At 42.6% G+C, this 122,649-nt stretch overlaps 3 protein-coding genes across 9 annotated transcripts in view; 2 read left to right on the forward strand and 1 right to left on the reverse strand.

Moving 5' to 3' along the window:
* Positions 1 to 12,530, forward strand: part of LGI2 (leucine rich repeat LGI family member 2) — a 22,249-nt gene extending 9,719 nt beyond the window's left edge. Inside the window, exons 6-8 of the mRNA XM_034772891.1 lie at positions 1 to 83; positions 7,344 to 7,508; positions 11,189 to 12,530. The exon at positions 1 to 83 is cut by the window's left edge and continues 87 nt beyond it. Coding sequence (XP_034628782.1) covers positions 1 to 83; positions 7,344 to 7,508; positions 11,189 to 12,006 — 1,066 coding nt within the window. The 3' untranslated portion in view covers positions 12,007 to 12,530. The remainder of the gene's footprint in view (positions 84 to 7,343; positions 7,509 to 11,188) is intronic.
* A 39,370-nt stretch (positions 12,531 to 51,900) lies between these two features.
* CCDC149 (coiled-coil domain containing 149) lies at positions 51,901 to 113,501 on the forward strand. Of its 6 annotated transcripts, none has more exons than XM_034771207.1 (13): positions 51,901 to 52,089; positions 63,032 to 63,193; positions 64,366 to 64,404; positions 78,824 to 78,931; positions 87,317 to 87,433; positions 89,258 to 89,430; positions 92,907 to 92,979; positions 94,330 to 94,414; positions 96,504 to 96,648; positions 103,274 to 103,350; positions 105,607 to 105,639; positions 109,903 to 110,019; positions 112,120 to 113,501. In XM_034771207.1, exons 1-13 carry the CDS (start codon positions 52,042 to 52,044, stop codon positions 112,785 to 112,787), a joined length of 1,845 nt encoding a protein of 614 aa, XP_034627098.1. In that variant the 5' UTR covers positions 51,901 to 52,041; the 3' UTR covers positions 112,788 to 113,501. The 6 variants fall into 6 exon arrangements, with proteins under 6 accessions (XP_034627098.1, XP_034627097.1, XP_034627095.1 ...); XM_034771204.1 differs by having other exon boundaries at positions 51,903 to 52,089; positions 112,075 to 113,501; XM_034771206.1 differs by lacking the exon at positions 64,366 to 64,404 and having other exon boundaries at positions 51,902 to 52,089; positions 112,075 to 113,501.
* A 3,826-nt stretch (positions 113,502 to 117,327) lies between these two features.
* On the reverse strand, positions 117,328 to 118,907 carry SOD3 (superoxide dismutase 3). 2 transcript variants are annotated; one of them, XM_034771210.1, is made up of 2 exons: positions 118,755 to 118,907; positions 117,328 to 118,273 (listed from the first exon to the last, which is right to left on the reverse strand). In XM_034771210.1, the coding sequence occupies exon 2, from the start codon at positions 118,255 to 118,257 to the stop codon at positions 117,520 to 117,522; it is 738 nt and encodes a 245-aa protein (XP_034627101.1). In that variant the 5' UTR covers positions 118,258 to 118,273; positions 118,755 to 118,907; the 3' UTR covers positions 117,328 to 117,519. The 2 variants fall into 2 exon arrangements, with proteins under 2 accessions (XP_034627101.1, XP_034627102.1); XM_034771211.1 differs by having other exon boundaries at positions 117,328 to 118,290; positions 118,755 to 118,899.
* Between the last annotated feature and the right edge of the window lie 3,742 nt (positions 118,908 to 122,649).

The raw sequence follows: 122,649 nt of genomic DNA on the forward strand, positions 1-122,649 counted from the left end.
TGTCCTGTGTATTGGTCCAGCAGAATACCAGGATAAGAAGTTAAATGATGTCACAAGTTTTGATTATGAATGCACCACTACAGGTATTCAGAATATATATTTCTAAGCACACTACAAATTATTAAAGATTAGAAATGTAGATTAACCCCATATTACTATGTCAGCATGATTTGGGGGAAGGGAGAAGAGGGTTCTATATACAGCACTTCAGAATAACAGAACAAGCCTAACTATTGAGAAGATGACATTTAAAAGTCAAAGGAAGTAGATGAGATTTTATTTGGATTAAGTAATAAAAGGGACAAGAGCTAAGATTTTCAAATTCCATAATGTTTCATCATGACTCTGTGACTCAACTTTCAGGCACAGATCTTTTGCTGTTGTCTGAAATAAGGCCGTATATCTATGTCAGAAGAACTTCCTGAAATCAATCTACATTTCACAGAATGCTAAATGATACCACTGTATCTGTTGTCTTCGTTCACTAGGCCACAACTTAGTAGCACTGTAACAAGTATGTGGCAGCAGTGTTTCCAGCAATTAATTATGCAAACCCATAATAATGGAGAGAAATATTGGATAATATTAGTGCTGCATGGCTTAGGAATCTGGTATTTGTTTTATATTAGATAGTAAAAAGCATTCTCTAGGATGTGGAGACAAACTTGCATGAAGTTCTGATCGTCAGAAGATGATTACAGACCAAACATAACAATCCATTATCTGTGTTTGAATACAATCGTACTATATTAAGAATATTAGCCACTAATGTTCAGTTGTTCTTGTATATGAGGAGAGCAAGTTGTACCTGAAAGAAGTTGGTCCAATAAAAGATATTACCTTACCTGCCTTATATCTCTCACCTGAAGGTATGGCAGTCATATTAATGGTATTTGAGTTCTCATCTCTTCAAAAGCAAGCTGTCAAGAATGAGATAGAGCTCTTAAAATCTTGTGTAAGAGACAACATAAAAGTTGATTGCCAGTATTGTAAAGATAAACTTCCAAGCCCAGGTATGAAATATAACTCAAGCACTATATATAAAAAGTAAAAAGAATAAACTCTAAGTTAAAGCCCCAATGTATGTCAGGAGAAGCAGCAGAGGTGAAAGATGATCATTCTTTGTGTAGACAAATTGATGTCAAAAACAGAAGACAGAAATTGCTGGGAACCGTACCAGAAATCTCCATTACTGTGTCTGCTGATCCACAATGATGCAAAAACATAAAGTTTAATTTACCTCAATCTGCATTCATTAAAAGGTTACTGTTGCACAAGCACTGGCTTAGTGCTGTGTAAACTTTGACAGACAGATTCTCAGAGCTGCCCTGATTTACAGCAGCTAAGGATTTGATTTAGATCTACTCTCTCTGTAAATGTATGATAGTATATGTGTAACTGTGCAGTTGTCATAGGCAAAATTCAATCCTGCGGTTACTTCACTGTCCTGATGTAAATGAAGTTACACTCGGGATAAATCTGACCCCATATACTCTAAAAATTATGTAAGAAACTAGGGTTTTATGTGGTGTAATGACTGACTGCTTGAATACTTGTGCAACTGCAGTCAGAGAAGCGTTGAGGCAGCGTAGTATAGGATATTTTCAAACCCCACAGCCAGTCAGTTGCTAGCTGATCTGAACAAAGAAGAGTGTGTCACCTCACCAACACTGGCGTAGTTAGCAACACGCCTTCCAGTTTTTTTAATAACAGCATGAGAGCAAATTGTAGAAAAGTTGGAACTGTGACTTAGGGCCTTCTTAAAAGATGTTTGGAGGGGAACAGTCTTTATGAGGCCACGGCACACCTGGTGGCTGAGCTTTGTGACTTTGTCCTCACCCACCACCATTTCAGATTTGGGGACAATTTATAGCTTCAAGTCAGCAGCACTGTTATGGGTACCCGCATGGCCCCACAGTATGCCAACATTTTTATGGCTGACTTAGAACAACGCTTCCTCAGCTCAAGGAAGTGCAGCACATCCACCCTGACTGAATTGGCCCTGTCAACACTGGTTCTCCACTTGTAAGGTAACTCCCTTCTCTTCATGTGCCAATATATTTATGTCTGTATCTGTAATTTTTACTCCATGTATTTGAATAAGTGGGTTTTTTTTTACCCACAAAAGCTTATGCCCAAATAAATCTGTTAGTCTTTAAGGTGCCACCGGACTCCTTGTAGTCTTTATGAAAAAACAGTTTCTGGAATAGAGAAAAAATGCTTCAGGGAGTGCACCATCGCTGACGTAGCATAGTGCCCAAGTGTGGAATTAAAAACTACCCACTTCTGAGCTCTAATCCCTACTCTGCCCTTGTCTCTGTCGGTGGCATCAGGCAAATCACAGCCTGTCTGCTCTTACTTTCCCTAGCTGTAAAGTGGGAATTGGGGCTTGTCTAGAGTGGAAACTTATTCCAAAATAAGGCAGAGTGGGAATTTAAAAAGACAGCATCTGTTATGGAATAGCTCCCTGTATGGACACTCTTATTCTCTGGAATAAAGGTGCCTTTTTCTAGTTTCTTAATCCATTTCCAAAGTGTGTTACGCAAAATCAGGAAAAGGCATTTGTCTGCCCGAATAAGAGTGTCCACACAGGGAGCTGTTGCAGAATAGCTTGTTCAATCTTAGCTCTTCTGTTCAATTTCCCCTTATTTGGTCTGTGAAGATTAACATTAACTCGCAAATTAATTAGTTCAGTGATTTGAAGCTGTAAAGTGCTAAATGTATTCTTCTCCTACTCACTGAAGGACAGATGGTTATTCTGCTTTTTGTTCCTATCCCTCAGTATAAGTCACTTTCACATAGTTGTTCACATTAATCTTCAATATCATCTTTCCCTCCCTTGTCATGCATGGTTTACCAGACCTTGCAATGGGTTATATTCTTCAGTGTTCCACATCAAGTATTACATGGATAATACGGGTAATTTTCAAAATACCTTTGATTTCAATAGGAATTTGTTTAGTAAGATTTACATCTCAGTGGCTCCATTGACATACCAGACCTGGTGAACTGAAGAACAGTAACTAATCAAAAGGATGCTATAAAATTGAAAAACACTTTTTAACACACTCGATTATTAAAACTGAAAGAATTTTAACAATCTCATGTTACTTTTAACCATTTTATCACTGTTTAGTTTTTGCATGTCTCACAGTTTGGACAATGAACATAGATTAATCTATTTCACTTTTGTTTCTAGTCCATTATACTTTCACGTTCTCCTACAATGGCACAGGGCTAAAGGGGCTTGGTTGCAAACACGGCAAAGCAATGTTTGTTTATTTTTAAAAACTCTTTCTGGGTTTTGTTAAACCTTATTTTTATAAGGCCTCTTTGACTCTAAGGCCCTTTTACATTGCTCTGGCAGCACAGTAGGGCCTTAAAGTGGGTGCACATCTGGCAACGTAAAGAGACCTTAAAGTGGGCCTGTTTACATGGGGATAATCTGGAAAACTAATCCAAATTTACTAAAGGTGCTAAATTAAAGTGGATTAATTAAACTATATTAAACTCCCATGTGGACATTTTCATTCAGAATTAAACTTTATTCAGTTTAGCATAATGTAATTAATTTAAAAGAAGCCAAATTATTCTGAATGAGGTTGTCCACACAGAGGTTTAAGTCGTTTTAACTAATCCACTTTAAATTCACATCTTTAGTTCATTTGGATTAATTTTCCTGAGGGGCGAGATCTATAAAGCAGTCTACTGTATTGCACTCTAACTCCCCCATGTAGACTCTGCTGGCACCCTTTAAAATGTACCTGGTTCTCGTTAATGTATATATCTTTCTTGAGCAGGTCAGCAGCGTCTTTACGTACCTTTTAGAGAGCAAGGTTAGAGCGCTTTACAAATCACACCCTTCAAATGCACTTTGCCCTAGATGAGCTCTGAGTATCCCCATTTAGATAAGCCCTTATGTCCACTTATGGCCTCTCTACTGCTAGAGTGGTGTAAAGGGGCCTTAGTGAAAATGCAAATCAGGCCCATAAAGTCTAAGTCTGAGAACAGATGACAGCATCTATTTACTGCATAACTCCTTACCAATATATTTTTTAAATATGTAGTAAAAATATTGTACACATTTTTAGTTGCTTTCACCAGTTACTGTGAACTATTTATCAGTTGATTCAGTGTGAGTTTGATCAGTAATATTTCCATTGTTACTGATCCAGTAATATAATAAACCCAGTGTCAGGTGGGAGTCAAAATAGCTTTGTTGATATAGTATCACTTCGAACAAGCTGTGGACCATATGATGCCAATGGGCAGGTTTGTTTTAATTCACAAACTTCATACACTTGCCCTAAGACTGTTTCAAAACTGTTGTGATGTCCTGACAGATTTATTTAGTTTTTAATACCCCCCTCTTTTTGTATCACATTGTGATAAAGCGGCCTCACTTGGAGCTCCCTCCAGCCTCATGCCACAGCATGACCAATGTGCCTGCAAGGCTAATTTACTACAGATAATGTCCCATTCTTATAAAACATAATAAATCAAGTCCCCAGCAGTCCACCAAAATGCAGCCCCGGCGCCTATCGCCACACTCAGGCTCTTTGCAGCTTCAGCATCTCTCACTGGGCTCACCTCCTGAGTGTTTCGCCTGCATCTCTCACTATGCCTCATTGCAGCCTTCAGCCCTGCCTGGCCCTCCAACTGCAGCTCTCCAGCTCAGAGAGCCAGGCATCTCCCTGCCTGAGTTGAATAAATAACAGGTTGCAGACTGCGGGCTCAATTCCAACTTCAGATTCAACCTTCAGTGGCCATGGCTCTTTGGCCCCTGCACTGGCTTCCTGGCAATTCCTCCCTCTTTCCAGGGAGGCCCTATGTAGTTTTCTGCTTTCTCAGAGACCTCCTCCAGTCTCCAGATCTTTGGCAACTTTCACCTGCCAGTCTCTCCCCATATACATGGCCCAGGTGCCTTCTCTTAACCCCAGTTGAGAAGCAGCTGATGAGATACAGGTACACTGGCCTCTTCCTTCTTAAAGGGCCAGCGCCATGCTGTGACACACCCACTTTTAATATACACCGCTACCTCGATATAACGCGACCCGATATAACACGAATTCGGATATAACGTGGTAAAGCAGTGCTCCGGGGGGGCGGGGCTGCGCACTCTGGTGGATCAAAGCAAGTTCAATATAACACAATATAATACAACCTATAACGCAGTAAGATTTTTTGGCTCCCAAGGACAGCGTTACATTGAGGTAGAGGTGTATGTTTATCAGTAACAGCTAGAGTCACTGTTCCATCCTTAACTACATCTTTATATTTTCATTTATTTTTACTCTCCATATATTTTACCTACCAATTTTCTCCAGTCCTTTAATTTTTCCAAAGGAATTGACGATAACAACACTCTTGCTTTCTAAATGTAATTGCTTTCACACCAGCATCATTGATATTATCAGCACAAATACACCCGGTTTTGGATACAGGATCTTCTATTTCAGTGAAGCAGGAGAACTTGCCACAAAAACTTTTCTGTTTGTTTAATTGTAGTTATCTAGTCCTACCTCCTGCAGCATGATTCCACAAAGTATGCCTTTCAAGTATGCATAGATGTAAAATCCAACTTTTGGAAGCAATTAATAATTACTTTGGAGGGGAAATAAGGACATGCCTTTAACCACCACTGAAGTGCACAGAACTGGGCAAGAGTTTTTAAAGGATCAGAGTGAGGACATGACTAAAATGTGGCTAACATTCATGGGCCATCAGGCCCTTCCTGAATATGAAAAGTTAGCATGCACAGCATGGCCCAGGGAGCCTATTCTGCAAGGGTGTCTGTGGGTCTGAGATGAATTTTCATCTTAATGAAAGACTCAGCTTCTCCCACAAATATATTTTCCCCTCCTTGTAGACAGGGTTTGTTTCACCCAAACTAGACCTGAACTCTGTTCATGCTGCTCTTTATTGACCAACCGGTGTTACCCTAAGTCTCTTTCTCTCATAATAGTCCCCTGCTCTGACCTGCCAAGCTACTGTTGCAACAGAACAAGTGTGAGATTCAGACCTGAGTCTGCTGCTGGGCAACATATAAAATGAGCTCTAGGCTCAAGTGAATTTTACAATAAAATTGACACACAGGCTGGGATTTTCAACAGAGACTTAGGCCTGGTCCACACTAACCCCCCACTTCGAACTAAGATACGCAACTTCAGCTACGTGAATAACGTAGCTGAAGTCGAAGTACCTTAGTTCGAACATACCGCGGGTCCAGACGCGGCAGGCAGGCTCCCCCGTCGATGCTGCGTACTCCTCTCGCGGAGCAGGAGTACCGGCGTCGACGGCGAGCACTTCCGGGATCGATTTATCGCATCTAGACAAGACGTGATAAATCGAACCCAGAAGATCGATTGCTTACCGCCGGACCCGGAGGTAAGTATAGACGTACCCTTAGGGAAGCATGTGGAAGTTGGATTCTCCACTCTCTTAGGAAGCCTCAGCCTCGGCTGCACCCTAGGTTTTCCACTAGATTATAACATTAAAGTAGATCAAATTTTAAACCTAAAATGCTTGACAGTGTCCCTTTAAATGATACTTTTATTCAGTTTTTTTTAATTAAAAGTTCCCCTAGGTATACTTGGTCCTGCCTCGGCACAAGGGGCTGGACTAGATGACCTTTCGAGACCCCTTCCTGCCATACATTTCTGTCATTGCAGGTGTGGGGTAGCTGGGATGGGGTTATCCCAAGGAATTCACTTTGCTTTAATTGGAAATGTGCAGAAATGTCTATGTTGAATAAATAACAGGTTGCAAATGGAGACTATGGGCTCAATTCCAACTTCAGATACAAATGTGCAATAACGAGATTTTTTTAAGATGCGGTGCATAGCAATAAGTGACCAAAAGTTACTGTTGAACTTGGAGTCTTGTTTTTGAAATCCTGACTCTGTTGAAATAAATGGCAAAATTCCTGTGACTTCAGTGGTGCCGGGATTTCACACTTTACCTTCTACTCATAGACATATAGTACAATTTCTAGCTTTCTTTCTAGGCAAGTCAGTGGTCTGATTTCACAGATATCACGCAAGATCGAATGCAGATTTGGCAGCTAACACCAATGACAGGTCTTGATCTTCTTGTGAATTGAATTTTGGAAGGGAAATTTAAACTGCACAGAGCAGCAAACTATTCTCCCTATTGTTGCATGCCTAATTGTCACTCAGTGACACTCCCAGTGTTAGGGTTGTTACAAGCTTAATCCTAAATTCAGAGTTCTTGTTCCTAAAATAGTTTCCAATAGTACTGATTAGAAAACAGGAACCATGTGTCAACTATTTTGTGTTTAAAACATGGGATTTATTGTAATTTTTTTAAATGTCTCTTTCTAGATTTTGTTGTTCATCAGATTTTGCCATACCACTCAGTTTCAGTGGACACATTCAACTCTAAGAACGATGTGTATGTAGCCATTGCCCAGCCTAGCATGGAGAACTGCATGGTACTGGAATGGGATCACATTGAAATGAATTTCAGAAGTTATGACAACATCACAGGTACACATATGAATATATCGGATTTAGACATGAAGTGGTGGTATCATCAGTGTGTAATGGGAGAAGGGAAGAGTTGGAATATGGAATTCACTGATACATCATAGAGTGGCCACTTGATGCTATATCCTCTTATCATTCCACCATTGTTGAACCCCCACATTGAAGTCAATAGACCAAGGCCATAATGTGGACTAGATTGCTTAGAGAGCCATATCGTTCTAGTAGGATACAGCTTTGGCATTTGTCTCTGTGATATTTACCCTTCAGCAAAGCGCAGGATAGACATGGGTGGGTTCTGCTCCTGTAAATTGTTCTTCATGAGTGGGCCCTTCTATCCCCGCAAGCCCCTCTAAAGCTAGCTGGGCCTCCACACAGGGGTTGCCCTTGTGGAACAGCTTGCAAGCTTGTGTACAGGAACATTGGAACTGCCATGTTCAATAAGACCTGAGGTCTATCTAGTCTAGTATCCTGTCTCGGACAGTGGCCAGCACTAAATGCTTCAGATGATGGTATAAGGGCCCTGCAGTAAGCACAATATTAATATAACTTTTGAAGTACCTATCCAGTCTAATAGAATTAATTTTATCCAAAAAGTGTGAAATCCCAAACTGATCTCTTGATGCACTATCTGGCTTTTCCGAGTACAGTTCATCTAGAAGATTAACATTAGGGTTCAGTTGGCATCATGTGCTCAAGAAAGTTCATCTTGCCTTCATGCTGACCTTCAAATGTACAAACTACTACATGGCAAAATAAATGCAGTGCAACACCACTGAAATCAATGGGAGTGCACAGGTGTAAGGAAGAGCAGTATTTTGACAAATTTGAATTAGTTGTCTTTATGTTTACTCCTGGGGGAATTTTGTGGCACTGTGTGCGTGCATAATTCAGGGCTGTGCATATTAAATTTTTTTTTGCAGAAAATAGCTTCTGCCAGAAAGTTGCTGCAGAGGGCGCTGTGGCGCTAGAACTGAGCAGCCACTCCTGACCAGCTAGGGAAGAGAGAGAGCCTATAGTGCAGGGGTGGGCAAACTTTTTTGGCCTGAGGGCCACATCTGGCTATGGAAATTGTATGGTGGACCATGAATGCTCACGAAATTGGGGGTGGGGGTGAGGGCTCCAGCTGGGGGTGCGGGCTCTGGGGTGGGGCCAGAAACGAGGAGTTCGGGGTGCGGGTGGGGGGAGCTCCGGGCTGGGGCTGGGGGTTGGGATTCGGGAGGGGGTGTGGACGCCGGCTGGAGGTGCAAGCTCTGGGGTGGGGCCAGGGATGAAGGGTTTGGGGTGCAGGAGGGGGCTGTGGGCTGGAGTGTGTGTGGTGGAGTTAGGGCTCCGGCTGGGGGTGCAGGCTCTGGGGTGGGGTTGGGAATGAGGGGTTTGGGTTTCAGGCAGGTGCTCTGGGCTGGGACCGAGGGGTTCGGATGGGGGGAGGGGGATCAGGGCTGGGGCAGGGGGTTGAGGTGCGGGAGGAGGTCGGGGTGCAGGCTCCAGGCAGCACTTAACCTCAAGCAGCTCCTAGAAGCAGTGGTATGTCCCCCCTCTGGCTCCTACGCGGAGGCGTGGCACTGACCAGGTGGCTCTGCGCGCTGCCCCGTCCACAGGTGCTGCACCTGCAACTCCCATTGGCTGCAGTTCCTGGCCAATGGGAACTGCAGAGCCGGAGCTTGGGGCAGGGGCAGCATGCGGAACCTCCTGGCTGCCCCTATGTGTAGGACCTGGAGTGGGGACATGCCGCTGCTTCTGGGAGCCAGCTGGAGTGCTGGAGCAGGGCAAGCCCTCGACCCTACTCCCTGACAGGAGCTCGAGGGCTAGATTAAAAGGTCTGATGGGCTGGACACGGCCCATGGGCCGTAGTTTGCTCACCCCTGCTGTAGTGCCGCCTTCACAGGACCTGTTGTGCCAAGTCAGGAGATAGGGGATGTGGGGAGACAGACAGCATGGGGCTGCTGGGGGGTCAGACAGGGGCTCATTAGAGCTAGTGGGGGAGGACAGATTGGGGCAGGGGCTGAATGGGAGTGGAGGCGCAGGGGCAGGGGAAGGGAGTGCAGGGCCACATAGGGACAGCAAGGTGCCTGAGTGGGGGCACAGAGACACATGAGGATGGGGCAGATGTGCCTGACTGAGCGGGAGAGACTAGGGGTCAGCCAGGGTCTGCATGCTGGAAGCTCACTAAGAATCCCTCCCAACCCACCCCCCAACCTCCCAAAATCTGTTCCATATTTTTCCCACCCAAACCCAACAACCCTCCAAGTTCACACCCAGGCTCCTTCCAGCAATTACTTCCCTCTCCCTCAGCTCCTCTGTTACCCCTGAGTCCCCCTGCACTGCTTCTGAGGGGTGCGGGAAATATGGTTCTGTATTGTAGTTTAAATGAATTATTACTCAGATTTCTATATTAATATGCCCAGTAAGGAATCTATTTGTCAAAAAACATTTCCTGAATCTTTTTTGTTTTCTGTATTGCTACAAACATACTTGCTGACAGGTATTTGAAATAAATTACTAAAATAATTGAAATTGGTATGATTCTATTGTGTTATTTTGACAAATAAAATATGCAGAATTTTGCAGAATATTAAAATATTATGCACAGAATTTTTAATTTTTTGGCACAGAATTTTTTCAAATTTTTGGTGCAGAATTCCCCCCGGAGTATATGTTGCTGTTGCAGAAGTAAAATATTTCCTTTTAGAGAGGATGTGGGGGAATTCTCTTCAAAGTTATCTTATAGCTTTATACAATATGTACAGAAATATATTGAGGTCGAATATAAGTGATTATGTTTTGCTGACTTTACAGTTTTGGGGGAATAAGGGATTTCACAAGAAAAAAATGGATTAGGAGTAGCAGCATAAGAAGATAAGGTACAAAGGCCATGTGTTAACCTATCACAAAGCAGTGTTCCTACCTACCTACCTCAATTTCTCCAAATGTGCACATTTCAAAGACTTCATGTCATTGGACCAACTGGCTTCATTGTGCTGAACTGATAGGCCTTGAAACAACAGCGCTGTTTCAGGAATGCAGATTTGGCGCATTACAGGTGAATAGTAACCCAAGAAGAATGGAAAGCTGATTTAAGAATTTAGGGTTGCCCCAGTTGGCCTGAACAGCTAGTCAGAATTCAGGGCCTTGCGCCAGGGTGATTCCATTTGGATGAGAAATCAGCGATATGTTTCAGGTGTGTTCTTGGTGTACTTTTGTTTATTCACAAAAAATGTACACAGAGGAGACAGAGGAAACAAACAACAGCAGGCAGTTTTCTTGCTCCGAAATCCCCAAGTCTGCCACTTCAGCGAATTCTGTGCCCAAGAAACTATCTTTATGCTTCCTCTCAGGGTCACTGTCACAATTCCTTCTACTAGCTTTCCCCCTCCAATATACATAGCCAGCAACCAATATCTTAGCTCCTGAAGCCAAGGGTTTCACTACTTGAAAACCCTGCTGTTCCTTAACATCTGAAGTGGTCTTTCCTCACTTGTTGGATCAAAAAATGTGATATGCCTCATGCAGTATGAATGAAAGCACTGTGTCATGCTGCCATGTAGAATATGAAAAGAAACTGGCAGCAGTGAAGACAACAAAATGAGGGATAAAGAAAGAGGGAACTTAGTAAATCTTTTTTTGTTTGAGTGGTTGAATTGTACTGTACTAGTATTTTTTGCTTTTTGTTTGAGCAACAGGTCAGTCCATTGTGGGATGCAAAGCAATCCTGATCGATGACCAGGTCTTTGTGGTGGTGGCACAGCTCTTCGGTGGCTCACACATCTACAAGTATGATGAAAGCTGGACAAAGTTTGTCAAATTCCAGGACATAGAAGTGTCTCGCATTTCCAAGCCAAATGATATAGAGCTGTTTCAGATAGACAGCGAAAAGTTTTTTGTCATAGCAGATAGCTCTAAAGCTGGTCTGTCAACCGTTTATAAATGGAATAACAAAGGATTCTACTCTTACCAGTCCCTGCATGAGTGGTTCAGGGACACAGATGCTGAGTTTGTTGATATAGATGGAAAATCTCATTTAATCCTGTCAAGCCGCTCACAAGTTCCCATTATACTTCAGTGGAACAAAAATTCAAAAAAGTTTGTCCCACACAGTGAAATCCCCAACATGGAGGATGTCTTGGCTGTGAAGAGCTTCAGGATGCAAAACAGCCTCTACATTACGCTCACAAGGTTTATTGGTGACTCCAGAGTCATGAAGTGGAATAGCAAGCAGTTTGTGGAGATACAGGCTCTCCCGTCTCGAGGGGCAATGACACTGCAGCCTTTCTCCTTTAAGAATAATCACTACCTAGCTCTAGGAAGTGACTACACCTTCTCCCAGATATACCAGTGGGATAATGAGAAGAACCTCTTTAGAATATTTAAAGAAATCTATGTGCAGGCACCTCGCTCTTTCACAGCTGTGTCAACGGATCGAAGAGATTTTTTCTTTGCTTCCAGTTTTAAAGGAAACACACAGATATTTGAACATATAATTGTTGACTTGAGTTTATGAAGGCTGTTGGAGTGAATCTCATGTACAATGAGACATTTTCACTTATCATAAACAACAACAAAAAGACAGATTATTCATCTCCAAAAATAGGGCGCACTTGTGGAACTAGTAAGAAGTTTTCTGAACTTTTAGAATTTGCATATTAACCAGGGATTGCAATGACTTGGTTAACTGCATGACATGTCCATTTTACCATTTTTAAAGACATTTTAAACCTTTAATTATTCAGAGGAGTGTGCAATGGATTAGGATTAATTCTGATATCTAAAACAGCTATGTGAATTTTACCTAAGAAATTGAATTAGATTGGACACCTCATAGAAACAAGAGAGGAGAAAAAACAATGTCAAACATGGAAACTATTCTTTCCTCTAAACCTAACATTTCAGTAATGATACTTAAGAGTAAAGTCAACTGCACATATTTGTTGATGAATTGTATAAATTGACATCAACCTTCAAAAACATTTTTTGGTCATCTTGGTTCCTTGTGATTGATGGGCAGCATCTCTTTGTTCTTTATAATAAAACAAAGGTAATTGTTTTAATTCATATTGATACTAGATGAGAGGGGAAGTTAAAAATTCTTTGACATCTTCCTGTTGATTTCAGAGAGAAAGCATGGATTTAAAAAAAAAAAAAATCACTGTGGGTGACTGGATGGCAATGAAATAAAGGGCCTTTCGCTTCTAGATAATGGGTTCCCAACAGCTTCAGGTCAATAGTGACTGAAAGTGGCTGATAGTTGTTTCCTGGCATATCTGAACTCAGCTGGTCTTAGTTCAATTTGTAGCTCGTAAGTATCTGTTTCACAAATACAAACGCTCTAACTGGCACTAACTCACACCTCTACTGGCAGTCTCAGTAGTGTGCCAAGGATTTTAATGAGTATGGAAACTGAACTACTCTCTCACCCTTAGGCCTGGTTTACACTACAAGGTTAAGTTGGCCTAAATTATACAACTCCAGCAACGTGAATAATGTAGCTGGAGTCAACATAGCTTAGGTCAACTTATTGCTGTGTCTACACCACGCTGGGTCGACGGGAGAAACTCTCACATCGACTTATTGTATACTTCTTGTTCCGGTGGAGTACTGGAGTCGACGGGAGAGTGATCTGCAGTTGATTTAGCGGGTCTTCACTAGACCCATTAAATCAACCCCTGGTGGATCGATTGCCGCAGCATCGACCCCGGTAAGTGCAGACATACCATTAGAGGAGGTCCTGCTTAACCTAGATTGAACATACTTATGGATCAGTGCAGGGAAGCCTGTATTGGTGTTGCCTGTGCTGGAGCTGTTCCATACATAAAGAGAGCATTTCATTCCATAAAGTTCTTCATCTCCTAAATTAGATTTCTGAAAACTGCAAGCTGTATTTTGGGTGATTCTCCCACCATGTGAAAGCCATAGACCATGTCCACTGAAGTCAACGGAGTTGTAGCTGCCTCAGATTAGTGCTAATGTTAGCAATAAAAGTACAGTGCTAGCTAAGAATTTTAACTTAGATCACCCCACGCTATCCAACTGACAAAAGGCTCTGGGAGCTCTATTGGATACAGAACCAAACCATATTTAGCAGTCTTTTAAATTCATTTTTGGGTGAATGCAGGCGATAATGCTTATTCATCATCACAAATAGGTCAGTCGTTCCATGCATAGTTACTCTTCCAAGATGACAGAGAGGGACTGTGCGTTCAGTCACATGAACAGAGCCTTATGATGGAGGTCTGTCTCTCTACATGCTTTTGAGACAGTTATATTATAGCAGAGTCCTTCTCTGACTCACCACTACATATGTCACTTTACATTTTCATCTTGGATTCACATATTAAATTTTCTACTTTATCATGAGACTTTTTGTTGCACGCTATGCAATTTATAAGGCTTTGTAAAGTAAGCTGAACAAATGAAACAGGTCAATATCCTTCCCCAGGCAAGGTTATCACAGCCTCACTGCTCTGACTGAGCCTAACATTTCTCATCCTGGATAAGTAGCAACATGCCCAGTTATTACAAATGTAAATGTCTCTTGCTGACTCCTGGTTTAAAGATGCCCAGCATGTAAGCAATACCGCATGAGCGGATTAGGATGTGACAACTCCTCTCCTTGAAATAATAATCCATCCATGACTTGAAGTGCCATTGCTTTCATTGAAAATGTTCTAGATCATATGAAATCAAAACATTACTGGCCTGCCAAAAAAATAGTTCATATTATTGACATTTGTAAATTTCATTTAAGAATATTTTCCACTTAGCTGATAATCCCAGGTTTTATTTTATCTAAATATAAAAGATGTGGAGAGGCTTTAAGTGATCCTGTCTTCTGAGGTACTGCGCTCCGACTGCACGGTGCTAATAGTCCTCAATTCCCATTGATTTCAGTCAGAGCTGAGGGTATGATTGGGCCCTTTGTTGCTAAAGGCAGATCTTTTGTAGTTGTATTAATAGCTCTTCTAGGACTAAACTAATGGGTCCTATGTGACTAAGATATGATAACCACACGGCTGACAGCCAACCACATTTCTTCCATTATTCCAGCTTGCTTTATGAAGCCTTATCGATTAAAGATGCACCTGTACTGGTACAGCCACAATGTAGATGGCTCTTTAAATTTCGGAGCTGTCAGAAAACATTGTACACAATGTAGCTGCTCTGTAATATGTATCCAGTACGAAAATGTAAATACATTTTTGTTTTCTGTCCAAGAGGATCATTTCCCAGTGTGCTAACTCTTTCTTTCAGGGATCATTGCCAGTGTTATATACATAACCAGCCTTTTTGAGCACGGTCTGTATCACGCATTTGGGAAGAACCATAAATGAGAAAACTTACAGGCAATAAAAATGAATCCTGAAACCCACAACCTGACTTTAAGAGAGATGATGGTGGTCAGGAATTCCCCCTCCCCCCCCTCCCCCGCAATGGCAAGAGACTATATTTTTTGGGGGGTGGGGTGTACTCACTTGTGGGTAAGGAAGAGGATTTCAGGCTCAGCTATCAGGGTCAGTGAAATTAACATTGTCCTATTATTACAACCATGGCTACAGAGACAAAGTGATCTACAGAGGCTAGCTCATTCCCATGGGACCTGAAGAACTGATGAAAACAGATTATTTGGCTAGACTGATGTTTCTGCTGAATAGGTTGGTTGCCCAGAAAGCTGAGATCATCAGCCTTTTCACAGCTTCTGCAGTGAGTGTGTAGTTGTAAGGTGGCCTACCTTTTCTGCTGAATAGTGTCTAAAGGTGTAGTTAGATCAAAGGAACTAGGAGGGAGGTTGAAGGGAAATAAGTGAATGAAGAAAAGGGATCACATTAAGCCTCCCATTGTTAAATAAATTAGTATCTGGGAAGGATCCTTGAAATTCCTAGTCTCCACTGTTCCTGCTTCAAGGAGCTGATCTATAACACAATTGTAAAAACTGAAATTAAAAAAGGGGGTAAAAGGAGGTGTTGGATTTTGTTGTGAAAGTAACCAAGCATCTAAAACATAAAGTGCAAAACTTCAATAAAATAAACTACAAGTTTTCTTCTGTCTATCCAAATACAGCTACTATATTATCTCCATTGCCTATATTCTGTAATATAACTTTGTTTTTGAGTAGTAAATAAATTACACATACCCCATCATTTCACTGAGACTATCAGAAACATCGGGAAAGTACAAGGACACTGGCAAAGGATAACACAACATACCATTTGGTATAGTTTTTATGTATTTTAAAATGCATAAACTTATGTAAAATGCAGTAATTTATATAAAATACATTTAATACGGTATGCAGGCTACAATGGAAGAGTATTTTAAGGCTGTATATACATTTAGCTCTTTTTGGTAAGGAGATAATGACAATCTGTGCTATTAATACACATATGTACTCTTTAATTATATGAATAAAAAGTAGTTAATGAGACAAATAATGATGCACTTTGTATGTTAAAATGATGAGGGTTTTGCTCAGAAAGTTGAAGCACCCAGTATGAGGTAACGATGTCCCAGCTTGATTTTTCAAGAAATATTTACAACAAAACACTGGAGTTCTTCAGGCTTCAGTGATAATAGAGCCCACATCTTGTAGGCCTGGATGGAGCACTAGGCATGGCTAAAAGTATGAACCACAGTAAGGCTGTGAACCAAAGTAGGCCTTGTTAGAATAGTAAGCATTAGGTATCAGCTAACAAACCTAAACATATTACTAAGAGAAAGGAACACACAGCCCCTTGCAAGATAAAGATGGAATGATAGAATAATAGATGAGGCTGTTTTGTTTGACAATCAGGTACAAGGATGGCAACTGATAACATCTGAAATGTAATACATAACTTGTTTGTATCAATGTAGAAAAGGAGAGTGGTAGGAGGGGCAGCTTTATATGGGCCTAGGGGTCAGTACTGCGTTGATTGAGCTGATACATTGTTACCAACATACATGGGTTAGTGTACATGTGACTGGCTGGATGGGGTACTGAGACCGTGCCTTATTGACAATAAACCTGGCCGAGCCTTAGCCACAGAACTGAGCCTGTGGTCTTTCTTTATGATTAACATCAACGTTTGCTGAATCTGCAATGTATGCCAGTGCAGAAACACCAGAGCTCCAGCAAGACAGCATGGGAGTGACATCCTACATGTGTGATTCCGTAACCTCAACTCTCCTCGTGTCAGCTGCAGAGCAAAGAATCTTTTGTCTCTTCTCTACTACTACCAAACATTAAGGACAAGCCAGCCCTTGTGTCCATATGTGCAGCTGGTCCACAATGACAACGTACTAATGACTAAACTGGGTGTGTGCTAAAAGAACCATGGGAAAGGGCTGAGAAATTGACACGGACCCAGAAGCCAGTAGCTCTTTAAATAAAGATTTGCTTCTTGCTTATGTCTGCATGAAAGCACGGTGCTAAGAAGCATGTAACAGACCCTACATTAGAGTCTTATCAAGGGAGGCATGTTGACCAGATGATAGGTAGTAGCTATGGCTCCCAAAAGTAATGGTGGAAACGCTACCACTTAAAATATTTAAAACAAGAATGGAGAAAGCAATATATCTTGTACCATCAAGGGGACACACTAGCTGACCTAACAAATCTTTTCCATCTCTGATTTCTTTTATTCACTCTGTGCAGAAAGATCCAGTGTTGTATTTTGGCTGCAGTAATGAAAAATGAGTAGACTTAAGGTGCTTTATTTATTCAGCTCTCTTGTTCTCTCTCTCATCTTGCTGTTCTCTTGTTCCTTCACACGCTTTCCTCACACCCACCCTAGTGTTATCACATGTATATTGCAGCTACTATTTCCTGATCAATTCAGTTAGCATTAAATGTAACTCCTCTTCTGTCTTTGAAAAAATAAAAAAAATCTGAACTTTCAAACTGTAAAATAGTTAAGTAGACTTTATACATTTATAATTAAGAGGTATAGTAGTAATCAAACTCTAAAATAACCTTATGGGTGTTTGTATCTGAAACTGACTCTTTCTTATGACTTGCTGAATTTTATTACATTCTTTTAAATTATTTGGATATAACAAGAATAAACGTTGGAATGTCATCATTAAATACATCATATCCAAAAACCTGACCATTTTTCTGAGGCAACTCTAGAGACACTCTGTCTCTCCTCCCACCCCCTTCAGTTTTTCAAACATAGCTCCATTTGCTTTAGGATTGTGTAGGTAAGGATGCGAGGACTAGAACCTAGCACTGTAGAGGCTGGGACAGCTGACATTCCCACAGTGCCCCCAGGAGCTCATATGGTGTTATAAACAGATAGCACTGTGGAGAATAGGCACCATAGGAAGTACCACCCAAGAGAGCCAGTGTGACAGTACTTTGCAGCCCACTGATTGGCCAACCACCCTATTTAACCCTGGAGAGTGGCCCAGAAAGTTGTCTAGGCAATGATACAGACTTTGGGTCTGCTATGATTCCACACCTCACTGCCTGATGTTTAACTCTAGCCAGGTATTACCACTGGTCTCTGACTCTGACTCTGACCCTTAGTCCTGCCTCCTGATTACAGCCTGGTACAATCTCTGGTCTCTGATGCTGGCCTTACTTTGACAAGGAGTCTGGCTTATTAAACCTGCCTCTAGTAGTCTCTGACCCCTGCTCACTGACTACTGTGGACTCCAACCCAGCTGTGACTGTTAAGCAAGACTGTCTATGCCCTAGTTCCTTACAATGTATGATCAGACTTAGAGTACCACAAATGTCTTTTACATCAAACAAGATTTTACTTGAGCTACTGTCAGACTGTGCTGTTGCCTCAGTTTTCCCTTCTTGTCTTCTCAAAAGCTGTCCCCGGAGGCTTGCAAGTCAAACCACCACTCTTTGGGACCTTGTTTACTAAAGCAACATCACAGTTTGAGCATATGATTAAATCAAAACATGTCTTTCCCCACAGTTTATACATTCCTTTGGTGGGCTCGCTATTTCTTTCCCAAAAATCAGATCCTGCTGCCTAGTGTTTCCTAACGTCTTTCTCTAAGGCTTCTATTCCTATTTCTCACTGCAGGTACTAGCTTTAGGGCCTTTTCATCTACCTGGTATTGAAAGTCCCAAGCTGAGAAACCTAGAAGAAGGAATCATCACTAATCAATGGCTCTCAAATCCATGGATCACCTGTGGTCTGCAAAGGTTGGAGATCATGCTAGATTATCTAATGCTCCCTTCTATCCTTGAAAGCTATGAAAATACTGACTGGTCACATGGTGCTGGCTCCTCCTCCTTGTTTCCAGCTGCTTCATCACATGAATAGACAGCAAAGAATACTTGAGGCACTTTCCTACTATTACTTTTCCATGTAACCAATTGCTGTTCATAAATCCTCAAGAATCATAAATATGGGAGGAGGTGTTCTCTGAGATAATGAAAGGGAAGAGAGGTGTCCAGAAGACAACCTCTCTTAAGTTGAGGTCCACACTATGAAACATTTGGAGAATTCCTGGCCTAGATAATTTTTTTAAATCTAATATTTTCCCTCCTCCCCCACTGAAGAAATGGGTCTTCAAGAGGGCTCTAAATGAGGAAAAGTGGTGGCCTGGTGCACGGGGAATTAGAGGTCATTCATAGATTCATAGATTATAGGACTGGAAGGGACCTCGAGAGGTCCATAGAAGACTGTACAAAGACTCATGTAAAAAGAAGCCAAAGGGCTTGTTGAGGTTGGTATCCTTGTTCAGAGTGAAAAATGACCAGAGGGAACATCATAGGAAAGGAGAGCCAAGATGTTATGCAGGGCCTTGAAGGCAAGGATGTTTAAGGACTTGATATTGTTAGAATAATCCAAAGATGGAAGTGCTGTGGTCTGACTGGTAGACAAGGAATGTAATGTTTTTGATGGATTGAGAGGAAGCAATAAGGGCCTAAGGGATACTGGAGAGGAAAAGGATACAGTAGACAAGACTAGAGATGACCAGGCAGTAGAAAAGTGCTTCAGTCAATAGGAGGGAAAGGAAGGGTCAGATTTTCGAAATGTGGAGAAAAAAGTGACAAGAGTTAGTGACAGGCTAGATGTGTGGGGGGCTGTAATGCGGTGCTCACTGCACATCTCACCTGAAGGGTTAAGGTTGCTTGGAAGGGGCAAATTAACCTAGTAGGCCATGCCTGGGGGAGAATTAGGATCGCTGTACAAACCCTAATGGAAGATAAAGCTCAGCTGAGCAGATGTAGGCTGGGCTGGTACAAGCTAGGAAGCTGAGAACAGAAGGCCTGTAGTCACTCCCTGTGCTTAGAGAGGGAAAGGGAAAAAACAGGAGGCAAATAGAAGCCCTGGGATCCTGGCCGTGAGGAAAGGGTATACCCAGAGGAGGGTGAAGAAGGAGCCTGAAAACAGACCTGGGAAAAGCAGTGAGGTTTGTGACAGTGCAGACCTTGACTGCAGGTTGTAGGGTCCCTGGGCTGGAATCCAGAGTAGTGGGCAGGTGGACCCACCTGGGTTCCCCTACCATCCCCTGGGGAAATGGCACAGTCAGGGCATTGAATAGGAAAGCTACCTAAGACCATTTGTACGGAGAGACTTTGATTACCCCCCTTTGAAAGGGGAAAACACATAGTGATCTGGCTGGAGGGCCAAGCCACAAAGAGTGAACACTCTGAGTTGCATAGAGAGGCTGTGGGGCATACAAATGAGTGACGGAAGGGAGTGTCAAACCTGGAAGGAGCTAATTCCCAGAGCAGCCAGGAGGGGGCACCCCAGCAGTGTATGACTCCTGTGACAGAAGCCTACATTATTTGCTTTTAAATAAAGCTGAAGGTTCAGGAATGACAAAATATGCAGATTGAGTCTATTAAATATTTTTGCTGCATAGCTGCTAATTACAGTGCATGTCGGGCCTCTACTTATTCCTGAGGTTACAGAGAGAACAAAATCCACGTCACTTTCGTCTTCAGAGTCACCCTAAGGGATAATTAATCTGTGCAGGATCTGCACACTTTAGCAGAATGCCCTTTTCAGTCCATTGTTTGCCATTTGCATTTTTGAAGGGCATTTTGGGCAGACTGACATCACCATGCTGAAATAATTGTGTTTTGCTTTTGGTAATGCAGCCTGCATTTCTGTTCATTTGCAACTGTGGCCTTTTTTTCTCCCCTCTGAATATCATTTCTATTTCCTGCTGGCACATTAGTGCTGGATTGTGTGAGAAGTGGTGATTTTCTAACTTCAATGGCTTTTTCAATTCTTTTAACTAACTCAGCAGTCCTATCAAGAGTTGAATCATCCTCCAGCTGCAGGAGTTCTCTTGCAATTATTTCTCTAATTCATTCTGGTAAATGCAAGGTCAGTGGTTAATAAAGTATTTACCATCCATTATTGGTTAAGTATATGGCTCCAGACTTCACATGTTTAATGGAAAACAGCCTGGAGGAAGTATGGGCTGCAATGGCAGCTGTATGCTGATGACAGCAAGCCTTACATATACATCCCTTCTGTGCCTGCCAGGGTGGTGAAGTGGTGTGCCCAGAGGTTGATGGATAGTGGGACATAAAGGAGGGCTGTTGTAATAATTGAGCTTACAAATTTAGCCTAATGATGAGCTAAATGTAAGAAGTGAGTGAAAGTTCGTAAAATATCACTCACTTATTACAACAAATGTTGATGGGAAAAGGTACAAAAGAGAAAAATTGCATTTGTCCAAATAAAAAGGCCTACTGATAAAATTCAAGGATTGTTAAAATTGCACCAAGAAAACAAGAGAAGCATGGGACTGAAAATTAATGGACCAAACTTGGTGTGTTGGAAATTAGGCCTACTTGGAGGACAAAATAATGATGGAATGAGCTATTCCACCCATGGCTCCTTTTTGGGCTTCTTACTCCTCACTGGTGAGGCCTCAGTTGGGGCATGGTGTCCTGTTCTGGGTGCCACGCTCTAGGAAAGATGTGGACAAATAGGAGAAAGTCCAGAGAAGAGCAACAAAAATAGTAACAGGTTTAGAAAACATGACCTATGAGGAAAAGTTAAAAAACTAGATATGTTTAGTCTTTGGAAAAGAAGACTGAAGGGGGCCCTGATAAAAATGCTTCAAATATGTTAAGGGATGTTATAGAGGACTGTTGTGATTAACTGTTTTCCAAGTCCACTTGAAGGTATGGCAAGAAGCAGTGGGCTTAATCTGCAGCAAGGGAGAGTTTAGATTAGTTATTAGGAAAGCTTTCTAATAGTTAAGGGTAGTTAAGTTCTGGAACAGGCTTCCAAGGCAGATTGTGGAATCCCTGTTGTTGGAGGTTTTTAAGAGCAGGTTGGACAAACACATGTCAGGGATGCTCTAGATTTACTTGGCCCTGCCTCAGAGCAAGGGGCTGGACTTGATGACCTTTTGAGGTCCTTCCCAGCCCTACATTACTATGAAACGAAAAGACTTTGAAGGAAAAAAATCAAGTAGAAGAAACTGGGCCTTCATTGTCCTAATCCCAAGAAATGTTCTGAGCGGAAGAGAGAGAGGAACCTGGATGATATTGCCACCTCCACCCGACCAGCCTCAGCTAAATCCCAGACACCATCTGGGATGTGAGATTTTGTCACACACACACATCCCCCTTTGTATGTCCTTTCCCCCTCACCCCAGCTTTCTTTCTTTCTTTTCCTATCTCTCTCCTTTTGCCTTTTGTTTTGTCAGCCAAGACTATACTCCAACGATGAGGCTGGACATGAGAGCCAACCAGTGTTTAATTTGTAATAAAAGAGGTGCTGGGGGGCAAGCAATTTTTTTACTTTTTATTTTTACATAACTCAGGCAGCAAGCCCAGAGGTGCTGGGGCTATGAATTGGCAAGTCCTGGCACAAATTAAGCATTGGCGTCAACACCAGAGGCAGAAGCTCCATGTTGTCTCTTTGCTGGTCTTTTCTCTCTCCTCTTGTGTGTGTTTGTCTGGTTTTGTCTTTTAGGAAACGGAATTGGAGTTTTGCAATAACAGCTCCAGCCAATTCTTCTCTCCTCCCCCAAAAGAACAATTATTACCATCTAATAAGTGGTTAGGGGTGGGGGGAGGGCTCCTTTTAAAAACTCTCTCCAGCTAGAGGGAAGGAAGCAAGGAAGGTTGTTAAAATGAAAGCCTTCCTTAATACTCTATATTTCAAATGCTTTAACCTTCCCCACCTTCTTTTCTGTATCTTTAATAAAAAGTTAAAAATACTTTTAATGGTGTTTGCCATGGTACTAAGCAGGCTTAGGTCTCTGTAAATCAAACCCTGACCCTGGTTTAATGCTGTTTAATGATGGACAATGAAAGGATCATATTAACACCTTTGATTCTTTTGGCCCATATATTCCATCTAATATAACTAGGCTAAGAGGCTGAGACTTTGATTACCATATAGAGCATTTCATCTTGATAGTGTTTGGAAATTGCAGATTGTACCTAATGCAGTGGACTACTATTATTTCTCACCAAGAACATACTAAATATGTGATCCATAATCAGTACTGGATACAAGTTGATTTTTTTAAAGAGACGATTAATGTATTAGGCTACAAACCCTGAAATGATTTGGGCCACAGGGTCTGGAGCAACTGTCATTCTCCCCATAGTATTCCATAGCAGTAACTGTCTCTCTCAGATAGAAACTCTAGGAGTGGCTGGAGGAGTTCAAATAAATCAAAGCACAGACCAAAAACCAGAAGATAATGTTTAAAAAAAATTATTTGGGCCCGTCCAATAACTTTTGGCCTTTGGGGATCTGTGATCCTATTCTGGGCTGAGATGGGAAAAGGGAAAGAGCTGATCTTAATCAATTTTCCATATGAGGATTGCAAAGTGAGGTATTCAAAAACCCAAGAAATCCTTATAATGAGAAATATTGCATATTTATGCAGGAAGCAAGCCTTCACTAGGGATTAATTCCTCTGCTCTCTTTGTCTGTTGTTCTTCTCTAGACTCCTTCTCCATGTTCCCCTAGTGTGCCCAAGTATTCATTGTATCTACTAACTCCTGTTCTGTTCAGTCCATATTAGATTCAACACCCATGTTGTGTTGGAATAGACAGATGCTAGAAATCCATGGATCAAAGGTGTTCTCAAAAAAAGTTCCAGAACACATGCCAAAAGTAAATAATATTTGCAATAAGAAAAGGTAATGTAGTGCAAATAGAAAGCCAGTCATTCTGTAATCACTTAGTCTAGTGCTTCTCATTTCCTCACCTAAATATGCAGGTATGTTACACTTTCATATCTTTCATGGTGCCAAAATGTTTTAAAATCAATTGTTTAATAAGCACAAATTTGAAAACAACTTTAGGCCTAAAGGCCAAATAGGTAGCAGACCTAACAATCACACAGTTCTGCTAAAGGCATTCACTTCTTTCTGTGAGCTTAATTTGGGTACTAGGAAGGGCAAATGGTATGTACCTTCTGTGCTTTTGTCTTTGCTGATATCCCCCACACTCAAGGGTGTTACATACACACTTATGTACATACTATCATATACTAGCCTATACAAAAGGCTACGTACCCTCCCATTGCTGACCAGTTAGTGCATTTCCCACCCCTCAAGTGGAGTGCATAGTTTTGATTGTGGGCTGTGTTGCTTTCTTCTTAGACAACATATTTTGCTGCTTAAGCTTGTTCTCTGGCATCAAACAAATCAAACCCCAAACTAAAAATTTTTTTTTTTAAATTGTTTAAAACATTCAATGTTGGATGCTGCATCCGTATTACAACTGTAAAAATCAGGGGGATAAAAGGTTTCGTAAAGGTTTTTCTCTTCCTACTTTTGTTACTGCTTCTCCTTCTCTTTCCTAACACCCACACACTTTTTCACACATACGCATACAAAGACGTTAATGGTTTATCAAGCACGCACATAAAATGAGATCCATTTCTGCAGGTGCAGTGAAATACAATATTGGGGGTCATGGCAAAAGACAGAAGCAAAGCAAACTTAAGCTCTTTTCAATAACATACAAGGTTATGCGGAACATACTGGTATTTACAACTTACAGAAATAGCAAAATAATGCTCAACTTCATAAACTGACTACAAAGCATTTGATTGTATTTACATCTTTTACAAGAGAGATTTTTTTTGTCTTTTGACATTTACCACCAAAATATTTGCATTTCCTCCCATGACAATGAATTCAAATCCCTGTGTAAATACATTTGGATTTTCTCCAGTAATTTCATTGCAACCAAATGTAAGAAATTATTCTCATAACAGTACAGGAAAAACAGATGGAAATTCAAGAGAGGTAAAAAGAAGAATTTACACCAAATATGTACTCTGCACACCAAACAACTGTTCAGGTAAGATCTTTCACTCTTCAGGTAAGAAAATGTTTGGAGTGTGGCTGAAATAACATATTCACCTTGGATTGGGTAGGGGTAGAATAGGTCTTACGTTACTCAACAGTGAGCTCTCTGCCTAAAGAGGACATTGACTGTCTGCAGAGGGAGTCCTTTCCGCACCTGCTTGGCTGAATGCTGAAAGAGACAGCGGGCTGGTGGTTACCAATGGATCAGTTATGTGCCCTCTCAGGAAATTATGTGAAGGGACTGCTTCAACTGGTGCAGGATACTCTGTCTTGCTATTCTGCTCTCACTGTACAGGCTACCTAGCTACAGGTCAGTCTCCAGAGTGACCTTTGGATAGGGCGTCCCTTGGATAGGGCAAATTGGGGTGACTGCCCCAGACCCCGCACTTTGGTGGGCCCTGCGCTTCGATAAAATCAGGACTGTCCTGATATTTAGCCCTTTGTCCCGACCAAAGTATGATGGAGATGCCATTTGTCACAATATTCAGGTGAGGAGGTGGGCGGGGTGAGGAGGCGAACGGGGATGCGAGTGGCAGGCGGGTGGATGGAGGGGGGGCGCCCCGGACAGACAGCAAGGACTAGCAGGGAGGTGAGCAGCGGGCAGGCAGGTGAGGAGGTGAGCAGCAGGCGGGCAGACAAGAGGAAGTGAGCAGTGGTTGGGCGGGTGGGCGTGTCAGGTGAGGAGACTAGCGGGAAGGCTGATTTGTCCTGGGCCCCACATCCCCCTAGGGTCGGCCCTGTCCAGAGTCACTGCTGCCTATACACATTGTTACACTTGGTTTACTGGACCCAAACAGCCTCCCTGTCAGCCAGGGTCTGAGGTGGCCTTCAATTCCTGGAGGCCCAGATGATACCCATGCCATATGGGCACCCTTAATTTTTCAATACATAAAAGCTACTTAGAAACTCACAATCTAACTGCAAACAATAATACCCCCCAAAAGGCAGAAGAAAAGAGAAAATGACAGGGGAAGCATCAAGGACCTGTGTGTAATCAGTCCAAACTCGCTGTGCTTTTGATGGTTAGAAGGAACTGATAGAGAGCTGGGGCTCCCCCCGCCCATTAATGCCCTCAGAACCCTGCACAAGGGAGGGGAGTGAGTGGGAGTGAATGAGCTGCTCCTTTGGACACTGATCTCTAGAATAGAGGTGGGCAAACTATGGCCCACAGGCCACATCTGGCCCGCGGGACCCTCCAGCCTGGCCCCTGAGCTCCTGCTAGCCCCCAGCCCCTCTCCTGTTGTTACTCCTCCCCCACAGCCTCAGCTCACTGCATTGCCGGTGCAATGCCCTGGGGGCTGCGAGCTCTTGCCGGGCCGTGCAGCTGCAGAGCCGTGGCCTGACCCGGTGCTCTGTGCTGCGCGGTGATGTGGCTGGCTCCAGCTGGGCGGCATGGCTGCCTGTCCTGGTGCTCTGGGCGGCGCGGTAAGGGGGCAGGAGAGTTTGGGGTGGTGATCGGGGGCGGGGGTGTGGATAGGGGGCAGTCAGAGGGCGGGGAACAAGAGGGTTGAATGGGGGCAGGGGGGCAGTCAGGAAGGAGGGAGGGGTTGGATGGGGTGGTGGGGGGCAGTCAGCGGCAGAGGTTCCAGTCATGGAGAAGGGGTGGTTGGATGGGGCAGGGGTCCCAGGGGCCAGTCAGGAATGAGAGGAGGCGGCGGGGGGCAGTCAGGGGCGGGGGGGTCCAGGTGCGGGCAGCGGACAGGGAGGGGTGGATGGGGTGGGGATTCCCAGGGGGCGTCAGGGGACAGGGAACGGGAGGGTTGGATGGGGCAGGAGTCCCGGGGGGGGGGCATCAGAGAGCAAGAAGCGGGGGGGTTGGATATGGGGCTGGGCCACGCCTGGCTGTTTGGGGAGGCACAGCCTCCCCTAACCAGCCCTCCATACAATTTTGGAACCCCAATGTGGCCTTCAGGCCAAAATATTTGCCCGCCCCTGCTCTAGAAGATTCCAGGTGCAGATGCCTTGATCCCACACGTGGGACTATGCAGAGTTGACCCTCTCCAAGTAACCTCACTTTTTCTTCCCTTTAGAAGGAGGCTGTGCAGCCCATCTGAGTGCAGTGCACTTAAGGATGAATGTAAAAACAGTCCGGGGACTCCCAGCCTGTGCAGCATACTGCCACCTAACTCCTCAAAGGGGCAGGCCACTGTGATCATATTGGCCATCCTCTGTTCCTTCCACTGGCTCACAATCTACTTCCGGGGTCAGTACAAGGCTTTAGTTCTGATCTTTGTCTAATTTAAAGCAAGATTTATCATTCTTAGATCTTTTCGTGTGAATTTAGTGCTTGTGAAAGGTGATCGATTAATGGATCTGAAGAAAGAAGCCCTCGGATTATCTGCAGAATTGGTCCATTGTGAGCAGCAACAGTGTAAATTTCTCAGCACTGTGCTTCAGCCCTGACCTGACCTAAAGAGACCAGCTGTAGAATTGAGAAGCTAGATCAGTCTCCATACGTGTTGATGTGATTCAGTCATTATCAGCCTGAGTCATTATCAAGTGGCATTAGATCCTATTAGATGAAAGATGCTAGAGAAATGCAAAGAATTATTATTGGTGAAAGGTTTTGTATCTCACTGCGATTCACCAGAGTCATTCACTCCCTCTGTTGTTCTTAGTTTGAAGTACAGTTTTTGGAAAGTCTTTCATACAAAAGCATCTAGTATACAAAAGGCTGTATACCCACTCACATGGAAGGGCTCATACAAAATATGAGGCACTATATGTTAAAAATTGAACATAAAGAGTCATCAGCCTGAGGAGAGATGTGTTAAAGGTAAAGAAAAGGCCTCCACAACCACTGCTATAAGTAAGGCCATGGTTTGGTGGGCAGGGACTGCTGTTTATGTGTCTGTAGAGTGCCTACAATGGGGTCCAACTTGCTTGTGGCCATTAGGGGCTACCACAATATCAACGTTAAATAATGTAAGGAGCCATGGATCGCTAAAGGGAGAAGGGGGATTTTCAAATCTTTTTTGGGGCGGGGGGAAGAGTATTGATCTTCCATAGACTTTCAGATGTCTTCTGAGCTTAATCTAATTCAATGTAGAGAACACCAGCTATATAGGGTCAACTAGCATTCTCAATTTCCTTGCATCTGTAGCAGCCAGTAACACTGACCTATCAGAAAGTGAACCAGAATTATCAGGTATTTGTGTTCCAAATTATCGGAAGCCTTTAATCTACCAAAAACGTATATCCTCCGCTTGCAGGTCACTTTCCCAGTTCTAACTTACATGATTGTTAGCCCCCTGCAGGGCTGGTGCAAGGAAGTTTCACGCCCTAGGTGAAACTTCCACCTTGCACACCCCCCCAGCCCTGCGGCAGCTCCCCGCCCCCCCTCCACCCTGATGTGCCCCCCCCCCCCCCCCCCCCCCCCCGTCCTGAGGTGTTCCCCCCAGCTAACCTCTGCTCCGTCTCCTCCCTGAGCACACCGCCCCCACTCTAATTCTCCTCCCCTCCCAGACTTGCAGCGCCAAACAACTGATTGGCGCTGCAAGTCTGGGAAGCGGGAGAAGTGGAGCGGCGATCGTGTGCTCGGGGAGGGGGCGTAGGAACGCTGTAAAAAAAATTGGGGGCACTGCTTTTTGGCGCCCCAAATCTTGGCGCTCTAGGCAACCACCTAGTTTGCCTAAATGGTAGCACCGGCCCTGGCCCCCTGGCCAGAAGCTCCAGAGTGAAAAGAGCTCTTTATTCCTTCTATTGGTGAAAAGGGAAAAGTGTTGCTCTAAGAGATTCATTACATAGTCTATTTACTCATGATTCCTCTAGTAACACTTTGGGAGTCACACAGCTATCCATGAACTTGGATTTTGGGGAGTAGTGGGCTCTCAGAGAGCAAAGAGCTCATTTTCAAGCAGCTAGAACTCCGCTCAAGGATCCTTTCCAGTGAGAGAGATGATACAGAGGACATCAGCAGAGCAAAGTGGGCTTTGGTGAGTCCTTGCCTAACTGCAACCTTAATAAAGCTGAATCACTAATTGGGCCCAGCCTGTGGCACCTCCCAGGGAACAGGCATGTAGTTCTCTTGGGACTAGAGACAGTTCTGCGAAGAGACATTCGAACTACTGCTGCTTACTGATCCATACTGTGAGTAGGGTTTGGTGGATGGGTAAGGTGTGTAGCCAAGGGGCTATTACCTGTGGGACATTCTCACTAGTGGATGGAAAGGGAGTTAGATGGACTACTGCCAAAGTTATTGAAAGGAGGTGGGGTGGGTACTTTACTCTTTATTTGCTTCTATATTCTGTTGCTGTGCTTACCCAAGTTTATGACTGCATTCCCTTTCTCCTAATACAGATTGCCCTGTTTTTACGCTATTTTGAAGTGCTTGAGAGTAGGAAGGTTCTGCCTAGTGCCAGCTGCCCACAGCGGGTATGTTTAGTTTTCCAAGGTTTCTAGGTGGGGGCTCGAGCTGGTTAAGGGACCCTAGAAATATTAAAGCTGGCCCTTTTTGTTGCTGCTAACTACCTGACAGAAGGGTTACATGATAATATGTTCCCAAGACAGTATTGGAGTACACAATGAGCAGGATTATTGATAAGTACGTGGTCCTGGCACAGATAGTCAATAACCTACTAAGACTAGTGTCCTATCCCACCAAGCACTGGGGTTTATGGAAAATCTAAGATGGAGTGTTTACGGGATTTCTATGCTTCAGTTGTTCCATAGTTCTGGTTTTTACACAGATCCCTGCATTTGCTGCACAACAAGAATTGCAAGGAAAAACATGTTTAAAAGCCATGCACATATTTGTCCCTTGGTAGGAGTTACAGCTTCTCTGGCTGTTTCTGCTTGTTCTTTCTTCCCACTCGTTTCATCTGCCAGCATGAACAACCGGTTAAGTGGAAAGGAGGGAAATGGACAGGAGGGAAAGATAAAGAGGAGCTCCATCCATAAGCTCATTTAGACTGCGTTTACACTGCAGTCAGAGGTGTGACTGCAGCATGGGTAGGCATACCTGCCCTAACTTTCATCTAAACAGCAGTGAGGATGTGGTAGCACCACCTTCAGTACAGACTTGCACTGCATGGATGTACCCAGGGTCTCCAGAGTGCCTGTACAGTCTACACTGAAGCCCGTGCTGCCACTGCTTCACAGGTTTTTTTAGCCATGCTAGAGAGATCAAAGCTAGTGTGGTTATGCCAACATATGCCGCAGTAACATGTGGGTGAGTGGGAACAAGACAGTTTGGGGAACGTTTCTTATTCCTTGCTTGTCCTTATGTTCAGATATAGGCACTAATTACTGGCCAATGCAAAGTATTGCTTTGGCGCTCTATTCTGCCACCATTCCTGGCACTAAATACTTACACAAGTAGTCCCATTAACTGCAATGAGAAGTCTTACCTGAGTATGTACCATTCAAAGGAGGAAGTGAAGCAGGCCCATAGGCTTTAGTCAGTGCTTCAGACTAGCCACACTTTAGCCCATTAGCTGCCAGCGCCTCTTAGGTCAACACATTTCTTCAGAGGTTTCTTCCCATTCTAACAGCTCTGGGCTAGGTTCCCATTATTTAGCTAGGGGACCCCCATGGGAATGCTGCTGCTGCTGCTGCTTTTCTCTCACAACCTTGCTCGAGACGAATATCTAGTAGAGTCCTCTTTGTAGTGGAGTAACATTTAACAAAGCATCACCCCCTACCTCCACATGGGTGCTAGTTTCTTACTAGCATAAGGGGGAGCACTAGGTTCACTAAGTGGTTTAAGCATTGTACTGATAAGCAAAGATGCAGCAAGCAGAGAAGAAATATGTTAATCACAATGAGATTGCAGCTTTAACTGTAGCAGCTGATGACATGCAGCAGCTGCATTGGGTCTGTAATCAGTTCAAGCTATACTTTAGATGTTTAGGTGCCTTTGGGTTTTTTTTTTTTTAGCAGTCAGAGAATTATGCACATAGCCCCAGTTATTGTGCATTATAGCTGTGCACCATTCTGAAAAAGTTTCCTTTTGCAAATCCCCTATTGCCTGCTAAAGCCCTAAAACAAGCAGTGTGGCTTAATCCCTAACTAGATAAGATTCTTCTAAATCCTAAAAGATAATTTGTTTGAAGCTTAATTTTAGTTTGTTATTACACACAGGGCCTTATCTTAACACCAAGTTGTCAGCAAAATTAAATGAGCGGATTCAAATAGGAAATGAATGAGTAGCAAGTGCCCAGTGAAATGCAGTGCTTAATGGTACTCCTTAGAAAACATCAGGGCAGATTCACCCAGTGCTGACCAACCTGCAACCACAGGGAGCATTGTGCTCATGGAGATCCTGCCCACCAGTGACAGGTAGATGGTTATTGCTCATGCTGTCTTGCCGTGTGGTGCAGAGTACAAGCTGCTTCTGAGCGTTCAGTGAGGCTATTCACCAGCCCCCAGGGAATCGAGACATCTTTCCTTGATTACGGCCCTGGCTGGAGCACATTGCAAGTTCCTTATGCCACACTGCAAGATCCTTATGCCCTTCTGTTTAACAGGAATCCTTCCTCCCCAGTTCCCCAACTCCCTTCCAGAAACACTTGCAGCAGTTCTGGGCATGTTCCCTGCTCTCCTTCACAGGGACCAGCGTTCCAAGCATGTACTTGGGGCAGCACTTTTCAAGGGGAGGCACTCTGTTTTTTTGTGGGGGGGGTTGTTTGTTTGTTTTTTTGCTTCAGTGGCGGAACTCCAGCTTTTATTTTTTTTTGCTTCGGTGGCGGAACTCCAGCTTTTTTGCTTCGGCAGTGGCACTCCGCCCCCCCCCCCCTTTTTTTTTTGCTTGGGGCGGCAAAAAACCTGGAGCCAGCCCTGCTCCTTCAGACCCATGGGAATGAACTTTTCACCCCTAACTGGCATGACCTAGGCCTCTGGGGCAGGCAGGGTGAAGAAGCTGATGCATTTGAAGGACTGAGTCTCATTTACACTGAGGCCCCTTTACACCAGGTTGGGAAAGTGGTGAAAAGGGTCTTACTGTAGATGAGACTCAGGCCCTGACTCTTCTGTCATGCAGGGGCTCAATCATGTATCTTCACCTGAAGGGCCTGTTTTGGTTAGTTTAGCCCTGGGAAATGCTTGTTAAATGAAACAGAGGGTCCTGTGGCACCTTTGAGACTAACAGAAGTATTGGGAGCATAAGCAAGCAAGAAGACTTGCATCTGAAGAAGTGAGGTTCTTATCCACGAAAGCTTATGCTCCCAATACTTCTGTTAGTCTCAAAGGTGCCACAGGACCCTCTGTTGCTTTTTACAGATTCAGACTAACACGGCTACCCGTCTGATACTTGTTAAATGAAGATCAGGATATTGTGTGGTTGTTTTGGGCCAAATGGAATGAAAATGCCAACATACATTGACCAGGCCCACTGGCTCCATAACAAACTGCTTCATACACTCAGTTTGTCTTCAGTCTCACAGAGTCCTGAATTTGTGAAATTTAACACATTCCTAAGATGAATTGCTGCAAAAGTCACACTTACTAACGGCAAAAACTATAGAATCCCAAATGTAGAAAGGGACAGAAATAAGTAATAGTGACTAACATTAGGGGCGGCCTTAGGTAAGTTGCAAAAAGTATGATACTGTTCATCACTGTCTTTAAATCTGGTTCTTTCTGCCAGTTTCAGTGTCTCTTTTACATTCATAGGCCCCTCTGAGCTCCCTCTGGTGGTTACATGAATAATTGAATATTCTTCTGTACCAAAACTGTGAAACCTGGGTAAGTAGCTAGTTAACTTTGGCATAGAAAACTGTGGATTTCAATGGTGGTGTGGATGTGAGCTCAGTAAAAGTGCCCACAGAGTCCAGTAGTTAAGATACTAGACGGGGATGCCAGAGACCTGATTTCAATTCCCTAATCTGCCCCATGCTTCTTGTGTGACCAGGGTGTCCACATTGTAAAGAAATATTTATGATGCCTTTTCACACCCCAGTTTACACGAAGGGCACAAAGCAAACAAGAACTGTGGCCGCTTGCAGATCTGAAAGCCAATGCACAGTATCAGTGAAACAACATTGAGTTCTGCATGCCATGAAGAGCAAAACAAGTAAGCTGAGGGTCTGTCTACACTTGGCACTGGAGTTGTGATTGGCTCACAGAGACATACTTGCACTAGCTCTAATTGAGGTAGCATGCTAAAAATAAATGGTAGCTGCAACAGTGAGAATCGCGAGATGGGCTAGCTGCCCCGGATAGCTGTGCCTTTGGTTTTGGATGGGTATGGCTACAATACCTGCTGCTTATGCTGCTGCAGCTACACTCTATTATTAGTACACTAGCTCCATGACAGCTAGCTTGAGTCTGTTTCCTAGAGCTGGGAAACACACCGCAGCTCCAAGTGCAGACATAACCTCCTTGTTTGTTTTTAGAGTGAACTAAACAATGCTAATGGCATGAAGAAAAGAGTGCATGTTCTGAAATGTATGTTTCCTCATGGCACCTTCATCAGTGTTAATCAGACTGTAGAAACAGTACAATACATTGTTATTGTGTGTAACTGCTGACAATGTGTTTGGTGCTGCCCAAATTGCAGGATGAAGACAGTTCCTGCACCAAAGAAATTAGGCCCAGATCCTCAAATACCTCTGAGGCTCTGGGCTTTACAATCTAAGTTCCTGACCCTACATTCAAGACAATGTCAATTTTGCCACTGAGTTGAATGGGAGTAAAATCAAGCCCTAAAAGACTACAGTTTTGATTGGCAAGTAATTTGATTGCTTATTAACTTCAGTAGGACTCGTACTGCTGAATCTCTTAGCTTTGAAAATCACAACCTAAATTCCTTTCGAAACTTTTCCAAGTCAAGAAAAATACTACAGTAAATTGCAAGTTTGGGGAAATGGAGGTCTCCAAAATTGATACTGTCATAGAAATCATACCAGTGTGTTTGTCTGTAGTTGGAATCTGACCGTGGTGAAAGTTGTTTATTATTTGTTTTACAGTAGCACCCATGGCCCTGGTGATGGGGAGAGGGGACATTTGTACAAACATATTTTAAAAGCAAGCACCTGCCCTGAGAAACATAAAACCTAATTTAAGGCTAGCTGCAACAAGTGAGTGTAATTAACAGAAGATATCCTTGTCCTCCCTCTCTTGTAACAGTGAATCATGTGATTATCTAGACTAGCTACGTGCACTCCTAGATGGAGCCAAGTCAATATTTTCATCTATAAGTTACAAAATATTTTAAAAACAGATATCAAAACTGCTATTGGCATCCATTTGTTATCAGTTGGAAGCTTCCCACAGGCATCATGGTAAAAATAGCCTTGAGGGGAGATTTGAAAGAGGCCAGGGCAGCAGCTTTACAGACTGTTTTGGGGAGGGTGACCCGTGCATGACGAGTGGCATGGAAGTAAGCATGAAGGTGTTTCTGGGACAAACCAGAGTGAAAGAGGCAGGGGTGACATGATAAAGTATGAGCATGGAGAGGTAGGGAGGGGGTAAGTTGAGAAGAACCTTGAAGTTGTGGTTAGGAGACTTGTAAGTGATGTGATGGAGGGACTCATAATGGGGACTGATACAGATTAACAGGTCAGAAAGATAAAGTGTGGACCTGAGTGAGGCACAGTGAGTCAATAGTACATAAGTGAGGCAGCGGATATATTTGGGATTCTCTGACTTGGTGAAAATCCTTGCAATTTGAACAACAGGATCCTTTCAGTCCTTGTCCATCTGAAATCCAGTGGTGCTTGTTACTGAAAGATGTCCAGTTATTAACTGCAGAACATTTCATTTGGAGTCCTATCCTTTGCTCAAGAAAACCAATGGCAAATTTCCAATTAATTTCTATGGGAGAAGGATTGGGCCTATGGAGTATATGGTGTCCATATAGTTAACAACAAATATGTTGTACAAATTTGAGGTTCCTTATTCTAAACAGTTTTGCCAATTAAAAATTGCATTTTATTCCAAATCCCAGTATTCCATATACTGTATCATAGTATCATAACACTTAGTTGTTTCCATACATTTATTGATGTATCATCTATTTTTCAAGTAGCTAATAAACCTTTGCTTCCAATTTTACAATAGCAGTTTTACATTTAGGATTCACAAATTCAATATTGCATCTTGGCAATTAATGAAGAGCCAGTAATTGTTTCTAAATCTTTCCTATTGTCAATGTCATCCACCTTTTCAAAAATGGAGTTTCTGGTCATATCCAAATGAAATTTCTGCATTTGGTCCCAGATATTGTGACTCAATCTGATCCTCAGTACTGTGAATCAAAATCAGTATCACAATCAATTTTGGGAATCGGTTTGTGGGAGGGTAGTCCCACAACAGTGCTAAAAGGTAAGCCTAGGTGTGAGACAATTAGTGGATTTTGATAAGTCTGGCTGTGCATTTTTGGGTATTAAGTGGCTATAAATCGTTTGCCTCTTACTCTGTGGGTCATTAAGTACCCCTGTCTGGCATATCTATCATCAGCTGAGAAATCATGTAATATATACAGAACTATTCTCCAGTGGTCTTCCGAAATTTCTGGGACTCTCTATTTCATGCCTGTGCAAGGTCACTAGTTTATTATCATATAATGGGTTTCAAAAAAACAAATAAGAGGTCAGATTCTACCACCCTTCTGCTCATTTAATAGTATTTTACTCTAAAAGTCATCCCAACTTACTTCTTCCCTGGGACTACTGTACTTGCAGAGAGACACTTACTCAGTGTTAATAAGGGTGTGGGCTCAAATTATTGTGTACATGTTGAGTGGAGTGAGTAACAGGATACATTTTAAATCAGTTATGTGTGCTGTATGCCCTTCTCAACCTTGTTGTTTGAACCATTCTGGGGAGAGTCCTAAGATTCCAAATATACGTCCTAAAATGAAGTAAATTACTTTAAGAAGGCACTGTTAAAGTTATGGTGCATAAAAACTGATGTAATTTAAACAGCTGGTCCCATATTGAAGTTCTTTCCTTCAGCATTCTTTCCACATATTTGTTTTGGTTTTTTTGCCAAATGATCTATTTTGACATTAAAATATGTAAAAAATAGCACATGTTCAACTTGCTGTGAAAGAATCACAGTAAACAAATCAGTGCCTGCATGCTATCTCTTAGCACAAGTTATCTTGCTGTAAAGTATAACAGCATGTTGTGCATCTACTTAGAAAACAAATATTTTCAGTGACAGTCTGGTTAGGTTTGCAAACCATTTACAATCCACAAACAAATAAAAGGCCTTTCGTTCTAGCAAACAAATGCCTTTGTAGACAGCAAGCAGAGTGAGGTGTCTGGGTAATTCAGATTTGGGTGGGTTGTATCTGTATCAGTGCCGGCTCCAGGCACCAGCTTAACAAGCAGGTGATTGGGGCGGCCAAGGGAGAGGGGCGGCACCTGCGGCAATTCGGGGGCAGCAGGTCCCTCACTCCCTCTAGGAGCGAAGGACCTGCTGCTGAACTGCCGCCACCGATTGCAGCTTTTTGTTTGTTTGTTTGTTTCCAATTGCCACCGCCGATCGCGATCGCGGCTTTTTTATTTTATTTTAATTTTTGCTTGGGGCGGCAGAAATGCTGGAGCTGGCCCTGATCTGTATGGAACCCACGTCACAAAGAGTGTCCATTATACACTGGTCCTGAACTAGAACTTCTTTTACAGTGTTGCTAACTCTCATGATTTTTATCATGAGTCTTTCAATAAGTGGTATTTTTTCATAAAGCCCCAGCTCCTGGAGTCAAGCAATTTTATTAGAATCTCAGCTTTAAAAGAAAAAAATAATAATTTCCAGCCTTCCTGGCAGCAGAGAAACCTTTGCCATGAGTGAAACCTAAATTCTCAGAAACCAGAAGGCAAATCAAAAGAGCCCAAGATATTCTTTAAAATCTCATGATTTTTGAGGCCTGACTCGTGATTTTTGAATGTTTGGGGCTGGCAATACTGCTTTTATGTAGAGTGGTTTTATTATAATTATTTCTGATATTCCTGACATTTAGACATTACTGTACAGTATTTTTTGTGTTTTCAGTGTTTGAGTATTTTTCTCTGCACAATATTATAATTTATTTTTGTGCATTTTCTCTACCAGTTCACTTAGAAATGTTTTTCAGGTTCATAATGTAAAACGTATCTGGGAATGATTCTAGCATTTTATTAGAAGTGCTAATCACTGGACTTCGGCCCTCTCATAAAAGGGCCCAATTGGCAGGACGATATACCAATGAATGGCCTAGGATCAGTCACATTGTTGTTTCTTTCCTGTAAGAATTGTACTTAGGGAAGCTTGTATTTTAAATGGAGATGCGCCTGAACCAAAAACCTTGATCCAAATATCCCCCAACTCTGAGGACCAGGATTGTTTGAAATTTGCACCCAAATCCAGATTCAGATCCCCATTTTGCAAATGGACTCTATCTTTAAAATGGTCTTACTCAAAACCCTAGTCTGAACACTCCACATATCGTTGAGTATGACATCTACATCTGAGTCCAAATTTTGTTGCTTGAGCCCAATTCTGGTTTGAAGGGAGTCTATTTTTATTCCCTATTTATTTGCTATTATTTGACACAGTATGTACTGGATTCATTTATATGAGTAAGCCCTGAGGGTTGAAATCCATGGTTTATTATAGAGTGGAACCACTTTAATTTTTATTTACGGTTAGTTTCTATTTAGTGCCCCCTTCTCTCTGGGTTGAATTTATCCTTGGTGAACCTCCACTGTCTTCAAAGAAGTCACACTAAAAACGAATTGAGCTCCTTCTCTAAAATCTTGTCCTGATAGTAGAGAAACACTTCAGTTGTAATGGGAATGTAACTAGGTTATTGTCTAGGAGAGGGAATTGTTTCCCTTTGGTCAAATAGTTTCCTATGGATTGCTATAACTTCTGGTTTTTCTTTTATGTGTTACCAATCACTTGTCCTACATCATTTGCTGATATTGAATCATAAAAATATAGGGCTGGAAAGGACTTTGAGAAGTCATCAAATCCAACCCCTTGTGCTGAGGCAGGACAAAGTAAGCCTAGACCGTCCCTGTCAGGTATTTGCCTAACCTGTACTTAAAAGCCTCTAGTGAGAGGGATTCCACAACTGCTCTTACAAGCTTATTCCAGTACTTAATTATCCTTATAGTTAGAAAGCTTTTCCTAATATCTAACCTTATCTAACCTAAATCTCTCTTGCTGAAGATTAAGCCAATTACTTCTTTCCCTACTGTCAGTGGACATAGAGAATAACTGATAAACAACCTCTTTATAACATCCCTTAATGTTTTTGAAGACTGTTCAGGTCCCCACTCACTCTTCGTTTCTCAAGACTAAACATGTCCAGTTTTTTTAACTTTTCCTCATAAGTCATGTTTTCTAAACCTTTTATCATTTTAATAGTGCCGTTCTGGATTCTATTTGTCCACATCTTTATTACTATATTTAGAACTGGACACAACACTCCAGCTGAGGCTTTACCAGTGCCGAGTAGTATAACAATTATCTCCAGTGTTTTACATATGATATTCCTGTGTACCCCAGAACGTTAGCCTTTTTTGCAACTGTGTCATGTCGTTGGCTCATATTCAATTTATGATCCGCTATAACCCCCAGATATTTTTCTGCAATATTACTGCCTACCCAGTTATTCCCCATTTTGTGTTTGTGCATTTGATTTTTCCTTCCTATATGTTGTACTTTGTATGTGTCTTTATTGAATTTCATCTTGTTGATTTCAGATCAATTCTCTAGTTTATTAGTCCGTTTGATTCTAATCCTGTCCTCCAAAGTGCTTGCAACCCCTTCCAGCTTGATGTCATCTGCATATTTTATAAGCATAGTCTCCCTTCCATTATCCAAGTCTTCAATGAAAATATTGAATAGTACCAGATCCAGGATAGACTACAGGACTTGTTAGATGAATTGCCTTGAATACCATATAATTATTGTAAATTTCAATAAAAAATACAGTGTATTAAGTTCACTCTTAAGCTAAGAATTTAAATATGGAATCTGCATATTATCGCCAACCCTGGGATCTCTCAAAAATCAGATTTGTTTAAAACTCCTGCCATTTTATACAGACATATATAAATTTTTGTTTGTTTGGTTGGTCGTTTTTGTTGTTGCCTGCTTTTTTTGTTTTTGTCCCGCCTTCTGATTTTTAAAACTTTAAAAGATGGGTAGGGTGACCAGACAGCAAATGTGAAAAATCGGGACACGGTGTGTGTGTGTGTGGGATAATAAGAGCCTATATAAGAAAAAGACCCCAAAATCAGGAATGTCCCTATAAAATCAGGACATCTGGTCACCCTAAAGATGGGTGGAGCCTGGGACCTCCATTTTGTGTGTGTGCATAATTTCAGGTTGAAAATTCAACCTTAAAATGCACCTACAGAAAAGCAAGCTTCTCCTCAGTTGCTCGGAATGGGACTCCACTTACCATCTCCTAACCTATGGCATAGAGGAGCACTTTTGCTATCTCTAGTTGTTCCCTTCCCCTGCTAATCTCCAGCTTTTAACTTGCGGTAAAGGAAAGCAAAATTGATTAACTGACTGGATGCAAATTGGCATTATCCAGCAAAGATATTGGTCCCCTCACTGGTGTAGTACGAGGTTGTAATGAAAGCTACAGATGTGCCATTGACAAATCTGAAAATACAAAATAGGGAAGTCAGTCTGGTCTAGAGATCTTTAATTGTGAATTAGTCCCACTGGGGAGCCCAGAGCTGGAAAGCAGCTCAAAGACAGACAAACAAAATAAAGTCAAATAGAAAAAGAGTCAGTGTGAAGCCAAAGGGCAGACAGAAGCCAAGAATAAATCTATAAAAAAAGCATGGAGGCAGAGAGAGAGTAAAGGAAATGGGCCAGTCCAGAGTCAAAGAAAAAAAGAGTAAACCAAAAGTTAAGAGAATTGAGCACAATAGATTAATGCAGAGCCAGTTGAATATGAGGCAGAATAGTCCTTCAAGCAGGCTCAGATGTTCAAGTCAACTACCTTGTCCTCAATTCAGGTTTATGTTTTGACTTCATTTGGCCTTTTCAATATTAACAATGTTCATGAAATTAAAAGAGGGAGATGTGCTGAAAGGCCCTTAGAGGGTGGTTATTGTAGGTCTCATGACACCCAAGGGTAATGTTTCTTGTGTCTCCTCTGGGTTATCACTAAAGAACTCTGACCTCTGTGGTAACCACGCGTGTTCCTGCCTACACCACAACATGATAGTACCCTCATAAAAGCTGTATAATAGAGGATGAAATCCTAGCTCCATTGAAATCAATAGCAAAGTTCCCATCAACTTCAAGAGAGCCAGGATTTCACCTTAAGTATATATTAAAAATCAGAACGTAAATATGGAACTTATTCAGTATCAACAACTTTATGATTTGAAAACCATGAGTCATATCTAAAACGTTGGCAGTCAGTTTATCTTCCACAGTCACTAATGTAAAGTAGGTGTGGGAGTGACATCCCCTCCCCCCGAGTTACTGAGAAGATTGCCCATGATTTGTGTAAAATTTGTTTCATTCTGTGAAGAAGCAGTATTCTGTATTATGCATGGGAATGCAGGTTTCACAGAGATTACCACAAAACAGGAATCTTCAAACAAGATTTCCAGTCAGAAGGTTCTCTTCTCCAGCCAGAGCTTTGTCTCCTCCTCCTCTCTTGGTGTGTATAGCACTTCACAGACAAGTACAAAGACAAATCAGATCTCTGCTCTGAATGTCTTACAGTCTAAGTAGATTGATAACATAATGGCAGCTGAATACAGCTATATTCAGAAATAGTTGAAGGAGATCATCCTCAAGTCACGGACAAACACAAACTCTCCTACTCACTCCACATATGTCACTTGGTCTGCTTCTTCTTTTTACAGTTGCTTTCTCGCCTAGCACTCTTCAAAAGTAGCCTTTAAGAAATCAAATTTCTTTTTATTCTTCTCACAGATATCCTCCTAACTTTTTGGAAGGACTCTTATCGCACTGCAATTATGTTTTAGAGTTGGCATACTCAAATCCTCACTGATTTTCAGAATAGTCTTAAATCACACATTATAAAGCCTTATCCTCCAGCATTCTGATTGCTTTGGATTTACAGTCCCAGTTAAAGTCACATCTATGAAGGAAGATGACATGAGCAAGCACCTTGCTTCTCCCTATGCCTTTAAGCACCCAAATTGATTTGGTATCTTAAGTTATTGCTATAGTTTATACTGAGTCCGCTGAATCAGTTCATTGAATTTTAGCGGCAGCTATATAAAATCCCACATAGTGAAATTATTTGACCATACCGAGGATGGCTAAGCCCTGATCCATCAATGCCACTAACTGCCAGCAATAAAGGAATCCTCCATCCCACTCATCACAATGAATTTTTTAAACTATTATTGAACATCTGGAATACACTCTCCTAGATATCTAATTTTTTTTCTTTAGGTAACACGTCAATAATATTTATATGAATCACACTTGACTGGTGAGTGACTACTACAGCTGTCAGAAAGAGACATTGGGAGGATCCAAGGAAATACAGACTTGTAAGTCTGACTTTAATAGTCAGAAAGATAATGGAAACATTTATAAAAGACAAGATTACAATTCAGTTAGAGATGTGATTTAGTAAGGGGCAGCCTGCATGGATCTGTAGGAAAGGAAAATCAGGTATGACAAAATGTACTAGGATTATTTCAGTGCATTACTGAATTGAGAAAGATGAAATCGTTGACATAATTCATCCAGATTTCAGGAAAGTATTTGTTACTGACTGCACAGGCGATTGGTTTGCAAGGTCAGGAAGCAGAGTACAGTGGACACCTTTTGAAATGGAATACAAATTGGTTTGGGCATAAGAAACAGATGGTGTCCAGTAAAATGAAACAATTCAGGGTGCAGAAAGGTTGAGACATGCATGAATACGAATACTGAATACCACACTTCAGGTCCAAAAACATTTGTTGCACGAGGAATATGGAAATGGGCAGATCTTCATGACTTTGGAATGAAATGATTTGCAAAGCTCTTTGGGGTGACTGATTGAAAACTACCATTGAAATGCAAATGATTGTAGAGAAATCCAGGCAGTAAAAGTATGATTAAATTCCTCCATGGGCATAGGAAAATGCCTAAAATTCACAGGTGATTAACCACTTCTATCTGCCTTTTAACACCATCTGTGCACCTTGTTAAATAACAAATTGAAATAAATATATTTTAATTGTGTGTCCGAATCATCCCATCCACTGAAGTTGGAAAAACTTACACTGTATCATTAATGGATCCATCAGCTGTGAGGAATCTGGGGGTCAAAGGGTGCAGGAGAGCCAACACACTGTTACATGAGGATACTCCTCAACCAGCTCTTTTGGCTTTTCTACTCTCCATGTTTCTTTTCTTTCTGTTTGGAAGCTGAGAGCAACAGGATAATGGAAGGATTCTTGAAGGTGGAATTTCTTCACCCAGAGTCACACGCTTTGGGTATTCTGCACACATGGCTACATGCTATGGGCTATCTTGCCCAATCCTGAGAACATTATGGGCCTTGTTAGGAAGATTATTAAGACTACTAACTGAATCGTATGTGTATTAAGTTTGCCATAGGTCAAAGGATAAACAGTAAGAGTTAGATTATTAAAGGTATTAGAAATTCCAATGGCAGTTAGGGGCCTAGGTGCTTTTGAAAATCTCACTAGGCACCTATCTGAATCTTCAGGCACCCAAAGACCTTTGAAAGTTTGACCTTAAGGGCCACATCCTCCAGTGGTGTAAACCAAATAGCTCCATTGAATTTGATTTACTTTTAATGCTATCTAGTAGGGCTGTCAAGTGATTAAAAAATTAATCACAATTAATTGCACGATTAATCACACAGTTAAACAATAATGGAATACCATTTATTTAAATATTTTGGATGTTTTCTACATTTTCAAATATATTGATTTTAATTACAACACTGAATACCAAGTGTACGGAGCTCCCTTTATTTTTATTATTGATTACAAGTATTTGTACTGTAAAAAAACAAAAGAAATAGTATTTTTCAATTCACCTAATACAAGTACTGTAGTGCAGTCTCTTTATGAAAGTTGAACTTACAAATGTAGAATTATGTACAAAAACCTGCATTCAAAAATAAAACCATGTAAAATTTTAGAGCCTGCAAGTCCACTCAGTCCTATTTCTTGTTCAGCCGATCGCTCAGACAAACAAGTTTGTTTACATTTGCTGGAGATAATGCTGCCCGCTTCTTGTTTACAATGTCACCTGAAAGTGAGAACAGGCATTCTCATGGCACTGTTGTAGCCGGCATTGCAAAGTATTTACATGCCAGATATGCTAAACATTCATATGCCCCTTCATGCTTTGGCCACAATTCCAGAGGGCATGCTTCCATGCTGATAATGCTCATTAAAAAAATAATGCTGTTTTACCCGCATTCTGTCAGATATTTCATGTTATAGCAGTCTTGGATGATGACCTAGCACATGTTCATTTTCACTGTAGATTTTACAAAACGCAAAGAAGATACCAATGTGAGATTTCTAAAGATAGCTACAGCACTCGGCCTTCCAAAATCTGATCAGGACTGGGTGTGGAGCATGCTTTCAGAAGTCTTAAAAGAGTAACACTCCAATGCGGAAACTACAGAACCCAAACCAACAACAAAGAAAATCAACCTTCCACTGGTGGCATCTGATTGAGATGATGAAAATGAACATGCATCGATCTGCACTGCTTTGGATTGTTATCGAGCAGAACCCATCATCAGCATGGACGCATGTCCCTTGGAATGGTGGTTGAAGCATGAAGAGACATAAGAAGAGAGCAGCATTATCTCCTGTAAATGTAAACAAACTTGGCTTGTAGCCTCTGAAGTTTTACATTGTTTTGTTTTTGAGAGCAGTTATGTAACCAAAAAAAATCTACATTTGTAAATGGCACTTGTATGAGATGAACTGAAAAATACTATTTCTTTTGTTTATCATTTTTACAGTGCAAATATTTGTAATCAAAATAATATACACTTTGATTTCAATTACAACACAGAATACAATATATATGAAAATGTAATTTTTTTGAGTTAATCGCGTGAGTTAACTGCGATTAATCGACAGCCCTACTATCTAGCCTCTCTCCAACCATGAATTTGTATAGCTCTGTAAAGCAAAGTTACTTTAAATTAACTGGTGCTGAAAAAGCTTGGAACATAACTCACAAGCAGATTAATAATACATCTGTTTGTATTACCCAACGGGTACATCTACACAGCGAGTGGCAGTGAGTCTCAGAGCCTGGGTTCACTAGCATGGGCTTCCATTATGGCGCTAAAAATCGTTGTGCAGATCTTGTGGCTTGGGATGGAGCTTTGGCTCTGAAGCCTAGGGAGAGAGGTAAACTGGCCAGGCTGGCTCTACTCTCTCTCTCTTGTGGCCCCAGCTTGTGGTTGGTGATTGCGTGAGGGGACTAGCTTCTCTCCCTTCCCAGCATAGTTTTGGGGAGAGCTAGCTGTGGGATGAAAGCCCCTGTGAAGCTGGGTGCTTCCGATCTTCTGCGTTCCTCTTGTTGAGAAGCAAAATGAAGTTCTTTCTCCTACTCTGCAGAGAACAATTATGTGACTGCATCTCCATCTGCTGCAGGAACCCTGCTCCCTTACCTCACCCCAAACAATGTATGTATGTGTGGGGGGAGCAGATGCATGTATTGGTCTGTCCTGACCATGTGCAGGCAATCCTGAGTGTGGGTTGGGGGTCCAACCATATAAAACTCATAGCCAAATAACCCCTCCTCTTCTCTGCCCCAGCCCCCATTGGCTGTGTGGGCCTCAAATATACAGGTTACATAGTAAGTTTCTTGTTTCCAGCTGCTGCCTCTATGCTGTCTATGAGGGCTGCTTCTCTCAACCCCTATAGATTAACTTATTCTACTAGGAACTGACCCCTAGACTGCTGTCCATTGCCTTCTCCAGCTTGTTCTTCTCCTGTTTTTCTTTGTATTCCATTAGAGCTTACAAGATGCTAGGCATTGTCTCCACATACAAGAAGTCACAGTCCCTGCCCCAAAGAGCTTATGTCCTAGTATAGTCATAGCAGCTCAATGGAAAACCTAATATGTCTCAGAGATGATCAAACAGCTTTCAGAATCTAGAGTACTCCATCAATGAAAAATGAATGTAGCCTCAGAAAAGATATTCATACATCATATCTGCTGACAATACCTAGTTAACCTTGACAAATTACATTGTAGCATAAAGTAGACTGAATGCCCCAATTTTTCTCCTGACAAAACTATTTCCTGTGTACGTAGGGTTTTTATAGTACTGATTACAGTCTAAATGCAGTACACCTTTCCTTCGTACCCCTTTAATCATGCCTGTCTGAGCCTCTAGACAAAATACTTTCTCTAATAAGTAATTGCATTTTTTAACTGCATCAATAAAAATATTTTTTCGGGGAAAATAACGCAGCAGGCAGGACGACAGTGAGAAACTAGCAAACTGTCTTGACAAGAGGAGTCTGATGCTTCTGGGAAAACAGCATTCATTTTTTCAGAACTCTAAATTAAATTATAATGACATTTTCTTAAAACAGGCAAAGGCAAACTATTGAGCCTGTGCTCTGTTCTGTACTTATATGTTCTGATTCTTATTACATCATCTTTATTCGTAGGGTCACAGGAGAAAGAATCAGTGGGGTCAATTATACATACAATAGCTCAATCTTAATCCTTAGGGAGTTAGCCACTTCCCAGGACCACTGAATTGCTGCTAAAGGGCAGAAGCAGGGGGGCTCAGGACTTCTCCCTGCAGTTAGTATTCATCTGTTCAGCCTCCACCAGGGGGAAGCACATTCTCTCCCTTAACTAGTCCACTCAGTGAGAGCTGTTTCCTTCTGCCCAGGGAAGTCCAGGGAATTTTCAGATATGAAGCCCAGTGTAACTGTATGCTGAAGAAACAGGCAGCTGCTGACCAGGTGGATGGGGAGAGTAAAGATGGCCAACTGGTTCTAATGAGTAAGGTAGTTCAAAAGGCCCGAGTGGAGGGCTAAAGTAAGGACTCTTAATGAGGAAGAAGAGGGAGGAAACTATATAAGAGAGAGAAGGGATGTACCTGTGGGGAGCTCAGAGGCATTTGAAATGCCAGGATGAGTATATCTGTACCTCAGTGCAGTGTATTGAGAATAACTATATCCATCCACAAAGACCTAGTAATCATTATAGTATCACTTCCTTTCTGTTTGAAAACCAGAGTGCAGCAGAAGCACTCAGACCTACAGTTAAGGGAGGCTCCAGTCCAACAGGAAGGGAGTGGCTGGCTCAGGGCATTCATAATGTGTCCAATAGTTTAAATCCAGCCCAATTTGGTAGTGAATGAAAGCCGTTTAATGGCCCATGTGAAATGGACTGATTGTCTCAGTCCAGGTTCTAGTGGAAAGGTATCACCATCACATTTGGCACTGCCATCCTTGCTAGCAATCTCAATGAAGAGGCCTAGAAACTGCCTCAATATAACAGATGAACTATCCCCTCCAGGTAGTTGATAGTGTTGCTGCCTGTCGTACCATACTTTTTTTTACAGCTAAAAAGGGGAATTTCACTTTCCCAACCTGTTAATCTGGCACCTTTCACAAACATAAAAACCAACTTTTTAAAAAATCTTCTTAACTTTTGTCACTAGATTCTAAAGAGGATCTAGTTTATGCAGAAAATATAATGAAAAGCCATTCAAGGTCATGCCTGCTGACAGCAAATCTGGATTCTAACATTTTCTGATTGCTACAAGAGAGGTAGTCTTTCTAGGTGGTCAAAAAATGGAAAGGTGTTTTCAAAAGGTGCTAAGATCCTAATTGTTTTTTTAGATCTGAACTTGATTCACATTGCAAAATGAAGGGATTTTAAAAGATTTCATATACACTGAGAAAATGCATACATCTAGGGAGATAAAGTAGTGGCAAATGTACTTTGGAAGAAAAGCTCCCTGGTGTAAGACTCTCATGGACTGACTCAAGACCTTCCATAATCAGAATTGTTGGGACTTTGAAATGATGACCATTATGTCTAATAGAACTTGAGTTTATGTCCTCTTCTCTGGAAGAACTCTTGAATCAGCTTATTTCTTGTATTTTGGAATCTGTTTGTGTTGCTGTGTTTAGATAAATGCAGCTATTTGAACTGTCAGAGTACTTGTCAGAGAATATGGGTAAAAGTTTCAAAGGCACCAGTCACTCAGGAGCCCAAATCCCATTTTCAAATGGGACTTAGGGTCCTAAGTGTCCAAGTCTCTTCTGAAAATGGGACTTGGGCTCCTAAGTCACTTTGGTGCTTTTGAAAATTTTATTCTAAGTGTTGTTATATATAAAATATTTCACACAAAAGACTACACTAAAATAACTTTGTTAAGGCTGCAAACTCAAGCATTCAGAAGTGAAGAAATGCTAGAAGCAAGGCTGCCTGTGCATATTTAATTTGGGGCCCCTTGGCACTGTGTTATGATACAGTTTTTAATTACATGACCACATTCTATTTTTTCCACATACAATCGCTCCCTTTCCCCACACCCAGTCTCTGACTCCTTGACTAGCCAGTCCCAGTTTCCCGCTCTCAGCTCCTCATCCAATATGTCTCTACCTCTTCACCACCCCTATCCTGCTGGTCCCCAGTCTCCCTCCATGGGCTCCTCATCCAACCTGGCTCACACTCCACCTTACCCCCCACCCTTGTTCCTTGTTTCTTTCTCCATCCCATCCCAGTTCTCCAGCCACATCCCAGCTCCTTGTCAGAGCTGTCTCCCCTCCCTTTGGCCCTGTCCCCCCACACTAGTTCATAGTTCTGGCCTCTTTGCCAACCAGTTCCAGCCATGCCTGACCCACTAACCCAACTCCCACTCCTACCCTTCCCAGTCACAGTGTTTCACCTCCAATCCCAGTCTTATCTGACTCCTTGCCTCAGTCTACTCCTTTTCCTTTTGTCCCCTTTGTATTCGAATCAGATGGCTTACTCCTCCATTGTGCATGGGCTCAGCAGAAGGAGCACTAGAGTGACAGGCTCCCTGTTATCAGTTTTGGTGTATCTGATTCCAAGGTTATAGCCAGTATCCAGTATACAAATGAGTATAATATATTAAAAGTCCAAAATCACAGAGGAGTAAAAAGGAAACACCATCACTTCAAAACTCTCCAGTGTTTGTCTAAGAAGTATCTTTCATGGACATGACCAATTGGGCATGAAAGGATTCAAAATAAATGAATAGCCGCTAAACTGCTTCTGATCTCAGTTCATATTGTCTTGCTGACAGACCATGCATGTGAACTAGAGGAGTTGACAGATAATAGTGGAACCAGCATTGAACCTGAGAAAATTGAAGAGGCACAGCAGGAATATAAATGGACAAAAAACAGCCTCAGACTAGATACCAGAGACAAGAAGACACAACAGAAGCAGAGTGGATACCTAGGGGAGAGGGCAAATGTTAAATTAATGATATTGCCACAAATGTGGAGTGCCTCCAACAGAATGGGTGCACAAGGTTTCAGGATGTATTTAGGTATTAGCAGACTAACAGAAGTATGAAATGAGAATATTGCTGATATAAATTACCACAGGTCGTAAATGCCTGTGCTATCCATTATAGGTGATATCTTCATTCAGAGGTACTTAAACCCCGATTAAATAGTTGGAACATCTGTAGAGAGCAAGATCAAATTATTCTTCTGGGGACAAACATTACATACTTTCATTAAGCTTCAATGACATCCTGCCAGAATGTATCCTGTGTTTGTTTTTTTACCATATATGTTTTCAAAGCAGAAGATGGAAGTGATGATCATGTTAGTGCAGTAGGTAAACAATGAAAACAACAAAAATAAATAACAAAGTTGTAGACGATCCCATTTACTGGCCTAGCTATAAATAAAACAAAAGGGCAAGCTTTCTAGAATGATGCTGACTGACTGACAGGAGACTGTGATTCCTGAAAGCTAAGTTTTAAAACTGTGAGCTAAATCTTTAGCTGATGTAAATTGGTGTAGTTCCACTGAAGTCAATGGAGCTAGCCTATTTACACCAGCTCTGGATCTGGCCCTGTGTTTTTAGTTAGTCCAGTAAAAAGGATTACCTAGGTAACTAAGAGGCTCAGGGATTGGTAATGGCATTGCACTGGTGATCAACACATAAATGGAGGATAAATTGATAAAGAGATCAGATGAAAGCAAGATACCCCAGGAGAAGATTTGAGAGAGACAGTCAGAAATGTGAGACTAGATAGAGTGGTAGAGTTTGGGGTTACACAGACAGTTGCAGAGTGGGGAGATAAAACCCCAGAAGCAGACGAGACTGTCTGGAAAGAGTATGAAAGAAGAGACTGAGGACAGAACCCTGAAGGACATCAATAGACAGGGGAGACAAGGAGTCTAGAGACAAAGAAGACAGGATTGAAGTTGGAGAGGGAGATAGGGCTAAGATTTTTTTTCCAGATTATGAGTTACAAGAATATGCTTTCAGGTTATTGATGAAGTGATGGTGAAGACACAGTAACTGAGGTAGGAGAACCAGGAGAGCTCACCTGTTAGAGAACAGGAAGGCTGGTTTTGTGGTTAAAGCAGTAGGCTGGGACTCAGGAGATCAGCATTTAATTCCCAGCTATACCCCAGACTTCTGGTGTGACTGTGGGCAAGTCATCCTAATCTCTCTGAGCCTCAGCTACCCATCTGCAAAATGGGGATAATACCACTTCCTTACTCTCCCCTTGTTTGTCTTGCCTGTTTGGTTTGTAAACTCTTTGAGGCAATGATTGCGTCTCACTATGTGTTTGTACACTGCCTTGCACAATGGGGCCCTGCTTTTGGTTGGAACCTTTAGGTACTTAATAATAAATAAAATACGTGCAGAAGCTGACAGGAAATGATGATCAGTAGTGTTAAAGGCAGAAGACCAATCAAAAGAATAAAAATAGAGAAGTGCCCCTCTGACTTTGCTAGGACATTGAGGAGGACAGGAGGTAGACTGGAAGGAAAGATGGAGGAAAGGAAATCTAGGTTGTGGAGATGACAGTATGCTCCAGGGAGCGGAGATAGAAGGTGGTAGCTAAAGAGGCATGTCGAGTAGAGAGAAGTTTTGCTGGATAGTGGACACAAGAATATGTTTGTAGGTTGGTGGAAAGGATCCGGGGGAGAGAATGGTTAAAGCTAAAGAGGAAAGGGATGAGAAAAAGTGAAAGAAGGCAAGAAGGAGGAGGAAGCAGGAGGAGATGAGCTTCAAGAGTTAGAAGAAGATTGCAGAGGGATATTAAAGAGTGAGAGGAGGTTGGAGAGGGGGTAGGAGGGATAGATAAACACTTAACTTGGTCTCTGTGACTGTTAAGATGACTCCTATCCCCATCATTAAAAGGCACTACAAAAAGAAAGTGAATATACACAGTTCTGGGCTATTTGTTTATTTCATTCTCTCTCAGGGAACTTACACAGGTTTGTTTTTGAGTAACTAAATATTTCATGGGTGCAAAACAACAACAAAACAACAATACCTCTCAGATTGCCAAGGCTACAACTTTGGGCCACAGTGTGTAACAAAGACCTAAAATGAGTAACATAAAAAAAATCATGCAGGAAACTTAAAATACTGTGGGATTCACTATTGCCAATCTCAAGTGATCAAAAATCATGAGTTGGACCTTAAAAATAACAAGTAACTTAAAATCTTAGATTTTAAAAAGTAAACTTCGTGGTCTTGTTATTTGCCTTTTTGTTTCTGAGCCTTTACAGTGCACTCATGTCACATTTCAGGGGCTCTCTCTGCAACCATGACTAGAAACTCATTTATTTTTTCAAAAGAAAGTTGTGATTCTGACATAATCACATATCTTTAAAAAAACACCACAGATACAAGACTTGTGATAAAATCACAAGAGCTGGCAATATAGCCCCCACTGCTCACTCTGCCTCACCCACCCGCCCCTGCCAGTCACTCTCCATGTGACTGAAGCCCATGGCTTCAGCTGCCAGGATGCAGGATGCTGATGGTAACAACTTGAAACCTGCTGCTGGAGTAAAAGGAAGCAGAGAAGCAGATCCAGCAGGCTTATATCCAGGATCATTATTACTATGTATTCATCTGTATAACTTTAAACAGACAAATAACACCAGTCCATGCCCTACAAAGTTTACAATTTAAGAGCCAGATTCTGAGAGATTGGAGTCTATTCTCTGTTCTCCCTGCCCCTGTATGTTGCTCCTCCAGCATACATGGAAGGGGAACACTCACTGCACAAGGGGGTCTGTGGGTGACATACAGCTGCCAAAATGACCTAATGGTGCTGCATCGTAGGAGATCGAGAGGAAGTGGCTGGACCACTGTGACTAGTTATAGCTGCTAGGAGGCTGTTGCTCTAATTTACAACAGCAGTTGAATTGGCCCTTCAAGTCCGAGGGGTCAGGAGAAGGTTATACATCAGTTTAAGCTAAAGTGTGAATTTAAAATAATATATTGTTATTATTTCCATGTGGACACACTTAAGCCAATATAAGAGAGTGTCTTTTCCCCACCTTATAGGAGAAAAAGTATGGGCTGGTAGTTATGGCTTTTGCTTAAACTGTGGGGGAAACAGGTTCAATTCCCTGCTCTGCCACACAATTCCCACATGACATTGGGCAAGTCACTTAGCCTCTGTGCGCCTCAGCTCTCTGTCTGTAAAATGGGACTAATACTTCCTTACAGCGGGGCACTGCGAGGCTAAATACTTTACAGATCTTGGCGCAGGTGGAGAGCTGCTGCTGAGAAGAGTTGTTTGCTGCAGTTTAGCTTGTGTCGCTTTGCATGGGATTTCAGCTAAACTGGAAAAGCCCAAGGCCCTTCTGGCGGGGCAAGAGCGTGCAGGTGCGGGTCAGACGGCAGGGCTCCGGCGGGTCCCGATTCAGGGCTGTGGCGGGAAACACTCGCCCCTGCTGGGAGTCCGCGCCCCCTGCAGCCTGGCTGGCAAGGGAGGGGTTTCTGGGCCGGGGACAGAGAGCAGGGGCCAGCTCCTGGGACACGTCCCTTATTGCACTGGGGGCCAGCGCTCGCCCCGGCCGGGCCGCAGAGGGGGCAGCACCCCCACCCCTGCCTAGGCAGAAGGGGCGGAGCCGAGCGGTAGGGGGCGGGGCTAGTCAGGCGGTGCCAGGAGGCGGAGCGGGGCAGACCAAGCCGGAGGGGGCGGGGCTGGGCAGCCTCGTACCAGGATGTAGGGGGCGGGGCTGGGCAGCCCGCACCGGGCTGCCGGGGGCGGCTCCGGCTCCGGCCCGGCAGGTGGTGGGGGAGGCTCCGCCTCCCGCGCAGGCGGCTCCGCTAAGCCCACGTAGCGCTGGCGCTGCCCGGCCCCGGAGGCGGTGAGGTGTTGCGGGGCGCGCCACTTGCCGCGCAGCCATGAGCTTCAATCGCACGGAGAGCGACTGGCAGGGGCTGGTGGGCGAGGTGAGGCGGCCTCGGCGGGGGGAGCGGTCCGGGGTCCCGGAGGGAGCAGCTGCCGGCGCCTGGCCTCGGCGCTGTGCTTCGCGGGGGGATCCCGCCCGGTGCCCGGGCGGGGCGGGGGGAAGGGATCCCGCCCGCGAGCGCTGCAGAGCCGGGAGCTCTGAGTAGGCCTGGGCATGGGCCGGCGTCAGGCGATGCTGGCTCCCGCCCCCGGTGAGCCGAATGGTTCCGGCGGTTCCAGCACCGGGCTGAGCCGGTGCCAAAGGAATAGCCCGGAGGGAGTGCAGCAGGCAGCGCCGCAGGTGCTGCAGTAACAGCTGGTGAGCGGAGCCTGGGTGTTGCTCGTATTCCTGATCCTAATGGGGTGTGTGCCACCACGTGACAGCCAGCCCCTGAACTGCTGATCCTTGGCCTTTGGTTTGCACCTTCCTTCCCAAAGCACTTCAAAGCTAGAAACAGTCCGGTGCGGACCCAAAACACTGTGTGGGCTGCCGGACTTGGAGCCACTCCTGTAGAATAAGGAATGTGTTCCTTTCAATGACACTTGTTTTAAAAATTTGTGATGACTTGGTTGGTGATAACTTCTCAAGGTGGGCACTCTACAGGCACAGGAAGGCAAGCTCCACAATATTTAAGTAATTTGTCCGGCTTGTGGATGTTCCTTGCCCCCTCACTCTTCATGTGTAACTGCTAGGCATCCTTCAGAAGTTTATACAATGTGAAACTTCATGGTGCACTGCCTCCTATCAGTGTGTGTTGCATGTTAAATATTGGCACTGGATAGCACAGCTCTAAATGACATTGTCACAAGTTGCTTTGGCCCAAACTTTAAATTTGTTTTTCCTTGCATGAACAAACTTCCTGATTACTACTAGAAGGCAGTTCTTACTTAGGTACCGATCCTGCAATTACCAGTCCAAGGACAGGTCTTCACTACGGGGGGGAGGTCGATTTAAGATACTCAAATTCAGCTACGCGAATAGCATAGCTGAATTCGACGTATCGCAGCCGACTTACCCCGCTGTAGGGACAGCGGCAAAATCGACCTCTGCGGCTTCCTGTCGACGTCGCTTCTCCCACCTCTGCTGGTGGAGTAAGAGCGTCGATTCGGGGATCGATTGTCGTGTCCCGACGGGATGCGATAAATCGATCCCCGAGAGGTCGATTTCTACCGGCCGATTCAGGCGGGTAGTATAGACCTAGCCCAAGCGTCACAGGGGTTCACCTGTGCACAGATCGAATTACAGCATTGGGGCCCTAGGCCTTAAGTGGCTTTTAGATAGTGTCAACAGAAAACAAAGATTGAGAGTGGATTGCACTTGAACATAAGCATGCTGTTGTAGCCAATAATATGTATACACAGCTTTGTTCATGTTTGAGACAAAATAGACTCTAGTTTTTGTTCTAATCTTATTGCAAATGCAAGGCTTTAGACATCAACTTTAGAAGAATTGGGCACTTAAGTTGTGCAAAACAGTCTTTACGGTAGACAAAGATTTGGGCCTGTAGCCTCAATAGGTAAAAGTAACAATTCAATATTAAGTTAGAAAGATTATTTCTGTTTTACATGCCTTATACAAACCTCTGAACTATCTACCCTTAAAAAAAAAAAAAAAAGAGTAACAGGCTGTTAACAATTGGTAACACATGCACAAACCCAAAACTAGCAGGCAACCACATAAAGAGACATCAACTTGAAATGTATTTAGGTTCCAGCAAGTGAGTTAAAAGTAGTATCGGGTAGTACACTGCCACTGTATCATGCCCACAACCTTTGCTGTTTTACAAGCACATTTTCCTGTTTACAAAAACAAAAAAACTCTTCTCTCTCCTGCTGCTGTTTGAAAGTTCCCAATCTTACAATATGATTCATGTGGGTGAACCCACTGATTTCACTGGGGCTCTGCATGCATAACGTTGCAAGATTGTGGTCTAAGGCCCTAATCTTGCAAGCAATACTCCAACACAGAGCCATGAAGCTGTGACAACTTCCAGTGACATCAGTGGGAATTAATGTGAGCATGGGGGTCTATGCTAATTCAGTTACTTCCAGGATTGGGGTCTAACTATCAGCGCACACAATGCTGTGTCAAATACACAATAAGCTGGAAGACTGAAATATGCATTTTCTCTATTCTGCTGGTTTTTATACAATATGAAATGTCAGGACAGAATTTTTCTCATCGGTCTTGGGGGAACATGGGGGATGGGGACAGAAAGTGTTTTTTTAAATTATGGTGGAGGGAAATGTCCCTGGACTTCTTAAAAACACTCATGACTTTATTTTGCTCATCAGACCTCCAAAATATTTTAGCCTACAAACTCCAAGTTTGGGCTCTGATCCTGAAATTAAACCCATGTGGATGAGCCCTTGTGCCCATGCAGAGCCTCATTGATCATACCAAGTTTAGGCTATGGTTAGGGCCCTATCAAATTCACGGCCCTAAAACGTCATGGACTGTAAAATCTGGTCTTCTGTGTACTTTTAACCTATACTATACAGATTTCACGGGAGAGACCAGCGTTTTTCAAACTCGGGGTTCCAGCCCAAAAGGGAGTCGTGGTGGGGGAGGCACAAGGTGATTGTAGAGGAGTCATGGCAGTGCCACCCTTACTTCTGCGCTCCCTTCAGAGCTGGGTAGTTGGAGAGTGGCGGCTGCTGGGCAGGGCCCAACTCTGAAGGCTGTAGCATAAAGTAAGGGTGGTACTACCATATCATTCCATCCTTACTGCTGTGTTGCTGCTGGCAGTGGCGCTGCCTTCAGACTTGGAAGATCAAGATTCAGTTTGCAGTTCTATCACAGATTTCCTGTGAACTTAGGCAAGTCACTTAAGCCTTTTGTTCACAAAAGTTGCTCTGGTATAACTAAAACGAGTTTAAAAATCAGTTTAGTTAAATCAGTACAAAACAGTGTGTGTACTGTCTTAAACTGATTTAAACTTGGGTTATATTAGGTGAAATTGCAAAGGATGAATATAAACAAATAAGTATGTAGGAACAAAATCAGAAAAGCCAAGGCATAAAATGAGAATAAAATAGCTAGAGAGATAAAGAGTAACAAGAAAACATTCTACAAATACATTAGAAGCAAGAGGAAGACCAAGGACATGGTAGGCCCGCTACTCAGTGAAGGGGGGAAAAAACAATAACAGAAAATGTGGAAATGGCAGAAGTGTTAAATGATTTTTGTTTCAGTTTTCACCAAAAAGGTTAGTAGAGATAGGAAGTCTAACATAGTGAATGCCCCTGAAAATGGGGTAGGATCAGAGGCTAAAATAGGGAAAGAACAAGTTAAAAATACTTAGACAAGTTAGATGTCTTCAGGTCACCAGGGCCTGATGAAATACATCCTAGAATACTCAAGGAGCTGACTGAGGAGATATCTGAGCCATTAGCAATTATCTTTGAAAAGTCATGGAAGAGATTCCAGAGGACTGGAAAAGGGCAAATATAGTGCCAATCTATAAAAAGGGGGATAAGGACAACCCAGGGAATTACTGACCAGTGAGCTTGGAAAAATAATGGAGCAAATAATTAAGCAATCAGTTTGCGAACACCTAGAAGATAATCAGGTGATAAGTAACAGTTAGCTTTCTTTGACAGGATAACAAGCCTGGTGGATGGTGGGGAAGCAGTATACAGTATGTAGTATATCTTGACTTTAGTAAAGCTTCTGATACTGTCTTGCATGACAGTCTCATAAATAAACTACGGAAATACAATCTAGATGGAACTACTATAAGGAGGGTGTATAACTGGTTTGAAAACTGTTCCAAGAAAGTAGTTCTCAGTGGTTCACAGTCAAGCTGGACGGGCATAATGAGTGGAGTCCCAAAAGGGTCGGTTCTGGGTCTAGTTCTGTTCAATATCTTCATCAATTATTTAAATAATGGCATAGAGAATAGACTTATAAAGTTTGCAGACGATACCAACCTGGAAGTGGTTGCAAGTTCTTTGCAGGATAGGATTAAAATTCAAAGTGATCTGGACAAACTGGAGAAATGGTCTGAAGTAAAAAGGATGAAAATCAATAAGGACAAAGGTAAAGTACTCCACTTGGGAAAGAATAATCAGTTATAAACGTACAAAATGGGTAACGACTGCCTAGGAAGGAGTACTGCAGAAAGAGGTCTGGGGGTCATTGTGGATCACAAGCTAAATATGAGTGAACTGTGTAACACAAAAAAAGCAAACGTCATTCTCGGATGTATTAGCAGGAGAGTTGTAAGCAAAATATGAGAAGTAATTCTTCTGCTCTGTGCTGATTAGACCTCATTGGAGTATTGTGTCCAGTTCTGAATGCCACATCTCAGGAAAGATGTGGACAAATTGGAGAAAGTCCAGAGAAGAGCAACAAAAATGATTAAAGGTAAAACATGCCCTATAAGGGAAGATTGAAGAAATTGGGTTTCTTTAGTCTGGAGAAGAAATGACTAAAGAGGGACATAACAGTTTTCAAATACATAAAATGTTGTTACAAGGAGGAGGGAGAAAAAATATTCTCCTTAACCTCTGAGGATAGGACAAGAAGCAATGGGCTTAAATTGCACCAAGGGTGGTTTAGGTTGTACATTAGGAAAAAATTCCTAACTGTCATGGTGGTTACCGCACTGGCTGCCACATTTCTTGGGCAGTACAGAGAAGTTGGATACTGGGGAAGCAAGAGGGGTGAAAGAGGTGAATACTGTATCTCTGCCTGCTATAGTCCAGAACAGGAAAAAGGTATCCAATGGGTACCACAAGAAGGCTGAACATGGGTAATAAGATCTGACGCAAAGACCGTAAAGGGTTTGTATATGTTACAAAATATGCTCTTTGAATATGACTTTGAAAAATGAAATCAAATTACATGATGCTGACCTCTAGTTAAGTCAGTGTAGACTAGGACAAATAGTGTTCAGTGATTCAAGTAACTGTGACTAAACTCTGATCCACAGTGAGAACTATAGGCCCCTGTTGCCTATAGAACCCCTCCCTCGTGTACTTCATCAGCTGGAAAGCGTATAGCAGGGATCGGCAACCTTTGGCATGTGGCCCGTCAGGGAAATCCGCTGGCGGGCTGGGACGGTTTGTTTACCTGCAGCATCTGCCGGTTTGGCCAATTGCAGCTCCCACTGGCTGCGGTTTGCTGTTCCAGGCCAATGGGGGCTGCGGGAATTGGTGTGTGGACCAAGGGATGTGCTGACCGCTGCTTCCCACAGCCCCCATTGGCCTGGAATGGCAAACCACAGCCAGTGGGAGCTGCGATTGGCCGAACCTGTGGATGCTGCAGATAAACAAACCGTCCCGACCCGCCAACGGATTTCTCTTTGAAAATGAAGTACCTCATGGGGGCAAGGGGTTGTGAAGATAAAGGCATTAATATTTGAGGGAGTGAAATATTAGTGATCTGGACTTCTTGTCCAAAAGATCTGATTATATAGTTTCAGCTCTCAAGAATGGAAATAGCAGTGGAAGAAGAAAAGTTTCAAGATCTTTGTATAGTACCATTGAGTTCCTACCAAAAATTAGGAGTTGCACTGATTCCAGAGTGTTGACAATACATAGAATGCAGTCCACAGTGATTCATAAGCAGAGGTTAGAGCTGTTTTCATTACTCTTGCTCTCAGTGAGTTGGTGATTTGATGTGGAAATAATGGCAAGAAGGGAAATAACAAGGTATAAGCCAGTCATTTATACAAATGCAATATAGACAAGTTTCTAAACTATTTTGTGATATGAACTTGTCATGCATTTTTGTAAAAATCTAAAACCTTGACAGTATCCCAGCTTCATCGGATTATTAGACCATGTCTGTACAGTAGCTGATGAGATCTAACCAGATTTGTCACTAAAAATAGCTATGGACAAATAGTAAGTGTTTGATGTAGAGAGGGTCACCTTGGCACGATTCCACTCTCCTGTAATATCAGTCTCTTACTCGGTTTCACTAAAGAAATTATCAGGTAGTAAAGCAGTTCAGGCAATAAAGTAGTTTGTCATATATATTCCTTTTAATTATTATGATCTGCCTTGTAGCAATTATCATTTGCTTTATTGCAGGTAACAGTTAATTGGTAGATAAGTCACTAGGCAAATAAGGAAAGCTGTACTCTTTAGCATTTTAGATTGAAGGTATGCAATCAGGTTCATGGGTAACTTCTTGTTTTGTTGTTTTTAGCTTCCATTGAAAAGGAAGCTTTCTTGGATTTTTTAAAAAAACAATTCAATATAACCATTCAGAAGAGACATGAATTTGTGTGTGTGTGTGGTATAAAGTATTTCACTGTGTCTACAATACATTACAGAATTCATTTTGTTCATATCTCACTGATTGTGTGGCATACTGTATGTAACCTTTTTTCTTCCACTTGAGAAGAGGAAACCTCTGGCATTCATGTAAACAGAAGCGGCTATTGGATATTTTTTCTACAGAGCACGCTTAAAAATCACCCATTTCTTGCTTTATTCAAACCAGAATATTCAAGTCTGTGTTGTTTTCTCTTTTAATTGGCACCTGGTTCTGGTCTCATTTGTTCAGATATGCAGATTTCAACAGGGCCCCATTATTTCCTTAAATACCCTCCTCTTTTGGTATTCAGTTGACCTCATTCACTTATGGCCATTATTAATTCCTTTTTTCATTGGTAAAAAGCATATGCATTTCATAGTGTCTGGCATGCCTACTTTGAATTCTGTCTTGATATAATTTGTTTTTCACCTTATAACGAATAGATTAGAATTGGGAACATAGTTTTGGAGAATCATCAAATTTAGCAGAATAGGCTATACTGTAGATTGATTTTTTTTTTCTTTTGACATCATAAGTCCACAGAAGCAAACCCCATATTATTTTTTAAATCCATTTAGAAGGTAAAAATGCCTACACAGAAATATCAGGCCACCTTTTCATGTATGGCTCTTCATCAGTATATAAGTCAGAGTACAATTCACTGTGTGTGTGGAGGAGATTGTGAAGTCTTTTCATTTGGACCCTGAACACAGTTGTCACCATCTGTCCATGGTTCAGTCACTGACTGCCAGCCTAATTGATTAGGGAAAATTACCTACTCCCCATAAAAGGTGACATGTTCTTTCATGCTCTGAATATACTCCTAATGGAGGCATGACATGGATGGCAGGATCTATTTTTGTTTAGCATTTGATCTATATTTACTGGTTGAAAGCCTGCATTTGTATTGCAGTATAGTTACAGGCTATCATGTAGCTCTTGTAACTAAAAATCTTTCTTTGTAATTCCATTTTATGGTCTGAAGGCCTGAATCTTAACACTGGTTCTACCCAGCCGGTAATAGTGGTGCTTGGAGGTAGTTGCTCATTGTGAACATCTTCTGGTATGAGGTGCTCAATTGCTGCTCTCCTCTCATTATACACATTGCATAACCAGTTCTATGATCCACATCAGGCTGACTGCATGTGCCAGTCCCCTTGTTCCTAGTCAATAAATGAGCATGGGGACTTTTTTTTTACAAGGAATTTTGTGTTTGCTTTCACTTTTATATGTATTAATGTACCTGTCCAATTGCCATTTCTGGTAGCTAGTAATTATTTGGGGAGGGAATCTGTGGGGCTTACGTATATGAGAACATTTGAATAAAGGAAAGGAAGCTCTTCAAAGAAGAATCCTTCATAAAGAAAAGGTTTGAAATTCAAGTGATTTATCAGCAAGACTGTTGGAGGCAGACTTTTATAGATAACTTTGAAAGGCCCATTATAGATAATTCTCAGGTCTCATATTTAGTATTGTTTTAATCCCTTCTATTTATCTTTTTCTTTTATTAGGGATATGTTATACCTTATGTATGAAAACATTTATATTAGTAGGATGGTTTTCTATTCCAGCAGCTTTATTCACCTGAAGTCATAACTTTTGGCTTGTGATGTTACTTCCAAGTAGCAATTCATAATCTTGCACAGATATCCCTTACTTTTGGTTGGCTTTAAAGTGGGGTGGGAAAGAAACTAGAAATGGATGAGCAGAATTGTTTGTTGAAATTTAGAATTTTTTACGCTATCATTAGAGTAACTCTGACAGTATAATGTTTTAGATTCTGGATGCCTTTCTGGGTTTTTACCAGGGATTTGCCACTTTCAAGGTGTCAGTAAGGACACAAGTAGAGAGGTACAGTTGCTTTCATGAGGCTTATGCTAAGGCATCATAATCCAGAACATTTATGGCAGTGTTTCAACTTCTTTGCTGCCAGGAATAAAATTAATCCAAGGTGGAAGTGTCCTCTCCAGGAGCTCAAATCCTTCTTGGAATTGCTTTTCATTTCCCTTTTGGTTTTGCAACTAAGCATTTGCCATTTTTGGAAGACATTAGCTGTACTAATGTATCAAACAGTCCCCCAACCTTTTCCTTACTCATTTTAAATTGAAGTTAAGTAAGTCAATTCCAGGCAAGTAGTATATATTAGTAATGATTTTTGTCCTGAAGAACTACACTGACTTGAACAGTATGGAAGTGCTGATGCTGTTGCTTTGTATAAGAGCCCATAATGACAAAGTATTCTTGTCAGAGTATGTAATGAAACTATAAATTGTTTTCATGAATGCTATGTTTGGTCTCTTACAGGACAAATTCAAAATCTATTTAGTACCACATCTCCTATATGTGAATAATATCAAGTTTTACAGTATGTGCAGTAGGAATATAACACTTCTTCAGACATCCTCTCATGTGTTTGGTGAGAGAGTCTGATAGCACATTGTAAAAACTGAAGCAAGTTGTCTAAACCAGTGGTTCTTGTTATGTAAAGCTTCTGCTCAAATGCAATTGTAAGATCTGTAATTTGTATCCTTAAGTTCTGCAACCTTTTTGCAGACTTTGTAACTTCAGGTATTGCTGGCATAGCCTTTTAAGTTTTATAACCTTTGCAAGCTCTGTAATCTTATCACTTGTATGAACTTCCAAGCTTTGTAATATCCCATCCCTCAGAGAGAGTGTGAACGAGGGAGTGTGAACAAGGGAGTGTATGTGGGACTGGGCGGAGAGGAGCTGCAAGGAGAAAGGAACCCAGAGACAGTAGCCAGGTGTGTCTGATATAATCTGTTCTGAGAAGGCAATCACGAAGTGCTGTAAAGAGAAGAACAACGTGGTATGCATGAAAGGAACTGGTCCGGGAATGCTTCTCGGTGATGGACACAGAAGGAAAACTCAGTGTACGTGACAGGAGCTGCCCAGTTCCAGAAAAAAGAAGTAGCCATGCACACAAGCAGCTGCTGCTCCTTGACCTGCTCAGCAGCCTGGATTCGTGACCGCAGGCGGACACACCAGATCTACCACGCTTCAGCTCCTCGGTCTCCATGCTGTCTCCGGTAACTCTCCGCCTGGGTAAGTGTGTGGGTGCATGAGTGAATGTGTGCGTGTGTGAATAAGCTCCATCTCTTTTCTATCTGACCCAACAGCGGCATCGTAATAAAGCTAATACAAGTGTGACCCTGGGTTGGTTTTTAGGGGAACAGCGGTAACCGTTCTCAGACTGGGGCCGCTACTTGTTCAGGGAAAGCCCCTGGCGGGTCAGGCTGGTTTGTTGACCTGCTGCGTCTGCAGGTTCGGCCAATCGCAGCTCGCAGTAGCTGCGGTCCCCCACTCCAGGCCAATGGGGGCAGCGGGAAGCAGCGGCCAGTATGTCTCTCAGCCCGCGCTGCTTCCTGCAGCTCCCATTGGCCTGGAGCGGCGAACCGCGGCCACTGGGAGCTGTGATCGGCTGAACCTGCGGTCGCGGCAGATAAACAAACGGGCCCGGCCTGCCAGGGGCTTTCCCTGAACAAGCGGCGGCCCTAGTTTGAGAACCACTGGTCTAAACACTTTTTGAGAATTAAAATTCAGATATGGCAGAAAAGCATGATAAATGCATATATAATATATACATACACTTTCTCCCAATTTTTCTCTTAATATCAGGGGCTCAAGGGAAAGTGGTGGCATGGAGTAGACTAGTACATAACTTTAATGGCCTGTACACCAGTGCTAGGAACCTGGGTAGTAACAAACAAGAGGAACTGGAATTGCTCATTTATGAGCATAAATTTGATCTCGCTGGTATTACAGAAACCTGGTTTGATGATTCCCATGATAGGGATGTTAAAATCAATTGTTAAAGCCTATTTAGGAAGGATCAAGTGGGGGAAAGGGGAGGGGAGTGGCACTCTGTCAAAAATGGCATTACCTGTTTCTAAGTCCCTGATAACTCAAAAGAGAATGATTCTGCATGCTTACAGATCAATGTCCAAACAGATAAAGCATAAGATGGGATATTACTTGGTGTCTGCTACAGATATCCAAATCACATTAGGGAGCAGAACGGCCAGCTCCTTATGCACATATCTATTGTGTGTAGGGGGGGGGGGGAAGCTGTGTGATTATGGAGAACTTCAATCTACATGCTTGAGGTCTCATGGTGCCAATATTAAAACATGCTTGGAATTTCTAAATATTATGGATGACAATTTCCTAATTCAAGAAGTGTTGCAACCGATACCAGGGAATTTTGTATTAGACCTAGTCTTGACAGATAGAGGAACTGATTACAGAACTAAATGGTAATTTAGGTAATGATGGTTGGGAATTCTTTAAAAACGTTTTACTATATGCCCAAAAAACCACCATCAAGGTTAAGCTGTGGAATTACCTAGCTGCTTCTGTGGATGCTGTGTAGGGGGAAAATGGCCTGGAAAATTTGTGACTTGAAACTGCTGGAATAATTTGGCCCTAAGAGTTGATTTTAGGATTCTCTTGTCCAGCAAATACTTTCCCAATGATTCTAGTATATTAAAGTCTTCAGTTTTAACCTAGAAAGACATGTACACAAACGTCTAAACCCTTAAAGATAAATTGCTCTTAAAATATTTTCTTAAAGAATGCAAACTTAGTTTTCTCAGGTCAACACGGTCTTGTGAATTAATACTTTGTCCAATTACTTTCCCTTTTCTCTCTTGCAGTATCTCGTATGTAAAAGAAAGCTAGAAAGTAAAAAGGAAGCATTGCTGATACTTTCCAAGGAACTGGACACATGTCAACAGGAGAGAGACCAATACAAGCTTATGGCCAATCAGCTGCGGGAACGTCACCAGTCACTGAAAAAGAAATACCGGGAGCTGATTGTATGTTACCTTATGAACATTGTAGTGATTTGGGCAAGAATGAACCTGAATTTAAAAAGTGTTTTCCTTTCGTGAGTGCAGTGTGTGCTGTAAAAATTAATTGTTTGCTATACTACTTCCAGATGGATTGATCCCAATTCCACCATTATTTATTTGTTAAGCACTGATGTGCTTGGCGCTATAAAAGTATGCTTGGCAGGATTCAATTTAAATTGACAGATGTTGGTAAATGTCGGTTTCATCTGCCACTCTGAAACTGATGATGGTAACAGTCGCTGTAGGTTCAACCTCCCCTCTGCACCTTGTGCCTGCAGGGATTGGTGTCACTGGCCCTGTGGCAGCACAGAGCCCTCTGCAGCCCTGCTGTCAAAGGAGTGAGTGAGTGAGTGGAGCTATGACAATGGGCCTGTAACACTGAACCTCTGCAGATGCAAGGTGCAAGGAACACACAGGTCCTGGCGGGCAGAGCAGAGACCTCTGGCCAAAGCTGTAAGGAGAAGGACAAGCCTCTGGCCATGGGAGAGGCCACCTCAGTGCTGAATGGCTCTTGCCCAGGGACGGAGCCATTCAGTGTGGGGTGATCTCCCTCCTCTCCCACATTGAGTCGTCGTCCTGGCAGCCCTGCCCAGAGATCTGTGCTCTGCCAAGCCAGGACTGCAGCCTCCTCCGCGCCTTGCACCCAGTGTCTTGGGCCCCTCGACAGCACAGAGAGCATTCTGCAGCGGAACCCCTCTGTAGCCCTGCTGTCAGTGCTGCCCTAACCTGCTCCCCTTAATTTCCTGTAACTGTAAAAATAAAAATAGTTAATTGAAAAAAATTAATTAACTGATTAAAAAAACATTAAATTCTGCCAAGACTGTATATAAAGCACAAACAAAGACTGTTCCAATCCCAAGGAGATCAGTCTAAAAGTCACGCTACCATTTAAAAACTGACTGCAGTGTTATGCCGTGGAGAACAATGCAGTAAATAAATCTTAACTTTCCAGTTCATGTTAACTTCAGAAGATTCTTGGAAGTGTCTTTAATCGAACTGCAACTTTTTGAAACCTAATTTTTGAAAACTATTGGTTCAGATACATTCTGGTGTGTTAAAGTCTCAGAGCCACAAAGATTATATGGTTACCGATTTCCGAAATAAGTTGCTGATAAAATGCATCTCTTTATTTGTAGGATGGGGATCCCTCTCTTCCTCCTGAAAAAAGGAAACAGGTAGGCTTTTTCTGTTTTAGTTGGCATCATATATAAACTATTTTGTGAAAATTCAAACTTTTAATTATATTGATGTCAATAAAACAAAATCTGATACTCAAGTGGACATTCCAGTTCACATTGGAAGACCATGAAGTCTTCAGTGACTCGTGCTTTCTTTTAAACATGTTAACTCTTGAAATATCTGAGCTATCATTAATAAACAGAGCAAATGGTTATGCCTATCATTTTACCTAAACTGAAATCAACAAGGATAATGAGTTGAGATTGCCTTCTTCATTTGTTTCTTGTAGTTGGGTCCTAAAACAGGTGAACAATGGGGGCATCATGGTGTCAAAGGGGGCTTAGGAATGTGTTGAGTGTATACCAGTTACTTACACTGTGTTTAGGTGCTCTTTCCAATTGCATGCCCTCCTGGTTTTGGGAGGGTTTCAGTGGGGAGCTGTATTAATTGCTTATATTTATTTTAGGCCAGAGGTTCAGATACCGTGTTCAACAGAGTACTTGTTGGTCTGTAGAGAGTTGTCAGTTGCACGAGGATGGATCTTGGTTTCTACTGAGAAATACAAGAAATGGGAGGGTGTGTTGAAATGAAGAACAAAAATAACCATTGTAACTTCTCAAAAAGGGCAAAACATCTAGTGCACTAAAGACAGGCGAAAATACATGAATATTTTCCTGTTGTTGTCTTTGAATGTAAGTGCTTTTTTTTTTTTTTTTGCCCCTCGGATGTTACGTGAGCACAGATAGGAGGAAAGGTGGTCTGGGTGAGCCCAAATGAAAAGTGTCCATGAAACAGTCTCTCTAAGGTGTAGCCCACACTATTGAGAGTTTGAGAATCCCCATTTTAGTCAGTCATCAGTCCCTCCTGGTGCCTAACATTCATATTAACAGCTTTTCCTTCTAAATATCTACCGTAATTTACCATTTAAATAACCTAAATTCATATCCCTTTTAAACTCCAGAGAGGTGAAATCCCAATCCATATCCCCAAATGTTCAAAAATCAACTCAGGCCTAAAAAAATCATGAGATTGGCTTAGAAATCTTGACTTTTAAAAATAACAAATTATGGGTTCCTTTTTGTTTTGAGTCTCTAAACTTCACTCAGGTCACATTTTTTTCTGCAACCTACAGAGCTTAAAACTTCCTTTTAAAAATCTAAATTTTAAAATGGTAACTGAGATGTTCATAGAACCACTTGACTCCAGGAGCTGCCATTTTAGGAAAAAACACCAAATATGGTGAGACTTGTGATGAACTCATAAGTTTTGGCAACACTGCACAATACTTCCCTTCAAAATGGTCTACAGAGAAGTAAGAAGAATGCTGAAAATAATGTATGCAGGAAGGTTAGAAAACAGCGCTTAGAAGTAAGTACATTTTAAGGGCTAAAGATTTAAATGTACTGTAAATACTGCCTATGTGCACGGGAGTGAATTAAAACCACATGTCAACTTCTATTTTGAGTTTACTGGCTCTATTGTGTTAGTGACACCTGTGGAGCTGCCATTCCACATATGCATGTCAGCATGTGGCAGGGACACCCCTCCATGTTTACCTCCTCCTTTAACTTTAGATTAGAGGGCAGAGAGGGGAGCTGGCTCCTCTGTCTCAGATCTGGTTGGCCAGAGGACTGGGTCAGAATCCCACTCCTGCCTTCCCATTGGAGAAGGAAAGTGCCACTCCACAAATGGAGCTTAGCTCTGCCTCACTGGGGATGGGATTGGTTGACTATAGGCTACTTGGGTGGCAGAGGGGTGTTGCTGGGATAAGACTGGGTTTGGGCGGCAAGCACCTGCTGTTGCTGCAGGGAGTAGGTCTAAACACAGCCTTAACCCAGAGCAGGGATATTGGCCCACAGAGCAGGCTAAGGCACTCCCATAGCCAGGCTGGAGGAGTAGGTGAAACCCAGCAGAGGAAGCCCTGACAAGCATGGAGACCACTGGGCTAGACACTACAATATAGCAGAATCCGAGATTCACAACTTGGAGCTCACCCCCCGCCCCCCCCAAACATCAGTGATCAGTGCAGGGGACAAGAGATGCCCTCTTTTGGGGCTAAGGGACTCTTATTAATGAAACACTTGGAGGAGAGGAAGGTGATTAGGAACAGTCAACATGGATTCACTAAGGACAAGTCATGCCTGACCAACCTGATTGCCTTCTATGATGAGATAACTGGCTCTGTGGATATAGGGAAAGTGGTGGATGTGATATACCTTGACTTTAGCAAAGCTTTTGATACGGTCTCCCACAGTATTCTTGCCAGCAAGTTAAAGAAGTATGGATTGGATGAATGGACTATAAGGTGGATAGAAAGCTGGCTAGATCATCGGGCTCAACATGTAGTGATCAATGGCTCGATGTCTAGTTGGCAGCCAGTATCAAGCAGAGTACCCCAGTGGTCAGTCCTGGGGCTGTAGGACTGCATGTTCATTAATGATCTGGATGATGGGATAGATTGCACCCTCAATAAGTTCGTGGATGACACTAAGCTGGAGGGAGAAGTAGATATGCTGGAGCATAGGGATAGGGTTCAGAGTGACCTAGACAAATTGGAGGATTGGGCCAAAAGAAATCTGATGAGGTTCAACAAGGACAACTGCAGAGACTTTAGGATGGAAGAGTCTCGTGCACCGCTATAGGCTGGGGACTGACTGGCTAAGTGGCAGTTCTGCAGAAAAGGACCTGGGGATTACAGTGGACGAGAAGCTGGATATGAGTCAACAGTGTGCCCTTGTTGCCAAGAAGGCTAACGGCATATTGGGCTGCATTAGTAGGAACATTGCCAGCAGATCAAGGGAAGTGATTATTCCCCTCTATTCGGCACTGGTGAGGCCACATCTGGAGTATTGCATCCAGTTTTGGCCCTCCCCACCCCCACTACAGAAAGGATGTGGACAAATTGGAGAGAGTCCAACGGAGGGCAACGAAAATGATTAGGGGACTGGGGCACATGATTTATGAGGAGAGGCTGAGGGAACTGGGTTTATTTAGTCTGCAGAAGAGAAGAGTGAGGGGGGATTTGATAGCAGCCTTCAACTACCTGAAGGGGGGTTCCAAAGAGGATGGAACTAGACTATTCTCAGTGGTGGCAGATGACAGAACAAGAAGCAGTGGTCTCAGGTTGCATTGGCTGAGGTCTAGGTTGGATATTAAAAAAAACTATTTCACTAGGAGGGTGCTGAAGCACTAGAATAGGTTACCTAGGGAAGTGGTAGAATCTCCATTCTTAGAGGTTTTTAAGGCCTGGCTTGACAAAGCCGTGGCTGGGATGATTTAGTTGGGGTTGGTCCTGCTTTGACCAGGGGGTTGGACTAGATGTCCTCCCGAGGTCTCTTCCAACCCTAATCTGTGATTCTGTTTCTAAACTGCTTACCTGTCCCCTTCACCTGTCAGAATCCAGTTTAAAGGCTAACTGCATTCAGTTACTCTTGGTGGCTGTTTCTGACTATCAAGAATTAGTCAAAAAGCTGAGCAGTGTGTCTACAACCCCTTGTCATCAGATTTGTGCAGGAAGTACTGCTGGCCTTTCGCTAAAGCGCTAAGAGCCATGAGTGAGAATCCTGAAAGATAACATCTTCAGAAAAGCAGCATTTGGAGGTAAGCAATCATCCCTTATCTACCACATGGATGTTGTGAAGATTGATTAATGTGATTTCCCTTTTGTTAAGGGGGTCTGAAGATGAAAAGCACTACTCATGTGCCAAGAACTAGTAATAAAATGAGACCTACCAGCTTTGTTCTGGTTTGTGGGTGAGTGACTCCCTTACTGTGAAGGGGCAGATGGAAAACTGCAAGATTGTTTGTCCTTGTAATGCTTCAGAGAATAGTATTCTTGTATATTTCAAACTGCACCTGCTCAGAAGAATCCTGCCTGCAGAGTGGAAGGACCCTAGTTTCTGCATATCTTTAGTCTTGTAGAAACAGGGCATTCTGTGTGTCGTGAACGTGTAGGTCGAAAACTAGGATTTTTAGCAATGTTGCAAATCTTGTTCTGTAGGATGACAGTGTTTTTGTTTTTCTCATAATGTAGTTTAAAAAGAAAAGGTGCACTGAGAAGTTGAATCTAAAAATCATGGTACCCGGTTTCAAAATGTTAGGATCTCTTCAGGCCCAACCCCTCACACTCCCTGTGCTCCTCTCCTTTCTCTGTTTCTTACTTCGCTGGAATAGAGAACCCTTGCCCATGGATAAACTTTAATATCCTTGGAAAACACCCCAATGTTCATTAATCATAACACTCTCAAAAGGCTACAAAGATCTTGTTTTTCTGTTTTACCTTCTGCTTGAGGCAAAGTTGTTCATCTCGAATTCTGAAAGCAACTGAAATGACTCCCATAAAACAATCACATGAGAGGATTTTCTTGTCGGGCAATATGGAGGCCTTTATTTAAGCAGAAAATAATCCTGTTTAGCTAGATCTGACAAATATTTGACCCAGTAACACAGGGATCGGCAACCTTTGGCACGTGGCCCGCCACAGAAAGCCCCTGGCGGGCTGGTTTGTTTACCATCCGCTTCCGCAGATTTGGCCTATCACGGCTCCCACTGGCTGCAGTTCACCGCTCCAGACCAATGGGGGCGGCGGGAAGGAGCAGCCAGCACATCCCTCAGCCCGTGCCACTTCCCGCAGCCCCCATTGGCCTGGGATGGCAAACCGCAGCCAGTGGGAGCCCCGATCGTCCAAACCTGCGGAGGCAGCAGGTAAACAAACCAGCCCGGCCTGCCAGGGTGCTTACCCTGGTGGGCCACGTGCCAAAGGTTGCTGATCCCTGCGCTAGCAGCATGTGTCTGGGGTGTGGGTACAAAAATGCCCTTAATGAACACTCCTACTGAGCAGTGCTTCTAGAAACTTGGATATGAAAGCTACCAGCAATCTCAAGGTCCTCTGTTATTGGTGAAGGAGTGGAAGTGAGCACTGGGAACAAGTGACATCTTAGAAATTGTAGCCTCCTTTACCTATCTGTATTCTTGTTCTGCAGCCCTTCCAAACTGGGACAGATCTGGGTAACTGTTAATAGGTGCTCTGCTACAGAGGACCAGAGCTGATATGCAAAGGATTTCTTGGTTGACACAAAAAAACCCACAATGGTTCTATATCTGTAGTTTCTAAATTGATAAACCTAAATATAGCTCCTTGATGGTATATTTATTTCTATAAAGAGCTGTGCATGGGGGGAAAAAAATCCATGCTTCATATTTTTTAATCAGCCCTGTATTTACAAAAACACATCCCATATTTCTGAATTTCAGTCTTGAAAGTTATTAGAGGTGAGTAAAAGTGAGCAAGTCTTAGCAAAACATTGTCAGGCCCTGGGTGTAGGGTGACCAGATGTCCCGATTTTATAGGGACGGTCCCGATTTTTGGGTCTTTTTCTTATATAGGCTCCTATTACGCCCCCATCCCCAATCCCGATTTTTCACACTTAATGTCTGGTCACCCTACCTGGGTAATGTATTTCTGTGCTAGCATCCCTGTGACTGATCTCGGAAAGCCTGGATCCTCTTCCAGGGGTTCTGTATTTATTTATTTTATTAGGTAATCATTGAGGAGTGTGTTTTTTTTTCTGTCCAAGGAAATGTGTGATGTGTAGACGATGCATTTTGTTTGCTACATCCAGGTCACCATAGCTTCAAAACCATTTTGGGAGAAGACTGATGATGAAAGGTTTAAGTTTAGTTTCTAATAAGATTGTAGTGCTAACAGAGGTCATCAAATTTTGTAGCTTGCAGTGAACAAGGGCCCTTGCTAAGCAAAGCAAGTTTCTGTGTTAACTACCCATCAACATCATATGAAAGAATAGGAGGACAAATTGCAATTAAACTTGCTATTAGTCATAGCCCTATAGTGTACCTGATGTTTCAACAGACTTTTATCCTGTCCTCCCTTGTTGAAGGTAGGGGGGTGAGAAATGGGAATATTGTAAAATATTAACATAAAGATGAACTACTTTTACACATTTGTATCTAAATATTTAAAGGTATATTTTTTCCAGATATTTATCTTCCATCCCCCACCATCTCTTTAAAAAAACAAAACACTCTCTTTTTTCCGGCAGTATCTAAAGATAGGAGGATTTTTTGAGTGCCATGTAAGATTTGTGTGCCAGAGAATTGAGGTGTTATTAAAGGGGTGTTCCTATCCATTTTTATACAGTAGTGTGAAGGAGCATAACACTTATTCGTGTGGCTAGACTTGAGAAACTGATAAAGGAATCTTATACAAGGACAGTGGATGGTTCCAGAATGTATTTGAATAAGGATTTTCCCCCCCTTATCTCTTGGTTACTGGTTCAAATACTGTTCAGTTCAGTAACAAATTTAATGAATGAAAATCGTTGTTCCCTGGCAGCCATTCACTGGCCAGTATCATATTAGTTGATGATTCTTTTGGCAGTGACTTCAGTTGGTTAAGTTAACTTAAAATAAAGCCCTTGTCCACTGTGACAGACCTAGACCAGTGGGGTACGGGAGTCTGGTAGAGAGCAAATATACTGGTCACTGGATGAATAGTTTTCTGTTCCCTGAGTGACCAGAGCAAGGGCTGCACTAGAGTAATCAGGAACCTGCTAGAACCAGTTAAGGCAGGCAGGCTAATTAGGACACCTGGAGCCAATTAAGAAGCTTCTAGAATCAATTAAGGCAGGCTAATCAGGGCACCTGGGTTTTAAAAGGAGCTCACTTAGGGTGACCAGACGTCCCGATTTTATCGGGACTGTCCCGATATTTCCTTGTTTGTCCCGCGTCCCGACCGACATGCGGTTGGGACAATGGACAAACAAGGAAATGCCCCGGAGCCTAGAGCCCGGAAGTGCTCGCACCCCCCCCCTTCTCCCTGACTCCGCCCCCTCCTCCCCCGATTGGCTCCCTCCCCGAATCCCCGCCTCTTCCCCGGGCTCACCCTTCCCCCTCCCTCCGCAAGCGCTGGAGGGAGGCCCGGGAGACTCAGGAGAAGCGCGGGGCCGGGGTGAGTAACAGTCCGGCCTGGTCCCTTGCAGGCAGGACTCAGTTGGGTGGTTGGGAGAGGAGGGGGGCGACCCGCGGGGCCAGGCGGCGACTGTTGTTGTCCCCCCAGGCAGCGGGACTCGGGAGCAGCCGCTGCTGCAGCTCCCACTGCCGCGGGGGAGGAAGCGGCCATGGCGCTCCGCGGCTGCGGCGCCTCCGAACCCCCCGAGCCGGGGCCTGCTGCGGGGACCCAGCAGCGTGTACGCTGCGCCCAGCCCCTGGCCAGTCGCGTCTGGGCTGCTGCCCAGCTGGTGCTATCCCGCGGCGACCCCGGGGTGGAGGCATCGGCCGCCCAGCCCCGTTCGTTCCCCTGCGGGACGGGGGGGCTGGGGCCTGCTGCCCCCACTCCGGGGCTGCTGTGGGATAGCACCAGCTGGGCAGCAGCCCAGACGCGACTGGCCAGGGGCTGGGCGCAGCGTGCGCGCTGCTGGGTCCCCGCAGCAGGCCCCGGCTCGGGGGGTTCGGGGGCGCCAGAGCTGCAGCCGCGGAGCGCCATGGCCGCTTCCTGCCCCCGCGGCAGTGGGAGTTGCAGCAGCGGCTGCTCCCGAGTCCCGCTGGCCGGGGGTGAGAACAGCCGCCGCCTGGCCCCGCGGGCCGCCCCCCTCCTCGCCCTACCACCCAACTGAGTCCTGCCTGCAAGGGACCAGGCCGGACTGTTACTCACCCCGGCCCCGCGCTTCCCCTGAGTCTCCCGGGCCTCCCTCCAGCGCTTGCGGAGGGAGGGTTTTTTTTTTTTTTGGGCCCCGCCCCCCCCCCCCCCTCGTCCCGATATTTGTCTTGGGTGATCTGGTCACCCTAAGCTCACTTCAGTTTGTGGTGTGTGTGAGAAAAGCTGGGAGCAAGAGGCGCAAGGAGCTGAGAGTGAGAGTGCTGGAGGACTGAGGAGCACAAGTGTTATCAGACACCAGGAGGAAGGTCCTGTGGTGAGAATAAGGAAGGTGTTTGGAGGAGGCCATGGGGAAGTAGCCCAGGGAGTTGTAGCTGTCATGCAGCTGATACAGGAGGCACTATAGACAGCTGCAGTCCACAGGGCCCTGGGCTGGAACCCAGAGTAGAGGGCGGGCCCGGGTTCCCCCCAAACCTCCCAATTGACCTGGACTGTGGGTTCTTCCAGAGGGGAAGGTCTCTGAGCTGTTCCCCAACCCACATGGTGAATCTCTGAGGGAAGAAAATCCACCAATAAGCGCAGGACCCACCAAGATAGAGGAGGAACTTTGTCACACCACCCTTACGCTCCTCCTCCTGCTCCAAAAAAGTTTTGAGTACTTAACGAGAAACACTGCTCATTTCTAAACAACTGGGTCGTGGACTGGCACCAGTCCCTGAGATCTCCTTTATGCAGTTTAGAAAAGCAACATCAGGTTGAGGAAACACTATTCTAGAGCATCAGAGGCTCCAAAATTCTCTCCCCTTCCATGTTTAACTGAGAGCCTTGATGATGTCTTGGCAAAACCTTTGGAATCTGGGACAATTCAAAATGTGTGTAGTGCAGAACCTCTAAGCTGGGGGAATGAATTCTCCAGCAATTACTCATCGGTGGTGTGGCTTATTTGTTTCAGTTTAACAGAAGTAAAATAGAAGCTTTGCAGTAAGGGGCAAGTCTGTGCTTTGCTTATTGAGATGCTCTTAGCATGTTAAAGAGGGCTGTTTTTTATTTTGGCGTCTAAATCCTTTGTTTAAAATTTCTCCCAAAATCTCAGTTGTGAATATAAAGATTTGTTACATTGTCTTAAGTCATTCATCTGACTAAGCAGTAAAATGCAGCAGAGATTGCAATCCCAGAAAAATGTTTTAGGAGGAAATAAATGGGTGTGATCATATACCAGTTATAGACAGTGGAGCTGGATTTGGCTTGAAGCTAGTACAACTCCAGTGTCATAGTTGTCAACACTGATTAGTGACATTCAGTTCTTCTAAGGGATTCAAATTACATATGGTATTGGCGTATGCAGATGTGTTCACGTTCATAATAGAAATGTATTTCACAAATGGAAGTATTTCTAAGAGACTTGTACAAATAGCATTCCTCTTAAGTAACTCAATCTCTCACTTATCTCGCCTTTATTGAAATTCAGTTACTTTTCACAAAAATTGCATCAAAGCATTGCAAGTCAGTTGATTCTAAAAGAACTTCAGCCTCAGCTGCTTTGGTTCAGATGAAAAAGTCCTGAAAACAACCTGAAATATTTTTAATGCCCCTTAGGCAGTAATCTCTGAACCGTTGGCCCTACTCTGAGCAGGGGATTGGACTAGATGACTTCCTGAGGTCTCTTCCAACCCTAATATTCTATGATTGACAGAATGCATCTTGAAGCTACTTGATCCATTCTGTATATTGATGACTGTCATTCATTTGTTAGCATACAGAAAAAATCATTCTACTGAAGCAGATCTTGAAAAAGAGTTTTGTGTTTGCTGAAAGGTTGCTGTCTCAAAACTAAAATCAGAAACTAGTTAATTCTTGCCGTAAAGTTGGATAGTTACGTTGTTTAGGAAATATGTAATCTCTAAAACAGACAGAACTGAGCCATTCTCAGTTTTCAACCATATCAACAGTTAAGAATAGAGCTGTTGATTAATCACAGTTAACTCGCGCAATAAACTCAAAAAAATTAATTGTGATTAATCAGTTTTCATTACACGTAATAGAATACCAATTGAAATTTATTAAATATTTTTGGACATTTTTCTACTTTTTCAAATATATTGATTTCAATTGCAACACAGAATACAAAGTGTACACTCACTGTATATTTTTATTATAAATATTTGCACTGTAAACCTTATAAAAGAAATAGTATTTTTGAATTCACCTCATACAAGTACTGTAGTATAATCTCTTTATCGCGAAAGTGCAATTTAGAAATGTAGGGTTTTTTGTTACATAACTGCACTCAAAAATAAAACCATGTAAAACTTTAGCGCCTATAAGTCCACTCAGTCCTACTTCTTGTTCAGCCGATCACTAAGACAAACAAGTTTATTTACGTTTACAGGAGATAATGCTGCCCCCTTCTTATCTACAATGTCACCTGAAAGAGAGAACAGGTGTTCGCATGGCAATTTTGTAGCCAGCATTGCAAAGTATTTATGTGCCAGATATGCTAAACATTGGTATGTCCCTTCATGCTTCGGCCACCATTCCAGAGGACATGCTTCCATGTTGATGATGATCATTAATAAAATAATGTGTTGTTTAGTCACAAATTTAAACTCCTTGGGGGAGAATTGCATTTCTTTGCTCTGTTTTACTCGCATTCTGACATATATTTCATGTTCTAGCAATCTCAGATGATGACCCAGCACGTTGTTCATTTCAAGAACACTTTCACTGCAGATCTGACAAAACTCTAAAAATCTCACATTGGTACCTTGTTTAAGATAGTTACAGCATTCGACCCAAGGTTTAAGAATCTGAAGAGCCTTCCAAAATCTTAGAGGGACGAGGTGTGGAGCATGCTTTCAGAAGTCTTAAAAAAGCAATACACTTATGTGGAAACTTCAGAACCCAAACCACCAAAAAGGAAAATCAGCCTTCTGCTGATGGCATCTGACTCAGATGATGAAAATGAACATGCGTTGGTTTGTACTGATTTGGATTGTTATCGAGCAGAACCTGTCATTAGCATGGACACGTCCTCTGGAATGGTGGTTGAAGCATGAAGGGACATATGAATCTTTAGCACATCTGGCAGGTAAATATCTTGTGACACCAGCTACAACAATGCCATGCGAATGCCTGTTCTCATTTTCAGGTGACATTGTAAATAAGAAGTGGCCAATATTATCTCCCAAAAATGTAAACAAATTTGTTTGTTTGAGCAATTGACTGAACAAGAAATAAGACTGAGTAGACTTGTAGGCTCTAAAGTTTTACATTGTTTTATTTTTGAATGCAGGTTTTTTGTACATAATTCTACATTTGTAAGTTCAACTTTCATGATAAAGAGATTGCACTACAGTACTTGTATTAGGTGAATTGAAAAATACTATTTCTTTTGTTTTTTACAGTGCATATATTCGTAATAAAAATAAATACAAAGTGAGGAGTGTACACTTTGTATTCGGTGTTGTAATTGAAATCAATATATTTGAAAATGTAGAAAACATCCAAAAATATTTAAATAAATGGTATTCTATTATTGCTTAACAGTGCAATTAATCGCAACTAATTTTTTAAATTGCTTTACAGCCCTAATTAAAAATGATTTGATCTTTTCCAAAAACGAAAGGAACTTTACTGTGATCTTCTGAACCTCTAACCTCAAAAGTAAAACCACATGAATTGCCATAGTAGATCTCACCAATGATCCCTCTAGTACAGAGGACCAGTGTATTTGGCTTCTTGTTTCTCTTTGAAAGTTTGAAGTTGGCAGTGATAGAGGCCACCTGATCTAGCAAACTTGATTATGGTAACAACAATCACAAATGAGGGGTTTTTTTTGTTATATTTCTTTTACATATACTACATATATGTAGGCCCTGATCTTGCAATCAGATCTATGTAGGCAAACCATTATGCCTATATGGACCGGGTTTGCCAAACGGGCCAGATAGCATGAGACTATGAGTAAAATTTCAAAAGTACCTAAGTGAAAACTGGATTTAGGTTCCAAAGTCACGTAGGATAAAGTTTTCAAAAGCACCTGTGCCTCTCCAAATTGCTTGTAGTCGAATAGCCTAATCGTGTAAACACCGAAGTAACTTTATTAAGGTGAGTAGATCTGTTGAAATAGAGAAGACAAAGGGTGTGGGAAAGGGATGCAGAGTGGTCGCAGTGATTGATAGTTAAACATTGTGTTAGTTCCGTGGTCTGAGTGGGTTGAGCTTTTGTTTAAAAAAAAAAAAAAAAAAGTATTAAGGGGCTGAGGGGAGGATTAAGGGAAAGAGAAAGGAAGGATGAGGAGTGCTGAAGAGGAAGGAAAGAGGGACACCCTGAAAAACAATGACAGTGAGGGAGAGGGGTAGAGGTCAGAGCAAATACCAATCAGTGGGTAGGCCACAAATTCTAGACATTACTTTCTAAGCTCTTTCCACACAGATTCAAACAGTGCTTCATTGGGTCACACTCAAGTGGTCTTCTGAACCATAAGTAGGGTTGCCAACTTCCAACTGCTGAATACTGAACATCCTCACTCCCCTCTCCTAAGGCCCCACTCACTCCCCTCCGCCCCCACTGTTGCTTGCTCTCCACTCCCCCCTCTCCTGGGAGGCTCCTGCAGAGCCAGGCTGGGAGGAGTTGATGTGGAGCCTGCCCAGTCAGGGCACAGCAAGGCAGGGAGTGGGTTGGACCCTGGAGTGAGGGGCTGTGGCAATTGGGGCATGGCGGGGGTCGGTCCCTGTAGCGAGGGGTTAGGGCTGGGCCAATCGGGGCACAGCAGGGGTCTGTCCCCAGAGCAAGGGGACCAGGGAGGGAGGGGTCATTTCCCGTAGTGAGGGGCCAGGGCAATTGGGGCACAACAGTGGTCCGTCCCTGGAGCAAGGGACTGGGGCATGGTGGGGCAGAAGGGGGAGGCAGACAAGAATGAAGGGGGGAAAAGAGCAGCTAACTCTACAAAATATTTAGGATGTCAGTAATGATAACTTCTGAGACACACACCATTTGGTTTTTCAGGAATGTACATCTTTAGGACGTTAGTGGAAGAATATTATTTTTCAGTTAATCTGATATTTTTCAGTAAACATGTCCAATAACAAATAATGTTAGATCATGCTCAATATCTTCTAAATGTTTCACCACTTGGACATACAAGATGTTTCCAGAGTAGCTATGAATGGGGGTAGGGACTTGTGAGGGGAGAGGAAATTTTCTGAAGTTAATTTGCGTAATGCAGAGGGCACGCCCCTCCCACTTCATAAGTTCTCTGTTATGCCTTTTGCCTAATTATACCCATATTTAAAACAGTTAGTTTAGCTACCTCTTATCAGATTTGTCTATCAAGCTTCTTTTATTCTCAGAGGTATCCAAGATAGGGTGGGTATTCCCACCTGGCTTTATTCATTGTTATGTACCGTTTTGGAGCTTTGTATGTACACATAGTTTATTAATTATTTTACAGTAATTTGGATGCTAGACTCCTGATGCTGTTTCTAATGAAACATTAGGACTAGATAACAACATTGATAAAACTAAACACTGTTGAAAGGTAGTTAATAAAACCCTGGTTTCTTCTCAACCACCACCCACACAAAAGCACACTTTTGTCTAATATAACTGCGGCAGGTTGGATCACAGAAGCCCCTTTGGGACTGCCACCTGATGTGCCTAGATTACCTCTGAGCCTGTTTTCCCTACCAGCTTGGGACTTCAGTGCCTTGTCTTGTTTGAGCCAGACATGCTTGCCTGCTGCAAACACAGATCCAAGTCTGAACCACATGCCTCACAAACTGCAGGCTTAACTGAAAACAGTTTAAGAAGTGCTACTGTCTTCAGCACTCAGATACCCAACTCCCAATGGGGTCCAAACCCCAAATAAATCCATTTTACCCTGTATAAAGCTTATAAAGAACTCATAAATTGTTCGCTCTCTGGAACACTGATGGAGAGAGATGCACAGCTGTTTGTTCCCCCAGGTATTAATACATACTCTGGGTTAATTAATAAGTAAAAAAGTTATTTTATTAAATACAAAAAGTAGGATTTAAGTGGTTCCAAGTAATAACAGACAGAACAAAGTAAATTACCAAATAAAATAAAACATGCAAGTCTACGCCTAATACAGTAGGAAACTAAATGCAGGTAAATCTCACCCTCAGAAATGTTCCAATAAGCTTCTTTGGCAAACTAGCCTCCTCCTAGGCTGGGTCCAGCAATCACTCTCACCCTGTAGTTACTGTCCTTTGTTCCAGTTTCTTTCAGGCATCTCTTTGGTGTGGAGAAGCTATCTCTTGAGCCAGCTGAAGACAAAATGGAGGGATTTCCAGGGGCTTAAATAGATTTTCTCTTGTGGGTGGAAACCCCTCTCTCCCCTTGTGTAGAATCCAGCTACAAATGGAGTTTTGGAGTCACGTGGGCAAGTCACATGTCCATGCATGACTCAGTTTTCTACAGGACATTCCCAGGAAAGCTCAGATATGGATTGGCATCTATCGAGGTCCATTCTTAACCAAGTACTCCCAATTACTTGAATAACCCCTTCACAATATGTTGACCAAATCTGCCTTAAGTGCTTTCTACAGCAAACGCTTTAAATACAAGCATAGAGCCAACGCTCATAACTTCAGATATAAAAATGATACATGCATACAAATAAAATGAGTACATGCAGAAGAACATAATCTTTGCAAAGATATGTTATATGGCATATCTAGCATAAAACATATTCCAGTTATGTCATATTTACACTCTCAAGCATATTTCTATAAAGCATTATGGGGTGCAACATCACAATAACATTGTAACTTTCCTAGGCTAATCTTGCCCAACTATTGAGTGATTCTCGGGATCGAAATAAGCACCTGGGAGAAGAAATTAAACAACTTCAACAAAGACTGGGAGAAGTACAAGGAGACAACAAGGTACTGGAAACTCATTTTCTTTAATAAGAAGACTACATGTAATGTGTAAACTGGACTAGAGACAAGCTCCTCAGAAAAATTGAATGAAGCAATATTTTGCTCTTTTTTTATTCATAAGTTTCTAGAATATTGAGGTTACACAAATACTCAGAACAGTGGAACAAAAACAGCCTACACAGGATACTAGTAACCTAGATTCCTTGGATATGATATTTTTTGTGCGTGCTATATTCTGTTTTCTTTGAGTATTTATTGTGGATCCTGCTTTGGGTTAATCACCACTAGCTTCTGCTGTTTTATATGCTGTTCCCATTTGTAAATATATTTGGATAAGCATTTAATCTTTCCTTGGTTATGTGATATTTTTAAGCATCTAATGCAATAATGTAGAATTTCAGTATATGATTAAACAAGAAGGCGTTATTGTATATTTTTCTATCCAAAAAACATAGACCCAAGTGGTCTTGAAATACATATTTTGTTTTGAATTTTAAGTAATCATCCTGCTAATTATCTTTACATAACCAATTAATTTTATTACCAAGTTTAGCAATGTATATGGAACATTGCTCAAAATCTGCTGTTCAGTATTACTCAAACTCCTGTTGTCTGTTAATTGAAATATATAAGCTCAAGCTAAATGTGTATACCACTCGCAGCTGGAGCTGTGTACAAAAGTATACACACAAATCAAACTAGTGAAAGGTTGGGCTTGAAACAGGTGGAGGGGAGAAAAAGATAAGGACTAAAAACTAGTGAGGCTTATGGGAAGCAGAATAAAAATTACACAAAGGCCTCAATCCCATACTGGAGTATCTCTGTGCTCAGCGGAGCACCGCTCGAGTAGCTTGCAGGACTGGGGCCCAAGTGCTGGCTTAAACACAGTTTTTATACCATTATAACTGTATCTGTTCAGAAACTGATGAAGTGATGCAGTTATATTGGTATAAAGGTGCTTATACCAGCTACTGTAGCTTATTCTGATAAACGTATGTAAATATTTTTGCTTCGTTTCCTTTCGCTCTTGTTCTCCATCCCTTGTCTCCATTTTCTTTGCTTCCTTTTGTGTTCTGTTTTCTTTCATGATTTCTCCCCGTATATCGTTGGAAACTAACTTTTATTTTTTTAAGAGTATCCTGTCTCCAGTTCTCTCCTTTGCAGAGGAAGGATGGTCCAGTGGTTAGGGCACAAGCCTAGGACATGGGAAACCCAGGCTCAATTTCTTCCTCCAACATAAATTGCCTTTGTGACGTCCGGCAAATCACTTAGCTGCTCTGTGCTTCAGTTCCTCTTCTGTAAAATGGGATAATAATATTACTGCCGTACCTTACACTGGTGTTGGTTTATAGATAAAGCTACTCTGATATTATGGTGACAGTGTATTGTCAGACTTCCCTTTTATCTGTGTTCTCCTCTCCCCCCCTTTTTTTAATGTTCCCCTGCACCCCTTTCCCATTTTTGTCAAAGGTGCTGCTCAGAAAAAGTGTGTACTAATGCAAATTCTGAGTCCTGTCAAGGAACAGTAAGATGTCCGCCAAAAATAAATATATTGGCTCAGATGGCTATTGAAAGACCGTGCCATGGGGAAAAAAAGATTAACAAATTCTCTCCACTTTATTCCACTTCTTCTATTCATAACATGAAGACACAGAAAACCAAAAATCAGAGTTCTTGCCAGAAATGGCTCATGATCTAGCTGCCCCACTGAGGCTACATTGTGGCATTCAAGGTGATCTGTAGAGGAGGATAAATAGGCATTATTCATAATTATTTCTTGTATAGTGCTTTTTATCAGTAGATCTCAAAGCTAGTCACAATCTTTGATATACTTATCCTCATAACACTCCAGGGATGTAGAGAAAGCATCTCCATTTCACAGACTGGGATGTGTGGTACAGAGAGACCCAAGGTCACACAGGAAGTCCACAGCAGAGCAGGGAACTGAACCTGAGTCTTCTACATCCTAAACTAGTGCCCTCAACACTGGACTATCCTTCCTCAGAAAAATAAGTTGACTAGAGGATGCTGAAGTGCTTTTTTAAAATATATTTTTTAAAAATCTACTTTTTAGAAACCTTAATTGTTATAAATTTGAGGAACATGAAGTCTTGGCTTCCCTTTTGCTGCAAGGTCTCCTTGGAGGACTAGCAAACTGGAGTAGGAGCTTTCATAGTCTTTAGTGTGAAGTAATTGAGGCTCTGACTCGAACAAAGACAGTTTTCCTCCCAGCAGTTTTTTTTGGTTTAAACTTATAACTTATAACCCCCCCCCCCCCCCCCCCCCCCCCCGTCCCCCAGCTCCATGTTTTTCTCTGCTGCTCTCCTTTAAGCCCTATCCTGATGTTGGGGGCAGTGCAGAATCTTACAATGCCAGACCTTATGCCTCAGGCAGACAATGCCTCCTGTAGCCCTGGGGAGCTCAGCCATTTGCCCACAGTAGAGAGGTGAGGAATACCTTGCCCTCTGCTTGACCAGCGTTGCTGGGACTACTACTACACCCCCTCCCAGGTCCACTTTCCTAGACTACTAGTTCCTGTAATGGCACAGTCCCTGGCGATTTCTACTGCTCAGAGCACAAGGTCATTGTGTCTGGCCTGTATGCAGGAAGTGCTTGTGTCCTTTCCCTTCCTCGTGCACCCATGCATGGATGTGTTAAATATGGTCCTGTCTGTAGAAAAGAACAGTGTTGTTTTAGTCACTGAGAATGAATGTGTGTAATATGCTCTGTTTAGCAATCTGAAACCTAGCTCCAGTTGCCCCCATCCCCCACAGGCTTTATTATTGGGAGCCAAGCCTCCACCCTCCCACACACACACTCTTACTCTCTCTCTTATATATAAAAATATAAATATAAATAAAATGTTTTGTGGCAAACTAATTGTTTCATAGTCCTTTTAATCACAGATATCAATGGAATTAATACCACAATTGTACCTATTCTGTCAAATTATTTTTCTTAATGCTATGGCTTTGGTAGCGGTAAATCCAGTTTCTGCAGTTTAAGCAGCCTTTGCCCTGACTTCTCCCTGCAGGTCAATTTGCCATTGAATAACCATCTTTGTAATGCCTGTACTCTCACATGATGGGCTAGACTCATTTTGGTGACCCTCATGTCCTTCAGTAAACTGAACTACGCAGCAAGGGGTGCATCAAAAATGGTGTAGTAACCAACCCATTACCAAAAAACAAGGGGAATTTCATCAGGCATTAACTTTATCCAAGATCTTAGAACACAGCTAGTCTTCACTCGTCTAATAAGTGATGCACAGAGTTTATTTTGGGGCCAGGTTGCAGTCTTTGAATTGTCTAACAGGAGTTGTGGTCTCCCCAAGAGACTGAAAGCTGGGAGTCTATGCCAGGGGTTCTGAACCTTTTTCTTTCTGAGGCCCCCTCAACACGCTATAAAAACACCATGGCCCAGCTGTGCCACACCTGTTTTTCTGCATATAAAAGCCTGGGCCGGCGTTAAGGAACAGCAAGCAGGGCAATTGCCTGGGGGCCCCCACGAAACTACACTGTTCAGACTTCGGCTTCAGCCCTAGTTGGTGGGGCCCAGGTTGCAGGCTTCAACCCCATGTGGTGGGGTTTCGGCTTTCTACCCTGGGTCACAGTGAGTCTAATGCTGGCCCTGCTTGGCGCCCCCCCCCCCCGAAATGTGCTTGCAGCCCCCCAAGGGGCCTCGGACCCCTGGTTGAAAACCACTGCTGTATGCCATATTTTACTGTCTCCTAGCTTTGGTAGCAGAAATTCTGGGATTGTTCTCCTGAGCTGGCAGCAGAATTAACTCAGCATTGCAGTACTGATAAAATACGGTGTGTACAAAAACAACGAATTACAATAATTTCTTCTTACATTTTTATACTGCCACTTTTCTCTCTTCATTTTTTTCCAAAGCGAAGGAGGGCAGCGGTCGACGTCAACTTTATTTCTGGCAAAGGATGAGCAAGCAGCTGCTTTTGCAGCCAGTGAATCTGCTTCTGGATGAACAATTCTGCCTGTGCTTGAACATGCATGACTCATAAAGCCTGTCCCTCAATGACAAGAGTTTTGTAGAATTAAAAAAAAAAAACCTCTTTAAATATCACACAATGGCTCTGTTGAGAGAAGTGTGTTGATGGCCTGATTTTTTTTTTCTCAAATTGCATTAATGTTCACCAGTAGTAAGATACAACGGTTAATTGGGTTAGCAATGGGATTTTAACTGATGACCTTTGTACTTGTTATGGGAATTGTGGATTCTAGATGTTAAGTACATAATCAGTTAGACAAGAGCAAATTGCTTGTATTTGCCTTTTTTTAACTGGACTAATTTTCCCATTTATTCAGCTAGAACTCGAATGGCACAAACAGTAAAACATTTCCAAAAAGTCTCTTGAAAGATGTGTTGCTGCAACTAAAGAAATGCAGCTACAGTTACACTGTAGCATGCAAGTAACTGAGTTCTAAGAATACTTACTCTTATGGTTGATCACAATCTCTTATCAGCTCTGACACATGAAAACTACCCTAGGTTTACCGGGTACTTGATTTTGAAACCCCTTTTCTATCCAGTGTTGGGACAGTGATACTTGGAGAATAAACCCTTAAACTGGGAGGGCCTCAAGAGATCACACTCGTGCCTTAAATAGAAATTGATTGGGGTGGAGGGGGGAGCTAGACGCTTCTAGAAGATGAGGTGACTGCCATCTCCACCCTAATTCCCACTCACGCAAGTCACTGGCAGAGAAATGATTTGCTGAGCTGCTAAGGGTATAGCTCAGTGATAAGACAATATGTTGTGTTGTGTCCAAAATAATTGCTACAGTTTTACTGACAATACATGAGACACAGTCATTGTCAAACTAAGTCTGTCATGTGAAAACCTACTGTGTCAGAGGTCCCATCCCTGGGCCAAGCAGCCTGCTGTGGCTTGGAAGTCCTATACCTGAGCTTACCATTGACCAGAATTCCCTTACCCAAACTACTTGCCCAGTGTGAGACCTTTACCACAATTCAAGCTGCAGAATTGGTCCTCATTCCCAGCCTAGGTCACAGGCTATCTGGCAGTAGCAGTGTTATGAACTCTGGTGTTGAGTGCTGGCCGCTGCCTGCGTTGTTATCTAGAGTTGTTTTCATCAGGGTTAGGCTGGCCACTGCTGCTTCTGGGGTAGGGGGGCCTGGCCCAGGACCCTGCTGCTCCTCCGGCCCAGGGGGAGGCCCCTGGCCCCCCTACTGCTCCTGGGTCAAGGCAGGGGCCTGGCCTGGGGCCACGCCACTCCTCCGGCACTGGGAGTGGTCCTTGGCCCCGCTGCTGCTCCTAGACCGCTGCTTCTGGACCACTGCTCCTGGGCAGTGCCCAAGACCAGTTGCCTGTGGCCTCTGGAGCAGCAGCCGGTCACAGGGCCACACCAGCTGCTCGGGCGGCCCTGGGGTCAGCTGCTGCAGCTGAAAAAGTCAGAGGTCCCGGAAAGTCACGGAATCTGACATCCGTGAAAGACTTGCAGCCTTAGCCATGGTGCCTAGAAGGCTCCGCCAGATAAACATGCCTGTGTTAACTGTGACAACTGCCTGCTGTGCAGAACTCACTTTTCACTTCATTTCTGTTCAGCACCTATAACAGTGAGGTCTGATTGAGGCACCCATCTTTATTTATTTTAACCCAAATGTTGGGTTAAAATAAATAAAGGTCTGTTTTATCATTTTTGCCTGATCCTAGCACAGTAGAGAGTGTGTTGCTAAATAATGGCATGCTGCACTCTGCTTTGTTTGGTGAAAGCCTGTTTGTTTAGTGTATGCTGAGCCTGTCAGGAACCACTGCCTCTGTTTAAAGTGCACTTCACTTCAAAATCTTCTGTGCTGGAAATATTTTTGGAGTCCTGCGGGGTCCTCTATTTGTATTAACCTATTCTGAGGAATAGGGCAACAAAATGAAGCTGAGTGGTTCCATTCTGAATGATAGTTCAATAAAAATACAGTGCCAGAGGGACGGAGTACAAACTTTATAATAAAAGGATAAAATATAGAATAAACCCTTTTTCTCCCTCCCCTTCCTTCGCTTTTCCCCCTAGCATAACATTAAAATGCTGACATTCCAAGAGTTACAAAGGGAAAAATCTTTACAGCAGGTGGTGCCACATCAGCAGACATGCAGGGTGCAGAGCTGGAGGGCTAGGCCTGCTTGGCCACACCTGCTGTCTGAGTTGCTGAATGTCTGAAGTGATCTGTCATTTAGGAATAAGATGTTGGATTTTAGGGGCACTCTGTGTTTAGGATTTCCCCCTCCTTCCCTCTCCCCACATTTCATCAGTAAATAAGAACTGTGATTTGACTGGAACAAACTTTGCAACCTCTATTCATGCAAGTAGTATTTACTCAAGGCTGTAATCCAGGGTGCTGGAACTAGGGATGTGACAACACCCCCTGGTTTCATATGATTTCCATCCTATACAGGGTTTACAGTTTGCTTGAATGGCTCTCAGCACCCCCACTGTACAAATTGTTGCAGCATCACAGGCTGTTATTACATATTACACCCCAGCCCCTTCTTGGGGTGTGGGATGAGCATGGTTGAATGGCATTAACCAAGTTCTCCCTATCTAGTGCTGTGTGTGCTTTGGAGAGATCCTAAGCTGATACTTGCATTGAGCGGGGAGAGGTTCCCTGCCAGGGCCGGCTCTGACTTTTTTGCCGCCCCAGGCAAAAAAGCCTCCGGCCGCCGCCTCTCCCCCCCCCCACCCCGGCAGGGGAGGGCACTGGGGGGGGGGAGGGGCTCCACTCTCCCCGGTGGCCAGAGCTGGAGCGCTGCACCGCGCCGCCCCCCTCCAGGTGCCGCCCCAAGCACAAGCTTGGTAGGCTGGTGCCTGGAGCCGGCCCTGTTCCCTGCTCCCATTTTCTGAGCTTTCTGATCCTTATTTCATTTGTTACTTTTCTAACCAGTTGTAAGGTGAGATTCTATAATACAGTTTGGCTGTTAGCACTATGTGTTTCTCCCCTTTCATGTCTGTATGATCAGATGAAAGCTCTGACCCCATTCCTAAATCTGCTTGGTTTAAAAATATATATATTTTTTAAATTACCCACTGGTATATTTTCCAGGAATAATTCAGAGTGTGCTCCTTACAATATAATCCACACTTTTTTTTTTTTAATTATGGGGAGGGGGAAATTCAGTTTGTCAAAAATAAAGCAGCCTGTGGACTATTATTTCACTGAGGAACTGTAAGTCACCCTTTGGAGCTTATCAGGAGAAGCTGTAGTAGCAGCACTTGTGTGGACTAAACAGGGGCTGCAGTGGAGAAGAGGAGCCTGTTTTTGATGGCCTACTGGCATCCTCTAAATACCTAAAATAGATGGAATATACAGTCTTCTTCTGTTTCAGAAGATTGATTTGCTAACTCTGAAATATAATGGTGCACATTAATTCCTTTATGCAGCTGAAAAATGGGAGGGAAGTCATGGGAATTCTCACTGCAGATTTCTGAAGCCTCTGTGGAAATCCCACAAATTGGGCTACTGGGATGTAGCACTTTTTCTGAACTGTGGAAAGTATAAACAATTCTAAATGATGCATGTTCTGCAGCCTGTACACTCTGTAGGCTGTTTATTTTACCCCCTTTTAATCCTTGAAACCTAATCCTCCCAGTAGCCTCTGTTTAACAGTAGTATTGAAAATGGTTGGATGTTAATTCAGGTCAGGCTTTGTTTAAAAAATAATGTTCTCTAGCCTTGAAAGATGCTGAAGATCTTATAGATTTTGTTTTGCATTTTAGCTAAATATTTTAACATCTTCCACTATTATTATGTTAATAGATATTTCAAAAAGATTTGTTTTCATGTTCATGTAAAAACAGCCCCATTCATTAAATCTTCATGCTAATTCTGCACAAAGGTTGCAGCTGGATTTAGTTTAGGAGGTACATGTGTGGTGCTGGGCTAGTCACTGTACTTCTCTGTGCCACATTTTCTAATCTGTAAAATTAGAATAATAGTTATCATCCTTTGCAAACAGCTTTCAGATATAGGGGTGAAAAGCCTGATATAAAAGCAAGATATTTCTGGTAGTAAATAATTCTTAAAATTCAAAACATTGTCATTTCTGGAGAATGAGGATGTCCATGCTCACTTTAAACATATGCTCATATGTAAAATCCTTAAATTACTGCTAGAAGGCCTAATTTTGGCTCTTTGAAGTCACTGGCCAAACACCCATCAATTTGAATGAGAAATGGATTGGGCTCATAGGTACAAAAGTGATCTCTTGTTAAATATGCCTGGTTGAGATTTGTGAGAGCTGGAAAGGCTCTCTGATAACAGATTCCCTATCTAGTGATACAATATACTCTGCTTATATTCTCTCAAGTGTTCAACCTGTGTTCTGTGGCTTATGAAGTCTTGGCATTTCTTGCAGCTCCTTAGAATGACAATAGCAAAACAAAGACTTGGAGATGAAGAAGTTGGGGCGCGCCACTTTGCAGCACACGAGCGTGAAGACCTTGTTCAGCAGCTGGAGAAAGCACGAGAACAAGTAATAACTAATGGGCGTTCAGTGAGAGATTGTTTTCACTGTTGGCAAAAGAACAAGTAAATTGCTATGCCTCTGCTGTGCTGTAATTGCTGTTACCTGGTTTGCAATGCAGATAGTGGTGTTGGTGGCAAGGAAGCATATACTCTGGTAGTATTTATTGTATAGATGTGTAAAGAGCATTCAGGGCACTTTATGCATTTACAAGGTATGCACCGGTATAGATCGAGGTGCTTCACCTCAGAAATTCATCCACCTCTAGGGTGGAATGTGACAGCTGTTGAGTAGCACATAGCAACAGTTTAGGATTGTCAGTGAAGAATCCCATATTTAATCAGAAATGTTAGAGGCACATAAATCGACATGATACGAGATGCCCAAACTGAAATTTGGTCAGGGGACAGATTAACGTGTAAAAGTAGGTTGTTGTGTTTTTTTTTTTTTTTATTTTATTTCCGCAATTGGGTAAAACTTCTGATTGATCCCTTTTCCAAAATTCCTTGTGTCTTTCACCAGGAAAGTGCTCCTTAACACTGCACTTAGTACTCACTGTGTATTGAATCACCAAGACTTCATGGTGTCTTCACTGATAATTGGTATCTCTCATCCCAGTTCTCATCTGGTTTACTCCTGCTTACTGTACTGAAGGCGGAACTTCAAAAGCCTGCAAACACTTCAGTTGAAACAACTGAGTTTTAAGGACAGGTGTTAGAACAGTTTTTCTGCCTTATGTAGACAAGTTTTGTTCTTATAATTAGAAATGGGTCAAAACTTGAACCTTAAATATGAAACCCTTCGAATTGTGAGGGCAGCTGGGTTTTAAATTCTAATCCCAGGAGCTAAACCTGTCATTACAATCTTGGATCTGTGTCCAATCCAAAACCACCAAGGTCCCCTGCACCTCCTCCCCCCCATTCAGATAAAACTGTAATTTCTTAAGAACAACTCATCTCACAAGAAAGCCTTATCTAGATTTTGCCTCACACTCTACGCTAGCCCAGACCTACTCTATACCCAAATGCTAGCTCTTTGGTCCCATGATACCAAGTTATAACCATGCTAGGAACCACTTGGCATACTTGTTGCTGACCTAGTTCTGACTATATAGTGTGAATAAGGTCTTCCTTTGCTATTGTATTCCAAATGGTTTCTAAATATTTTGCAAGCTACTTCATTTTTAATTGCTGGACTTTGTTTTAACTTTAGTTTTAACAAAATAGAGAAAAATAGAGTAAACAATACTTTTAAAACAAAATTGTGTATGCATGATCAAAAGAGGAGAACAACAAATACAATCTTTATTTTCCTTTTTTTGCTCTCATTTTAAAAGGGAGGAAATACAAATGCAGAAAAAAGTGTAGCTCTATGAATTTGTCAGAAACTAAAGAAATTTTGTAGAAAGGCTATGATGCATCTCAACTTTTCTTACAATGGTGTCTTCAGTGATATTATTGACAACAATTATAGGGAGCATCGTAAATTAAAATATTGCTTGGGTCCGGGTGAATTCTAATTTCTTCTTTCCAGATATATTCAGTTAGCATGAGTAGAGATGTAGTGATCCACAAAGATTGGATCTAAACTTCTCTAAAGTTTTAAGGATGTTTGAATCTGGGGGGTTGGTTCAGTCTTCATATGCTGCCTTTTAGTATGCTTATGGCTACTTTTTGTTTTACTTTTATGGATTATCATAAATCTACTAACTGGCATTCTGAATCTGACCTTCTTCAGAAGCGAAGTACTTGCTACTCTTTTGTGTCTGGATATGATGTACTCTTCAGTAAATTCTGCAGAATAATGATAGCAGAGCTTTGCTTTGCTTCTCAGATTGAGACTCTGGAACATGATCTTCAAGCCGCGTTGGATGAACTGCAGGATGTAAAGGAAGAACGCTCTTCTTACCAAGATAAAACAGACCGACTCAACCAAGAGCTTAATCACATCCTGGGAGGACATGAAAATCGCATCATTGATGTAGATGCCCTGTGTATGGAAAACAGGTGAGTGTATAGGAAGTCCGCAGTGCTTCTCCTGCATGTACAGTGTGATGGTTCACATGGTACTAGGACTGAGTCACCTTGTTACCCACTGCCTCTAGCGAGAGGTAGCCTTGTCTGAGGTAGCTGGGTATTAGCTCCTTAACACCCCCAGCCTGTCAGCCACTAAAGCACTCTCCTTGAGTTGTGCCAGCCGTGTCTTTGTCTTGCAGGTTAGCAAGAGGGGCACCCCAGACCCCTTGGAGCATTCCCCTGTGATATCCAGCCCCGACACTGGCTACTCGCAGAAATCCCAGATCATCCATTCCCCAAGGAGTAGTGTACTCCATTTCAGTTTTATCTTAAATCGCTGCTCCTGTGTAATGCATAGCACTTGTGAGCACTTATAATAAAACAAGGTTTATTTAAGAAAGAATAGAGATTTCACTAGAAACGAGTGATGGAAGCAAATGGTCACAATACAAAACAAAATCGTAAAACTTGAGCTAGGGGGCCTATGCTTATTAGTAGTTCCCTTCCTTATCTAATAAAGTGGGTTCTCCCCTCCTCCCCCCATGTACTGTTGCAAAGCTGGCTGGTTTCCTAGAAACCAGGATCCAATCTTTCATGAAATACCCCCTCTGCTCAGTGAATGGTTGCAGAATGTCTTTCTCCACCATGTGATATATGGAATCACTATATCACATGCTACACTTCATGAATAAACACCATGCAAGTGGTGTGTTAGGTGTCGTGAGTTTCTCAGGTCGGAGAAAGGAGTTGCTTGTAAAGAACGGTGAACCCTTTGCCCATTAGCACCAATTAGCCTCTGTGTCACAGGCAGCAAATTGGTGATTGCATCAGGAGCTCAGCCAAACCACAGCTTTAAAGAACATATTTCAAAGAATGTAAACTGACAGATTTGGACTCTTAAGTGTTGTGCTTTGTATTTGTTCGGTTTCACATTTGTTTTTATTCCATCTAAATCATGAACTAGCAGTCGTAATTCATAATGGCAGGCAGCTTATTTGGGTTTTGCTTGGCTGAAATGATGGCAGCGATGCTTTGCAGTGTGTGGGGATGAGGAAGGAGGGAATGGTTCATTTTCTTTGTCAATTTATTGCACAGAATCACAGGCAACGTCAGAAGTAGCCATATTTGTATCCTTCAGACATCCTGCAGTGAATACTGAGACCGAACAGAATCTTGAGCTTGTAAATGTGTGGCCTGAGCACATGGATACATGGTTATGGATCCAGCTTTGACCACAGAAAGGGTTTGTCTTTTTATGGGGAAATTTGCCAATATAGTTATGCTGGTAAATTTGCCCTTGTAGACAAGTCCATTAATTCTCTGTCACTGCTTTGGAAAGGGGAAGTGCAGTTACAATATGATCTGGGCTCTCTCCTAGGATATTAGAAGAGAGGGCCCTGAAGAGGCTCAGGCCTGGTCTACACTAAAAAATTAGGTCAACCCGGCTATGTTGCTCCAGGGTGTGAAAAATTCACACTCATGAGCAACCTGCTTTAAGCTCATCTAACCCACAGTGTAGACAGCTACTTCCTCTTGGGGAGGTGGATTAACTACAGCAACAGGTGAACCCCGCCCACTGACGTGGGAAGTGTCTACACTGAAGTGCTACAGAGGTGCAGCGTTTCTAGTGTAGACAAGCCCTGAGGTGCATAAGTGCGACAGGTACTCCCTCATCCCTAGCAACTCTGGATTCACTTCCTTTTTATTTGGCCTGGTCTAAACAGGGTTTTTTTTGTTGTTGTTGTTTTGGGTCTTTTTGGTACCTTTTTAACTGTTAGTTATGGATGTGATTTTTCTTTTATCCAAAATAATAAATTGGTCCGAACTGTAGTATGGATGCAATTATACCAGTATAAAGGTGTTATACTGGTACAGTGTGTTCTCCTTACCCTATGGTGAGAGCCAGCTGGTATGAGTGTACTTATACCAGTATAACTGCATCCACACTTGATTGTGTTATTTTAACTATACCAGTTTAAAACCGATCTAGCTAAACCAATATAAAAACAGTGTACAGACAAGCCCTTTATTTAAATGTATATATATCTTATAGGTACCTGTTCTCTAAGGTTAAAATACAGAGGGCACAAGTAAATATCTACTGATAATACAAGAAAAACTGACCCATCCAATCCCCCTACCCAAGAGCCTAGAGACTAAAAATGGGCTTTGCAGTATGTCCATAACATTTAATTACCTAGAATTTCAGAGTTACGAACACTTCGGGAAGGGAGGTTGTTCTCTGAAATGTTCATAACTCTGAACAAAATGTTATGGTTGTTCTTTCAAAAGTTTACAACTGAACATTGACTTAATACAGCTTTGACACTTTACTATGGAGAACAAAAATGATGCTTTCCCTTTATTTATTTTTGTTAGTAGGTTACCTTTAACACAGTACTGTACTGTATTTGCTTTTTTTCCCCTTTTTCTCTGATTGCATGCTTCCGGTTCCAAATGAGGTGTGTAATTGACTGGTCAGTTTGTAACTCTGGTGTTTGTAACTCTGAGGTTTTACAGTATACACATCCAGTCTTAAGAGGCCAAAGATGGGGAAATGACTTCTGAAGTCAAGTATGTCTTCACTGAAGAATTAGCTCAGGCTCTAGCCCAGATGTTGCCCCTAATCTGTGATTGAGCCCAGACTAGTAGACACATCCGAGGGTATAGTCTTGAACTTTGGTGGTGCTTCAGCCTGGGCTGGCAACCTGTCAACTTCACAGTGCGAATGTAGGGTAATCTAGCCTGGCTGCACAGCATTTCAACAGATGTCTCCACTTGGAAGTTCAGAACATAAAAGTATTGTTCTCATGGCACTGCCAGAGATGACAATTTCATGCTAAGGGTAGGTCTACACTTACCCGGTAGTTCGGCGGTGAGCGATCGAACTTCCGGGTTCGACTTATCGCGTCTTGTCTGGATGCGATAAGTCGAACCCGGAAGTGCTCGCCGTCGACTGCGGTACTCCAGCTAGACGAGAGGAGTACCGCGGAGTCGACGGGGGAGCCTGCCTGCCGCGTGTGGACCGAGGTAAGATCGAACTAAGGTACTTCGACTTCAGCTACGTTATTCACGTAGCTGAAGTTGCGTACCTTAGTTCGATTTGGGGGGTTAGTGTAGACCAAGCCTTAGTCAGAGCATGTGAGCATCCTGCAAACCAGTATAATGTACCACAAAGAACCATGGGATATCCCACCAGCAATCCATCCCAGCACATAGGCTAATGCAGCATCATATGTGAATGCATATGTCTGGCGTGGGTAGGGCTTTGCAGTGGGGATGCTCCACCCGTGCTAGGTGAATTCTCCAGTGAAGACATAACTGTAGAAGCCCCCTCATGTGAAACATCCTGCCAGTGGCTCTGTTTGTGCCTTGTGCTGCGCAATGACTAACACATTGCCAGTGTTTAATAAATAACAAACAAACAATATACAGGAGTCTAATGATATATATTACGTATTTTCCAGATACCTTCAAGAGAGATTAAAGCAACTTCAAGAGGAGGTCAACCTTCTTAAATCTAATATTTCTAAGTACAAGGTAGAGTTCTCGTTATGCTGCGCTCCTCTATTTATAGAGTTTAATTTTTTTCATTTGTTTATACACATTTTAAAAGTGTAAAATTGTTTGAGTCTGTAGCACCTTAAAAGTTAAAATTCCATGTGCAATTACCACTTCCTTTTAACTGTAGTTTAAGACAACTAGATAATTTTAGTACCTTTATGTATTTTGTTTACATCCCCAGTCTTCCCTATAGACTTCTCAGCTGTTATATAGCATAAAGAAATAGCTGCTAGAAATATCTAGAAAGTGAAGGTGTTCTCTCAAGATCTAGGAAAAATTGCTCCTAGTTGGGGTTAGAATGTGACATTGTTCCAGATTGTTGCTAAATGGAGGATTGGTGGTGGTAGAAAATTAATGCTCTTGTGTTTTCTACAAAGTGTTAGGACATTTATTATCATGCAGCTGTTCTGTTATCTCCATATTTCTCAACATCAGTACTATTGTTTGGCAAATTTTAATGATTGATATATCTTCCTTATACCTCCACTTTGAGGATAAGCTGTATGCACTCTATTGCACAATAAATTTAGATGCCTGACTATTCTTCCTCTAACCCTCTGCTCCAACTTCAATCAAAAAACACGTCCTCCATCCTTCTGCATGAGACTTTAAGCCTATTGGTGATGCTTCTTAATTCGTTAATCACTGTTAAGCAGTCACAGCATTCCCTGCCATTCTAGTGAAGTGCAAAATTCCTCCAAAGCACTGCCACCCCCATTCCAGGCATAGACCTGAGAAACTGAGGCCACAAAGCAGGTGCTGTGTGTGTATCTGATTTCTGAAGGACAGTTCTTTGGGACTATCTAGGGCTCAGCTTTAGTAAGAATCATGATTTTGCTTTGAACTCTTCCTAAAAGCCAGCATTTTCTGCTGAAAGGACCTTAAAGAGAGTTTTAGTGCTCTTTTTTTTTTTTTCCCTCTTTAAGCATGTCCAAGAGAAATTTTCTGGAAAGTCAGAATTTTATCCCAGACTGCTATTCCCCATGGACTGTTACGGCTTTTACAAATGTATTCAACTGTTTCCAGAAATAGGAAAGTTTTTTTAAAAACCCAAGTGGGGTGGGGGGGTGATAGTGGAGGAGGAAATAGAAAGAACAGTAAAGGGGGATGGTGATGAAGTGCATAGATTCGTTAGGGTCCCAAAGGCTCTCTTGGCTAGTATATCCAATACTCCAGTAGGAGCCCCCCTCATCCAACCAGCAGTGTAGGGATAGACTCATGCCCTAGAAGAGAAACTCCAGGATTAATATTCCTTCCCTCAGATCCCTTACTCTAATGAAAATGCTTAGGCTAATGTCTGGAAAAAAAATGTTTTTGTTTTCTTAGAATGCTCTAGAGAGACGGAAAAATTCAAAGATTCACAGTAGATCCAGCAGCAGTGCACTGACTGGAGTCCTTTCTGCAAAGCAAGGTACTGCATAGATGGAACGTGGTGGTACAGTACCTCATTCTTTCTTCAGTGTGAACTTTGAAGTTTTTCTCACATCACTTTCTTCCTAATCATCTTTTAACCTGCCAGCCAATCTCCTTTTCCTGTCAGTCTGACCCCATAAATTCCCTTCCTTTGCTTCCACCTTTTCAGCTTTACATCAAGCTTAAAGTTCTTCTCCTTTTCTTCAAGGCCCAGTATAACTCTGACCCAGATCAGTCTCTTCTTGTGTCATCTCTTTTCTCTGCTAACAATGCCAACCTTGATGCTCTATTTCAGCAGTAATACAGAGAAGGCAAGTTAAGGAAGGTGGGGGCCTGTTAAGTCCAAGTTCCACTCCTGCACTTGGGGGCTACTGTGGCTTGCTTCTCCCTTGCAGGAGGAGTTCTATGGTTACCTTCAGGAAGAGACCAACAGAGCAATCCCCTCATCCCATATGTTTTCCCCCACACACACCCTGAACAGAGGCGAAGGATCAGAAAAGATGAGGATAGGATAAGATTTTTCCCCGTGGAAATCTTGTCTCCTGCACAGTGATCCTCACCCTCTTTCCATGCACACAGGCACATACCAAACCAGCAGTACTTGTCATGACAGGTTGAAACTCAAGAAGTTCGTCAGCATTGACTGCTCCGTTTATGTCAGTGGTGGCCAACCTGAGCCTGAGGAGGAGCCAGAATTTACCAATGTGCATTGCCAAAGAGCCACAGGAACACATCAGCAGCCCCCCGTCAGCTCCCGCCCCAAGTGTCTCCCACCCGCCAGCAGCACCGCCGATCAGCACCTAACCCTCCATCCCAGCGCGCACCTCCCGCCCGCCGCGATCAGCTGTTTTGTGGTGTGCAGGAGGCTCGGGAGGGAGAGGAGGAGGCGCAAGGGCGCGGCAGACTCGGGGAAGGGGTGGGGGCAGTGGTGTAGCTAGGTGGAGGGAACATGGGGAGCAATAAAAAAAATAAATAAAAATAAAGGCGTCACCCGCTGCGGTGCTTTTTCTGACGGGGCGGTGCTTTTACTCACCCAGTGGTGCGCCGGGTCTTCGGTGGCACCTCAGTGGCGGGATCTTCAGTCGCTCCACAGGTCTTCGGCAGCATTTCGGCGGTGGGTCCTTCAGTGCTGTTGAAGACACCCGGAGCGAGTGAGGGCCTGCTGTCAAAGTGCCACCGAAGACCCGGAGCACCGTCAGGTGAGTAAAAATTAAAAAGGTGCCAAGAAATTGACAAGGCGCCATTTGTGCTCAGTGGGGGAGCGGCTGCTCCCCCATGAGCTACACTACTGGGCCGGGGCCTTGGGGGAAGGAGTGGAGTGGGGCCAGGATCTGGGGCACAGCCAGGGGTTGAGCAGTGAGCACCCTGTAGCACACTGGAAAGTTGGCGCCTATAGCTTCAGCCCCAGAGTTGGTGCCTATGCACGGAGCCGCATATTAACTTCTGAAGAGCCACATGTGGCTCCAGAGCCACAGGTGGCCACCCTTGGTTAATGTCTTCTTCGCTATACATTTGTATAGTTTCTAGCCATAGCAGATGACCAAATGTGATCATGCTAGTGGACTTGCTGAGCAAGGTTAATGAGTCCACAGGCTTTCTTATTGCAGAGGAAGTTTCTTATAGGCTGATGTGTGACACACATTGATTGTGTCACATCAATCTCAAACAACCTTAGGAAATCAATATTTCTAAACATGAAACCTTCTTTGTGGGCATGTTTTTTTCAGGTGGACTGAAGAAAAATATTCCTCTCCTGCCAGTGGCAGGAGATCATAGGATAGAAAAATGAGGCTCTTTCCAACTGAATAGAAATCTGTTCTTTCCAAAAGAAATATTAGCTAAGCAGAAAATGGGTCTACCTATGTTTGTGCTCGCAATTGCTACGGGACAGTGATCAACTCAAACAGCCACCATTTTTTATGATTGAGTATTATATGTCTGGGTTTGTTTTGCTGGTTGGTTGGAATAAATCTACTTTCAGCTAAGTAATGAAACAAAGGTGGATTTGCTTTGTAAGTCTGACTAACTACTTGTGTCACATTTCTGTCTGCATAAAGGTAAGACTCATTTTTGTTTTAACATTTTAGTCCAAGAGTTGTTATCGGAGGACCATGGTTGTAGCCTACCCGCCACGCCGCAGTCCATTTCAGATCTCAAATCTTTGGCTACTGCCTTGCTGGAGACTATCCATGAGAAAAACATGGTCATACAACACCAAAGGCAAACCAACAAGTAAGTAGTATGACTTGGAATTTGGGGGAAACCAACACAGGTGTTCAAAACACTTTTTAAACTAGCATTTGATGTTTGAGCTCTTGTCTAGAAAATGGGAACTTAAAAACAGGAAAGGGAAGGATGGCCAGGTATCTTGTACTCCTCTTACGTGAAATGTCATTGTCATAGGTTTGGAATAGAGTTGCTTAGCCACAGCCATGACCATTCATAATATAGCAACTTGCAGATTGATTTTTATGAGGCATAAATTGTTGGATTGTAACACTACTGTATGATTCCTATTCTGTTTTGTGATTTAATAAATTATTTATGTTGGACAGTAATCTTAACTATCCTATCTAATCTAATCTTGCTATCTCACATACTTGGGATTTTCTATAGCAGCCAGCATGAGAATATAGAACTGTCTTTTGACACAGTTTAAGATATTGGACTGTGTCCTTATGCAACACGAGAAAGTAGGAACTAGAAAGGAAGCATTTCTTGATTGTGTTTAGCCTTTTAGCAGCACTGACTCACTAGTGGTAATCAGAGGTAATTCAGGCTTCTCAAAGGCACATCAGGACCAGATGCCACAAACAGGCAGATAGCTTTCATGAAAAGAAGACGAAATACTAAAGGAAACTGGATTGCACTAGAATAGATGACTCATTTTGAAAATTGATAACTTTAATACTTAGGCAGAATCCATAGCATAATTATTAGAAGTGGCAACAAAAACGGAGGAACAGTCGGTAGGTGTACTTAAATGCTTTGGATGAAGCAAGGGTCTGTTGCGCTGAAGGGAGGCTAACGTCACATCAGTACCAGGGAATCTGAGGAGAAATCCAGGCACCTTCCAACCTAGCTGTCTCACTGACTTCCATCTTTCCACCATGTTTCAGTCTAGACCTGTTATGTCATGGTTCTTTGTCATTGTCCTGCATTATACTTGCCCTGTTCTTGTCTGTAAACTTTGCAAATTGCTATCTAGGTATTAAGAGTATGTCTTACTAGAGCTCAGAGTATGCCTCCCAGCCTGGGTAGACCGACTTGTGCTAGGTCTGCTCAAACTTAATGCACTAAAAATAGCGGCATGGACATTGCAGCACCAGGTATAGTTTTTCACTACCAGATAGTTGCCTTTGTTCAACTCTTAGTTAGACCTGATTGTTCCTCACTACTCGTCTGTTTTCCCCAGATCATAATTTAAATAACCCTCCCAAACTTTGGTAAGTGGAAAGAGTTGCAGATATTAATGGGGGGCCAGAGAAGGGATGAATAGAAATTAGAAGCGTAGCCTGAAAAGTAACATGTGGAAACATAAGAATACTTTTTGGTGGAAAATAATCTGGATGAACAGATACTGAATGAGGCACAAACCTGAAAAGCAGTAAAGTTGCAAGATATGTAGTGATGGTATTGGATGGTAGATTGCATGTGATTTTTTGCACAGCAGTGTGACACAAAAAAGGCCATTGCAACTTTGGGCTACATATATGCACACAGGCATATCCCTCTCTCCCCAGCTCTGTTGTGACCACACCCATAATTAGAATATTACATTTAGTCAGAGCAACCTATGGATATTTGGAAGCCACAAACAGCAAGGAGGGATAGGAATTTATTTTGGATACCGCATGAAGCAACAGGATGAAACTGAAAGAGGGCAGCTTATAAGAAAAACATCCTGACAGACGGTGAGACATATCAGGCTACGGGCTAGTCTCCCAAGGGAAGTGAAGGAAGCCTTCGGGCTTCTAAAACTAAACTTTACAAACCCATATAAAATGTTGGGAGTGTGAACTAATAGCGATAAAGGCAGATGATATCTGAAAATAAGAAAGCAAACCAAACTGGTGATGAGGTGTGGACTCACCATGAGGTTTTGATAGGGTGGGAAAGGATACACAGGGGAGGGGAGGGTTTTTTTGTTTGTTTGTATCTGGGACAGGGGCACTGCAGAGGTGAAATTGACAGGGGTCTCATGCAAAATTCCTCCCTGCTCAAGGTTGGAGATGCAAGTAGGATGAGTTAGAGAGCAAGCTGGGAGGGGAAGCTGGAGAGAGAAGGGAATGTAATGGGAGGAAAGATGACCTAGCTCAAAAAGGTAGAAGGATCTCCTTTCTTCATCCTTCTGTTCCTTTCTTCTTGCCCTGGCCTCCCTTATGACCTTGCTGCACAGAAGAATCTGTGAAATCACATTAGATGTTTTTAACTGCCTGTTGTTTGCAGAACCCTCTTGGAAGTTCAGAGAAGCAATTTATTTTCCTATCCATTTCCTCCTTTCTTCTTAACCAAACCGTGATGTCTCTTTGACATATGGTGCTTGTAACCCCTGAATTTATTTACTACTTTGTGCTCCATCTACATAGATAACATCCCTGGAGAATAGTTCCCAGAATGTGTTTAGTTAACTTGCAGCAGACCAGCAGAGGGAGCACAACATGGGGAAAACAATTTGAACCTACAGAAATGGTGGATCTTATTATTATCACCAAATGGGAAAGAAATGAAAATAGGCTATTTAATATTGCCTTCACTAATCAGTCTTTACAACTGTACTGATTGCTCACGAATAAGAACTGTAGACCGCAGTTGCTAACCTGTCTCACTGGAAGGAGTTCTTTTAAAATATTATGGATTAAAATGGCTCCATCTTTGTTAGGAAGGACAAGTGGAGATGGATTAGTGATTGGTACAGAGATGGGGATGTGATAACAGACCCACTTCCCCACACTCCAGCCAGGTGAAGTGTTTTTTGAGTGACTGGCCAAACACGTGTTGGTACAATAGAGATTTAAAGTGTTTGCAGTGGGATATACACACAACAGTTGGAAACAGCAGACAAAAGCATCATTTGGCTGGAGATTTGGAACACAGAGTTGTCTTTACTGCATTCTGAAGAGGGCTGTGAGCTTTGCTGCTGTTTTTGCTGTTAATCCATTTTTTGTCAAAGGCAATCAGATGAACTCCTATGCACATATTATAAATAAAAATAGAGTAGGAAAGACTATCGTGAATCGGTGTCAACTCATTTGTCTCCCACCAACGAATTAACCCATTCCCAAAATCCAAGCTCATCTTCACCGTTTGAAGGCTAGACACAATTATTTTTCAGTTTACCAGTGATGGTGTACTTTTGTTTTACAGCAGCAGCAACAGGGTGATAATAGCTTTCAATTAGAAAAGACATTAGGCCAATAGCTTATGTTCCTTTGCCACTTGCTGTTGGATTGCAGGGCTGAGAGCTTTTTAAGGAGGCTTTGATCCCTAAGCCCTTGAGTAGCCCCGCCTCCTGGTTAACTGTTTTAAAAAGCCAGTTCCATAGAGACCAGAGAAGCTAGTGAACAGGAGCAGCTAACTGGAGTTTTGTGAGGGAGTTTAGAGAGGGAACAATAGAGCCAGATGCACCTGATTAACATTCTCTAAACTTAGGCCAATAAACACACTCCCATCGAGGGGGGGGGGGAAGCTGCAGGAGTAACTATAATGCAGGCACAGGTCCAGCAGCAGAGTGGGGGATATCCAGTTTATTGCACTGGATGCAGCATGGATGATTACCTGCCTTGTGGACAGGTGGCATACGTGTGCACTGAGTGAACACATGACATGGCCCTCAGAGACTGAATACAGGCTGTCAAGGCTGCTTCCCCACTTTGAACTTTAGGGTACGAATGTGGGGGCCTGCATGAAAACTTCTAAGCTTAACTAACAGCATAGATCTGGTCCGCTGCCACCATCCCAAAGCTAATTCCCTTCCCTGGGTAGCCTTGAGAGACCTTCACCAATTCCCTGGTGAATACAGATCCAAACCCCTTGGATCTTAAAACAAGGAGAAATTAACCATCCCCCTCCTTTCTCCCACCAACTCCTGGTGAATACAGATCCAAACCCCTTGGATCTTAAAACAAGGAGAAATTAACCATCCCCCTCCTTTCTCCCACCAACTCCTGGTGGATCAAGATCCAAACCCCTTGGATCTTAAAACAAGGAGAAATTAACCATCCCCCTCCTTTCTCCCACCAACTCCTGGTGGATCAAGATCCAACCCCCTTGGATCTAAAAACAAGGAAAAATCAATCAGGTTCTTAAAAAGAAGGCTTTTAATTAAAGAAAAAGGTAAAAATCCTCTGTAAAATCAGGATGGGAAAATAACTTTACAGGGTAATCAAACTTAAAGAGCTCAGAGGACCCCCCTCTAGCCTTAGGTTCCAAGTACAACAAACGGAGATAAACACTCTAGCAAAAGGTACATTTACAAGTTGAGAAAACAAAGATAAACTAACACGCCTTGTCTGGCTGTTTCCTTACAAGTTTGAAATATGAGAGACTTGTTCAGAAAGATTTGGAGAACCTGGACTGATGTCAGATTGTACAAACAGAAGTGCTGGGCTATCTTGATTATCACTTCAAAAGTTTTTTTTTCTTTCTCTTAATTGGCCTTTCAGAGTAGGTAAGACAATGCCCACCTTTTCATGCTGTGTGTGTCTCCTCAATATATGTTCCATTCTATGCATCCGAAGAAGTGGGCTGTAGCCCACGAAAGCTTATGCTCAAATTCGTTAGTCTTTAAAGTCTCAAAGTTAACTAGGAAGGAAATGTATAAGATAAAAATGCTGATTGGCTCAGATTTCATTGAAGTTAGAGATGAGAAAACAGTTTGGTCACTGAGTGCGTGCCTATGCCAGAGCATGAATGCTCCCACTGGCACATGACCTAATGTTTTGTCACTCTTGCTATGTCTATACTGCAATAAAATACACGTGGCTGGCCCATCGGCTGACTCAGGCTGCAGGCTATAAAATAGCAGTATAGACAGCCCAAGGCCCAATTTGTTTACACTGTAATTCTATAGCATTGCAGCCTGAGCCCAAGTCAGCTGACCCAGGCCAGCTGTGGGTGTTTTATTCTAGTGTAGACACCCCCTTTGGGGCTAAGTATCTCAGTTGATGGGCTTGTATTACTACCCATAGGCTATTCCCCGTCCCCATTCACTTCACTCCTGTCCCTGATATTTATCATAAATTTTCCTTTTTTTTTTCTTCATTTCATTCCCTTTCTCTTGTATTACTCTCCTCTCCCACCTTAGTATTTACACTACTGAAATACTGATAGACTCTTTTATCCTGTGCCTTGCACACACCTCATGGTAGATGCTTTGCTAGGCTACAGATATTTAGCCTCTTTTAATCTTTCTTTCATCAGTCTCTCTAGCCCCTTAATTTTTGTTGCTGTGTTTCATATTCTTTCCAGTTTCTAGGTTTTGGGTGTGTTTGTTTTTTTTTTTTTTCCCCTGGTAACCAGGTGCCGGGTGTGCTCAAATGGGAGAGGCATAAAAACCTGATTAGGTGGGCTAAGCACAGTATTGCATCCCCACCAGAGCTGTGTACAGAGACTGTAGCTTCACTCGTTTTTGATGTGCTGTCTGAGTATTCAGTCCAAAACTTCATTGTCTTTTCCTGTTGCTATACCTTCATGTAAAGTCGTATATAATATGCTGTCCATTATCTCTGCTAGGTCACTTTTAGCATTGCTGTCTCTTCTGGGGTGTATCTACTCTTGGAGCTGGGGTGTGATTTCCAGCTCGCGGAGACATTTGTGTGCTAGCTCTAATTAACTAGTGTGCTAAAAGTAGTGTCCCAAGCAGTGGGAGGGGCTAGGTACTCCGACAACATGCCTAGAGTATCTGATTGGCATGTATTCAGGGTGGCTAGCCCCTTCCGCAGCTTTCCCTGCCATAGTCACGCTCTATATTTAGCTTGCTAGCTCAATTAGAGCTAGTGTAAGTGTGTTTCCTCGAGCTGGGAATTACTCCCCCACCTCCAATCGTAGACATACCTTAGGTATCTCCCTTCCATTGAATGTTGTTTGGGATTTAGATAAGGCCTTCTGTTTTTTAGAAACTTGTTCTAGAAGTGAAATACTTTCAAAACTTGCAACAAAATGGAACCTTTCTTGTTAGAAATATCATCTGATTTTGGGGGGGCAAATTATGGCTAAAAGGTAAATCTTGCTGGACAGCTGAGGATGGTATTTACATAGGGATCAGAAACAAAAGCCTTGGCGACCCAGGAAATGCAGTCAAAATTAAGAGCAGTTGAGAAGGTCTGTAAAGAACTTGAGACTGCTTAGTACTGAAGTGAGACCCTGATCAGTGGAATCAAACAGCATTTGCTGTGCTACGAAGGAATATTAAAGCTTGATGGGCAAACCAGATTGGATAAAGTAACTGGCCCAAAACTAAGGCTAAAAGCTTGCAAAATTCAAATCTTATTTTGAGGTTCAAAGATGATGTTTGCATACCGCTCTACCTCCTGGTTTCAGCCAAGGAAGGGAATAGAAATACCATAGGGGCTATTCCCACAGTATTTCTTTCATAGTAAATCTAAGATATACTGGAAATTTATTTGGGACTTCTGTTTTGGGAGAGGCTCAGGTAAGCATCCAAATATTGTTTAATCTGAACTTTTTGGGGGGTTGCCCATCACTGTTAGTGAAACAAAAGATAAACAAGTTAATATGTATGTGCTGTGACCTGTGGAGAATGTATCCACAACCATGCAAACATCTATGGGTGGAATAAATCCCTGTGACAATGAGTCTTCTCTTTCTCAGCTGATATGTCATGTTCTTTTTTCAGAATTCTAGGTAATCGGGTGGCAGAATTAGAGAAGAAGCTGAGAACTTTGGAAATTTCTGGTTTGTGGAGTCTTCCAGGTTAGTAGAAATTCAGAAAAACATAAGAATGGCCATTCTGGGTCAGACCAATGGTCCCTTTAGCCCAGTATCATGTCTTCCTTCAGTAGTCAATGTCAGATCCTTCAGAGGGAATGAACAGAAACTGGCGATTGAGTGATTCATTCCTGGTTGTCCAGTCCCAACTTCTGGCAGTCAGAGGGCTGGGGATACCCAGAGCATGGGGTTGCATCCCTGACAGGGCCGGCTTTAGCATGTGCGGAGCCCCATGCCGGGACGCGAATAGCAAATCCCCATTGGATCCCTCCCCGAATCCCCGCCCTGGCCCCGCCTCTTCCCCAGCACATCATATTCTTCCTCACCCGTCCCTCCCAGGCTTGCACTGATCAGCTGTATGGTGGCACAAGTGGTTTTTCCCGCTCCGCTGGCAGCCCCAGACGTTGCAGGGCCCTCTTAGGCGCAGGGCCCTCTTAGGCGCAGGGCCCCTTTCCGGGGAATAGGCCAAATCCTCTTGAAGCTGGCCCTGATCCCTGACCATCTTGACTAATAGCCATTGATGGACCTAACCTCCATGAACTTATCTAATTCTTTTTTTGAACCCATCTCCTGTCAATGAGTTCCGCAAGTTAACTGTGTGTTGTGTGAAGAAGTACTTCCTTTTGTTGATTTTAAACCTGCTACCTATTGATTTCATTGAGTTACCCTTGCTTCTTCTGTTATGTGAAAGGGGTAAATAACTTTCTTATTTACTTTCTCCATGCCATCTGTGATTTTTATAGACCTCTATCATACCTCATAGTAGTCTCTTTTCTAAGCTGACCAGTCCCAGTCTTTTTAATCTTTCCTCTGGAAAGCTTTTCCATCCCCCAAATCATATTTGTTGCCTTTCTCTGTACTTTTTTTCAGTTCTAATATAGCTCTTTAGAGCTGGGGCAACCAGAACTCTATGCAGTATTCAAGGTGTGGGTGTACCAGGGATTTATATACATGCATCAATATTTTCTGTGTTATCTATCCCTTTTCTAATGGTTCCAAACATTTGGTGACCCTTTTCTTTTTTTGCCTGCCACTGAACATTGAGCAGGTGTTTTCAGAGAACTGTGCATGATGCCTCGAAGATCTTCTTTTTTTCTTTTGAGTGATATCAATTTAGATGCTATCATTTTGTATGTATAGTTGGGATTGTTTTCCAATGTGCATTACTTTGCATTTATCAGCGTTTAATTTTATCTGCCATTTTATTGGCCCATCACCCAGTTTTGTGAGATCCCTTGCATTAAGTGTTTGGGTGTCTGTTTCCATATTAGGATTTCAATGTACAATTTTTGTGAGAAACTTGTTAAAAATATAGCCAAGTTTCAGTGGCTAGTGGTTTTGAAAAGATGGATATTCAACACTTTTTGGGAAAATCCAGCTTAAGGTATGTCAAGTTGGAAACCCAAAATCACTAGTCACTTGTGAAAATGCTGGTTTTACCCACATTTTAAATCCAAATATAGTAGATAGCAGAAAAAATACCCTTTGGCGAATGCAAGGAACAATCGAACTATCACTATGGGTTGTAGCTGAAAAATATTAACGATCTGATTTAAATGTTAGTATAAAATCATACAACTTAAGATATTAGAGCCAGGTTTTTTTCAACATGTTTTATTTATTAATTTTAGTTAAATGTGCATTGTTCAGATTACATTCATTTTTGGTTATTTTTCTCTCATTAAACCTAATTGTTTCTCCTTTAATCATCGTTCTCCTTGATGTTCACACACTAGGTTATGTTTGTGGTAACAATTTCCCACTGCTGCTACCATTAGAGGTACCTACACTAGAGTAGACAAGGTTCCAGGTGTTCTAACCTATATCATTTAGGTCTAAGCTCACCAAAAAACAGCTAATATTTAGCAATGTATCTGAAGAGTCCTAGTGACAAATCTCTCCAGTTCCACTCCTGATGTTAGTTTTAACTCAAATCCTCTTGATGCAAGATGCAGATAAAATAATTATCTTGAGTCACACTAATATAGGTTTACATTCTAATTGAAATTTAATGGGTATTTAACATATTGTTATTCTACTCTGTTTAAAAAATGTTGTTCAGTGAAATTCGTAGTTAATAAATGCAATGTTTGGTCTTTGCAGAAATGTATAAAAATAAATAAAAAATAGAATAAATGGAATGCTGAGAGCTTGCTCCATTGTTAGTCTAGTTAGGTAAGACATCCAATTAATATTAATACAATAACTGTCTCTTTTCTTCCTTTCTTTTGCTGCCTGAAGGCCTGAGCTACAATGTCTCAGTGGGATTTGGGAGTAGGTTCTACTTGACATGTATATTTTTAGTAACTAATTTTAGCAGTACGTTAAACATTGTCACAGCATGTAAATAAATGGAAATGTTATCTGAATATTTTTATGTTTGTCAGATTAAGATGTTCAAGTGAGTGAGTTAGATGTCCACAAGGGAAATAGAGACTACTGCACAAGGCAGTTCTTTTAAATTGGGGAAAATGATAATAAAGGATGATGCTCAATAGTTGTAACTGAATTTTACACTAGATTGCGACTTGCATCAAACAGTGAGGTTTATTTCTTCGTTTAACCAGAGAAGCAGTAAATTAAGAATGCACTTTTGTTTCCAAGTGTGATCGAGCTCAGAAATACCAAATATGAGTCTTGTGACACCCAGTGGGATCACGAAAACTTTTTCAGATGGTTACAAACTGGCCTCTGCTCTGTAAAATACCATCTCCTATCAGTACTGTGAGAACTATCATAAGAATGTTGGCTTGAGTGAAGGGTGAGAGCACCTGCTCTGATTGATGCTAGAAGAAAGATTTTCAGAAGAAAACATCACTTGATTTACAGTGAGTTGAACTTTTTGTCATTGGAAAGACTTGCCAGTGAGAGCTGACTTTCAATCATACTTGTGAAACAGACACATCATTCTAGTTTAATACATTTCAGGTTGCTAAAAGCAGAATGAGTATTGCTACCTAAACATCGCCAGCAATAGACTATTTACTTAGCCCAGCCGCATGCCACCTATTTACAAATAGAAATAGCCTTAACATTCATTCTTTGCCAGCCTGTAGGAGAAATGGTTTGATAGTTTGTAGGTTCTTTAGTTGGTTAGTTTTTGTTTGTAGGCTTGCATGTAGGGGGGGAAAACTGGGTAAGCGAAATCAAATAAATGAATTTTGTGTTTGAAAGTGGTGAGGTCTGCAGTTGTCACCTTTTGTCAGGGGTGAGTTCCATAGAGTGGGTCTCAATCCTGCAAAATTTCTCTTTCACATTTAGGAATCTCCCTTACTGGCTGATGGTTTCATTGTTCAGCGAAACTCAACCTGTCACAAGAGAGCATGGTTGTGTTGGGAGAGGTCTTGGGCGTGGATTTGTTCTGATCTCATTTACATAAGTTTGTCTCTGCTGAGGGTGGAGCAAAGATGGGGTTTCAGTATCCTGGTAGCATTTCAATCTTTTATTGGTTGCCTAGATACCACGGTGATTGTTGCATTAGAAATGTGTATGTCACCCCACTTCTTAGGCTTTGGTGTAATTGGACACTTTACATCAGCAATTGGTTTATAAGCTATTGTGCTCTCAACAACCAATTCCCAGCGCAAACGGATTAACCTGAGTCCAAGAACAGTTCTCTTGCTTTTCTTTGTATGATCACAGGAAATGCTGCAGATGGCTTTTGTTACTCAGCAGCCACCCACTTAAGACATGCAACTCCTCAACTGGCCTATCTCCAGAGGGAGTGATGTATTTAGTTCTGAGGCAGTTATGTTTGACCTTCTTTGAGCGGATATTTAAAGGGAGGTGAAAACTTGACGGAATTTAAAAGACTCCATTTGAGAACAGCGTATTCCTCTAAAGAAAGGCGGAAACAAACTTATGTTGTCATGTATAGCTCTCTTGTTTGCCTGCTTATTTTCAGCCTTGTACATTTTTAACCAGAAATCCCCCCTGAAAGCTCCCTAAATTGAGGATGTGCCTTCCAGCAGCTATATGTGGAGAAGAATAACATACAGAAGTGAGCTAGTTCCAAGCACTCAATCAAAATTACATTTGATAGCCCCACTCATACCATGCTTCACAGAATATGGGGCAGCAGTATTCAAACCTCCCACTTACAAGGATGTGAATCACTGTTATGATGTATGAATAAGGCTACAAGTCTGTCACGGAAGCCATGGCTTCCTGGACCAGCAGCCACAGTTTAGATGTGTGGGAGGGGGCTCAGGGCTAGGGGCAAGGGTTTGGAGGATGCGGGGGTGGGGTGTGATTACCTGGGGTGGGGCTCCCCTGCAGCTCCTAGGCGATAGAGGAGCGCGGGGACGGGGAGGTGGTCTGCATGCTGCCCACTGCTGGCACCCACGGGCCCCGCCCCTGCAGCTCCCATTGGCTGTGGTTCCTGGACAATGGGACCTGCGGCATCCGGCGCTTGTGGTGGGAGCAGCAGAGGAGCTCCTGCCTGGGCCCCTGTCTCCGCTGCCTAGGAGCTGCAGGGACGCGGAGCCGGGTAGGAAGCCTCCACCAGACTCTCCCCTCCCCCAGTACAAGCGGGGGTCCTGGATCACCTCCCCCAGCACCCGCGGCACCCCTGGGGCATGCACACCCCAGAGCAACCCCACCCAAGTTTTACTTAGGGCAGGTATTTTTAGTAAAAGTCATGGACCGGTCATGGGCCTGTGAATTTTTGTTTACGGCCCGTGACCAGTCCATGACTTTTACACAAAATACCTGTGTCTAAAAGGTAGCCTTATATATTAATAAGACTTTTTAGGCAGGTCAGACAGTATTGCTTAGATGATGATGATGATCTGACTACTTTGTGGAACCAGTTGGCTTCAAAGGGGATGGCGAATGTTCTAAAAGTGAATGTGTTTACTGGGTAACAGCTGGTTGGAAGTCAGACTGCTTTGGTGTTTGTACTGGAAGCCACAAGCATCCTAGCTTAGGCTTTACTTTTCTGAATCTGACATGCCGTGCAAGGTGCTCAGAATAAACAACTCCGCTGGCTCCCATTCTGTCTAGGAAGAGACATTTCTGTTTTTTTAAATGTCTCCACAGACTTGCTCCATCCTGTGTCATAAACCTTTCATGTCATTACTGCCAACCACCTCTGTTAATCTAGCCCTGCCCATCTCTCCATACAGTTTTACCACTGTTGTAGAGAGAAGCCTTTCCCCCTTCAGTTTGTGCCATTTGGAACAGCCCTTAGGTTTGTTCTGCCTCATCAGCTGCCCACCTTCAATTTTCAGCTGAAAACTTGTCCCTTTTCCTTTTACATTATAATTTTTCTCACTCGGCTATCTAACTCCATAATTTTATTATTTGCTATAGAAGCCGCAGAGTTCAAATGCAAATTGTTTAAGTTGGAATTCTGATCTTGATCCGGTCAAAACTTCTCCAGCATTATTATTTTATGTGTATTACTGTAACACACAGACCCCAGCAAGGTCAGATCTCCGTTGTGTTAGACACTGAACAGATGTGGAAGCATGGTTACAGCCAAATTTTTCAAAAGTGACTAGAGATTTTGGAATCCCAACTTGACATCTGAAGTAAGGGACCTGACTTAAAGGGAGGGTCCTCAGAACTTCCAGAATAGCAGACTCCTTAAGGTGTTTACAGACTCGACACCCAAAAATTGAGGACCCCAAAATCACTAGTCCCTCTTTAAAACCCTAGCTTTTGACACTGATGTAAGACAACATGCAGAGTATACTCAAACAAATTTGGTTATACAAACGTGTCATCTTATTTGTTTAATGAAGACAGGCGGAGCAGTAGCAATAGTCTGAGCAGAACATCTGTCGAGACCTTATTTATTAGCTGGGAGTGTTCTATAGGCCTCTCAGAAACTTGCAAAATTATATCCATAGTGGAACTGGGAAATTAAACCCTTTTGGTCTGACATGGAACCAGACCCCTTAGACATGGATTTTGGTCCATGGATTAAAATCCCCTAGCCCTCCTTTTTCTTGCAATATTACTGTTTGTGTTTACTGCCTATCTCATAATTTATACTAATACTATAAGCCTTTGAGGATACAATTTATATAAAAAAGAGGGTACAAAATTGCATTTGTAATATTGAGGGTATAGCAATGAAAGCTGAATGTAAAGGGTAAAAGGACAGAGTGAAATGTTTGTTGGCATGGTGTGCTCCTTGAGTCTAGATGTAAATGATCTCTGCATTAGTGTAACGCTTTAATCTAAAAATAATACTTTCTGCATCACTTCTAATATGATCTGATTATAGCAGAATACAGCAGCAGCTGGTCGTCTTTCAGCAAATTAGAGAACTGCCCTTTAACCAGTAGTGTTGGTAGAAATGAGTGTCTGTTTTTTGTATTTGGCTAGTGCACTTCAGCTGCAGTATATTGGTACTTTGTTCTGCAGAAAAAATCATTTTAAGAGCTACTTAACATATCACTCCACTTCTTTTTGTAAGGGCAGAAAAAACTAGTTAAACTGCAAGATGTTTTTAAACAAAAGCAAACTCTTTGGTGATCACTCATTACAATCATCTACTGAATCTTTCCAATGCTTTCTTCGTTTCAGGTGGAAAAGATACCATAACATTCAGTGACCCAACTCTGCCTGTTCTACAGAGGTCAAGATCGCCATTGCTAACATTTGCTGACAAGCCACAACAGAATCAAGCACAGAGGCATGAAGGTAAGCATGTAGGACAGAGATGGGTCGACACTACACGTCTTATCAAATACAGTAAAAGTAAAAGCCAAGGTTTCATGCCAGTATAGCAGAAGGTAAAGATTCTGTGATCACAAAGATTAAGTAAATCAATCACAACCAAAGTGGGGGATCATCACAGTTTGAACAGGCATGGAGGGACTGATAAATTACTGTATAGTGACTTGCACAGTGCTAGAGGTCAGGTTTTAGCAGCTCAAAGGAATTTTGCAACATAGCTGTATGCCATAGGAAAGCAACACATTGTACCTGTGTAAAGCTGGCTCCCTCCTGTTCTCCTCCCCTCCCCCCTTTACAGTGCATGGTAGGAAAGCAGACTATGGAACAAGCTTAGCACTCTCCTGCATTAGACCTGATCTACAGATGAAAGGCTTCCTGATTGTGCCTGGCAAATTGAAATAAACCCCTGCTGTTGAGCAATTGATTCTTCTTTTATATTCATGCATGCATTTTGTTAAAATCCTTTCCCAATCACAGGCTCTAAGATCTTTCCTTAAAAGTCCAGCTCAGCTCTGTTTTATACCAAGAGCAGGCTAATATTTTAATGAAAACACGACTTTTCTTTAGTTTTTCTTGGTGGACAGGGAATAGATTTTGAGACTTGCCTATCAGCATTTGGATAAGCTATTAATGGCTATAAAATTTTTGGCATGCCCAGATCTTATTCAGTCAGCCATGAAGCATTGTAAATGCTTTGATATTAATTCCTCAAATTAAATAGATCATGGCTTCATTTTGACTTTATTATCCATGTTATCAGATGATTGACAGCAATTGATCACTTTTAGTCTTGATCAGCTGATTTTTACTGTGCTAAAAATAGAAAATTAAATCATATTACCACTCCTTCATTGAATATATATGTAACTTACAAATATTAATTATAATTTTAAATAATCATTGGTTCTAATTAAATCTTTACTCTCTGAAAGTGTTTAGTTGATACCGTTATATTGACTTTGCCTTGTTATTTGTCATTGTGTGCAGGGCTGATAGGGCTGCCTAGTATTAAGGTTGCGCAACACTTCCCATTATAAGACCCTGCATTCACTTGCATGTAACCTTGCTGAACTCCAGCCATTCAGGTTGAAATTTTCCATGCTGGGTGTCTGTCTCAGACGAAATTGTTTTTTAGGGTTTTTTTTTGTTGTTGTTTTTGTTTTTGTTTGTTAAATTTCAGCCAAAACAGTTTAGCTGTTCCTGAGAACAAAGATCACCACTCGTCTATTGCAAGCAAACACTTGCAAAACACATCCCCCTCTAGTAGTCCACAGTGAGGATGACAATCTACCACTGCTGTCAGTTACTCTGTTAGCTCAAGTAACAGAGGCCTCTGTGCTGCAACCTAGTTTGGCCCCCTTGTGCAGATGCACTATGATGCTGTCTTTAATTGCATAATCCGTTCTTTCTGAATTGTTTTTGTATAGTTATATTCAGTGTTTGGATTTTGTTGTAATGATACATTTAAAATGTTAAAAAAATATATTTTTTTTCTGCCCCTGCCTTGTCTTAGGCTGCTATCAAAGCATGTTATTCAGGTAAAATGTTGTAGGGTTAATTATATAACTTCATTATTGGAGAAAGGCTTATGGAAAGAGAAATGGATCTTAACGCCTGAAAGTGGCATTGTCTTGGCCTATTACTGATCTCTTGTGGCTGGAAATTCTACAACCCTGGGCCTTACGCAGAAAAAGATCTTCCTTGAAAGTTTTGTCCTAGGCTCCATCAGCTATAATGTCCTTCTTTATCACAGCTGTCAGTTATGTAAGAGAGGCTATCTCTGAAATAACTAGACCCTATCCAGTAAGAACTTCCCACTGTTCTGATTGGTTCTGTTCTTTGAAGTGAGTCCAGAATGGGATAGTTGAATTTGTGCTCTGATCAATCTTTTACCATGGTGGTGGGGCACTGGTATTTCGCTAGCTAGATCATCTTCTGCATGGCTTTCTTGGTCAATGCCCCATGCATATAAATTTATATAACGTACACTAGTATGACGCTGTCCCATTTCTCTCTTAGCAAAACAGAATGGAAAACAAGATGAAATTTATGCTGTTTCAACAGAGTTGACAGTTCCAGAGGAAGCTGCTACGGTCTACGACAATTCCCAAGCGAACATAAATAACAGTAACCAAACGAAGCCTTTTCATCCCTCATTACCCAAGTTTCCTTCTGAGGAGGAAGAAATAAACAGTCTTGGAAGTAAAATAATTAAATTGACAGAAGAACAGGCAGCTGCAGAACTGGAAGGGAGCAGAACAGAAAGTCTACCAGAGGGCCGGAGTACAATGGACCAATCAGAACTTAGCAGCTCATCCAAGGAAGAGTCCCCCTTATCCAGCCCTGACCCATTTGACCCTGTGGAGCCATCAAATTCCAAGAATGAGCATGCAGCTGAAAATTGGGTCCTGAAAGACCGTGAGGAAATCTCAGAGAATGAATGTGAAAATGTAAGTAAGAGAGAGGGTGGAAATGGCAACACACTGGACGCTGAAGACACAGAAGGATGTGGAGAACTAACTGTTTCAACCTCTGACTTAAGCAACATCTCCAGTAATCCCCCTGAACCTGAGTGTGACAAATCATCTGATCCTTCTGAATGCTCCGAATATTTGGATAACAGCATGGCTTGTGGTATGAAATCCAAGATCTCAAGCTTCTCCCTTTCATCCTCTTACAGTGGAAGCTGTACTGCCATGAGTACGGATAGTCACCGAATTAATCTGCCATAGAATTGGGTTTTTTACATGGGTCTGTCAGCATTTGTCCATTAAAAAGATGTTTTTCTATTAACATTGACTGTGCTTAACCAAAATAATGTAAATATATAAAATGGATAGAACTTGAAAATGATGGGGGCCAGGGTTAATGATGGCTCTGGTGTTTACAGTGATTGAAGTTTCTAGAGAGACTGACATAATTGAGAAAAAATGGGGCCAGGAGACTCACCATTATCCTTTATCATGTCAAGTCCTAGCTGGGTCTCCATAGCATGTATGCTCTTGTCCAATGCACAATGCTTACTGGTGTGTATTTTAGGAGTTTCAAATGGCTATTTTCAGCAGATGAAAATTTGAAATGATAAACTAAAAGAATGTAAAGGTAACAGGCTTTTGTTTATTTTTCCAAACTTGTGTTCTCTCTGTGCATACTTGCTGTGAGTGCATATTTAGAATAGCAGCATTTGATTCCTACTGAAAAGCAAAATGGTTTTGAAAAGTAGCCCCTGCACATGCAGTTTCCATCTCTTAAACCTTCATATCTCCTCTACATTCCTCTCAAGTTTTCCTTCCTCCACTCGCCCCAAGGAAACACAGGGGCTTAGGCCACAAAGTATTAAGGCCCCATTCCAGCTGAAGCTCTTAAAGCTGCTCTAGTACAGGGAAAGTTCCCCGTGGAAGTAAAAAAATCATCCTAGGGGGCGTAGCAGAGCTGCCCGGGGGGTTGGGGGGGAAGGGGGAGAGAGAACTTGTGTATATAGGCCAGCTTCCTATTGTGTGCTGCTAGTGCCAAGTCATGGGACTATGTTCCTACCCCTTGGGCTGGAGTCACCTGTGTGGCCCCTAGTGGGAGACTAAGTGGATCTAGGCCTATCTCCACTTTTATTAGGTATAAAACAAAAATGTGACTCTGGAGTGCAGATAACTCTTCCTTTCCTCCCCCAGCTTACCAGTCTTTTGGATAGTGGTGGGGTTATTCTTTGGGCCCCAGTCGCCCTTTTAAAATTCTTCCCACGCTGATACGTAGTCAGCAAGAAAAACCTTCTGGTGTTAGAGTGGAGGGCGTGCAGAGCAAGTCCCCAGCTCTCTAGTGATGGAGTTGTGCCACTCTGCCCCCCGGGAAGGCAGCGGCAAGGGAATAGTTAATGTTGGAGTTCACAGCTGTTAGAGCTGGGGAGGCACTTCCTCTCCTCTTTTTAGAATAGGGAACAGTCTCTGCAGCTGTGGAGCTTCTGTGGGCTAGCAGCTGTGGAGGCAATTTTTCTGCTGGCTTGGGACCTAATTGTCTGTAAATGTTCATTTCTCACTCCTAGAACTTGAAACCAATCAGAGAGAATTAAACCAAATTTAATAAACTACTAATAAAAAGGAGAATCCCTCCCAGATTGAGCCTTTGTTTGACAAATATCTGCCAGCTGCAGATTTTTACAGCCCACTTGTCAGCTACTGAAAAACAGGGTTTGTATTAGCAGCACTGACAAACTTGTCTCTATATGGATCTGAACTAGCAGGTGCTGCCATAATCAAAGGTGTTTTGATTCCATTAACAGTTTGTGCTTGGCAGAAGAAAGAATATATGTAATGGTTACATCTGAATATAATGAATGATGGGAGGCTGAAAAATGTGACCTGCCTCTTGTTTTTGTGCATTCCCCTAAGAGGGGCATGCATGTAACCCTTTCTCTGCTGTCTGCTCTTTCGTTGCTGTGTGCAGGCAATAAAGGAATACTTGTATCACTCCTCTAAAATGCTTCCTTTCTACTTCAAGGGACTGTGGCATTGCATCACACTGGTATCAATAACATCCCCCTTTGAACCAGTTTGTTCCAAATTCAAATGCCTTGGGGGCATGCTATGCTGAAAAGTTTAAGCTTTCTTCCCTGGCCCCAGATATATTTATGTTCCTCAAAACCCAAAGACCAAGAGGGACTGTTGCTATTAATGGAAAAATAATGGATTACATTATTGACTCAGTTATTTATGACAGCACTGGCAAGCATGAAGAAAAATAGACATGCACTGAAATAATTGAAGAGATTTTTACAGGGTTTTGTAATATTTAAAATATTACCCTCCATGTAATGTTTATTCCAAGGTGTGTGTTCCTTTCCATCTTTCATCACAGCCTGAGGCGTTCCAAAGCTAAATGCTAGTGAAGTTCTGAATAAAAATGCAGCCAGAATTGAGGCTGGCTTTGATTTTTTTTTTTTTTTTTTTTTAATCCCTAAATGTCAGTGTTTGTATATACAGCTTAACTCTGAAATGTTGAAGGTATGTGTGTGCTTGATTCTCCTCTCCCCTACATTGGCGTAGAGGCCTGAGGCAAAGCTCATTGAAGTCAATGGGAGGCTTTTTCTTGTCTACTATTATAGGCTTTGGATCAGTCATTAAATTAGGAGTACCCCACTGAAATCATTATGGTAATGGTGTAAAGTCAGAGCAGACTCAGGCTGACAAGTATCTTTAGCACATAAAACTGTCCTGTTTCTGTCCTGATACGGCTGGCAGGCTGCTCTTTGAAAAACCTCCTGTAAATTAGATCCTTCTATGGATTAATCTCTCCCTGTTCCTCCCCACCTAAATTCCTCTTCTGTATCCTTGCAACCACTTGCTGGCACAGACTCTGGCTAGGAGGCTCCCTGCAGACCTCACTTCAGTACCACATCATTGCCCTGTCTACAGGGAGTCCAGTGCAATGCAGTTTGTGCCCTTTTCCACACAGGGGACTCTGCATCCTCCCAGCTGTGCTCTTAGCCTTCATCCTTGGGACTTGAGCCTTTACAGGCTGAGACATGAAGCTTCAATACTGCACCAAACCACTCTTAAAGTAAGATTTGTTTGCTGCAATAAAATTACAATTGACTCTGAATGTTGGGGGGGGGGGTATTTTCCTTTTACTGGTGCTGCTGTTACACTAGTATAACTGTTGTCTTTACTGAAATTACTTCTGATTTACACCAGCTGGGAGAAGAATCAGGCCTTCTCTGTTGAGACCTACATGCTGTCTCTGTAGGACTTTAAACCATGTTCTGACAGGCATACCCAACCATAAACTTTATCACTAATGTGGGAGGGCAGGAGACAGAGTGGCAGCTTCAAATGCAACATTTCAAAAACTGATTTTTAAGAATGCTGTTTCATAATCAGACCAGATGACTTCCCTTATTCTATACCATTTTGAAAGACAATGAACTTGTACTGGAGCCCAGCAGCAAATACATGTCTTAACGGGGAGAAATGGAAAAAAGAAGACACAAGACCCTTAAAATTAAACCTATTTCAGAAAAAGTGTTCACTGAATCTTTAAAATGTAAGTTTGTGAAAATGACAGATTAAGAATCATCTTTTAAAGCACTGCTTCCTTTCTAAGTGAGACTATTTTTATGCATAGGGTAACTTGTATAATAAAGAAATTAGAATTTCTTTAATCCACATGAGCTCAGGAATGTATTTTAGAATCTTAACTGAGATTAATTTTTAAAAGATTGGGATTTTTTTTACCAGTTGCTGTTTTATAGTTTTATTTAAAGAAAGATATAGCTTTTATTTATTTGCAAGCCTTTCCTTTGTTGCAATCTACAGACACCATGCAACATAACAACTATATATAAATATATATATATATATTTTGGCTCCTGGAATAAAGACAAATTTCCAGATTTGTTGTCTTTTATCTTCTCCCTTATTAATATGGGAGGGACGTTAATTATACCTTAGTGTTTTATCAGTGGGTCATATATTAAATTGTGGTCATACATTACTTTTTATAAAACAAGGAATGTAAAGATTTTATTCAATAACTTTCTTCAGTTTGTATAAAACAATCTAAATTGAAAGTCTTTTTTACTGTCACTTATTCCTTGCAATCTGAACAGACTAATTTGCTATATTTGTGTGGGTATGGAAGATCACACTATGTACACTTGCCTTCAAAATACATTAATTTAAAAAATATCTACAGTATCTATATTGTGTGAACAGCATTACACAATTTTACCTGATGTGTTATCTAGTAGTAAGCTCCCCAAAATTTCCAGGCTACTTACTATTTAAAAAAAAAAAAAAGCCAGAACAGTTCTTGTAAATCTACTTTCAAATGTAAACAATGTGACTCGGTTATGGCGTATGGATAACTCAAACCAGTTAAGCTCATACATGTTGGAGAATAAAACCTCCAAATATAAGTAGAATAGTATAATGGATCAGAAGTTAAAAATAGAAATAATGTCTATACTCTCCCTGAATCTGAGGCGAAGGCTATTATCTAGCTCTAGCAGGCTACCACACAAAGCTGTTGAAGTTATAGAAATCTTTATACTTTTCAGATATGTAGAAAAACACTGCAGAGCATCTTAGCCAAAAGCAGTTTTTCATTAATTTGTCTTTTTCTTTGTACCTAAGCTTGTGATCGTTTAAGAGATCCATTAGAATGGACAAGCTTTTTCTAGATTTCATAAACTAAATATTTTGCTGGTCTTACCATGTTACACTAAACTTTTGAGCTGAATAAATGGGAGTTTTAAGTTTTAAAAAAAAAAACTACATTGCAAAGTTGAGTTGATGCTGTTTTTTTATTAATCTGCTTACGGCAGGGAAAAACATCTATAGAGCAATATGCGTTTCTTAGAGAGCCACAAGACAGAGACTCAATGGAAACAGGAAACCTTTCCCATGTGTCTCAGTGATCAATTACATGGACTATATCTATTCTGTGCTGCCTAGGCAATAGATGGCATGTTGGTCTTTAGTTAGGCCTGGTTGTTTTGTGCTCATTTGTGATCCTCTTCTTCCTCCTCTCTGTAATGTCAGGAAACTTTTGCTCCCATAAGTTCTTGTTGCATGTCCCAATGACACAGCAAGCTAGACGTCTGCCAGCATTTCCATTCTCCAAACTGGCTTTATTGTTACCCTTGCCCATATCATCTTCCTGCTCATGGATCACAATGGATCTCCCCATGATGGAGTAGGGGCCAAACAGAGTGGCGAGCAGATTTGGCTTGTATTTTCTAATTTTGCCTTCTTTAGAGTAGAAGTTGCCAAAATCCCCTGGATGGCGAGGGTGGTTCACGTTGAAAGGGTTATAGTGCCCCCCAGTAGAGTCACAGCTGTTGCTGAGGTCTCCGAGCTTATGGATGTGAATAGCTCTGCCAGACTGATTGCTGCCTGATGGAAACCCATTCAAGTCAAAAAGAGCCTCTAGTTTTCCATTTGGGTAGGACTGTCTGAACAAGACTTGGCCTGTCACCTGTGGCTTGTCAGCATCTAGATTGGAGCTGGGCTTCACTTCACAAGTGGCATAACCGATCCGGTTAGTCGTCTCATTGATGAACTGTGGGTAGAGTAAATTCTGCCACAGGTCATTCACTTTTTTCTGTATGTCTTGAAGTGGGCTGTCTCCATTGGAATCAGCCTCACCTTCTCCCCTCACAACACCAGATGCAGAGAGGCCCAGGCTGATGACCAGGTAAAGGAACAGAAACATGTTTGCAATTCCCAACCTGCAAAATACAAAAGGCTACAAAGAGGCAATGGAAAAAGTTCCATGATTTTTTTTTTTTATTATTATTCTATGTAGAAGGCAGAGTAACCCATTATGGCGAAAGGAACAGGCACATCATTAGCTTTTAATATTACCAAGCAAAACAAGCTGAGTGTGTCGTGACCACACGGTTCAGCTATTTCTAAATCTCTCTACAATGAATAATCTGACTAACCTAGAATGCTCTCTTCATATGCAGTTTTTAAACATACATAAACTACCACCTATGACTGCAAAAATATCAGCAATCTAGAGTGCAGAGCATATGTGCAATATCTTCCTTCTTGAAGAAATCAAATCTAAACTTTATTCAATTTTTGAATTAGTATTGAGAATTTTTCTCTAAATCAAACCCCACAAGGAAAATCTGCCAGGAGACTTCTTATGGGCTACATGTTTGCAGCCAACTGATTATTAAAAACAATTCCAATGTTGCCTACCTTTTCAAAGATTTTCCAAAAGCTCTTCACCGTGGGTTGTAGTCTCTGTTTTTGCAAATGAGTAGTGATCAGCCCAAATTCCAGACCTCTCTGCAGTTGAGGCTTATGAGAGCTGCGTGTTTATGTAAAAGTTGGGTAACACTAGTTCATGGGAGTGGCCAATAGAACTCTGGGAAGAGAGGAGGAAAAAGTTTAACTAGTAACTTTTTAGAAAGGGTAAACAGTTTGTCTCCTTTTCCAGAGTCCCTACAGCAAACTGGCTCTAAGACCTCCCTGACTTTTTGAAAATTGGTTACCAAGCTTTTAAGTTAATCTTCCCTTTCATGATTTCATATGTGTATTTAAGCATGAGAGTGATGGGGGAGAAGGAGAATTTTATCAGGGTACAGTCATCTTTGTTTAGACAGTTCTTCCACTTAAATCTATCATTTGTCACAGATTTTGCTAGATGCAGCATTTTATTTTATTAGAAATAGTGTTAGCAGCTGCTTTAATATCAGGACACTATTTACATGAACACATACGGAGCTGCTGGGATTACAGAATCTGAAAGGCACAATTGGAGCTTAAAGCAGTGTTCTCAACCAGGGGTCCTGAGGGGTAGGGGGAGGGAATGAGCACAGGTTGCCGGGGTTCTGCCAAACTAAACCAGAGAGCAGGGCCAGTGTTAGACTTGCTTGGGGCCCAGGGCAGAAAGCTGAAGCCTGAGCCCCACCACGTGGGGCTGAAGCCTGAGCAATTTAGCTTTGTGTGGCCTCCTGTTGTGTGTGGCCCTGAGCAATTGCCTTGCTTTTATTTATTTATTTAATAAATGGAGATATCCCATCTCCTAGAACTGGAAGGGACCTTGAAAGGTCATCGAGTCCAGCCCCTTGCCTTCATTAGCAGGACCAAGTACTGATTTTGCCCCAGATCCCCAAGTGGCCCCCTCAAGGATTGAGCTCACAACCCCGGGTTTAGCAGGCCAATGCTCAAACCACTGAGCTCTCCCTCCCCTCAAAACCCCTGGGTCTTGAGAACTTGCTTGCTCCTCCCTAATGCCGGCCCTGGCTCTTAATCTACTGCATATGCAGAAAAACAGTTGTTGTGGCACAGTTGGCGGTTTTATAGCGTGGGGATGGGGGCTCAAAGAAAGGGGGTGCATGTGGCACTGGCAGCTTCTGGAATTGTTAGCACTGTTAGTTAATTCTCATGGAACATTCTCTAGATGCAGCTTACAGTCAGATTTGCGTACTGGAAAACTGATTTTCGTCTGGGGAAGGAGATTGGGGGGAGGGGGGGGAATGGTCCATCAGTTAGGGCTAGGAGATCTGGGTTCAATTCTTTGCTCTGCTGTAGTCTCCCTGCACGATGATGGGCAAGTCATTTCATTTCCCTGTGCCTTCGTTTCCCATCTGTAAATTGGGTGAAAATAAAACTTCTCCGCCTCACAGGAGCGGTGTGAGGATAAATACATTAAAAGTTATGAGGTATGTGGGTAATACAGGGATGGAAGCTACACAGTGGCCTTAAGTAGAAGCTATGATTGGTTTATAATCATATAATAAATGGGGGGAGGGATAGCTCAGTGGTTTGAGCATTGGCCTGCTAAACCCAGGGTTGTGAGTTCAATCCTTGAGGGGGCCACTTAAGGATCTGGGGCAAAATTAGTACTTGGTCCTGCTAGCAAAGGCAGGGGGCTGGACTCAATGACCTTTCAAGGTCCCTTCCAGTTCTAGGAGATGGGATATCTCCATTAATTTATTTATTTATAATCTTAGGTAGGCACAGTACAAGCTCAGGACTGAGAGAGGAATGCCTGAGTTTTGATCCTAGTTCTCACATTTCCTCTTCAATAGCCTTGTCCAAGTCACTTAATCCAACAGTTTCCTATCTGTAACATGTAATTAATATGTAACTACAGCACAGTGATGGAGTGAAACTAACTGAAGATAATTTCTAAGATGTTTTGAAGAGATGAAGTGTTCCAGTGAAAAGTCGAGTTGTTTAAGATAAAAAAAGCCAAAAGGTTGAGGGAAGTCAGTTGTAAAGTTGTAAAATGGGCAATTTCAACTTCTTAGCTATATAAACAGGCTTCAGAGTTACTGATTATCCCATTGCAATGGGGTGCGCCACTCACCGCTTGTCTGGCACCTCCTCCTAGTCACTGTGGGGGTGTCAACCTCAAGAGCTAATCCCCATTCTGTGGTCGCATGCTATCACACTGTCTCTCTCAAGTCTGCAGCGCCTCTCTCGTCCCAGAGACCAGTGTCCTTTTCATGACTCAGCCCTCTGGCTAGGTCACTCAGCATTTCTCCTCTTCCAGGGTACAGTCCTCCAAATTCTCTCACTCCCACAGTGACTCAGGCAGTCTTCCCGTTCACTGTCCCTCTGGTCTAGGCCATGCCCTGGGTGGCTGGTAGGGGAACCCGGGCCTGCCCTCAACTTCAGGGACCCTACATCCAGCAGTTCTGGGCTTTCCTCTCCCAGCCCTCATTGCTCCTTTCCTGGACAGCTTCCTACCTCTCCTGGTTCCCCTCCTCTATCAGGGTGTACCAGCTCCAAACCCTCCTCCCTCTTCGCAGGGATGGTATGTTTACACTGGAAACATAAGTTGACTTGTATTAGGTCAGTTTACAGCCACCAGACTAATTACTGTGGTAGTGCATGTCCACTCTACCCTCTTTTCGGTGGTGCGCATCCTCAGAGGGGCAGTGTGGGGAGCAAACATCTGTGTCTCAGCTCCCTGCCGGGAGCCTGACTGCACCACAGGCTCCAGGGCTCTCAGCGGGCTATCCCCCGTTCTCTCCCTGGCTCCCAGCAGGGAGTGGGGTCCGGCTACCCGGGTGTGGGGGGGCAGCTAGGCTCTAGTTGCCCGATTTTCGTGAAATTGATAAGTCATCCAACAGCCATGTAAGAAACAGTGTCTACGCAGATAATGCATCACTCTAACTATACCGACATAAGTCTTACACCTCTCGTGGAGGTGGAGTTATTATGTCGGTGTAGAAGGGCACTTACATTGGCGGGAGGAAGGCTGTAGTACAGACACTGACATAATTGGGTAGACTTAAGCTGCCTTACTAATCATGTAGTGTAGACCAGCCCGGAGTGACTGCCCTTTCCCAGCAGCAGCCAATGCCACTGTCTGTTGCCAGCTTTCTGGCTTTATAGGCCCTGCCTGTTCCTGCACTATTAAACCTGCTTGTAATTAATTCCCTGTTTCCCTGGCTCTTCCTCCAGGTGCAGCCTTGGCATTAATAGGCCTACCTGGCCATCCAATCTTGTGTGCGGAGGACATCTAACTGCACTTGTCAAGATAGGGTTTGAAGAAAGTATTTCTCAGCATCAGAAAGAATTTGCTTTTGGGGGCAGCTTGCTCTAGAACACACAGGCTGCAGAGGCTGTTCTCTGGCGTGCGTACTCAGGAATGCACATGAGTTGGTTGAGCTGCTAATTAATGGTGATGATAATTAAGGTTGACGTCCTTGCAGAGGGAGTCAGAGCCCAACCCTTAGTGTTCTGGCACTTTACTTGAGATGACTAAGGGTATGTCTACACTACGAAATTAGGTCGAATTTATAGAAGCTGGTTTTACTGAAATCGGTTTTATACAGTTGATTGTGTGTGTCGCCACATAAAATGCTCTAAGTGCATTAAGTCGGCGGACCGCATCCACGGTACCGAGGCTAGGGTCAACTTCCGGCGTGTTGCACTGTGGGTAGCTATCCCACAGTTCCCGCAGTCTCCGCCGCCCATTGGAATTCTGGGTTGAGATCCCAATGCCTGATGATGCAAAAACAGCGTCACGGGCAGGGCCGGCTCCAGGCACCGGCCGACCAAGCACGTGCTTGGGGCAGGGCGGTGCTCGATTTTATTTTATTTTTATTTTTATTTCTTTGGATTCGGCGGGGGG

Source organism: Trachemys scripta, chromosome 5 (genome assembly GCF_013100865.1).
Source record: "Trachemys scripta elegans isolate TJP31775 chromosome 5, CAS_Tse_1.0, whole genome shotgun sequence".
In the NCBI taxonomy this organism is placed as follows: Eukaryota; Metazoa; Chordata; order Testudines; family Emydidae; genus Trachemys; species Trachemys scripta.

Excerpts from the sequence above, each read along its gene's own strand:
- CCDC149 (XM_034771204.1), top strand. The coding sequence starts at position 52,042 with ATGAGCTTCAATCGCACGGAGAGCGACTGGCAGGGGCTGGTGGGCGAG. Across the intron at positions 78,932-87,316 it reads AAGTACAAGGAGACAACAAG|CTCCTTAGAATGACAATAGC; the intron begins GTACTGGAAACT and ends CATTTCTTGCAG. Across the intron at positions 96,649-103,273 it reads CACCAAAGGCAAACCAACAA|AATTCTAGGTAATCGGGTGG; the intron begins GTAAGTAGTATG and ends TTCTTTTTTCAG.
- SOD3 (XM_034771210.1), bottom strand. The coding sequence starts at position 118,257 with ATGTTTCTGTTCCTTTACCTGGTCATCAGCCTGGGCCTCTCTGCATCT.